Consider the following 144,179-nt stretch of genomic DNA (forward strand, 5'->3'; position numbering starts at 1 on the left):
CTTCAACTCCAATGCAATGTTCCACAGCCAGTCGGGACAAGGGACCCCTTGTTGCTTCGCCTCCGGTGCCAACTCTCGTAACCTGTCCCACTGAAAGCGAGACAAGGCGTCAGCCAAAGTGTTTTCCACCCCAGGGAGATATACAGCCTAAATGAAAGAGTTCAATTGTAGACAACGCAAGACTGGCCATCTCGACGAGGGGTGGGGATCCATCGCACGCACCTCGCCACTCCCAGACGGGACCCATGCCGTCGCCTGCGACGCTTGCTCACACGCACCCATGGCAAACCGGTTAGCCAACAGATCCCGTAAACCCGCCAACAGATCCCGTAAACCCGCATCTGAACCCACGGAAGCGGAAATTGAATCCCATGTCCGCGGAGCGGATGTATCACTGTCACCAATGACTATCCCTCACCGGGGTCTCCCACCTAACCTGGCCTAACAAATTCTGCAGAACAGACTGAAGCCCTTGGGGCCGTCGTCCAGTTCACCTTCTGACTGAACGTCCACCTCTGCAGGCATAACGATCATTGACTGCACCCCAGAGTCTCCTGACCTGGTTGCCGAGGGCCTGTGCCACTGTTCATGCCTGCTGCTCCTGAGATGTGCACCGGACCTGTCCACCAACATCCTGGAGTGGATCCTGGCGCGCCCCTCGGCTCGGGCACCCACCAGGCGTCGGCTGGTGTTTCCCGCTCCTCATAGGCTCGAGACCACCGATAAAGAGGGACTGCCGGTCACCTCAGGAACCTGGCCAGCATCTATTGTTGCTGCTCTCCCCTGCTCACCTACCTGTCTGCCATGGACATTAACAGATGCAGCGGCTGTATGGTCAAGACACAAGCGACAAGCAGGAGGGGGAGACACACGTGAGACTCTCCCGCCCGCACCAGGGAGACAACAGCCGACCGGTCTTCTCTCTCTGCGGGGAGCAATCACGGGTGTCAGGCGGCAATCGGAGCAGCCTGACACCTGCAGTCACTTCCCCGCTTGCGAACGGGGGCGGGAGAGTGCCCCCCTGGTCTGACCCCTTTATTCAGAGTTTACCCCTTTAATTAGGGTTCCCAAAGTTCCCCCCCATTCATCAGTGTTCCCAGAGTCACCCTCTTACATCAGCGTCCCAAGAGTCCCTTCTTCTTATATAAGGGTCCCCAGGGTTCCCCCCTTTCATCAGGTTCCCCAGAGCCCCCCTCCTTTCATCAGTGTTCCCAGAGTCACCCCCCCTTACATCAGGGTCCTAAGAGTCCCTTCTTCCTATATAAGGGTCCCCAGAGTACCCCCCCCCCTTACATCAGGTTCCCCAGAGTCCCCCTCCTTTCATCAGTGTTCCCAGAGTCACCCCCCTTACATCAGGGTCCCAAGAGTCGCCTCTTCTTATATAAGGGCCCCCGAGTTCCCCCCTTACATCAGGCTCCCCAGAATCTTCCTCATTTCATCAGTGTTCCCAGAGTCACCCCCCTTACATAATCGTCCCAAGAGTCCCTTTTTCTTATATAATGGTCCCCAAAGTCCCCCCCCCTTACATCAGGGTCCCCAGAGTCCCTCTCCTTTCATCAGTGTTTCCAGAGTCACCCCCCCTTACATCAGGGTCCCCAGAGTCCCTTCTTCTTATATAAGGGTCCCCAGAGTTCCCCCCTTACATCAGGGTCCCCAGAGTCCCTCTCCTTTCATCAATGTTCCCAGAGTCACCCCCCCCCTTACATCAGGGTCCCAAGAGTCCCTTCTTCTTATATAAGGGTCCCCAGAGTTCCCCTCCTTACATCAGGTTCCCCAGAGTCCCCCTCCTTTCATTACTTTCATCAGTGTTCCCAGAGTCACCCCCCCCTTACATCAGGGTCCCAAGAGTCCCTTCTCCTTATATAATGGTCCCCAGAGTCCCCCCCTTACATCAGGGTCCCCAGAGTCCCTCTCCTTTCATCAGTGTTCCCAGAGTCAACCCCCCCCCCTTTACATCAGGGTACCAAGAGTCCCATCTTCTTATATAAGCGTCCCCAGAGTCCCCCCCCCCTTACATCAGGGTCCGCAGAGTTCCTCCTCCTTAAATTTGGGTCCCCAGAGTTCCTTCTCCTTATATTTGGGTGCCCGGAGTTTGCCCTTACATCAGAGACCCCACTTTCATTAGGCTCCCCAAAGTCCCCCCTTACATCATGGTCCCCAGAGCCCATTCCCTTTCAATAGGGTCCCCCAAAGTTATAAGGGAAGAGCAGAGTAGTTTACGGAGAATGGAGAGGTTTAGGAAAATAATTGGGGTAGTGGAAGGGGAGGAGGGAGCATTGTGAAGACCCCAGCTTACATCAGTATCTATTCTTTCTTATTGCAGCAGTTGGCTACAGGACAGGTAGAAGCTGGAAGGCTGGGCCCTGGGGCCGGATAAGTTTGGAGGAGGAACTTCCTCCTCCTCTGAATGCTGGGACTCGGGGAAGGGACACGTCTGATTGCTGCACAGTCTGCGCTGTTGCTGAGAAGTGCAGCTGTGGCAGCAATACACTGAATGGGTATTTGGCAGGATGCCTTGGGGGGGGGGGGGGGTTGGACCCAGCAACAACAGGTTGGTTGCAGCCTGGGCCACTCGGGATGCCCGGGCTTCCTGCATGTGTATGGGCTGTCCCCGCTTGATGGCAGCCCTGCTCATATGTCACGACTCACGATTCTATGACTCAGCAACTGGTTTACTCTTAACTCTGAACTGTTATAAGTTTGTTTCCAGTTGTTAACTGTCAATGTGCTGGGAGCCGGATGATTTGGTTGCAGGGAGGGGCGGAGCTCTCTCTCACTCTAGGATCATATTAGCAGACCTGTCTCTCCTGTAGAGTCAATAGTGCACTGTGTCATATGACTCATAAGTACGAAGAACAGATTCATCCCGTTCACTGAAAAAAATTAATTCAAAAGAAGGATTCGTTCGAGATCACTGACACCGTGATCCTTTACAGAGGACGGAGGTTCACACCATGATGTCTTGGTCATTACTATTCCTTTTACCTGCTTTATGTAAGTATTTTGTCGAGCATTGAATTATAATTACTAAACATTCCTGCTAACTGTCTGGTAAGATTTGTTGTCTACATTGTTGCCTTAAAATTAATAGCACTTTTTATTTTACTGCGTTCTATCATAAATAGTGCGTAACTTCATTTTTACTGCGTTTTATCATAAACAGTGCGTATGTTTTTACTACATGTTATCATAAATAGTGCGTAACTTAATTTTTACTACATTCTATCATAAATAGTATTTCTTTTTTATTTATTTATTTATTTATTTTTTTTACTGCGTTATCATAAATAGTGCGTAACTTCATTTTTACTGCGTTTTATCATATAAACAGTGCTTATGTTTTTACTGCATTTTATCATAAATAGTATTTATTTTTTATTTTTTTATGTATTATTATTTATTTATGTATTTATGTATTTATTTTTTACTGCATGTTATCATTAATAGTGCTTAACTTTTTTTTTTTTTTTTTACTGTAGTGCTATATAAATCCTATATAATATTAATATTGCGTAACTTTTTTTTTTTTTTTTTACTTCATTTTATCATAAATAGTGTTTTACTTTTTTTTTTTTTACTGTATTTTATCATAAACTCTCTGGCTCCTCCTATATTGAATTGTATTGTAACTGTACTGTCTGCCCCCATTATGTAAAGTGCTGCGCAAACTGTTGGCGCTATATAAATCCTATTTAATAAAAATAATAATATTGCGTAACTTTTTTTTTTTTTTTTTTAACTGCATGATATCATAAATAGTGCTTATTTTTTTATTTTTTTACCGTATTTTATCATAAACTCTCTGACACCTATATCTAATTGTATTGTAACTGTACTGTCTGCCCCCATGTTGTAAAGTGCCGCACAAACTGTTAGCGCTATATAAATCCTATATAATAATAATATTGCGTAACTTTTTTTTTTTTTTACTACATGTTATCATAAATAGTGCTTAAGTTTTTTTTTTTTTACTTTATTTTATCATAAACTCTGTGACTCCTGATATATTGAATTGTATTGTAACTGTACTGTCTGCCCCCATGTTGCGCTGCACAAACTCTCTGACTACTGATATATTGAATTGTATTGTAACTGTACTGTCTGCCCCCATTATGTGAAGTGCTGCACAAACTGTTGCAGCTATATAAATCCTATATAATAAAAATAATAATATTGCGTAACTTATTTATTTATTTTTAATTGCATGCTATCATAAATAGTGCTTATTTTATTTTTATTTTTTTTACTGTATTTTATCATAAACTCACTGACACCTATATTTAATTGTATTGTAACTGTACTGTCTGCCCCCATGTTGTAGAGTGTCGCGCAAACTGTTAGCGCTATATAAATCCTATATAATAATAATAATAATAATAAAAAATATTGCATAACATTTTTTTTTTTTTTTTTACTGCATGATATCATAAATAGTGCTTAACTTTTTTTGTTTTTACTGTATTTTATCATAAACTCTCTGACTCCTCCTATATTGAATTATATTGTAACTGTACTGTCTGCCCCCATGTTGTAAAGTGCTGTGCAAACTGTTGGCGCTATATAAATCCTTTATAATAATAATAATAATAATATTGCATAACTTATTTTTTTTTTATTTATTTATTTTTTTACTGCATGCTATCATAAATAGTGCTTATTTTTTTATTTTTTTTACTGTATTTTATCATAAACTCTCTGACACCTATATTTAATTGTATTCTAACTGTATTGTCTGCCCCCATGTTGTAAAGTGCTGCGCAAACTGTTAGTGCTATATAAATCCTATATAATAATAATATTGCATAACTTTTTTTTTTTTTTACTACGTGTTATCATAAATAGTGCTTAACTTTTTTTTTGTTTTTACTATATTTTATCATAAACTCTGTGACTCCTGATATATTGAATTGTATTGTAACTGTACTGTCTGCCCCCATGTTGTAAAGTGCTGTGCAAACTGTTGGCGCTATATAAATCCTATATAATAATATTATTGCGTAACTTTTTTTGTGTTTTTTTTTTTTTTTTTACTTCATTTTATCATAAATAGTGCTAAACTTTTTTTTTTTTTTTTTTTACTGTATTTTATCATAAACTCTCTGACTCCTATATTTAATTGTATTCTAACTGTAATGTTTGCCCCCATGTTGTAAATTGCTGCGCAAACTGTTGGCGCTATAAAAATCCTATATAATAATAATAATATTGCGTAACTTATTATTATTTTTTTTGTTTTACTGCATGCTATCATAAATAGTGCTTATTGTTTTGTTTTGTTTTTTACTGTATTTTATCATGAACTCTATGGCTCCTGCTATATTTAATTGTATTGTAACTGTACTGTCTGCCCCCATGTTGTAAAGTGCCGTGCAAACTGTTAGCGCTATATTAATCCTATATAATAATAATAATAATATTGCGTAACCTTTTTTTTTTTTTTTTACTGCATGGTATCATAAATAGTGCTTAACTTTTTTTTTTTTTTTTGGTTTTACTGTATTTTATCATAAACTCTCTGACTCCTATATTTAATTGTATTCTAACTGTAATGTTTGCCCCCATGTTGTAAATTGCTGCGCAAACTGTTGGCGCTATAAAAATCCTATATAATAATAATAATATTGCGTAACTTATTATTATTTTTTTTGTTTTACTGCATGCTATCATAAATAGTGCTTATTGTTTTGTTTTGTTTTTTACTGTATTTTATCATGAACTCTATGGCTCCTGCTATATTTAATTGTATTGTAACTGTACTGTCTGCCCCCATGTTGTAAAGTGCCGTGCAAACTGTTAGCGCTATATTAATCCTATATAATAATAATAATAATATTGCGTAACCTTTTTTTTTTTTTTTTACTGCATGGTATCATAAATAGTGCTTAACTTTTTTTTTTTTTTTTGGTTTTACTGTATTTTATCATAAACTCCCTGACACCTATATTTAATTGTATTGTAACTGTATTGTCTGCCCCCATGTTGTAAAGTGGTGCACAAACTGTTGGCCCTATATAAATCCTATATAATAATAATATTGCATAACTTTTTTTTTCTTTTTTACTGCACGTTATCATAAATAGTGCTTAACTTTTTTTTTTTTATTACTGTATTTTATTATAAATAGTGCATCTTTTTTTTTTTTGTTTGTATTTTATCATAAATAGTTTTTTGGGGTATGGGGAGTATTCTACCTTAGAGTATATATTATAAGTATTATATATTATAAGCTAGCTGTTGATTTGTGATTACCAAGTTTAGCCTGCTTTGCCATTTGTTGTGAGAGGCTGCATGGACTTGACCTAGCTGAGACTCTGATATTGAAAGTCCTGTAAATATTTTGTAAAAAGTCTCATAAGCGCCGGTTCACACTACCGCGACGCTACTTCCCGGGGCGACCTCCTAAATCGCGGTGCGAGCAGCGCGCCGCGACCTCGGAGCGGCCGCCACGGACTTCATAACATTGAAGTCTATGGCGGTCGCCCCAAAGAAGCTCCGGACCCTTTTTCTAGGTCGGAGCGACTTGTGTCGATTCCTATTAAAACGGGTCCGCAGCTTCCCTATGGGAGGCGACCTGCGGCGACCTGTGAGGCGACCAGGTCGCCTCACAGGTCGCCCTAGTGTGAACCGAGGCTAAATCATTCTTAAATTGCTTGTGTTGTTTTCATTCCTTTGAAACGCTGCACACATTTCAAAGATTGAAAGATTTTTCTTCCTGCATTCCACATAGACACGCCTGACATTTTCAATTGCGTGTGCAACTTTCTCTACCCCCAGAGTCCTAGTTCACGGGTTGTGCTTGTATGAGAGAAGCATGAACGATACGTTTTGGTGAAGATTTCCTAAGCTTTGTTGAAGCTTTGAAAGCACACTTAAGCCCCGTACACACGTACCGATTGTCGGCCGTAAATATTCGGCTGACGACCGATCGGTCGATTGTAGGCTTGTTAGTATGATGCTTCCGACAACCGACAGCGCATTTTCGGCCGAACAGAATCGGGTGTGCAGGCATTAAAATTTTTGTTGGCCGACACCAGAACGGCCGATTGTTCGCCAGTCAGTACAGATTTCGGCCGACAGACAGCAGATTAGCAAGACTGGGCATGCTCAGAAAAGAAAAAAGACAAGGAAAGTTAACCATCACATGACATCACTTCTGCAGTCGGCTGTTGTTGGCCGACAAAATTCGTGTGCAGTCTTTTGCAGTTTTCAACAGACACGACAGCCCTGGACAAAAGACGGCCGATCATTCGGCCGACGATCAGTACGTGTGTACGGGGCTTAAAGCTCCAGTTTTGGAATCTTAAACACCGATCCTAATGGGAATGCATGATGTCACTCTATACAAGGTTCTAGCCGGCTTCAGCAGGTTTTCAGCACGCGTCAAATAGTGACGAAACATACTGGGACTGACAGCGTTCCTGTTAAGCCTGGAGTATAACATTCTCAAACTGGTGCTTTAAAAGCTTCAACAAAAAGCTATCAGTGTTCTTATGTTGTCTGTGTCCCCTTTGGGGAGATTCCCCTTCCCTTTGTAATTAATTAACCACTTCTGGACCGCCCACTGTAATACGTCGGTACTTTGATGATGAACACCAGGGTTATGGCAGCAGATAGCTGTCATAACCTTGGTATTTTTTTAAACAGTGGGTGGTCCTCTTTAAAATGTGGTCCCAGTGGCGGATTCGCCATGGGATCACCTTTATGGGTAGCGGGAGAGGTGTCCCCCACCTCCCGCCATTTCCCGGTCATTTTCCCCGCTTACCGGAGCCGTCGGTAGCGGGGAAAACGATCCGGTCTTCTCTCCTCTTAAGCCCCGTACACACGTACCAATCGTCGGCCGAACGATCGGCCGTCTTTTGTCCAGGGCTGTCGTGTCTGTTGAAAACTGCAAAAGACTGCACACGAATTTTGTTGGCCAACAACAGCCGACTGCAGAAGTGATGTCATGTGATGGTTAACTTTCCTTGTCTTTTTTTCTTTTCTGAGCATGCCCAGTCTTGCTAATCTGCTGTCTGTTGGCCGAAATCTGTACTGACTGGCGAACAATCGGGCGTTCTGGTGTCGGCATACAAAAATTTTAATGCCTGCACGACAGATTCTGTTCGGCCGAAAATGCGCTGTCGGCTGTCGGAGGCATCATACTAACAAGCCTACAATCGGCCGATCGGTCGTCGGCCGAATATTTACGGCCGACAATCGGTACGTGGGCTTAAGGCAGGAAGTCGATGAAGGGCAAGATGGCCCCCACTCCACTCTATGGCCTTGGAGGACTGGAGCGACGTCATACGTCACTTCCTCCCAACAGCTTTAAAGGGCCCATTTTTTTCATCATGAGAAAAAAAAAGACTTTTTTTTATGCTTTTTAGTGTAGATGTGAGGTGTGAGGTCTTTTTGACCCCAGATCTCACAATAAAGAGGACCTGTCATGCTTATTTCTATTACAAGGGATGTTTACATTCCTTGTCATAGGAATACAAGTGATCAAAAAAACAATTTTTTTAAAGGGACAGTGTAAAATAAAAAATGAAAGATAAAATAAATAGGAAAAAAAAATGAAAGCGCCCCGTCCCTTCAAACTCGCGCGTAGAAGGGAATGCATACGCAAGTCGCGCCCACATATGTAAACGCTGTTAAAACCACACATGTGAGGTATCTCAACGATCTTTGGAGCGAGAGTAATAATTTTAGTCATAGACCTCCTCTGTAACTCTAAGCTTGTAACCTGTAGACATTTTTAAAAGGTTGCCTATGGGGATTTTTAAGTATCAAAGTTTGTCGCCATTCCACAAGCGTGTGCAATTTTGAAGCGTGACATGTTGGGTATCTATTTACTCGGCATAACATCATCCTTCACATTATAGAAAAAAATTGGGCTAACTTTACTGTTTTCTTATTTTTTATTTAAAAAAAGTGTGTTTTTTCCCAAAAAAAATGTGTTCGTAAGACCGCTGCGCAAATACGGTGTGGTAAAAAATATTGTAACAATCTCCATTTTATTCTCTAGGGTCTCTGCTAAAAAAATATATAGTGTTTGGGGGTACTAAGTAATTATTTACCAAATAAACTGATTTTAACTTGCAAACAACAAATGTCAGAAGTAGGCCCGATCCTTAAAGCGGAGTTCCAGCCATTTACTCACCTGTCCAACGGTCCAGCGATGCGGCCGCCGGAAGCCTCGATCCTCTCCCTCGGCGCCGGCATCACTGCTGTGGGCACCCGGCTGTTACAGTTTGCGGCTTCACAGCCGGGTACCCACTGCGCATGCGCGAGTCGCGCTGCGCGCCGTGATTGGCCGGCAATCTTCTGGGACCTCTGACGTGTCCCAGAAGATTGCAGGGAGGGAGGGGGAGAGGAGAACTTCCGCTCAGGGCGCCGCGGCGCTCCGAGCGGAAGTGGGAGCGGGTACCTGTCAAAACTAGGTACCCGCTCCCCCCCCCAAAAAATGACATGCCAAATGTGGCATGTCGGGGGGTCAGGACTCCCTAAAGCGGAAGTTCCACTTTTGGGTGGAACTCCGCTTTAAGAGCCGGTTCACACTGAGGCGATCCGACTTCGAGGGACGATCTGTGAAGTGCACCGCGACTTCGGCGCGACTTGCAGGGACTTCATATAATTGAAGTCAATGCAAGTCGCTCCCAGGTCGCCCTAAAGTAGTACAGGACCCTTTTTCTAAGTCAGAGCGACTTGTGTCGCTCCTATTAGAATGGGTCCTGTGCTAATCAATGGCGAGCGACCGAGCGCGACTTGTCAAGCTGACAAGTCGCCTGACAAGTCGCGCTAGTCTAAATGGGATCTAAGCGGGTAATCTGGCATTAACCATTCGCTGCATCTTCCTGCTGCATGTGTATTACATGACAGCTTTTAATTCACCACCAGTGAAAGTCACTCAGGCTCGGTTCACATCGCCACAACTCGAGATCCTACTTGTAAGACCCCAAGTCGCATAACAATTTGGCCTTGCCATAAATTATACAATTTTCTATTAGATTTACCAAACCCATAAAATAGGAGGTCAAACCTAAATGCTTTCAATTTGTTTGCAATCAGGAAGGCCCTTGCACTACATAGTTAAGGCCGGGTTCACACTTATGCGAATTGGATGTGGGTTTCCCCGCATCTGATTCGCATGACAGGAGATTGTGACCGGCTCTCAATGGATCCGATTCACACATCTCCATGGCGGCTGAGGAGAGGATTGCACAGGGGTCCTGTGCGTCTTTGGCTCCATTTTGGGTCCCAATTCAGGCAAAAATTCAGGCTAGATTCTTCCCTAAAACAGAGAACAGGGACGCACCAGACCCCAGTGCTGTGAGCCTCATGCGAATCAAGTATACACCCGGCCTATAGGTAATTGAACAAGAAAACTGTATAATACACGGCCAGCCGTAGGCAGTGAGAGTCAATGAAAGCGGTCTTAATCACTTGACAACCACCCGCCGCATATATACTGCAGCAGGCTGGCTCAGCTGCGTGAATCGCCGTACCTGTACGGCGGTTTGCTGGAGCGCTCCTGGGGGGTGAGGCAGTGGCACCCGTGATGGCTCCCCACTGAGAGAGAACGGCAGTCTGTTGTTGTAAACACATCTGACTGTTGTTCTCTCTGGAATGATCATAGAGCCCCTGTGATCCTTTTATATAGAATCACAGGTCTCTGTGTTCATTTCAAACGTCCCGCCCCCATACAGTAAGAAAACACCCCCTGGGCTCACACTTAACCCTTTGATCACCCCTGGGTTAACCCCTTCCCTGCCAATGTAATTATTACAGTGACAGTGCATATTTTACTGTAGTAATGTCACTGGTCCCCCCAAAAGTGTCAAAAATGTCAGTTAGGGGTCCGATCCGTCCGCCGCAATATCGCAGTCCTGCTAAAAATCGCAGATCGCCGCCATTACTAGTAAATAAAAAAATAAAAAATGACATAAATCTTTCCCCTAGTTTGTAGATGCGATAACTTTTGCGCAAACCAATCAAAATACGCTTATTGGGATTTCTGTAACCAAAAATATGTAACAGAATACAAATTGGCCTAAAATGATGAAAAAAAAATGTTTTTTTACATTTTTTTTTTGGGGGGGGGGGGGGGCTGTTATATAGCAGAAAGTGAAAAATATTGTTTTTTTTTCAGAATTGTCGCTCTTTTATTGTTTATAGCGCAAAAAAATAGAAATAGAAATAAAAATCAAATATCACCAAAAGAAAGCTCTATTTTTCAGAAAAAGAGGACATCAATCGCAAAATAAACCTTCCGGTCCAGAAGTGGTTAATTAGCACTACTGAAGCTAATTGAGAGCCGATAGAAAAATCAGCTGGGGTGCCGACATCGCAGGCTCTCTGGACAGGTAAGTGTCCTGATATTAAAAGTTACAGCATTTGTAGCTGTTGGTTTTAAACTTTTTATGGGGGCTGGAGCTCCTCTTTAAGGTTGCAGCGACTTTGAAAAGTTTCCTGCACTACTGTGATATGATTCCAGTCCTGCAATGGTTTCTATACTTCACACTTTGCGACTTCCTCCTTTCCTATCACTGGCAGCTCTCTTCTCTTAAAACAGAAAGACAAAAACTTACAGCAGCAGAAAAGGCAAAAGTAACCTTCTTTCTTCTTATAAAAAGATATTCCTTAGTTCCAGTAGAGGAGACAAATTATAAAAAGATATTCCTTAAGCCCCGTACACACGTACCATCGTCGGCCAAACGATCGGCCGTCTTTTGTCCAGGGCTGTCGTGTCTGTTGAAAACTGCAAAAGACTGCACACGAATTTTGTCGCCCAACAACAGCCGACTGCAGAAGTGATGTCATGTGATGGTTCACTTTCCCTGTCTTTTTTCTTTTCTGAGCATGCCCAGTCTCGCAAATCTGCTGATTGTCGGCCGAATTCTGTACTGACTGGCGAACAATCGGCCGTTCTGGTGACGGCCAACAAATATTTTAAAGTCTGCACAACAGATTCTGTTCGGCCGAAAATGCGCTGTCGGCTGTCGGAAGCATCATACTAACAAGCCTACAATCGGTCGGCGGCCGAATATTTGCGGCCGACAATCTGCACGTGTGTACGGGGCTTTAGTTCCAGTAGAGGAGACAAATTATAAAAAGATATTCCGTTAGGGCCAGTTCACACCACATGCAGTCCAGTGCGTTTTTGTTCTGCATTAAAAAGGCATGGAAAGTAGGTTATATGGTTTCCAATGGCATAGTTCACACCAGTGCAGTCAGTTTCAGCCCCGGTTCACACTTATAGGAGTGCGGGGTTCGCATGTAATGTTGGAGTGCACTGCTCCTTCATTACATGCGATCGGCTGTGCGGTGCGAGTTTAGCCATACACTTTGTATGGCTAAATTCGCACTGCACCCGCAGCAAACACGCACAGGACCCTTTTTGGAAGCCGCATCAGCGGTTCACACTTGTGCGATCCGATCCTGTGCGAACTGCACGATCGCACTGCGATATGCGATCAAACTGGGAGTGTCGTTAAGATTACATTGACACCCCCTGCGTATCGCATATGGCAGTGTGAACTGCCGGGGGCGCGTGTGCGATGCGGGAACAGGCTGCGGATTCGATAAGTGTGAACCGGACCTCAAGGTGTTCCAGTTCCAGGATAAAAAAAAAAAAGTAGAACAGGCTGCATTTTTCCTGCACTAGACTGTACTGGAACGCGGTACAACACATCAAAAATGCACCGGAAGGCATCAAAAACACACTAGACCCCAGTAGAGTGGAAAAAAACTGTAAAAAAAAAAAAAAAAAAACTGTAAAAAAAAAAAAGAAGAAAAAAGTATCTGGAATGTATCTGAAAATGCAACAAAAATGCAATAAAAACGCACAGGGAACGCATAAAAAATGTGTTAAAGTGCATGCAAAAACGTATCTGCAAGGGATCTGGAGTGCGTTTTTGTGGTGTGAACCAGCCCTTAGGTACAGTAGAGGAGACAAGTTTTAAAAATATATTCCTTTGGTTCTAGTAGAGTAAAAAAGTGATAAAAAGATATTCCTTTGATTCTAGTAGAGGAGACAAATTATAAATAGATATTCTATTAGGGCCAGTTCACACCACATGCAGTCCAGCGCCTTTAAATCAAAATCGCATGGAAAGTAGGTTATATGGTTTCCAATGGCATAGTTCACACCAGTGCAGTCAGTTTCAGGGCGTTCCATTTCCAGGATAAAAAAAAGGAGAACAGGCTGCATTTTTCCTGCACTAGACTGTACTGGAACGCGGTACAACACATCAAAAATGCACCGGAAGGCATCCAAAACACACCAGACCCCAGTACAGTGGGAAAAAAAAAACAGTAAGAAAGAGAAGAAAAAAGTATCTGGAATGTATCCGGAAATGCATCAAAAACGCAACAAAAATGCACTGGGAATGCATCAAAAATGTGTTAAAAAAGTGCATGCAGAAACGCATCTGGAAGGGATCTGGAGTGCGTTTTTGTGGTGTGAACCAGCCCTTAGGTACAGTAGAGGAGAAAAGTTATAAAAAGATATTCCTTTGGTTCCAGTAGAGTAAACAAGTTATAAATAGATATTCCTTTGGTTCCAGCAGAAGAGAAAGGTATAAAAATATATTCCTTTGGTTCCAGTAGAGGAGAAAGGTATAAAATTATATTCCTTTGGTTCCAGTAGAAAATACAAATTATAAGTAAGTCTATCTTCCTTGGCTTGAAACCAGCATTAGTATAGAACTCAACAGACCAGCAGAGACTAAAGAACTACAAGTCCCACTGCACCAAGGGCTGGCCTTGACACTCCTAGGGTAGTAATATCCGCACCACTGGAAAGTGAAGTAAAGATCCCGGCTAGTATATCCGATGGGGGCTTGTGATCGAATCCTGATCCAGGGATACGGTCTGTTTTGCAGGAAAGTATGAGTTGTTGAGTTGAACTTTGCTAGTCTGATATTTCCACATTCCTTTCCCCACCCACTGGAAGGCCTTTTGGCCTCTTTCAAAGAGAGAGAGAAAAACAGCTTCACTTTCTATCATGAACAACTCAAAATGTATATCACTTAGATCAGCCTTTCTTAACCAGGGTTCCATCGAAACTTAGGGTTCCTGAACAGGTTGCTAAGGGTTCCATGAGCAATATCTGACTCTTAGATAAGTAACCACTGACCCCAATAATCTCTGTAGCTATCTGTACGGGAGCATTTATTCAACAGCCCACCAAAGTATCGGGACCCTTTTCCCCATTGCCACCAAAGAGGTCCTTCTCTACTGACTAACAATCTAAAAAAGCCTGTCTCTATGGACCATCTAAGAGAGGATTTCATTGACCACCAATATAAGGGGCACATGAACCATGAGCTGTAAATACAATAATTAACCAGTTCCCATCCGCGCTACAGCCTATATACGGCTGCAGCGCGGACTTGAATTTTCGGGAGGCCGTTTTTAAACGGCCTCCCAGTGACACGCCCCCCGCGCGCTCCCCCGAGCGCGCATCACTGAGAATCTGTGTCGGCCGTGTCCCTTGGACACAACCAATCACAGATCGTGGTAAATGGCCAATCACAGCGGCCATTCACCACGTGATCAAGCCGTCCAATGAGAGATGATCTCATATGTAAACATATGAGATCATCTCTCATCGCCGGCGCTCCTTCCTCACACGGAGCCTGCAGTGTGAGGAAGGAGGGGGAGCCGTTAGCCGCCGGGGACACACAGGAATGTAATCAGGGCACTGATCACCAGTGCCCTGATTACTAAAGGTAAAACACATACACAAATTGCCACCATCAGTGCCCACAGTGCCCGCAATCAGTGCCCCCCATCAATGCCCACAATCAGTGCCCATAGTGCTGTCAGTCAGTGCCCATCAGTGCCTGCTCATCTAGCCACTGATGAGCACTGACTGGCAGCACTATGGGCACTGAGTGTGGGCACTGATGGTGCTGCCCATCAATGCTCATCAGTGCTCATCAGTGCCACCCATCAGTGTCCATCAGTGCCATCCGCCAGTGCCCATCAGTGCCGCCTATCAGTGCCCATCAGTGCCGCCCGTCAGTGCCGCCTCTCAGTGCCCAGCAGTGCCACCTCTCAGTGCCACCTCTCAGTGCCCAGCAGTGCCGCCTATCAGTGCTCATCAGTGCCGCCTATCAGTGCTCATCAGTGCCGCCTATCAGTGCCACCTATCAGTGCCGCCTATCAGTGCCGCCTATCAGTGCGGCATATTAGTACCTCCTCATCAGTGCCCATAAGTGCCACCTCATCAGTGCCCATCAGTGCAGCCTATCAGTGCCCATCAGTGAAGGAGAAACATTTATTTTCAAAATTTACTCGCAGAAAATAAGAAAAACTTTTTTTTTTTTCAAAATTTTCTGTCTTTTTTCTTTTTTTTTCTAAAAAATAAAAAACCCAGAGGTGATTAAATACCACCAAAAGAAAGCTCTATGTGTGTGAAAAAAATGCTAAAAAATTTCATATGGGTACAGTGTAGCATGACCGCGCAATTGTCAGTCAAAGTGTGTGAGCGCTGAAAGCTAAAAATTGGCCTGGATGGGAAGGGGGTTTAAGTGCACAGTAGGCAAGTAGTTAATAGCAGTGGTTCCTTAAATCCTGAAAATGATTTCAAGGGTTCTTCCGTGTTAAAGCGTGTTAAAGCGGTAGTAAACTCCACTATGTGATTTTTACCTGAGGGCAGAGGCGGCTCTAGGCTTTGTGAGGCCTTAGGCAAATCTTAGACATGAGGCCCGACTCACGCCCAAAATGGGAAAAATAATTCAAGCTATAGAAATTAACTGTATAGATTGCATATATTAAGAGCCTTAAATCCTATGAACTATGAATTTACAATCTCTAGAATTTTCACTAACTGATTACTCTTTAATCAAATATCATTAAGCATAGGGTATACAGTATCTCCCAAAACTAAGTACACCCCTCACATTTTTGTAAATATTTTATTCTATCTTTTCATGTGACAACACTGAAGAAATGACACTTTGCTACAATGTAAAGTAGTGAGTGTACAGCTTGTATAACAGTGTAAATTTGCTGTACCCTCAAAATAACTCCACACACAGCCATTAATGTCTAAATTGCTGACAATGGATGTTGATAACAATGGGGTACGGGGGGGGGGGGGGGGTGAAGAAGACAGGGGGTGGGGTGGAAGGAAGCTGGCAGAGGGGTGCAGGGGGGGGGGTGAAGTTGGCAGTGGGGTGGTAGGAAGCTGGCAGAGGGGTACAGGGGGATGAAGGTGACGGGGGGGTTGGGTAGTAGGAATCTGACAGAGGGCTACAGGGGAGATGAAGATGACAGGGGGTGGGGTGGTAGGAAGCTGGCAGAGGGGTGCAGAGGAAATAAGATGAGAGGAAGGTGGGTGGTAGGAAGTTGGCAGGGGGGATGAAGATGACAGGGGATGGGATGGAAGGAAGCTGGCAGTAGGGTACAGGGGGGATGAAGATGACGGGGTGGGATGGTAGGAAGCTGGCAGAGGGGTACAGGGGGATGAGGATAACAAATGGTAGGATGGTAGGAAGCTGGCAGAGGGGTACAGGGGGATGAAGATGACAGGGGGTGGGGTGGTAGGAAGCTTGCAGAAAGGTGCAGGGGGGATGAAGATGACAGGTGGTGGGATGGAAGGAAGCAGGCAGAGGGGTACAGGGGGGATGAAAATGACAGGGGGTGGGGTGGTAGGAAGCTTGCAGAGGGATACCGGGGGATGAAGATGACAGGGGATGGGGTGCAAGGAAGCTGGCAGAGGGGTGCAGGGGGGGGGGGTGAAGATGACAGAGGGTGGGATGGTAGGAAGCTGGAAGAGCGGTACAGAGGGGGTGAAGATGACAGGGGGTACAGGGTGGAAGGAAGCTGGCAGAGGGGTGCAGGGGGATGAAGATGACAGGGGGTGGGATGGTAGAAAGCTGGCAGATTGGTACAGGGGGGATGAAGATGACAGTGGAGTGGGGTGGTAGGAAGCTGGCACTGTGGTGCATGGGGGATGAAGATGACAGGGGGTACAGGGTGGAAGGAAGCTGGCAGAGGGGTGCAGGGGGATGAAGATGACAGGTGGTGGGATGGTAGGAAGCTGCCAGAGGGGTGCAGGGGGATGAAGATGACAGGTGGTGGGATGGTAGGAAGCTGCCAGAGGGGTACAGGGGGGATGAAGATGACAGGGGGTGGGGTGGTAGGAAGCTGCCAGAGGGGTACAGGGGGGATGAAGATGACAGGGGGTGGGGTGGTAGGAAGCTTGTAGAAGGGTGCAGGGTAGATGAAGATGACAGGGGATGGGGTGCAAGGAAGCGGGCAGAGGGGTGCAGGGGGGTGAAGATGACAGAGGGTGCGATGGTAGGAAGCTGGCAGAGTGGTACAGAGGGGATGAAGATGACAGGGGGTTCAGGGGTGAAAGGAAGCTGGCAGAGGGGTGCAGGGGGATGAAAATGACAGGGGGTACAGGGGTGGAAGGAAGCTGGCAGAGGGGTGCAGGGGGATGAAGATGACAGGGGGTACAGGGGTGGAAGGAAACTGGCAAAGGGGTGCAAGGGGATGAAGATGACAGGGGGTACAGGGGTGGAAGGAAGCCGACAGAGGGGTGCAGGGGGGTGAAGATGACAGGGGATACAGGGGTGGAATGAAGTTGGCAGAGGGGTGCAGGGGGATGAAAATGACAGGGGGTACAGGGGTGGAAGGAAGTTGGCAGAGGGGTGCAGGGGGATGAAGATGACAGGGGATACAGGGGTGGAAGGAAGCTGGCAGAGGGGTGCAGGGGGGTGAAGATGACAGGGGGTACAGGGGTGGAAGGAAGCTGGCAGAGGGGTGCAGGGGGGTGAAGATGACAGGGGGTACAGAGGTGGAAGGAAGCTGGCAAAGGGGTGCAGGGGGATGAAGATGACAGGGGATACAGGGGTGGAATGAAGCTGGCAGAGGGGTGCAGGGGGTACAATGGTGTTAGGAAGCTGGCAAAGGGGTGCAGGGGGGAATGAAGATTACAGGGGACGGAATGGAAGGAAGCTGGCAGAGGGGTACAGGGGGGGATGAAGATGGCAGTGGGGTAGGGTGGGGTGATAGGAAGCTGGCAGAGGGGTAAAGGGGGAATGAAGATGACAGTGGGGTGGGGTGATAGGAAGCTGGCAGAGCGGTACAGGGGGGGATGAAGATGACAGGGGGTACAGGGATGGAAGGAAGCTGGCAGAGGGGTGCAGGGGGATGAAGATGAAAGGGGGTACAGGGTGGAAGGAAGCTGGCAGAGGGGTGCAGGGGGATGAAGATGACAGGGGGTACAGGGGTGGAAGGAAACTGGCAAAGGGGTGCAAGGGGATGAAGATGACAGGGGGTATAGGGGTGGAAGGACGCTGGCAGAGGAGTGCAGGGGGGATGAAGATGACAGGGGGTACAGGGGTGGAAGGAAACTGGCAGAGGGATGCAAGGGGATGAAGATGACAGGGGGTACAGGGGTGGAAAGAAACTGGCAAAGGGGTGCAAGGGGATGAAGATGACTGGGAGTATAGGGGTGGAAGGACGCTGGCAGAGGAGTGCAGGGGGATGAAGATGACAGGGGGTACAGGGGTGGAAGGAAACTGGCAGAGGGGTGCAAGGGGATGAAGATGACAGGGGTTATAGGGGTGGAAGGACGCTGGCAGAGGGGTTCAGGGGGATGAAGATGACAGGGGGTACATGGGTGGAAGGAAGCTGGCAAAGGGGTGCAGGGGGGATGAAGATGACAGGGGATGGGCTTTAAGAAAGCTGGCAGAAGGGTACAGGGGGGATGAAGATGACAGTGGGGTAGGGTGGGGTGATAGGAAGCTGGCAGAGGGGTAAAGGGGGGATGAAGATGACAGTGGGGTGGGGTGATAGGAAGCTGGCAGAGCGGTACAGGGGGGGGATGAAGATGACAGGGGGTACAGGGGTGGAAGGAAGCTGGCAGAGGGGTGCAGGGGAAAGAAGATGACAGGGGGTACAGGGTGGAAGGAAGCTGGCAGAGGGGTGCAGGGGGATGAAGATGACAGGGGGTACAGGGGTGGAAGGAAACTGGCAAAGGGGTGCAAGGGGATGAAGATGACAGGGGGTATAGGGGGTGGAAGGACGCTGGCAGAGGAGTGCAGGGGGATGAAGATGACAGGGGGTACAGGGGTGGAAGGAAACTGGCAGAGGGATGCAAGGGGATGAAGATGACAGGGGGTACAGGGGTGGAAAGAAACTGGCAAAGGGGTGCAAGGGGATGAAGATGACAGGGGGTACAGGGGTGGAAGGAAACTGGCAGAGGGGTGCAAGGGGATGAAGATGACAGGGGTTATAGGGGTGGAAGGACGTTGGCAGAGGGGTTGAGGGGGATGAAGATGACAGGGGGTACATGGGTGGAAGGAAGCTGGCAAAGGGGTGCAGGGGGGATGAAGATGACAGGGGATGGGCTTTAAGAAAGCTGGCAGAAGGGTACAGGGGGGATGAAGATGACAGGGGATGGGATGGAAGGAAGCTGGCAGAGGGGTACAGGGGGGATGAAGATGACAGGGGATGGGATGGAAGGAAGCTGGCAGAGGGGTACAGGGGGGATGAAGATGACAGGGGATGGGATGGAAGGAAGCTGGCAGAGGGGTACAAGGGGGGATGAACATGACAATGGGGTGGGGTGGTAGGATACCAGGCACAGGGGAAATATGATGAGGATGGAGATGATGATGAGGGGGGTATGTTGGTAGCAGGCTGACTGTGGGGTACAGGAGAGGTGATAGGAAATATGATGGTAGGGTGGATGCTAGGAACAGGGAGATGATGATGGGGATATGGCAGGGGGTCAGTAGGTGGCATCATATGTCAAATGGCATAAATATCATCAAGGGCAGGCTGTGTGTGTGAGGTCACAGGCGGCTATCACAGGAAGCTCTCACTGTCAGTGTCGGGCAGGACAGTCATGCAGTACCTTCAGACTCCAGCAGTAGGCTAGTAGGCTCCAGCAGACTGACTTCTCGATGACTACCAGGGGACGGTGCTAGGGGACTCGCTGTCCTTACCTTTTCCTCTCGTCTTCTGCTCTTCTCCTGGTACTGCAGGCGGGAGAATGCAGGGGAGGGGCTACGTCGCGTCGTGACGTCATCGCTATCCATTGGCCGAGACAAAGCCGATGTGAGTGCGGGGCCTGCAGTTATGCTGTATACTAGCGCCGGCGCCGGCGCCGCACCGGCAATGTTGCGGATGCGGCCGCTGGCGGCCTAGCAGCAAGTGTGATAAGGCAAGGCTACTAGTATTCTCATAATAAAAAAATAAAAACATTATATTTTTTATTGGGCAGGAAAGAGACTGCGAGGCCCCTTTAAGTGTGAGGCCTTCGGCGGCCGCCTTAATCGCCTAATTAGAGAGCCGCCTCTGCCTGAGGGTAAGCTTACAGTATTAAAAGGCTTACCTGTAGGTAAAATGAATATCTCGTGAAAGTGCACCAATTAGGAGATATTCGCTTGTTTGGCAGCCAGTGACATCAACAGTGCATGCGCTCTGATGGAACGGCATACTCATCTCATTCCTTAACTGCCCTGTGCTGTGCTGTGCTGTGCCGTAACTCCCATACACATGCGCGGGAGTGACGTAATCACAGCTCAGCCATTCAAGTGTCCGGAGCCCATGAACCCAGAAGGAAGACCATGTAAAGCCAGTGAACCAAGAAGGAAGACCATGTAAAGCCTGTGAACCCAGAAGGAAGACCATGTAAAGCCTGTGAACCAAGAAGGAAGACCATGTAAAGCCCGTGAACCCAGAAGGAAGACCATGTAAAGCCAGTGAACCCAGAAAGAAGACCATGTAAAGCCCGTGAACCCAGAAGGAAGACCATGTAAAGCCCGTAAACCCAGAAGGAAGACCATGTAAAGCCCGTGAACCCAGAAGGAAGACCATGTAAAGCCCTTGAATCCAGAAAGAAGACCATGTAAAGCCCGTGAACCCAGAAAGAAGACCATGTAAAGCCCGTGAACCCAGAAAGAAGACCATGTAAAGCCCGTGAACCCAGAAAGAAGACCATGTAAAGCCCGTGAACCCAGAAAGAAGACCATGTAAAGCCCGTGAACCCAGAAAGAAGACCATGTAAAGCCCGTGAACCCAGAAGGAAGACAATGCAAAGATGGAAACACTGACAGTGGGGACAGCGTGCCGCTGGAGGGCTTTGTCTAAGGTAAGTTTTTCATAATGTGCTAGTATGCAATGCCTACTACCAAAATATGCCATTGCTTTGCAGGAGGAACTTTTTTTTTTTACTTTTGAGAAGTTCACCACTTTAAGAAGGTTGAGAAAAGCTGGTTTAGATAATGAGTTAAAACCTAACCCAGATTAAAACCAGTGTTGTCTGTGAGCCATTTAGAGGGAATACAAGCAACATGTAGTTCAGCCCTCTCCATACAGATTACAGACCAGGAATCCTGAGCAGTGGCGGCTGGTGCTAAACATTTTTTTTTGGGGGGGTGCGAACAAACCCCTCCAGGTCCGCACTCACCCCACAAACGGAGCTCTCCAGGGGTCACGGCTCCCCTGATACCCAGCACTGCAGTTTCCGTGTTAACTCGGTCTTCTTTCTTTAGCCTCCTGTCCTGATTGACCAGGACGAGAAGCCGGAAACCCATGGTGAATATTGATTCACTAAAGTTACAAAATGGGATCTGCACCCTGAGGACAACATAAAACAAGCCAATTAGAGCGAAAAAAAGGGGGGGGGGGAAGAGATCTGCCACAAAATATATGTCTGGTTGCCTCCATCCCTAAATGTGTATTTTGAAAGGAGAAGAAATGTGGGACTTTAAATGAGTTTGCAACCAGGCATATGTGTTTCCAAATGAGTATCATATAAAGCCCCCACACAGGGAGGGGAACCCATAAAAGCTGACATGAATGTGCAAATATTTGAACCATATTTATTGATCACATATATAATTAATGCAAATAAGAATAAATACACTTATTTCATATACAGTAAAATCCATAAAAATAGTAGTTTACATCTGACATCAATTTCTCTATAGATACATGATCTGGAAACATAAAATAATTGAATATAGCTGAGTATATATAGGCTCTACGCGTTTCGTGGACCTCCGTCCACTCATCAGGAGCTTGGAGAAAAACAAAGTATCTAAAAATAAATAAAGAATCTCAATTATACCAAAGTAATGTTAAAACAAAAAGGGGAGAAGGGGAAAAGAAGGGGGAATACATTTATAATGGAATGGGCACTACCCGAGATAGTGTCACGTATCTAGAAATATTCCAATTAGGGAAAAAGGAAACGAAGGCTGATCCGAGAATTGCCTGACCCGGGGCTGAAGCATAGACATCATCCAACACATGGGGGGAACAAGCAGCAAAGAAGTGAAGAACCGGTAGGTGGTTGATGATATGGCAGATGTACTGGAATCATATATATATTGGTTACATTTAATATGTATTCCTTTCAAAGTAAGGAAACTAATTGATTTTGAAACCACCACCAGATCTATTGAGGAATAAATAAGAACCAGAGAATCTAGAGAATTGCCAAAAAATGTGAGCAATCAGATTGAAAAGGATGCAAAGAGAGCGGTAAAACCCAACTGCGTGTCTCCGAATGGGGAGGCAAATGGGAAGGAATAGTGGTAGAGAAATGATATACCCATGAGAAAAAAAGGGAATGGAATGAGAGAGTGAGGAAGCAGTGAAATGTAGGAACCAAGATGGTATACATATCCATCCCATAAGGAAAGGAAATTGCAGAGGAGTGCATGATGTAAATATAGAGTGGATTAAGCAATGACAAGAGGATACATAACACAGTTCCCACCTCCACAGTAGGAGGAGAATAAAAACAATCTAATAGCTAAGTGAACTGAAATTATGACCAGGCTGCATATCCCGATGGGCAAAGATGAGTCCACGCCAACGCCATAATGGCGTCTGATCTATATAGGCGGAAATCAAGCCTCCCACATCCGGTCAGCAGACCGGATGTTGGTCGGAAAGAACCGCCACAGACGCAGAGGGAAAAGAGCGTAACCATGGGAATATGACGCCAAACTGGCGCCATCTCCATGATAAGCAGAATATGGCGCCGATGGTTGTAGCACAGCCCAGCCCCCCACCTGGATGGGGAAGGCAGAGGCAAGTAGAGGGGAGGAGCAGCTAAACAACCATCACAGCCCCGGAACAGGAAACCCGGACCAGCTCCCGTACTCCAAGTCCACTCTGAATTATGGGCAAAAAATGATTTATAAAGCTCAAATAAGTAGAAATGAAAATAAAGCAATAGGGAATGTATATATTGAATAAAAAAGACTGAAAAGGTCAAAGTGGCAGACCTCTAAAGTAACGGGTGTCTTCCACCCAAAATTTGTGCGAAAAAAAGGGGGGGGAAGAGATCTGCCACAAAATATATGTCTGGTTGCCTCCATCCCTAAATGTGTATTATGAATTATAAATGTATTCCCCCTTCTTTTCCCCTTCTCCCCTTTTTGTTTTAACATTACTTTGGTATAATTGAGATTCTTTATTTATTTTTAGATACTTTGTTTTTCTCCAAGCTCCTGATGAGTGGACGGAGGTCCACGAAACGCGTAGAGCCTATATATATTCAGATATATTCAATTATTTTATGTTTCCAGATCATGTATCTATAGAGAAATTGATGTCAGATGTAACCTACTATTTTTATGGATTTTACTGTATATGAAATAAGTGTATTATCCTTATTTGCATTAATTATATATGTGATCAATAAATATGGTTCAAAAATTTGCACATTCATGTCAGCTTTATATGATACTCATTTGGAAACACATATGCCTGGTTGCAAACTCATTTAAAGTCCCACATTTCTTCTCCTTTCAAAAGCCAATTAGAGCCTCAGGCTCTAATCACATGCTTGTAAAAAACGACGGACCTAATAAAAACATATTAGTCTAGAACTCTGCACAGTGCATAGCCGCACACATAGAACGATTGGTTTTTAAACAAATGATAATATCACCATGGGCGTCCGCAGAACTTTTTTCAGGGGGGGGGGGCGTAATTTTAAGGTCACCCATGCCCGGGCAACAATGTAATGAAGGGGAGGGGCTTAGTCATTATACTTATTTTGAGTATATTCCCTTAAAGCATGTTATACAGCACAGTGCTTTGCTGTGTAATTTGGCCCCTTCTATCATCTAAAATACCTGGCTGATCCTGCCTGGCTATGTCCTCCCCTCTGTAAACTGACCACGGAATACCATGGCTGCTGAGCCCTGACACTGTGGTCAGTTTACTTGCCTCCATCATCCGCAGCCCTCCTGTCCTCCTCTGTCCCCCCCCCTCCCTCCCTGCCTGCCTGCTCCTGTGTCAGTGCCCACCCCCCTCCTCTCCTGCTGCTGTAGTTTCATTTAAAGTTTCATATCCTGTCTGCAGTCTGTTTAATAATCCTGGGTGCCCCTGTGTCTGTTTTTTTTTTAAAATAAGCCATTCTTTACAAGTATAGACTGCCACTCGCCGCTCACGTGACCCGCCACCTCTCTCCTCCTCTCCTCTTCCCCTCCTCCTCCCCTCCCAACTGACATCAGTGAGGAATCATTGACCCCGCCCGCTGCAGGCAGCTGTCAGCCAGAGAGAGGAGAGAGCCGACGGGTCACGTGAGCGGCGCTCGGCCCTCTGAAAACTGGTAAAGAACAGCTTATTTTTTTAAACACAGACACACAGGCACACATGATTATTAAACAGAACAGACAGGATGGTATAAAGTGGCTTAACAACCACTTAAAAGGGGAATTTTTTGAAAAAGCCTGTTATAAATAGAACAGTATTGGTATCAACTTCCAGATGTTAGACTATATCAAGAAATGGGGAAAGGGGGTAAGAGAGACCTCAAACTCCCCAGTACGAGGTACTCAATGGGAAGGGGAAGAGGGATAAAGGGATTTTGCTCAGGATTTAGGATACCCGGATATATTGGTTACGAATAAACATCAAATATAAGTAAAATAGTTTTTATTCCATAAAAAATTAATTACATGAACAAAACACCATGCACAAAACAGACAAATACAGTAAACATTACGACAAATTGACTGGGATACATTTAACGTAATTGAAACTGTGGAATGTAGTTGGCGTATTTCCACAGTGGAGTCTCTACATGTTTCGCGGACTATGCCGCTTCTTCAGGAGAAACAATACAAGGTAAAAACCGATTCTATATAAATAGAACAAAAGAACATGAGTCATAATAAAACAACAAAACAAAAATATTGTGATTTTTAAGACAGAAAATATGTTGAACAAAATATATTGGGGAGCATAGAATTTTACCTGCGGTCACCATGGGGCGAGATAAACTAATGGGGGCGGCAGGATCATCAACAATGTCTCACCGGCGGATATGGGAGACTTAAACATGTGTATGAAAAAAAATATTATATATATATATATTTTCAGGAAGAAGGAAAAATATAATCAAATTCTTGGTGCAGAACTGAAGGGAAGAGGGGTAGGGAAAGGGGGAAGGGAAAGGAAAAACTGGGGGGAAAAAAGGGGGAGGGGAGAAAAAGGGGGGGGAGGGGGAAAGAAGAAGGGGGGGGGGGAAAGGGGGGAAGGAGAAGGGGGGAGGGGAGGGAAAAAGGAGGGAAAGGGAAAGGGGAAAGGGGGAGGGAGAAGGACAATAGGTAATCTACGAAGAGAAGACAAAAACTGAGGGGGGAGGGGGGGGGAAAGAAACAAAACAAAAGGGGACATCAAGCACGGGTGAGGAAAGGACACACACAAGGTAAGTAGGGTAAGGAGAAAAATATAAAAACTGATAATGTTGGAGATAAATAGTCACCTTACAAAAATCCTTTATGTAGAAATATCCACGAGGAGAGAGTATGTGAAGCAAGCATCAAAAAATGTCATGAAAAATAGTTATAGGTACATTAATGGTTTAATCAGAAGAGTAACCAAGAAAAAGAGAGATAGGTGAACACCCCTTGGGGATAGCCAAAGCGGTGACGCCCTGTATCTGCTCTGGATCGGGACACTCGTCATATCATTTTGGTTCCATCAATAAAAATGGTAATCAGCCAAAAACGTGTCTTGTAAACACGAAGCCATTCCTAAGGAAGAGAAAAGCAATGACCGCAATATAAGTGTAAATTCCAGCCAAGATAAAAAAGGAAATAGTGTGGACTAGGTCTCCTGGTTGTTACCTGTAATGCTGCCTCAAACAGCCTCCTCTCCTCGTGGTGCACAAGAAGCCAACGCCGCCATCGGGCCACGCAGGCTTCTTATGTGTCTCCGAGCGTAAGTGACGTCACCACGCCGAATGCGGCGTGAGGCGTCACACGCCCAGTCCCTCCGAGGTGTGCGTAAGTTGACACAAACGCACCCTGCCGGACATCCGGCGGAAAGCAGCAGACACCGCTGATCCAGAGGGACACATATCCGCCGGAAAGACCGGACCCCGCCGCTGATCCCAAGAGCCCCGCCTCCAGGTGTCAGCAGAGGATGTGTAGCAATAACCGCTATGTTTACATATAAAAGCCCATATAGACAGAGTCATAGAAATACATATATAGTAGTAGCTACAAACATAGCATGAGTGTATATTGATTTCTTCCCAAAACCGAAGTACCGATGTTGGGTGTTGTACATCAAAACATACATCATACAAATATATAAATAGACCCATTGAGTCGATCCAATAAGGTTTGTCTGGTTTTGCCAATGTAGTAAGTCCTACACTGGCAGACCATCAAGTAAATGACACCCCTCGTTCCACATTAACTGTGGCTACGGGGGGTCCACAGTTCCCCATTGGGGAGTCGGTAAGTTGAACCCTCCAATATCCAGGGGCAACGTGGGCATTCCTGGCAAGCATAAGTGCCCCTATTGCCTGAAGAGTAAGATCTGGCTGTAGTATACTGGCTGTGCACCAATTTGTCCCTAAGGGACGTAGCTCTTCTGAAGACCAGTTCGGGGGTGTCCCTCACATAGTTTTTTAAAATGTGGTGGTCAGCAAGTAGATGCCAATGACGAGTAATTACTGAACGCAATTGTTGGTGATGTGCTGAATATCTAGTAATTAGTTTAACAGTATGAGATGTATCTGGTTTTCTAAGTGGGTATAATAAAGACGATCTGCTCCTGGCTCGGGCCAATTGTGTGGGAATAGCCCCTTCGGAGAAGTCGTTCCCGAAGTGCATTTGCTTGGCTGTAAAAATTCTCATCCCTAGTACAATTCCGCCTCAAGCGTAGATATTGAGCAAATGGGATACTTTGTATTAGAGGTTGGGGATGTGCACTTGACGCATGTAATAAAGTATTACCTGCGGATGGTTTCCGATAGAGATCCGTAAATATAGTGCCATCCTCTGATTTCAAAATAATGAGATCGAGGAAGGTAATCTGGGACTCATGATAAGTATGCGTAAAACGTAGATTCCAGTCATTTCTGTTAAGATCTTCCAGAAACAGATGAAGTATCTCTATGGGGCCTGTCCAGGCCAGGAGCAGATCGTCTATATATCTATACCAAAAAGGCACAAACGATAAATATTCTGCAAATTTCTCATTAGAAAAGATATACCTCTCCCAACCCCCCAGGTAGAGATTCGCGTATGACGGTGCACATGTGGTCCCCATGGCCACGCCCTGCCTCTGTAAAAACATGTCCTCCATAAATGAAAAATAATTACGGGTAAGAATGAACCGAAGTAGAGTAAGGATAAAGGTATTTAGTCTCCATGTAGTTCTATCCTGTTCTCTTAGGAATTCACCAATTACCTTGATACCCCGTTCGTGTGGGATGCTGGAGTACAACGCCTCCACATCGATCGCAACCAAAAGGGCATCTGGTGGTAACTCAACACCCTCAATATGTTTGAGGAGATCAGTAGTATCTTTGATATAAGAAGGCAGGGCGTGGACATGGGGAGCAAGATGTGAATCGACAAATTTGCTGGCACAGTCCGTAAGGGATCCAATGCCAGACACGATAGGTCTACCTGGGGGGGAGGAGAGACATTTTTGTGTCTTAGGAATTGTGTAAAAGATGGATGTGTGAGGAAATTTGGTAAGCAAAAACTGGTAAGTGTCTTTATCGATCAGGCCATCGTGCCAAGCATCTAAAATGATGCAGTTGTATTCCTGGCGGAAGTTCTGTACCTCCATAGGGGAGATTTTTTGATACCATTCTTCGTTAGTCAGTACATCTAGACACATGTTTTGATACTGTGTATGAGACATGATGACAATGTTGCCCCCCTTATCGGAGGGCTTAATCACTATGTCCTGTCTTTTTTGTAGTCTTTTTAAAGCTATATTTTGCTCTGGGGTGAGATTGGAATCAACCTTATCCCAATTGGTTTTCTTTAAGTCTGCAATAGAATGGTGCAAAAAAGACCAGATAGTAGGGCACGTCATAAGGTCAGGAAATTTTGTAGAGGGAGGTTTAAAAGCCCTCTGGGGGGCACAAGTATCTCTTAAAGGACTGGTCATCATGGACGATGGGGGCTCAGGGGTGGAATCATCCGAGTCATTACTTTCATCATAAAGCAACATAAGGTCACGTAGGGCCTTGTATTCGGCCATTGTAAAATGTTTGGTACGTTGAGTGAGCTCATTTTCTAGGTGAAGGTTTTGTCTATCTTTGTCAAAAATAAATTTGTAAGTCAAATTTCTTGAAAATAGATAAAGGTCTTTTATAGTGTCCATCACATTAATGGAATTAAGAGGGCAAAAGCCCAAGCCCAAATGAAGTACTGAGGTTTCATCCTGGGTGAGGGAGTGACTAGTGAGGTTTATAATGTTGAACCCTGTGTGTTCATGGGAGAGGGAGTGTTGGGAGGTAGTGGGAGAGGTGCTTGGATTTTGGGAAAATACACATCCAAGTTGCCTTGTGATTTGCGGTGCTCGGTGAGGGCTGAGTCTAAAAAACCGTCATCAGCCGGTGTAGGAGTGCGGGATGTGCTTGCTATTGTGTTCAGTGCCCTAGGAATTGTGTTATGTAATGTGGTATTGGTTTTGGATTGTTTATTGGCTTTTTTGCCTTTAGATTCATTAGGTGAAATTCCCGGGTGAGACCGCTTTCTAACATTGCCTTGTTTGAATTGACCTAAAGGTCTAGACTGGTTATGTAAAGAGGAAACCGAAGAAACAGAGGAATCGGATTCTGTGTATTCATAGGTCTGGGGAGGATTGTGGGGATGGGGACCACCCCTTCTTCCCACAGGTCTTCCCGACCATTTATATGCATATCCTTCAAAAAAGGCTATTTGATCCTTAATAAATTTATTTTGTTTTTTAGAGATGATGTCTTTATTTAGATTCTCTATTTTGTCCTTTATTTCTTTCCATTTGGCAGGGAAAGAGGGAAGTTCCAAAATATGTTTGTATTTTTCTTTTAAATTTTCAATGTCTTTGTCCAAAACGGTCATGTCTTCTAAATATTGTTTTCTTAATACTTTCATGAGATCCGAACTGCATTGGGTCAGGCATTTTTCCCACTCTTGTTTCAGGGTTACCGTGGGTTCCCTGATAGTGGGAAAAATCTGTACCCGCAGTCCGATCGGACAGATTTCCTGATCGATATAATATTTAAAATATTCTAGATGCCAATAAAGATTCGACTTACGTTTTAGTAGACCGAAGATTTTGTTATAGAAATGTTTGGAGTCTTCCTCAATTTTTCTACCTGTCACACAGGAAGTGTGGATGCCAGTCATGAATCCTGTCCATGCTGTTCCCAGAACGTCCATGATGACCAGTACCAAGTATAGCAACTGAAAAAGTAGTAATCTTAGCACAAGACTGGGGAAAGAAGAGAGAAAGCAGGAGAAGAAGAAAGGGGAAGGGAAAATGAGGTGGAGGAGGGAGAGGTAGAGAAAAAACACATGTAGGGAACGAACAACCGAAACAGAAAAAACGGATGGATGTTACACTCAAGGGGTCTTTACAATAGACAAATATTCATAAATAATATGTACGATAAAAGGGCTAGAGGGCTAGTGGTCCTCAGTAGGTGTGTCAGGGCACCGGACCCCCATCGGAGGGGGGAGTCAAGGTCCAAAGACACCCAGGGAGGGCCCGAAAAATGGTGTGTTATCCACCTAATGCATATAATTTTTTGAAAAAGCCTGTTATAAATAGAACAGTATTGGTATCAACTTCCAGATGTTAGACTATATCAAGAAATGGGGAAAGGGGGTAAGAGAGACCTCAAACTCCCCAGTACGAGGTACTCAATGGGAAGGGGAAGAGGGATAAAGGGATTTTGCTCTGGATTTAGGATACCCGGATATATTGGTTACGAATAAACATCAAATATAAGTAAAATAGTTTTTATTCCATAAAAAATTAATTACATGAACAAAACACCATGCACAAAACAGACAAATACAGTAAACATTACGACAAATTGACTGGGATACATTTAACGTAATTGAAACTGTGGAATGTAGTTGGCGTATTTCCACAGTGGAGTCTCTACATGTTTCGCGGACTATGCCGCTTCTTAATGTGGAACGAGGGGTGTCATTTACTTGATGGTCTGCCAGTGTAGGGCTTACTACATTGGCAAAACCAGACGAGAGCTACGTCAGAGAATTGGAGATCATTTATATTGTTCTTTGGGCGGTAAACTAACAGCTGTTGGACGCCATATTGGCCTCCACCATAGATACCACCCTGAGGTGGTAAAATTCTTTGTGCTTGAGGATATACCCGAGGACCCACGAGGGGGCAATTGGGATCAAAAATTGCTCCAGCGTGAAACTCAATGGATTGAAAGGCTTAATGCCACTATTCCTCCTGGCTTGAATGAGGTCATCTCATATAAGCCTTTTTTATGATAACATATAGAACTTAGATTAATCATTCTTATTCTGTTCATTATCTTTTTTTCTTTCTTCGCTCAGGACCTTTATGGTCCCTCTTTCTCTTTTCCAGTTTGGTCCATTCCCCCCTCCCATGTCCCTTCCTTTTCCCCTTTTCTTTTCCCCGTTTTTCTCTTCCCCTTATCTATTTGATGGATGTTTAGAATAGATCCTTATTGGATCGACTCAATGGGTCTATTTATATATTTGTATGATGTATGTTTTGATGTACAACACCCAACATCGGTACTTCGGTTTTGGGAAGAAATCAATATACACTCATGCTATGTTTGTAGCTACTACTATATATGTATTTCTATGACTCTGTCTATATGGGCTTTTATATGTAAACATAGCGGTTATTGCTACACATCCTCTGCTGACACCTGGAGGCGGGGCTCTTGGGATCAGCGGCGGGGTCCGGTCTTTCCGGTGGATATGTGTCCCTCCGGATCAGCAGTGTCTGCTGCTTTCCGCCGGATGTCCGGCGGGGTGCGTTTGTGTCAACTTACGCACACCTCGGAGGGACTGGGCGTGTGACGCCTCACGCCGCATTCGGCGTGGTGATGTCACTTACGCTCGGAGACACATAAGAAGCCCGCGCGGCCCGATGGCGGCGTTGGCTTCTTGTGCACCACGAGGAGAGGAGGCTGTTTGAGGCAGCATTACAGGTAACAACCAGGAGACCTAGTCCACACTATTTCCTTTGTTATCTTGGCTGGAATTTACACTTATATTGCGGTCATTGCTTTTCTCTTCCTTAGGAATGGCTTTGTGTTTACAAGACACGTTTTTGGCTGATTACCATTTTTATTGATGGAACCAAAATGATATGACTAATGTCCCGATCCAGAGCAGATACAGGGCGTCACCGCTTTGGCTATCCCCAAGGGGTGTTCACCCATCTCTCTTTTTCTTGGTTACTCTTCTGATTAAACCATTAATGTACCTATAACTATTTTTCATGACATTTTTTGATGCTTGCTTCACATACTCTCTCCTTGTGGATATTTCTACATAAAGGATTTTTGTAAGGTGACTATTTATCTCCAACATTATCGGTTTTTATATTTTTCTCCTTACCCTACTTACCTTGTGTGTGTCCTTTCCTCACCTGTGCTTGATGTCCCCTTTTGTTTTGTTTCTTTTTCCCCCCTTCCCTCCCCCCCCTCCCCCCTCAGTTTTTGTCTTCTCTTCGTACATTACCTATTGTCCTTCTCCCTCCCCCTTTCCCCTTTCCCTCCTTTTTCCCTCCCCTCCCCCCCCTTCTCCTTCCCCCCTTTCCCCCCCCCCCCTTCTTCTTTCCCCCTCCCTCCCCCCCCTCCTTTTCACTCCCCCCCTCCCCCTTTTTTCCCCCCAGTTTTTCCTTTCCCTTCCCCCTTTCCCTACCCCTCTTCCCTTCAGTTCTGCACCAAGAATTTGATTATATTTTTCCTTCTTCCTGAAAATATATATATATATGATATTTTTTTTCATACACATGTTTAAGTCTCCCATATCCGCCGGTGAGACATTGTTGATGATCCTGCCGCCCCCATTGGTTTATCTCGCCCCATGGTGACCGCAGGTAAAATTCTATGCTCCCCAATATATTTTGTTCAACATATTTTCTGTCTTAAAAATCACAATATTTTTGTTTTGTTGTTTTATTATGACTCATGTTCTTTTGTTCTATTTATATAGAATCGGTTTTTACCTTGTATTGTTTCTCCTGAAGAAGCGGCATAGTCCGCAAAACATGTAGAGACTCCACTGTGGAAATACGCCAACTACATTCCACAGTTTCAATTACGTTAAATGTATCCCAGTCAATTTGTCGTAATGTTTACTGTATTTGTCTGTTTTGTGCATGGTGTTTTGTTCATGTAATTAATTTTTTATGGAATAAAAACTATTTTACTTATATTTGATGTTTATTCGTAACCAATATATCCGGGTATCCTAAATCCTGAGCAAAATCCCTTTATCCCTCTTCCCCTTCCCATTGAGTACCTCGTACTGGGGAGTTTGAGGTCTCTCTTACCCCCTTTCCCCATTTCTTGATATACACACTTAAAAGGGGAAGTTGAGATTCCAAGGGGGGGTATTTGCCCCCCCCCCCCTTGCCCCTACCTGTGGATGCCCATGAATATCACTAACATTTTTAAACTTTAGGATGTTAAAAATCTTAGTCATATTATCAGTTATTTTAAAATAAATCGTTCAATGATTAGATTTTGCAAACTAGGGGGGTGGGGGCCCCGGCGCCCCTTATGGACCAGCTGTCTCTGTACCTGAGTACTCTAAAGGAAGATCGATGGACCTCAGACTTAAAAGATGAAAGCTCAAGATGACAATTATTCTTGTCACAAAATAAGTAAGCCAATATTTCTCAAAAGAAACCCTTATTTCAAGATAATAGTGGGAAGCATGGTTGTTTCTACAGGTTATAGGGCTCCACTGCAATATTTTGATGGTGCATCCCCAAGGGCCTCCCTACCAACATCGATCTTAACATATGTCAAAATTAGAGACAGGTAGCTGTCAGCATAGTCAGTGCACACAACCAGCTTTGGAATGAAGTTATTAGGAAAGAGGGGGCATCAGTGCTAGGCATTTGTTTCTGAAGATGACTCTGTCTTCAGGAGCTCACTAGTCTTTTTCTTAGCATCTCAGAACTCAGGGTCTCATTGTAAATTGTAAGCTCTCCCACCCCTTCCAATTACTAGATAACTCTACAACCCTAACTTTAGGTAGGCACCTCCAGATTCCAAATCCACAAGCCTGACAACACATCTGATTTAACATTCTTTTTTTTTGTCATAAGCAGGACCTCACTATGACCCAAGTTTTAGCACCCCTAATGTTTCTGCAGTTCTGAACAGTAAAAAAAAAAAACACCCCTTAGGTTTTATGGGAACTCATAATTTCCAGCAAAGAAAGTCTCAGATCAGGCTGAATTCACCCCAAGCTCTTCTGGCCTCACTTTGGTCCTGACCAACTCTGCACTCTTGATCACTCTACAACCCATGTCATTCCCTTCACATTTGAAGCATCTGACTTACCTTTGACAGGTTTTCTTTTATGGCATGGAAAGCATAAATGTAATCCATGCCATTTTTTAACATAATCTTTTTTGTAACTTTTCTCTTTAATAGAACAAATGTCTTGCTTCTTCATCTGGTAGCACCATCCTAGGTAGGTTGCTAGAAAAGTTAGGCAAATGTAGTTCTTTTTGGCTCCCCTGTAAACACTGAAGCAGATTGTGGTTGCTTTGGGCTGTTCTGAGCTTGACTGGCTGCAGGTTTGATTATTTCCCCCTGTCTTCTGGAGGATTCTAGAATGTTGTAGGTTGGAAAGAGGCAAATCGGCAGCCTGAATATTTATGATGCCTCAGCCAATCACTGGAGGGTGCCCAGTAGGTGGCTGAGGGGTTCATAATAGTCTGAGGTATGGGGCAGCCCTGGTCTTGTCTAGGAGGTGAAGTTTTAAGCCTGAGAGGCTCCTGCCCTTCTTGGCAGCTCAGCTGAAGGTCTACATGTGCTCATTGAGGTCCCAGCTATGCTAGAGCTACAGGGGGCCTGTCTTGCTGAAAATCTCTGGAACTAATTAAGGTATTTCACTGAGGATCTGGTCAAGAGAGTTCATGGGAGAAGTGTCTGACTGGTATTGGAAGGAATACAATAAAAGTGGCGGCACACCAAACCATGGCTTCACAATGAAAGGCTTTATTGAAAAACTAGACATTAAGCCCGTTAAATTAACGGGCGCTAGAACATATTCGGGTCAGCGCAGTGTGTGGGCCATGGAGATCGGATGGATGTTTTTTATAAGAGATCCAGCTGCCCGACCCGTTGGTGCGCATGCGCCTGCTCATGCGCAGTAGGATTGGTGCCTCACCTCTTACGATGTTATCAAAATTCCCTACCTATTCTGCGCATGCCCAGTAGGACGTGTGACGCGGCTACAGCTGGTCCATGACGAATCCACAGCTGATCTCAACCGGAGATGACGTAAGTAGGGAAATCTGATGGGGTAGGGAAATCTGATAGAACACCGGCCGCCCGAAGTCTCTGCGCTCTAAGTCCCAACGGCTGTCCGTGGGGCACATGCGCAGTAGCGCAATCCCACGGACACAGGGACTGGACGCAGAGACACTTGTACTTTATTATATGTGATAGGATGCAAGGTACAGCAAATGGATGGTAGACCCATTTCACACGACCCACAACATGCTTGTTCACTACTGACAAAAGGTTTCTCAGTGCTCCAGCGTCCAAAGGTTTACATCCACACTTTTTAGCCTTTGTAATCTGATAAATGTAGCAAAGGGGTGAAATGGGAGCGTTGAAATCCTGGGCTGTGAGTTGCCTGGAGAGGAGACCTTAATATGAGGAGGCATTAATCCCTTACATGCTGGCTTAATGTTATTATCTGATGAGTTGGCATTGCATGCGGGGAACAAGGAGAAGATCACCACAGGCGTGTAGTCTATCCGTCACAGGTGTGACCCTCCCCCATGTCATTGACAACTTATAACAGGATTACTCTATGTTGGATTTTATGTGTGTTTTTTTACATGCTTTCGCCAAGAGTGACTTTGATGATAGAAGTAACTCACCTGTGTAGATTTACTAGACAGTCGTGACATTTGGTTGGAAGAATTTATTGAGTAGGGTGAAAGATTACCAAACTTGAAAGCTAAGTGGAGTTTCCTCTTTTATAATTTGGCGCGCTGCAATCTTTTATATATCTTTTCATGTGAAGGACCAGTGTTTTTCTTATTTTATTTGCAAGCTGCTATTTTTTTACAATTCTTGTTTGCGCAGATTTTCATACTATTACTGTTATGAGCTGAGTTTAAGCTTGCTTTCAGGAAATGACTGTGTAATGCAGGATATGACTCCCAAACTGCTCGTATAGATCTCTGGCTTGAAAATTTGTACTTTTAATTCTTTCTAATTCTTTTGCACATTCAGAGAGCTCTGCCAGATTTTTTGGGGACTGATAAACACACCATACAACTTTTCAAAAAAAGATGTTACATGATGAAGACCAGGAATAGAATCAATTGTATCTGAAATGCACAATTCAATCCTATGACGCAAGCAGTGCCATTTCACAAAGCTGTGGATATTTTTGAGCCGTTCCAGAACACCTGACCTTCTTCCAAGCATTACACTTGCACCATCACTGCAAGCCCCAATCCAGTTTTTGGCAAGAAAGTCATTACTGAACCCAAATTTAGAAAGACAAGCTAGACGAGTGTCTTCAATAGACTGTGCATCTGCTTTAGGTAAATCAAGCAAATCAAGAAAGAAAGTAACTGGGTCTTTTCCGTAAACAGAGCCTCGAATATAAACGATTAACACTGAATGGGTGGACTCTGTTGTATGTTCATCAATATAAACAGAAATTTTTGGAGCCTGCTCAACAATTGCTTTGCAAAGCTTTTTCCTCGGTTCAGTAGCAATGCAATCTATTATTTGTGCTGCTGTGTACTCACTATGGAGAATACATCCTAGGTTAGCTCCATTTGCAACTTGCAAGCTGATAAGATCTCGGAAGTCTGTGAAAGGGTAATTTTTTTTCGCACAAAAGTAGTCAGTTCAAAAGACTTTGGTGGTGGACACAAACTTATGCTTCTGCTGTTCTGCAATATTGGATTGCAAAATCTCCTTTCTGGATACTGCTTGGAAATCTCCTACCTTTACATGTGCTTCTGAAATCTTATGTATGTGGATTTTTTTACGCAGTGAGGTCAACATATATTTTTTTATGTTTTGCCATATGGAGTAATTGTACCAGTGCTCCATTCTTTGGAAATGGATACACCCTGTGAAACAGACACTCCAAGGTGTTTAACCTTACGACACACTTTGAACCCTAAAAGATCATTTTCTACAAACAGCCAAAGGTACTTAAATTCTAGCCACAGATTAGACACTTGTCTAATTAGATAGTATTTTTTACATTTTTTCTTTAATATTCATACGGAACAAATTTAGATTCCTGACACCTATCTGGAGATATTTATTAAAGCCCCAGATAGCGGTACTGAGGTTTTGATCGATGGTTGATTGATTGATGAAAATATATTAGAGTCTCCAGTCCAGTGCATGTAAGGTGACACAGATATCACTTATTTTACATATGGTTTGTGATTCTGTTTGCCACCCTTTAGTGAAGGTGTTTTTACACAAAGGGGGTGGTATTAGGGTTATTTGATTTATTTTTCCACTGGCCCCCCCACCCCCTCCATCCTCCCCTCCCCCCCCCCCTTCTCCAACCACCACCCCTCCCTCCCTCCAACCACCCTGCCCCCTTACCATCATCAAACAAGTAATAGCTGCCCTTATATATTTACTTACAGTTCTGAAGATTGACTCAACTTGAGTTGAAGACTTGGCTTATTCTTGAGTCAAGGATCAGTGCTGTGCTGGGCTCAGGGTGCTGGCTGGCCTCAGGGTGCTGGCTGGCCTGGTTGGCCTCAGGGGGCTGGCTGGCCTCAGGGTGCTGGCCTCAGGATGCTGGCCTCAGGGTGCTGGTCTGGCTGGCCTCAGGGTGCTGGCCTCAGGGTGCTGGTCTGGCTGGCTTCAGGGTGCTGGCCTGGCTGGCCTCAGAATTCAGGCCACAGGGTTTTGGCCTGTCTGGCCTCAGGGTTCAGGCCTCAGGGTGCTGGCATGGCTGGCCTCAGGGTTCAGGCCTCAGGGTGCTGGCCTGGCTGGCCTCAGGGTGCTGGCCTGGCTGGCCTCAGGGTTCAGACCTCAGGGTGCTGGCTTGGCTGGCCTCAGGGTTCAGGCCTCAGGGTGCTGGACTGACAGGCCTCAGGGTGCTGGCTGGCCTGAGGGTGCTGGCCTCAGGGTGCTGGGTGGCCCCAGAGTGCTGGCCTCAGGGTGCTAGCCTCAGGATGCTGGCTGGCCTCAGGGTGCTGGCCTGGCTGGCCTCAGGGTTCAGGCCTCAGGGTGCTGGCCTGGTTGGTCTCAGGGTTCAGGCCTCAGGGTGCTGGCCAGGCTTGCCTCAGGGTTCAGGCCTCAGGGTGCTGGCCTGGCTGACCTCAGGGTTCAGGCCTCAGGGTGCTGGCCTGGCTGGCCTCAGGGTTCAGGCCTCAGGGTGATGGCCTGGCTGGCCTCAGGGTTCAGGCCTCAGGGTGCTGGCCTGGCTGGCCTCAGGGTTCAGGCCTCAGGGTGCTGGCCTGGCTGGCCTCAGGGTTCAGGCCTCAGGGTGCTGGCCTGACTGGCCTCAGGGTTCAGGCTGGCGCTGGCCAGGCAGAAGGAAGGAGTATGTGGTGTGACACTGTGTGTGACTCACTCGGAGAGTCAGAGGAGAGGAGACCCGGGGCTCCGCGTGACGTCACTGACGGAACTCCGTAGGCGTAGCCGCGTACGCAAAGGGCAGCCGGCGAGGTCGGAGGAGGAGCAATCAGACTGAGCAAGGAAGTCCTGACTCAGTGACTCCTTCACTATATTTTTTCAGAAATGTCAGAAAAAATATATGTAAAATATACTGTACATCCAGTAACTCCAGTGTTTAAAATTTCCACTTCTGTGGAAACCAATACCATTCAGGATCCACCTCCACATGTGATGGCTATGGCTATGCGCTTACTCTCATGTATGGACCTCTTAAGCTGTCTACCCTTCTTGCTGAGGGGCTCACCATTCAGACCACTGCCAAAGGTAATAGTTCCACTCTGTCCACTGGTGTAAAAACCCCACCTCCTTTTATACTTCAACGTCTCCAGGTAAAAGGAATGAGGTATTCCTCATAAAGGCCATTCCAATTGTTTGGGACAAAGAAAATATTACTTTCCTTGCATGTGATTGGGTATTTTTTGCAAAGTAATACTTCACCTCATTTACTAAGCACTAGAGCAACTGCACTTGCAAGGTGCACAGTCTATTTGCCTTTAATAAATAAACCCCAGCCATTTGAACTGAGAAGCAGCAGTAGGAAAGAACCTCCTTTCATTGCCTTCCCCTTCAGTCCTTAACCACAAAGTTCAGCATTACTACCATCAACTGCACAATTAAGCCACTTTCTGTATGCCCATACAGTCCCTCGCTGTTTCTTGCAGTGTTTTCCTTTATATATTTATTTTTTTATTTATTTGCAATGTGCATTTGAACTTACTAGAGCCATGTCAAAGCCATTTTGTGAATTTTATTTTCGACACCTAACACCTATACAAACATTTCAGATGATTTTTATTTATTTTTTTTATATGGATTAGGAAGGGAATAATGTGACGAGACCAATCTCGCCACTGGGCGTTGGAGAAGCCTGGTTGCTCGCCTCCTGCAATGGGACTATGGACCCTCTCATCAGCCCAGGCTAAACGTAAACCCCATGGCAATTTGACTGTGTTTGTGGCATCTGAGCGCTGTTTGGATATGTTGAGCGCTCAGATCCAGGCTATCTGGGGATGGGTTGAATGTAGGGGTTCTGTTCAGTAGACTGGGAGTTATGCATTTTTGTGTCTTTTTGTGTTTCTTTAAACATGTGGCTAATGGAGCCTTGCCTCTCCTGGAAGCTAAAACGTATTCCTGTAAACTGTAAGGAACAGGAAGCCAACTCCTAATATGGGCATTACAGGAAGTTCTGAGGAGACGGGTGGTCTATTGACACGCAGAGTAATGTGTATTGAGGGCTCGTTAGGGAACCATTGTTCTGTGTCTGACTGTTGTGTACATTGATTGCCCCCTGGGGCTTCTGTCTCCTTGCATTGGTCAAAGCTATCTGACCAATCCCTGTTGACTCATTTTCAAGCCCTCATTTTGCATATGCTGGAGAGGAACTTAGTGAGAACTGCAAGTACTTTACAATTGACCAATGGGAAAGCGGTTGTTGGGGAAAGGATGTTCCAATTTCTGTATAAAAGTGTGCTCTGTTCTTCCAATAAATGTTGTTCCTGTTTTACCCTCATCTCGGAGCTTTGTCTCGTTATTGGGGGAATCTGCTGCAGGGATTGCTATGGTCTTCCATACTCCCTTAGAGAATCACTAAGCTCTTGTAAGAGCTTGTGTAGAGCTTGTTCGTGCTGCACTCTCTGGGGAAAGAGAGGTTCACCCACAGGAACCTGGAGCCTTGTCATTGGTCCAGGGTGGGTAGGAGATGCCAAGACCCTAACCAAGCTGCGGCGGTTCGTGGAGTCTGAAGTGCTTACGGTGGCTGGTGGAGTGCTTGGAGCCCTCGGGAAGCACTAGGAGCATCTTTCAACGGAGGTACCTGCTCAGGGGTGCCCTGTTCCGTAACAAATAATTTCAAACATTTATTGTGTTTGTTTTTTTATTTGTGAAAATGGTTATAATAAAATAGCTCTTTTTATTCAATTGGTGGACATTTGTAGAACTGGCCTTTACCTCAGTTTTTCTCTTTTTAGCCAACTGGTGAAAATTTTTAAAACTGGCATTTACTTGTGCTTGCCTCTATCCATTCAACTGGTGGAGATCCTAAAAGTGTGTGGTGTGTGTGTTTTACACTAATATCATACAAAAAATAGATTTTTGTTAACTAAAGGGGCCTATTACCTGTTTAACATGGCAATAAGGAAAAGACCCTCAAAACGCTGTGGCTGTTTTTCTAGTGCAAACAAATACATTCATTAAAGCTCATTTATCTTTTAGTCTGGCGCTTCTTCCATTTGTGTGTGTCATTTTTCCATTCCTAACAACACTGAAGTTTATATGGAGGTTAGATGTTTCCAGTTGTGTCTCCATTAGCTGGCGAGAGAGCTTCTCAGTTCCTCGTTTATATGAAATACATGCTGGAATCATAATCATGTTGAGTGAGAAATTGATTGGTTTTAAATGTTTGTTTTATTAAAAAAAAGAATGACAGTAGTGCAAGTATTTTCTTTACTGCTGGCGGGTACTGGTGGTGGGTGCTGCTGGTGGGTACTACTGGTGGGTACTATATAAAAAACAAGCTGCGCTAAAAATTGAAACAGTCCATATGAGTGTCCATAAATGTAAATATAAAGTGATGACACTTGTGCAGGTACCGCTTACCAGATTCCAAACAATAAAGAGCCAAATAGGTGAAGGCAGGTATCTTCAAAAGTGAGACGCGGTAAACTTCAAAGGACTCCAATATGATTCTCCTCAGTGAAACATTAATGAAAAAAAGAAAACAACACCATAGTGTAAACCGATAATGGAATGAGGAGTAGATGCACCAAATAGGTTATGACCTGTGCAGGTACCGTTTACCAGAAGTGACAGATTTTGTAGCCAAAATATAATAAGATGACTCGACCAGGTCTCAAAGGATGAACAGCAAGCCTGCACTCTTGTGATGCAAATCTCCAGAAATGGGTATTATATAAAAAAGAAAAAAAGGGCAAATGCCATAGCGTAAAACCAAAAACAATAGGTAATGACACCCGCAATGTGTGAAACTGGAATTCCAGTGCTGAATGTAGTAATTGAATAGTGAAAGAGTGACAACCACCACCAAACTGAGTAGATACCCCTTACCAGATATAGCAAGAGGAAATTCAGATAGTCTCCCCAGTGTGATTGTCCGCTTACCAGATGGACTAATATATAGGCATGTAGAGATAAGGGGTCCCGATCATGCAACCAAGAGGGCACCAGTAAGGATGGGTACTCTTACCGACTCCAGGTGGTAGATGAGCGGGGGTTCAGAGTAACGTCGGGCTAAATTCCAATTTGACTCCTCTAACCAAGGCTCAGGAAGTAGTGCAGGTTAACCGAGGAATAAGGAGGGGAGAGCCATAGCATAAAATCCAACGATAATTTATTCAAAACATAAAGGTTGCACTTACAAACATCAGATGACAATACGTGGGTAGAAGGGAGGTAACAGCCGCCGGCCGGACGGCTCCGCTCGCCCGTCCTTCGTAGACAAATGCGTAGGTGTGACGTCAGCACGCCGTGACTGCTGGTGGGTACTGATAGTGGGTACTGATAGTGGGTACTATTGGTCGGTACTGTTGGCTGGTACTGCTGGTGGGTACTGATAGTAGGTAATGTTGGTCGGTACTGTTGGCTGGTACTGCTGGTGGGTACTGCTGGAGTGATTAGGTGATGCCAAACTAAGGGCTTACTTGGAATATGGTGAATAGGGCCATATGAAATTGTGAGAAGATTTCATCTCCTAAAGAAGTGGATAGTACCATCCTTATATTTAAAGCAATTCTGTTGCTTCCTAAAAAGGTATAATATAAAGAATGGTCCCTGAAATCTGATGGGCGGCGAGGCCAAACTCCATTGTGTTCAAGAAATACTTCTGGGAGTGTTAAATGCCTGCTTTCCCTGCCTCACGCTGTGGTTCCTCCCACTAGCCCATACAAAACTGTAATGATCTTGGTGGCAGTGGGAAGAACTGTTGTGCACAGCAGGGGTGAACAGGAATCCAACACTCCCAGAAGCGTGTCAGATGTTAAGCATTTATGAAAAAATTGGTCGCACACCACCAGGAAATTCAGTGAAGAAGACCTTGGCAAACGCTTAACATCTGAAGCGTAGAGAGGAGTAACACCAATCAGGTGAGTCTATGTCTAAAATCCAAGGAGCAAGCTGGACCTCGGCTCACCATCGCAAACAGCATATATGAAGAAATTGATTGCACACTACCAGGAAATTCAGTGAAGAAGACCTTTATTGTACATACAAAAATACAAGATACAGCAGGGTTTGATATGGATATGGTATTACCATATCAATCCTGCTGTACCTTGTACCTTTGTATGTACAATAAAGATATTCTTCAATGAATTTCCTGGTAGTGTGCGACCAATTTCTTCATGTATGCTGTTTGCGATGGCGAGCCAAGGTCCAGCTTGCTCCTTGGATTTTAGACACAGACTCACCTGATTGGTGTTACTCCTCTCTATGCTTCAGATGTTAAGCGTTTGCCAGAGGATACATCATAACTACACGTGGGGCGTGGCCGGCAGCGGAACGTGGCGGACGCAGGAGAGAAGAGCTCCGCCGAGTGTAACCTAAATCCCTTGCAATCCTCTCTCATCCTCCAGGTTACACGTCCATCCTTACCAGGACCGGCTTCCCGCAGCGGTAGGGGATCTTTTCCACCGCTTATTTTGTCTTTTTAAACGCCGGGAGCGCATTCTAATCCGAGGCCTAGGTAGGCCCAAAAGCCGCGGTCTCGCCTGAGTGCGGCAACCGACCGCGATCCGTGATCCGGACGCCGCAATTCTCCTCCTTCCGGCCTGGCACCAACTCAGACACACCAGGTGGGGCTCCCAGCAGCTGTGGGGGACCCTCTCAACGGTTTTTCTGACTGTTTTAAAGCGCCGGGAGATCGTTCCGGATCAAGGCTGGGGAAGGCCTAATAGCCACGGACTCGCCTAAAAAGCGGCACCCGGACACTGGTAAGACCACAACTGAAGTTGTTTCTCCCATGCTACCTTACCCTGCTGCACACATGAGGATGTAACATCCCTTCAATGCCAACCGACCCCCTTCTTATGTGATCAATCTGTGCCAAATACTGCCTTTATAATAGATACAAATCAGCACTACACTCAGCAAAAACTATGAGCAAATCTGACCGGTCCAACTCCTCATCCCGCTCTCGATCCCCAAGGGACCCGGGGGCTCATTCTTCACCCCATATACCTGAGATGTTCAAGATGGGGTTGAATGACACAATCACACAAGCTCAAGTGTTACCACAGGCTGCGTCATCTATAAAAGAAACCAGTGATCAAGCAAATCTAGCTGCACCCAGCCTATTAAATTCGAACACCCCTCTCCAGCTTCCTTCTACTCCTTCGGTGTCTTTGAGGGAATTAAAGGAAGTTGCGGATGACATAAAAAAAACCCTGTCAGCGGCAATGTCAGCGGCAATAGAGGATCTTAAAAAAGAAATGCACAACGTGTCATCCAGGTTGGAGGAGGTTGAAGAGCTAACTGATAGGCATGACACTGAAATATTGGACGCTCAGAGAGAACTATCGTCTCACAATACTCAATTGAGAGACTTACAGAGACACGTAGAGGATCTTGAGAACAGAGGCCGCAGGCATAATATACGCATAAGAGGCCTGCCAGAATCCATTGAGCCGCCACAACTTACCCGATCCGCACTAGCAATTTTTAATGATCTCTTGGGGAGACCCCTGGATACCCCAATTGAAATAGAGAGGCTACACAGAGCATTACGGCCGAAAGGCAGAGAGAATGAGCCCCCCAGAGATATAATTGGATGCCTTGTAAACTTTAAACTGAAAGAAGAAATCCTACACAATGCAAGGATCAGGGGAAGAATCTTGTTTCAAGGTGTGGAGGTAAAGCTCTTCCAGGATCTCTCTCAAATAACTTTGCAGAAACGGAAAGAACTCCGCCCATTATTATCAGTGTTAAGGGAGAGAGAGATCCCGTATAAATGGAAGTTTCCATTCTGTCTCTTTGCCGGCTCTAGGGGCCGTTTCGCTTCGCTGAGATACCCGGAAGACACAGCTGCGTTTTGTGATACCCTGGGCTTGCCACCATTGGAGATCCCAGGTTGGTCTCACATTGATAGATCATCTCATCCGCATCAAGTTGAAGAAATGGATGTGCACCAATCAAGCAACTTTACGAGTCCGAAACGACGTAACTTATCTCCTTATCGCCCCTCTACTTCACGTGAGGGATTTCCACCGAGACAAGGTAGTGTACCTACCTCCCCTGCTCACAGGAAACCCCGTATACTTTGAGATATAACGTCTAACATCTCCTAAGACTGCCCTTTTCTAATGTTGTACCCTCCAAATGTCATTGACCTATCAGAAGATCCACACGATACTTCTTACCACTATTCTCCTCCAGTAAAGATAATTTACAGTACTCACTACATTGCATCCTATTACTCTGTATTTTTTCCCATATTTCTCACAATTCCCATCTCAGGCGGATGTGGTTTGATAGCATTCTAAGAGACATCTAGATGATTCATCAAGAGATGATATATTCATCAATGCTCTCTTGAATAGTGGTAAACATGGGATGGAAGCCACTCCACCACATCAAAATGAGGAAGACAGCTGCCTGCATTAAACCACTCTTACTATGGAACTTTGGTTAGATTAATTCTTATGGAAATAGGTTAACTTTCCTATGTTTGACCACTAGATGGCGCTAGATTCCTGTAAGGAAAGGGGATGAAGAAAGGTAACAATTGAGAGAGTAATATGTGATATAAGGTTTTGTTACAGATTTTCTTGTTATATAACAATTCCACATAAGTTTTTGATTGCTTTCTTATTTGACATGTGGTTTCTCTGGTTCTCCGGCTTAGAGTCAAGTTGATATTTTTCTTGAATGGTTTTCTCTCATAAAGTTAGACATAAGACAGGCCTTATTTTTAATATTCACTGACCTGGCTGTTCCGATTTAATATAAATTACAACTTGCAATTTTTCTGAATATCTCCGCACAGAGTTATTACATGAGGTTTCTAATTATCGTTAGTGCATGGTAAGGGAGTGTCGGTTGGCATTTTTCAATGACTATAGTCATACCTTACGGTTTTTGTTCTGCCACTCAGAACTAGTTTTTTCTCTTTTTTGTATTTTTGTCCGCAGATACTTGCCACGAACCCACACAGTACAATTTTTTGTACTGACACTCACCAACGACTTCCCCCTAGAACAGTGTCGGCAGGTCCTTCACTGTAGTTGGTTACACCTACCCTACCTATCCTCCCCCTCTTTTTCTCCCCCTCCCTCCTCCTCCGCTTAGTACCCTAATCGGAAAATAGATACATCTAAGAACACACATACGGTTTTCTTTTCTTTGCTTCAGTATACCTAAAAAATAATATTGATCTCCTCAATATATCTACTGTGTGACGTTCTCTCAACATGCTACAAAACGCACAAACTTATGATTCCAAAAGGTTAAAGATTGTCTCATTGAATGCCAAAGGTTTGAACCTACCCGAAAAGAGATCCAAACTAATATTGTATTTACATTCTCTTAAAGCAGATATTGCCTTTATACAGGAAACTCACTTCAAGACGGACCACGTTCCAACATGGAAAGCTAAAGAATATCCAGTGATGTTCCACTCTTCCAACAGTCTTGCAAAAACAAAAGGTACCTCAATCCTTATCTCAAAACGCATTTCCCTTGACATATCAGATTCTCTAATTGATGAAGATGGAAGGTTTGTGGCCCTCAAAGGGAAACTATGGAACACACCTTTCACATTCATCAACATTTATAGTCCAAACTCTGCCCAAGTCACTTTTTTCAGACACATTGCCTCAACGCTAGCAGCATTTCAAGAGGGTTGCACCATCTGCGGTGGCGACTTCAATGTTGCACTTAATCCCTTAGAGGACACCTCAACTGGTCATTCTTCCATGCCCTTTAAGGCATTAAAACAAATAAAAATCCAACTACAAGATTTATCATTACATGACACTTGGCGTATCCTGCATCCAGACACGAGAGATTACACCTTTTTCTCACCACCACACAACCGCTACTCCAGAATAGATTATCTATTTATATCTCAAAAAGATATCCCACTTCTGGAATATGCCACGATTGAGCCAATGTGCCTATCTGATCATAATGCAATCTCTTTATCTTTAAATATCCCCCACGAGGGTACATGTGAAAAAATCTGGCGGTTAGATTCGTCATTGATTATGAACACCCAGAACGCGAAACAACTAGACCAAGAACTTAAAGATTATTTTTTACTAAATAATACCCCAGACATAGGACCTACCTCTACATGGGAAGCGCATAAATGCGTGATCAGGGGTTCGTTACTCAAGATGGCTGCTACCAGAAAACGTCTAACCCAAAAAACCTTGGCCGACCTCTACTCACGAGCCAAAAAATTGGAGCTCACCCACAAATCATCCCTGGCCCAAACACATCTAGCAGAGTTGGAGGAAATAAGGCGTGAAATTCGGGACATAATTGGTAAAAAAATTAAGAAACGATACTCTCCAAAAAACTATTTTATGAGTTCAGTAATAAGAGCGGGAAGTTTCTGGCCAGAGCTCTTGCTACTCAAAAAAGTCAAAATACTATTCATAACATTACTGACCCGACTGGGAAAAAAAAACATTCATATTCGGACATTGCTCATGAATTCACTACATATTATGAAAAATTATACAATCTTCCCCCTGAACAGAACCCGTTTCCCAAATCTAGCTCTAGATCCAAAATTGTTGAAGATTATATCAGAGATAATGGATTCAAACCCTTATCAAAACAACAATCAGACAAAATAGACGGTCCGCTTACAAAAGAAGAATTCCTAACTGTATTACAACAAATGAAACCCGGGAAAAGTCCAGGACCCGATGGTTTCTCACTAGCATACTACAGAATGTTCTCTACCATTCTGGTGGAACCATTCTTACGAACATTTAACAATTTAAATAATAGCAATTCGAATCATGCAAGTCTTTTGGAGGCTCACATTTCAGTGATCCCGAAACCAGGGAAAGATCCATCACTAGTACAAAACTATCGCCCAATATCCTTACTTAATGTTGACCTGAAAATTTTTGCTAAAATGTTGGCCAATAGAATAATTGACTTTATACCTTCCTTAATCAACAAGGACCAGGTGGGCTTTGTTCCGGGGCGGGAGGCCAGGGACAACACAATCAAGGCCTTGAACATACACCACCTTATCACATCGACAAAACAGAAAGGCTTTATGCTCTCTCTCGATGCTGAAAAGGCATTTGACAGGCTAGCCTGGGATTATTTAGGAGCAATCCTCGAGTCCATAGGCTTGGGACCCAGGCTGGTTGGTCTTGTGTTGTCCCTGTACTCTCGCCCTTCTGCTAGGGTCCGGATTAATGGTTCACTCTCTAAATCTTTTACAATTGGCAATGGGACTCGCCAGGGTTGCCCCCTCTCTCCCCTATTATTTATCCTCACACTAGAACCACTTCTAAATTCAATAAGGAAAAACCCTGACATTACGGGCATCAAAACCCCCTCGCGACACTACAAATTAGCGGCATACGCCGATGATATTCTGGTATTTCTCTCTAATCCGGCTATCTCCCTCCCAAATTTACAAAAAGAACTTCAAATCTTCCAATATATTGCTAACTTCAAGATTAATAAATCGAAATGTGAAGCTTTGAATATTTCTCTTACTGACTCACAAGTTACCCAGTGCAAACAATCATTTCCCTTCACATGGAAACCAAACGCCATCACCTATTTAGGGATTGAAATCCCACACAAACTAAAAGATCTATATAAACTGAATCACTTAACCAAATCACAATCAATTCTTCAAGATCTCAATAAGTGGCATCAAGCACATTTTTCTTGGTTTGGCAGAGCTGCCATAGTTAAAATGAATATTCTACCTCGCATACTTTATCTGTTTCAAACCATTCCCATCCAACTCCCCGCTAGTTTTTTCTTATCCATCAAAAAAGCAACTAGAGCATTTATTTGGCAACATAAATCCCCACGCATAAAATATACCACGCTAACGAGACCCAAATCAAAAGGGGGTATGGGAATCCCTGACTTCCTTCTTTACTATAGAGCGTCGCACCTCCTCCGTGTGGTTGACTGGCACACACAAATACAAAATAAAGATTGGGTAGCGTTAGAGAACTCTTTTTCTGACCTTCCAATACAGTGTCTACCGTGGATCCCATATCCTGATCTGACAAACTCACTAAAACGACACCCTCTTATCGGCCCTACCCTACGCTGCTTCCATTCCTCTAATGCTGATCAATCTCTAACTAGACAACTTGGTCCCTTGACCCCGATTATACATAACCCTCTATTTCCCCCAGGACAGACACGTCATTCGCTTTGCAAGACTCCCTGTACAATGGGTTTAAGGATATTTCACCTATTACAAAATGGGAAATTGTTACCATACCCCGAACTAAAAGAATATCTTCACAATAATTCCTTATCATTCTGGGAATACACACAACTACATCACTTCATCACCCCCCTTCTCAACAAATCTAAATCTCTCCCATCAATCTTCACGAAGTTTGAAAAGTTGTGCTCTACAGCTTCCCCACAACAGCACCTACTTTCCAAAATTCACGCCCTTTTGTGGGACTCATGTCCTGTGCACCTTGACAGGCTGAGTGATGATTGGAGGGAAACATTAAACATAGAAATCCAGGATCACCACTGGGAAAAAATATACAGAAACGTCCTCAGAGGCTCAATTAATGTGTCCATTCAGGAAAATAATTACAAAATTCTCACAAAGTGGTACCGCACCCCCCATCTTTTGAATAAGTTCGATAATAAAGTGCCTGACTCTTGTTGGCGCTGTGGTGCGCATCATGCAGATTTGATCCACATTTGGTGGGAATGTCCGTCTATCAAACCATTCTGGAACGTGGTTCGTCAACACATTGAAAAAATTACGAAGCAAACAATAGATCTGCTACCAGCTCATTTCCTCCTGCATCATTTTGCTACTCCACCACCTAAATATTTTAGATCATTATCCATGATAATGATTAATGCAGCTAAGATGTGTATCCCAAGACTTTGGGGTACCTCTAAAATCCCCTCTTTGCAAAATTGGTTGCTCCAAATCGAACGAATTTCCGAAATGGAGGAATTGATTGCCACCGCTCAGGATAATCCTTCCCGCTATTCGAATATCTGGAAAGATTGGATCTCTTTTCGTAACTCTTCTGATTTTCAAAAATTGACTGATGTATCTCTGCATTGATTGCTCTTCTATTATTTGGTTACTGTAATACCATAAACTGACTGCTTACCCTTTTCAGTGTTACATCATTTGAAATATCCAGCTTTTGTAATGTCAGATTTTGATCCTCTCCTTCCCCCCCTCCCCCCCCCCCCCCCCCCATATGCTGGTCATAAGGGTAATATGTTTTTCCCCTCTACCCCTCCCCCACCTTCACTCTATCTTATTTTGGAAGCTGTAATCTGCAATTTTATTATTCCCTCTTGATATGTCTCAAGTGTTACTACATGTATGTACATGAACATTACCTACTGTACTTATTTCAATGCTCACACTGCAATGTTTTGTTATTGTTGTACCATGTTTCTTCAATAAACTTTTTGGAAAAAAAAAAAAAAAATAACTACACAGCAGAGATTGAACTCGCCACCCACTTGAGAGGTAAGTATTCAGAGTTTTCTATTGCAGGGACCAGTCTTTGGATTCCCTCTTTTTTGAGAAGCTCTAGAGTACACATACTGTAGCTGCTGACTTTCATTATTAGGACACTTACCTGTCCTAGAATGCAACGATGTCAGCACGCCATCCAATGTTTCCATTGGCTTTTGGGTGCTGCCGCCACCAAAGCTATAGGGGAAACTGGCAGTCGATTCCCTACTGCGCATGTGCAAAGGGCACTGCACTTTTTGAATGGCCCAGCGGCGTGGAAGGAGGAGGGGGCTGAACTTCTGATAGACCTCGCCACAGCAAGGTCTGACTAGAGTGGGGACGGGGACCTGTCAAAAACAGGAATCGCGCCCCCACCGAAAGGTGGCAAATGTGGCACCGGAGGGGGGGGGACGACAACGACGACAGATAAGCGGAGCTTCCACTTTTTGGTTTAACTCCGCTTTAACTTGAAAGGGTGAGTTCTTTCATATATAATGGTGGTGGAATGAACTGTGAAATATTGTTAGATTATGGAGATTTAGACTTCACTTTATTCAGATATTTATTCGAATTGCATATTTCACATAGAATTTATCTTTTACTAATTTTTTTAGGCTTTTTTTTTTCAATTTTAAACATTTATTGGAGTTTTTTTGTTTTAGAAATACTATTGATTTTTATACTGTTTTTTTCTTTCGTCCCCAGGTTTCGTGTCTTTGGAAATGCAAAATATAAGCAGTCAGTTTGGTTCCGATCTTCACTTGCCAGTGCCAGAGTTATGTAATTCTAACCAAGATTTGGTTTTTGATGTCTACAGTGAAGGTGAACTCATTGGGTCCCACCACGTGTTTCTCGAGGGAAGAAATGGCTATTATGGTCGTCTTTACTTCAACCAAGAGAACTGCACCATTATGCTGAAGAATCTGTCTGAGACTGATGGGTTAAGCTATAAAATTAGGATATTGCGTGTTGAAGATCATGTTTCAGTTATTCATGACTTGGATTTCAACATTAGTATAATTGGTGAGTCTGTTAAAATATATCAGTAAACATAGTTGATTACATATTTGTCATAAGTTACACATTCTGACAGGTCTGTGGAGGTTTTCATTTCCCAGATGTATTCTCTGCAGTGGTGTACAGAGAACACTGAGCCATTCACATCAGTCTTTGCACAAGAGGAGTTTAGACTAATGAGGGGGCTTTATTGATTGGCTTAAGACCTTGTCTAGAGGGGCTGAAAGCTTCATTCTTGCGAACATTGGACAATCCTTTGAGGTTGGCTTGGGTGTGCATCAGGGGTGTCCTTTGAGTCCTCTGCTATAAACGTTTTCAATCGATCCCCTCATTAAAAGGTTAGAGAGCGCACCGTTGTGTGTGGTGCTTTTGGGCATTCCTGGTGAGCCTCCTCTTAGGGTCTTAGCCTATGCTGATGACATGTCTGTTTTTATCTCTGGGATAGAGGAGGTGGATGAGGTGGTCTTGGTGATAAAACAGTTTACTGAGGCATCAGACTTAAAGCTCAATCAGAAGAGTGAGGTTTTCAGAATGGGAGAGGAAGACGAAGGCTTTGAGCTTCTGGACACCTTCCCAGAGCCCCGACAGGAAATTAAAGTTTTAGGTATCAAATTTTGTCCCGGCAAATATGGCTTTGCAAGTTGGGTAAGTAGGCTACAAGATGTTGATGCCAAAGTTGCCAGTTGGAAGGATTGGAATGGAAACTCTCTTACAGGGAAAGGATTGATCTGATTAAAACTTACCCGATCCTGGTATTTCTGTATGTCAGCTTCGTCTGTGCCTTTTGCCAGTGTCTTTCTATGCGAGAATCTACAGCTGTTTCTTCCAACTGTTATGGGGGAACAGATTGAACATCGTTAAGAGGTCTGTAACTTACCTTTTCAGGCGAATGGGTGGCCTAAGTATGGTCAACCCGGTGGTATTATTTTCTCTGATGTTTTTGAAGCATAATTTTGGTAACATACTGGCAGAGGAACCATCTGGGTGGGTTGGTATTTTTTAGTCCAGGTTTAGGCCTTTTCTGCAGTGGACCAGTAAAAAGCCTGAGGGTCCAACATGGTAAGCTCCCAGCTTACGTTGCCCCATGCCTGAAAATGTTTTGGTAGTGGTGAGTAACGGTGGAGGAAATTAAGTCTCTTCCTAGGAAGGCCCTGGATAGGAGGGTTGTTAAATCTTCTTTTAGCAAGCCACTGGACTTAAGGGATTGCCCAGACCCTGTTATGAGAGAGGCTGCAAATTATTAATCTGGAGAGAATCCATTTAAAAAGTTTTGGGGTTTGGCCTGGCGTTCACTCTATGGTAGCCTCTATGTGTAGGGCAACCTAAAGCTTTGCTCTGTGAAGAACCGCGGTTGTCCAAGAGTGGAATGTGGTGGTGTGGAGCAAACGATGGACCGTTTCTTGCTTTAGCGCCCCTTCAATATAGAAGTCTATAAGCGGGTGAGTGAACCTCTGGGTATCTCTTTCCCGCATGTGTTATGCGGAGTGGTCATATGGGGCTTTCCAGACTCATTGGTATTTTAATTTCTAGACACTTTTAGTCCATGTAGTAGTCCATTCATTCATGTGGAATGCACGGTGTTAGGTTTCCTCTCTGAAAAAAGTCCTTCCTGTTGAGGTGGTGGTGCACAACATTCTAAGCAAGGTTGGGAAAGTTTAGGGTGTTGAGAAGGACAGGCGGCGGCTAGGGGCCTGAACAAAGGCGTTGAGGAATGTCAGGTCTTTGTAGCCTCTGTCTGTCACTATCTGGGTGTGCGGATTTTCTTTCTGTCATTTCACGTCCCCTAGATTTTGTTATGATCAGATTTTGTGAAAAAAGGTGCATGCATGGGAGAAATGTTTAGTCATTTCTTAGTCTGAGGGTGTGTTTAGGTTGAGGAAGGGTTGTGTTTTTTCATCATTTTATGATTAACTGATAAAAAAAAACTACATAAATGCAAGAAGAGCATACAGATGTCTTGCACACAGAAAACAAAACCAATTGTCAAAGACCTGCATAGAAACTTAACTGGAATAACCTGTGGATGAGCTGAATTTTCATTATTTTTTCTTTTGAAGCCCCAGAACAAACTTCTCCAGAAAACGAAACACAAGATGATTCTCCATCCCGGTTTAAACTCTTTGTCTCTGCTGTCTTGCCTCTGGTTCCCTTTGTCCTTGCCTTCGTAGTTGGGATTTTCTGGTTTCTGACAAAGTGTGGTGAGTTAACAATGAATCTTCCCATCTACAGTAACTGAAACAGTTTACTATTTTCAGTTAAGCCGGCTTCACCCCGGTGCATTGTGGTTTGGCTGTACCCACAGTTTTTTGCATGGTTAACTAATGGTTTCTCATAGACCTTCTATTAGGATGCGCTTTTTTGGCGTGTTTTCTAAAAGCGAACCAAAGATGCAGCATGCTAGACTTTTGGCGCACTTTCAGAAAAGCACCCCAAAAATGTGCAACCAAATAGAGTCTATGGGAAACTGCAGATTACCCACACAAAAACCGAGGGTACACCAGCACTGTGGCCAAAGCACAGTGCAGCAGTTTGAAACTGGTAAAAATATTTAATTACCTATTTGCCTCATGGGAACCTTTGGGAGATGGTGAGCCTGAGAATTCAGGTAAGGCAAGGAAAGGGGCTAATAGTGGTGTACAAAGAGGGCTGTTTTGCAATGTAAAGTAACTGTTTTGTAATGCAAGTAAAAGTATAACTGCAGTACTAGGGATCGACCGATTATCAGCAACTTATCGACCGATATGCACTTTTCCCGATATATCGAAATCGGCCCGGAGGTTACCGATATTGCCGATATTTCGGGAAAGTGCTTGTACCGGAGTGATACCTGCAGCTAGAGGCATCACCCCGATACCGGCGTCCATAGCCGATGGTCGGCTGTCTTGTAATGACAACCGATGTCGCTGAGAAGCCGCTCGACTGTCAATAAGGAGCGGGAGGGGATGTCCCCCCCCCCCCACCCGCCGCCTTCCGCGGTTCGCCCGGGACTCCCGTCCCACTGGGAGACCTGGGCAACCAGCCTGCACGGCCGCCGAAGACCCAATTAAAGCCGCATTCGGCTCTGATCGGGTCTCCATGCAAAAACCCGGAAGTGATGTCATGAGTGACATCCCTTTCGACTACTGTCTGGCGCCAGATTTAAAAAAATTACAGCATTCAAAACAGCCAAACTTGGCGTTTTGAATGCTTTTAAGTGCAGAGGAGGGGTTTGGGGTCTTTTAGGTACAAAAGTACCTGTCAAAACTAAAATAAAACATTTTTTTATATATAAATGTACAAAAATATCAGCCAATATCGGCCGATACCGATATGCATTGGCCAAAATACCGGTATCGGCAACGAAAAAATGATATCGGTCGATCACTATGCAGTACACTTTGTGTGCCTCAGATTGAATTTCTGGTCAGATCCAGTGAGTTTCCAGATATGCCTATTGGGCTCAAAGTAAACTGATAATGAAAGATTAAAATACACACATGAGCATAAAAGCAGGGAGTGTAAGGTACATGCTTGAATTTTTTTCAATAGCACTCTAAAGGGCACATACAGACTTCTTAAAACTGGACTTAGAAGTAGGTACCACCCTAGCATCCCCCATGGTCATGAATAGGGCTTTCTTTAGGTTTCTGCTGAGTCCCTAGCATTGCACTGTGGGATGTGGATGTGCTTGTGTTCCTACAATTAGTAAGGCTGTATTTGCATAAAGTTTTTTTTTTTTTTTGGAGGGAAGGTGGCAATGGATAGAAAACTGGAATGTAATCTTATCTTATGGTGCTCACTCAATCACTATCCAGGTGGTTTACAATAAGTGCCACTACCTACCTACCTCCCTTCCAACAGAGCCCCCCTCCCCCACCTCCATCTTAAATTTACTGTATCTAAAAAATGTAGCATAGGTATAATCCTTTTTGCGCATTCCACAATGCAATGCTGACTTTTCAAGAAGCGTGGCCATTTCTCTGGGGTTTGGGGGCTTTCATTTACATAGCTACCAACTGTCCCTGATTTGGAGGGACTGTCCTTGATTTGGAACAAAGTCCCTCTGTCCCTCTTTCCTCCTCATTTGTCCCTCATTTTGGTCTGATCTATATACAGTAGTTGTCTATATGCACTATTTATCTATGAAAAGGTGTTTCCCAGTGCTAAACCTTTCCTCCAATGTCTACATTTTTGCATTGTTAAAATTCAAAAGCCAATATAAAGGAATAGCAGTGGTTAAAAAAAAGCACTTGTGGGTTTAACTAATCTTTTTTTTTATATATATATAATTTTCCTTTAAGAGGGTGTGGCAGGGGGGTGTGTCCTATGCCTACATACTTTTAGTAAAAGGTGTCCCTTGTTCCTATTGCAAAATGTTGGGAGGTATGCATATATATATATATTTTTTTTTTTTTTCTTTCTTTTAGTAAGTCAGCATTTATTAGACATTTGGAAGGGGGCTCTAAGGCACTAGCAAATAGTAGGTACAGTGCCTTGCGAAAATATTCGGCCCCCTTGAACTTTGCGACCTTTTGCCACATTTCAGGCTTCAAACATAAAGATATAAAACTATAATTTTTTGTGAAGAACCAACAACAAGTGGGACACAATCACGAAGTGGAACGAAATTTATTGGATATTTCAAACTTTGTTAACAAATAAAAAACTGAAAAATTGGGCGTGCAAAATTATTCAGCCCCTTTACTTTCAGTGCAGCAAACTCTCTCCAGAAGTTCAGTGAGGATCTCTCAATGATCCAATGTTGACCTAAATGACTAATGACGATAAATAGAATCCACCTGTGTGTAATCAAGTCTCTGTATAAATGCACCTGCACTGTGATAGTCTCAGAGGTCCGTTTAAAGCGCAGAGAGCATCATGAAGAACAAAGAACACACCAGGCAGGTCCGAGATACTGTTGTGGAGAAGTTTAAAGCCGGATTTGCATACAAAAAGATTTCCCAAGCTTTAAACATCCCAAGGAGCACTGTGCAAGCGATAATATTGAAATGGAAGGAGTATTAGAGCACTTCAAATCTACGAAGACCTGGCCGTCCCTCTAAACTTTCAGCTCATACAAGGAGAAGACTGATCAGAGATGCAGCCAAGAGGCCCATGATCACTCTGGATGAACTGCAGAGATCTACAGCTGAGGTGGGGGACTCTGTCCATAGGACAACAATCAGTCGTATACTGCACAAATCTGGCCTTTATGGAAGAGTGGCAAGAAGAAAGCAATTTCTTAAAGATATCCATAAAATGTGTCGTTTAAAGTTTGCCACAAGCCACCTGGGAGACACACCAAACATGTGGAAGAAGGTGCTCTGGTCAGATGAAACCAAAATCAAACTTTTTAGCAACAATGCAAAACTTTATGTTTGGCGTAAAAGCAACACAGCTCATCACCCTGAACACACCATCCCCACTGTCAAACATGGTGGTGGCAGCATCATGGTTTGGGCCTGCTTTTCTTCAGCAGGGACAGGGAAGATGGTTAAAATTGATGGGAAGATGGATGGAGCCAAATACAGGACCATTCTGGAAGAAAACCTGATGGAGTCTGCAAAAGATCTGAGACTGGGACGGAGATTTGTCTTCCAACAAGACAATGATCCAAAACATAAAGCAAAATCTACAATGGAATGGTTCACAAATAAACATATCCAGGTGTTAGAATGGCCAAGTCAAAGTCCAGATTTGAATCCAATTGAGAATCTGTGGAAAGAACTGAAAACTGCTGTTCACAAACGCTCTCCATCCAACCTCACTGAGCTCAAGCTGTTTTGCAAGGAGGAATGGGCAAAAATTTCAGTCTCTCGATGTGCAAAACTGATAGAGACATACCCCAAGCGACTTACAGCTGTAATCGCAGCAAAAGGTGGCGCAACAAAGTATTAACTTAAGGGGGCTGAATAATTTTGCACGCCCAATTTTTCAGTTTTTTATTTGTTAAAAAAGTTTGAAATATCCAATACATTTAGTTCCACTTCATGATTGTGTCCCACTTGTTGTTGATTCTTCACAAAAAAATTACAGTTTTATATCTTTATGTTTGAAGCCTAAAATGTGGCAAAAGGTCGCAAAGTTCAAGGGGGGTGAATAATTTGTTTTTTTACTTTCTTTTAGTAAGTCAGTATTTATTAGACATTTGGAAGGGGGCTCTAAGGCACTAGCAGATAGGAGGTATATACTGACTTCAGAGATAGATAGATACAGCGAGGGAAAAAAAGTATTTGATCCCCTGCTGGTTTTCTGAATTTGACCACTGACAAAAATGATCAGTCTATGATTTTAATGGTAGGTTTATTTTATTTTATTTTTTTTGTTTCAATGTTTTAATTAAAGGTTTTCAAATAATTAAATTTTCCTAACCTTACTAGCAGCCTATATTGGAGGGTGCTACATATAATACCTACATAAATTAGTTCATTTCACAAATAAATACTTTTTAAAGCATGTACACGGGTGTGTCTGATTCGTAAATGGAGCTTTGCTCAGCTGAACACTTTCTACAGACAAGCAGCGGCAAGAGGAATGCAAAGCCTGACATGTCTCCCCTCTCTCTGCATTTCTTTTGCCTTTGCTTGTCTGTGATGCTCACCGCTGTGACAAGCTGCACTTCAGAATCATCTCCTTCAAAGATGTTGTCTGATCGGAGGGGAGGGAGGCATCAGACCTCATAACTATGGTTAGAAATAACTTAGCAACATGGGACAAGGTACTGTGTGTACTTTTTCCTATAAAGGACAGAACTCTAGCTAAAATTATAATGATAGATCTTCTTTAAAGTGAATGAACAAAGCATATTCTTCTACAGTATAATGTGCACTTACCTCAAAATGTGCATGTTTCCCTATAAAACTGTGTAGAGGGGGTTGACCATTCCCTCCACTCAGGTATCATATTACACTCAGCTCACTGCTCTGTGCTGTGTGTGACATCAGATCCCTACCTACTTTAGCCCTATAGAGATCAAAACCAACCCCATATCAGATCCCTACCCTCTGCCTTCTGAAGCTCACACATGTTGTGTAAACTGTGCAATTTGAAGGGCTGTAGAGGAGAGAGGACAGCAGATAAAAAGGTACAGCTTATACTAATGACTATTTTTCATCTCGGTGTATCACCTGAGGCCAGTGACTACACTGGGTATATAGAAGGGTTTATAGCCACTTTAAACTAGGGATCGACCGATATCGGTTTTACGTTGCCGATACCAATATTTTGGCCATTTCATATAGGTATTGGCCAATATGGGCCAATATTTTGAACATTTAAAGTTTTGCAAAATAAACACAATTTTCGACACCCTGGCACCCTGTGGTGGGTGGGTGCCTGGCTGGCACCCTGTGGTGGGTGGCTGGCTGGCACCCTGTGGTTGGTGGCTGGCTGGCACCCTGTGGTGGGTGGGTGGCTGGCACCCTGTGGTTGGTGGCTGGCTGGCACCCTGTGGTGGGTGGGTGGCTGGCACCCTGTGGTGGGTGGGTGGCTGGCACCCTGTGTGGTGGGTAGTTGGCTGGTACAAGCCTGTGTGGTGGGTGGCTGGCTGGTACAGGCCTGTGGGTGTGTGGGTGGCTGGCTGGCTGGCTGGCACCAGGCAGCTGTGGGTAGGTGTATGTATGTGGCGGCTGTGTTAAACACACTGTGTGCACTGTACTCTCTGTCCCGAGACTCCCTGACTCTGGACAAGGCTGAGGGAGGCGGCCTAAGAAGGCAGATGCTGTCCCAGTGCGCGGAGCCGTGTGGCGCAACATATGTAATGACGTCACGACAAAATCGGCAATATCAGTAACCTCCAGGGCTGATTCTGATATATCGGGGAAAGTGTATATCGACCCTCAATATATTGGCCTTGCCGATATTCGGTCGATCCCTACTTTAAACCGCCCACTACTTACCCTACCCCATCCCTGAGCCCTCCTCCCCTCCTGTCTCTGGGTCTTCTTATCAGTCCTTCCTCTTCTCTTCCAGCGGCGATGCTTACGAAAGCATACTCTGCATGATGACAATGCCCCAGGGGTGTGGTCCATGGCAGCCTTGGCTCAGAGGAAGTGGGATGGATGACACTGGTTTCAAGTTGAGCATTGCAGCAAAAGCTGTTTTTTCAATTTTATCTTTTAATGAGCTAGTAATTATTTTTTAACAGGGTTTTGCTTACCAATGTGAAACAAAAAAAAAAAGTTTCCAAAATTACGTTAAATTTATCCGCAATCTATGAATCCGGGTCAGCATGGTCTTAAACCAAAGACCAGGACAGCATTTGTTGCTGAATGTGCAGAATTCAGGCTTATACTAGCTAGCCTCCAGATTTGATAATTAATTCTGCCCTTTGTGTCTGCAATATATTCGGATATAGACAGATATCTGATAAATAACCAACTGTGTTTTCCAGATCATCTATGTGACCAACTACAAGCCATCACCCGTGGCCTTCAAATCTTCTGGATTTTTACGATTCTCTGCCAAGTGGTCAGTCTTTGCTGCTGGAGCTGTCATGGTAAGAAAGGAGTTAAAGCAGAACTAGACTGTATCTGAGCCCCTCAAACCAAAAACACTATTTAATTCACTTTTAATATTCAAAGCAAACTTCCCCATCCATCCATATCTCCATGCTTTATTTTGTTGAGAAATGACTTAGACAAAATAGCCCCTAGTATTTCTGGCCGTGGCCATCTTGGGTAAGGGCAGATGGTTTTTGTAGCATTTACTTCCTGGAATCCATCTACCCTTAGTTCAAGCATGCAGACAAGAGGGTGTGCTTGGCTGAGAAAACCCTCCTCCCTTTCTGAAGACTCCTGGGATGTATGACACCATATGCCTAGGCATTGAAACCAGGAAGTAACTAAAATAAAAAACTGTTTTAACCACTTAAGGGCCGAGGCATCACCCCGGTACCGGTGTCCATAGCCAACGGTCGGCTGTCTTGTAATGACAACCGATGCAGCTGAGAAGCCGCTCGGCTGTCATTACAAGGAGTGGGAGGGGACTTTCCCCTTCCCCTCCCGCCACCTTCTGCGGCTCGCCCGGGTCTCCCATCTCACCGGGAGACCCGGGCAACCAGCCTGCACGGCTGCTGAAGACCCGATCAAAACCGCATTCGGCTCTGATCAGGTCTCCATGTAAAAACCCGGAAGTAATGTCATGACATCACTTCCGGGTACTGGCGCCAGATTAAAAAAAATGACAGCATTCAAAACAGCCAAACTTGGCATTTTGAATGCTTTTAAGTTCAGAGGAGGGGTTTGGGGTCTTTTAGACCCCCAGATCCCTCCACAAAAGTATCTGTCAAGTGATGAATAAAAAAAAAAATGTTTTTAAATGTATGAAAATATCCGCCAATATCGGCCGATACCGGCAATGGCCAAAGTATCGGTATCGGCAACGAAAAACCGATATTGGCCGATCACTATCTACAACCACTAAAAGTAAACCAAAGCGTGGGTTCTCCCAGGTAATACCAGTTTGGATTCTCTTGAAGCAAGGCACCCAATGATTACACTGTTGAAACAACTCGTCAATAAGAACTTTCCAGTGACAACTTCAGGAAAAGAAATCTAAAGATTAGTGGTAATCATTAACAAATAAAGTACTATCAAAAATGTAAGATGTTCATATCTGATCTGATCTTTTTTTACAGGGTGCCTGGGCCAACTTCTCGCTGCCATTCTAATCACAGGAATTCTTATCGGAGATCTGATATTTTGCGTCTGGAGAGGTGAGTTAAAACTTCCAAATATGTTGTGTACTAGTGTGTACCATCATACTGGCAGGATAGGCATCTTCCACTGGCACACCAGAGTATTTTAGGAGAGAAGAGTTATATAGAGGAAGGAGCAGAGTCCTCCAGTAGAGCAGAGTATTTCAGAAGGGGAGAGTTATAGAGGAAGGAGCAGAGTCTTCCAGTAGAGCAGAGCATTTCAGAAGAGGAGAGTTATAGAGGAAAGAGCAGAGTCCTCCAGCAGACCAGAGTATTTCAGAAGAGGAGAGTTATAGAGGAGGGAGCAGAGTCTTCCAGCAGAGCAGAGTGTTTCAAAAGTGGAGAGTTATAGATGAAGGAGCAGAGTCCTCCAGCAGAGCAGAGTATTTCAGAAGTGAAAAGTTATAGAGGAAGGAGCAGAGTCCTCCTGTAGAGCAGAGTATTTCAGAAGAGGAGAGTTATAGAGGAAGTAGCAGAGTCCTCCAGCAGAGCAGAGCATTTCAGAAGAGGATAGTTATAGAGGAAGGAGCAGAGTCCTCCAGCAGAGCAGAGCATTTCAGAAGAGAAGAGTTATAGAGGAAAGAGCAGAGTCCTCCAGCAGACCAGAGTATTTCAGAAGAGGAGAGTTATAGAGGAGGGAGCAGAGTCTTCCAGCAGAGCAGAGTGTTTCAAAAGTGGAGAGTTATAGATGAAGGAGCAGAGTCCTCCAGCAGAGCAGAGTATTTCAGAAGTGGAGAGTTATAGAGGAAGGAGCAGAGTCCTCCAACAGTGCAGAGTATTTCATAAGTGGAGAGTTATAGAGGAAGGAGCAGAGTCTTGCAGCAGAGCAGAGTATTTCAGAAGTGGAGAGTGATAGAGGAAGGAGCAGAGTCCTCCAGCAGAGCAGAGCATTTCAGAAGAGGAGAGTTATAGAGGAAGGAACTGAATTTTCCAGCAGAGCAGAGTATTTCAGAAGTGGAGAGTTATAGAGGAAGGAGCAGAGTCCTCCAGCAGAGCAGAGTATTTCAGAAGAGGAGAGTTATAGAGGAAGGAGCAGAGTCTTGCAGCAGAGCAGAGTATTTCAGAAGTGGAGAGTGATAGAGGAAGGAGCAGAGTCCTTCAGCAGAGCAGAGCATTTCAGAAGAGGAGAGTTATAGAGGAAGGAGCAGAGTCTTCCAGCAGAGCAGAGTATTTCAGAAATGTAGAGTTATAGAGGAAGGAGCAGAGTCTTCCAGCAGTGCAGAGTATTTCAGGAGAGGAGAGTTATAGAGGAGGGAGCAGAATCTTCCAGCAGTGCAGAGTATTTCAGAAGTGGAGAGTTATAGAGGAAGGAGCAGAGTCCTTTAGCAGAGCAGAGTATTTCAGAAATGGAGAGTGATAGAGGAAGGAGCAGAGTCTTCCAGCAGTGCAGAGTATTTCAGAAGTGGAGAGTTATAGAGGAAGGAGCAGAGTCCTCCAGCAGACCAGAGTATTTCAGAAGAGGAGAGTTATAGAGGAAGAAGCAGAGTCTTCCAGCAGAGCAGAGTATTTCAGAAGTGGAGAGTTATAGAGGAAGGAGCAGAGTCCTCCAGCAGAGCAGAGTATTTCAGAAATGGAGAGTTATAGAGGAAGGAGCAGAGTCTTCCAGCAGAGCAGAGTGTTTCAAAAGTGGAGAGTTATAGAGGAAGGAGCAGAGTCTTCCAGCAGAGCAGAGTATTTCAGAAGAGGAGAGTTATAGAGGAAGGAGCAGAGTCTTCCAGCAGAGCAGAGTATTTCACAAGAGGAGAGTTATCGAGAAAGGAGCAGAGTCCTCCAGCAATGCAGAGTATATCAGAAGAGGAGAGTTATAGAGGAAGGAGCAGAGTCATCCAGCAGAGTATTTCAGAAGAGGAGAGTTATAGAGGAAGGAGCAGAGTCCTCCAGCAATGCAGAGTATTTCAGAAGAGGAGAGTTATAGAGGAAGGAGCAGAGTCCTCCAGCAATGCAGAGTATTTCAGGGGAGGAGAGTTATAGAGGAAGGAGCAGAGACTTCCAGCAGAGTAGAGTATCTCAGGAGAGGGGAGAAGCTTTGCAGAGGAGGCTTTACTGCCGCTGTCAATGACTACAGTGAGAGAGAGAGGCCCGGAGTTAAAAAAAAGAAGAGCATGGACGGAGGGCCAGCATTACAGGGGTTAAAGGGTTTAGGGAACTGTGAGTTTTAGGTCACTATAAGATGGGCTGGGGGAATCAAATTACTAGAAATAAGTGATTGGGTACAAGTTTGGGAAGGGGTGGAGCTGCGGGGGGTGGTGAGGCTGAGTGGGGAGTAGGGTCTCCATTCGGAAGAGGGACCAACAGGGAAAAACTTAAGGTATTTTTTTTCTGATTGGCAAATTGTTATTTTTCTGGTTTGGGGTGTAAGGGTCAATTTTGTCAAGCAGCTGGCGGGGTGCAAGGTCTTTGTAGGTTACTTTGGGCACCAAAAAAGGTACTTGGTAGGGACCCGTCTGAGGTATCCCAGTTGTGCTAATGGAGGTATCTGCAGCTGGTTGTCTCCGAGTCTATGGTGTTGCGGCTGGAGGCCTGTTAAGTAGGTTGAAGGTATTTTTCTTCTGAGTAATGCCCACTAGGACCTTGAGGCTCCAGTTACACCCTATTTACCTGCTATTTAACCACTTGCCGACCGCTCACTGTGCTGCTACTGCGGCACAGTGGCTCCCCTGGGTCCAGCGACGTAGACGTACGTCGCTGGACTCCTAGTGGTCTCTGTGGTGCGTGCGCGCCGCCAGAGGCTAGCTCCCACTGTGTTTGGACACAGCGGGAGTCGGGCCGGAGGAGGAGAGGCGGCGATTGCCGCCTCTCTTCCCCAATCGTTGGGAAAAGTGTGAGAAGATCCGCCTGCTTGTGTAAACAAAGCAGGCGGATCTTCTCTGTGACAGACAGGGAGAGATCTCAGGATTCAGCATAGCTGAACCTGCGATCTGTGTCACAGAACCCCACCCCCCCACAGACTCAGTAAGCATGAGGCATACATTTAACCCCTTGATCACCAACAGTGTTAATCCCTTCTCTGCCAGTGTCATTATTACAGTAACAGTGCATATTTTTAGCACTGATTACTGTATAATGTCACTGGTCCCCCCCAAAAGTGTCAAAAATGTCAGTTAGGGGTCCGATCTGTCCGCCGCAATGTCGCAGTCCCGCAAAAAATTGCAGATCGCCGCCATTACTAGTAAAAAAAACAATAAAAATTACAAATCTTTCCCGTAGTTAGTAAATGTGATAACTTTTGCGCAAACCAATCAAAATAAGCTTATTGCGATTTTTTTTTTACCAAAAATATGTAGCAGAAAACAAATTGGCCTAAAATGTTAAAAAAAAGTTGATTTTTTTAATTTTTTTTTTTTGGGAATGTTATATATCAGAAATTGAATGTGAAAAATTGACATTTTCTACTTTGACAGTTAAAAAATACCCTATATATTCAATTTTTGTCATATATTTAGGCCAAGATGTATTTAGCTACATGTCTTTGACAAAAAAATTCTCAATGAGCGTATTTTTATCCACTTTAAGACCAGAAGATTTTACCCCATTCCTGACCAGGCTATATTTTGCGATTCGGCACTGCGTTACTTTAAAGGACAATTGCGCGGTCGTGCGACTCTGTACCCAAATTAAATTTATGTTCAGAATATATAAAGTACCGTCCCACATCCAAGTGGAATTTCTATCCAGTTTTGAAACTTTAGGGATGTTGGCAATACCCACCTTAGCCACCAGACCCAAACACCTTCCACTTATTTTTATTAACCAACGTAATAAATAACACAAACAAAAACATAACTTAGGGCTCTTTCACACGGGCGTTCAGTTTTTTTTTGGCCCGATCAGGTCCTTTTTTTTTTTTTTGAAACGGACACGGATGACACTTGTGTTATCCGGTCCGTCTGTCCATTATTCATCCCATCCGTTTCGTTTGCGGATGAAAAACGGACAGAATGTATCTCTATGTAAATACAGATGTCAGAGGATGACACCACTGACATCCGTTTTTGCATCCGTTCCGTTTTTTTAACGGAAGAAAAAATAGGTTTCTCTTCCGTTCCAAAAAACTGAACTGAACGGAAAGGACGAAAAACGGATGTCAGCGGATGATTATCCGCTGACATCCGTATTTACATAGAGATACATTATGTCCGTTTTTCATCCGCAAACGGATGGGATGAAAAACGGACATACGGAACGCCCGTGTGAAAGAGCCCTAAATCACTTTAGCCCCAGAAGATTTTGCTGCTCAATGACCAGGTCACTTTTTTCAACTTGGCACTGCACAAATTTAACTGGCAATTGCGCGGTCATGCAATGCTGTACCCAAACAAAATTTACGTACTTTTTTTCCCACAAATAGAGCTTTCTTTTGATGGTATTTGATCACCTGTGCGATTTTAAATTTTTTTTAAAAAGAGCGACAATGTTGCAAAAAAAAAACAATATTTTTCGAAAAATTTTTGCTCTTTCTTTATTAATATCGCAAAAAATAAAAAGCGCAGAGGTGATCAAATACCACCAAAAGAAAGCTCCGTTTGTGGGAAAAAAAAGTACGTAAATTTTGTTTGGGTACAGCATTGCATGACCACGCAATCGTCAGTTAAATTTGTGCAGTGCCAAGTTGAAAAAAGTGGCCTGGTCATTGAGCAGCAAAATCTTCTGGGGCTAAAGTGATTAAGTTATGTTTTTGTTTGTGTTATTTATTACGTTGGTTAATAAAAATAAGTGGAAGGTGTTTGGGTCTGGTGGTTAAGATCGGTATTGCCAACATCCCTAAAGTTACAAAACTGGAAAGAAATTCCCCTTGGATGTGGGACGGTACTTTATATATTCTGAATAAAATTATATTTGTTTATTACTGAAGCCTACTCTGTGATGGGTTATTGCCTAAAAAGTCCCACATCCAAGGGGAATTTCTTTCCAGTTTTGTTAATAAAAGGCTGCTTTGGCCATTAACTCTACCTGGGTTGTCAGTGTGATTATTGAAGGGGTCGTAGGGTATGGTACAGGTCAAAGTGGAAGGACAAGACATCTTTAGTACCCTAGTCATGGCAGTTGCAGGTAAAAATATATAAAATCTCCTTTGTAGATACATCTTTTATTGCAGTCAAATTCAATAGACATGATATGGAGGAATGTGTATGTATTGGAGATGTTTTTTTGCCCCGACATATATAATACAGACCACAGAGCTCATTTTAAACACATCTGTACATTTGATATCCACAGCATGTAAACATCGAGGATTGGGTTCCCACAGTGTTGATATCAATGCCCCCGTACCCACTACTCAGTGTGAAGAAGGCAGTCCAGAGGAATCAGGAGGAAGAGGTAAACCTGACTGCTACCTAAACACTTACAAGTGAAGCAGCCAATTATAAAAAAAATGCAATAAAAGGGCAATAATCACTAAGATACTAACAGAAAATGAGTTGACTCCAATTCCACTGAAACGCTTACTCCATGGGTGTCCAACCTTTTGGCTTCTCTGGGCCACATTGAGTGTAGAGAAATTTTCTTGGGCCGCATATAAAATATATACTATAGTTAAGGTATATAATTAATAAAATGCCGCCATGCCCTTCCCGCGCCGCCGCATCCCCCCCCCCCCCTCCGCACTAATTTAACACAACTAGAGGATGATCAAATGAAATGGAATCAGTATACAGAGGTTTACTTCTTCTGAGAGATATTAAAGGAACACTCTAACCCCCATGACCACTTCAGTGATTTGAAGTGGTCATGGTGGTAGGAGTCAGAAACACTGCACATGCTCGCCTCCCCCCCCCCCCCCCCCCCAAACCTGACCTCCAAGGCAGCCTCTGCCTACTGTTAGTTGAAAGCCGCTGTGGCCATGCCCCCGACCTGACTTCCTTCCTCCCCAACAAAAAAAAAATTGTCAGGGGGCAGTGGGCCGCATTGCCTGGGGTTTCGGGCCGCATGTGGCCCCCGGGCCGCAGGTTGGACATGCCTGGCTTACTCCATAAGAGCCACTGGAAATTTGCCCAGGTTCTCCCCCTGTGGATTCCCCCCCCCCCCCCCCCAGTCAGGCACCTGATCTCAGAAAAAACACAAAAATTGATGCAAAAAAAACACCAAACAGTGACTTCTTGGTGAAAAATGTCCAAGATAATAAATATATTAAAGTGCAGGTGCTTCTCTCTTGCCCTGGTGTCCCTTCACCGTGGAAAATAGATAAATTTCACACTCACCAGAAGACGTGGGTCCTATATGCCTTATGGCACTAGGACCAATCGTGCTTAAATGACCCTCTCCAGGTCTTGAATCACCTCCCTAATCAAATCCAGACCCAACCGCTTATCGTTACCGCCGTTCTCCTCCTGGTCTGAGGAGAACGGCGGTACCGATAAGCGGTTGGGCCTGGATTTGATTAGGGAGGTGATTCAACAGGAGGATTATTATTACTAGAAGGAGCAGTTCTGTTTGAAGAAAAGGCACCCGATTTGGAGACTACCAGCAGTAAGAGTGGTACTGCAGAAGGATAGCTCTACACGCCAGGAGGGAACGCACCCTGACCTGGAGAGGGTCATTTAAGCACGATTGGTCCTAGTGCCATAAGGCATATAGGACCCACGTCTTCTGGTGAGTGTGAAATTTATCTATTTTCCACGGTGAAGGGACACCAGGGCAAGAGAGAAGCACCTGCACTTTAATATATTTATTATCTTGGACATTTTTCACCAAGAAGTCACTGTTTGGTGTTTTTTTTGCATCCATTTTTGTTTTTTTTCTGCATCAATTTTTGTATTTTTTATGGACCGTTTATTTATATTTATCATTGTGTGTGCACATGAACTTTTAGATACACATATATTCATTTATTTATCTCTTGAAAGTGATAATATATGGTTTTAGAAAGTGAATATTTATATCATTTTTAATTATTTCAATATTTAATAAGCACTTTTATTTGTCACTATTTATAGCAAGTCAATTATATTGTCACAATTTATATTTTATAGACTGGTTCATCAACTTGTAGCAAGCGCTGTAGGTAATCACTTACACATTGATTACTTCATTCACCATTAGCACTAGCACTTTACTATAGCTGCTGCTACCCACTTTTTTTTTTTGTGTATACATCACTATTTATTTAATTCACTTTAAACTTATATAATTTTAGGCCCTTGAATACCTCATAGTTTCCCTCGCTTGGCGCGTGTAATATACCCAGTATATTTTTACCTACCACCTGATCTCAGCCACACTTTTCCTCAATAACCAGTCTAGGGGGTGTTGTTTTTCTTGTTTCTATTTTTGTTTTTTTTACAATAAACTTTATTGAGTTTTACCAAAGACAAAAACAAGGAACAAAAATTAAAATGTAAAAAAAAAAAAAAAGGGATAAAATAAAATCAACATCAATAAGTTATACAGTATTACATATAAGGTATAGCTGACGTATAAGAACAAATAGTTTACAACAAGAAATAGAAAAATAAACCAAGAGTGAGAATTTCCCAAGAAGAATGTTTTTGTTAGTCAAATGTTAACGGAGTAAGATAGAAGGATCGGAGAAGATCCAAGTAAATTTAGTCATGTGAATCAGAAATGTAAAAGTATTTAAAGAAATGAAGGAAAGAGTAAAGTAGCTAAGAGAAGGGGGGGGGGGTCAGGGGCAGACTAGCAACTTTCAGCCCAGGGGGCAAGCACAAACCAGAGGCCTGTGGTGCAGCAACTCGGCCCTGCTACCACTCTCCCTCTTCCCGTTCTCCTCCTGAACCTCATTCCAGGCTGAAGCTCTGCTCACGGTACTCTCTACTCACCGGCTGAATCCCGGTTCCTGACCTGGCCAGCAGGGGGCAGTTGGGGGGAGCAAGGACAGCTTGGCTGGGGCTGGCCGGAGGAGGAGAGTCTCCAGTGGGGCATTAAACCGGCCTCTGCTCAGACACAGTTTAGACCACCCATGTTGGGGGGGGGGGGGGGGGGGCTGCGCTCTTTCCTTGTCTTTAACCCGCACTCAGTAGGTCAGCAGCAGGGGCTTTTTACTTCTCTTCACCGGGAATACTTTAGGCATGTCTGTAGCAGAAGCCGTGAAGCCTTTTTACGGGGGATCAGAGCGGCCCAGGGGGTAATTGCCCCCCTGCCTCCTGGCCCAGTCCTCCCCTAGAGGGGGGGGGATAGAAAGTTTGGGATGAGGAAGAGGTAACCCCATGTGGTTCCAACATTGGTGATGGAGGTATTTGGTACATTTGATCAGAGAGAAGGAAGGGAATGATCAATATATAAGTGTTTGATATAGTTAAGCCATGGTTCCCATATTTTGAGGTATTTAGTGTGGTTGTCATAGAGAGTAAAGGTAATTTTTTCGTGAGTCATAATGTCCAAGAGGCATTGTTTGACTTCAGGGAAGGGTATCGATGTCTGTTTCCAGGCATTAGCTAATGTTTGTCGGGCCGCCAAGAAGACAAAACCTTATAAGAAAGTACCTGCTAGCTTTGTCATCCCTAATTAAGAAATACGTGTGGAAGGCTGCTGGGCCTAGATGCTCTCACGCATTACTTTTGAAACACAGGAATGCAGGGGGTATGAGCATGATTGACCTGCAAGATTATTTCATAGCAACACAACTGACCCAACATAAATACTGGTTTTCCCCTCAAACCTTGAGCATTTGGGGAGACATAAAACTGGCCTCTGTCCCCACAAAGTCTCTTTACCACCTCCTGCTATTTGACAGCTGGATTCCTTACTCCCTATCGGGTATGCCTCTCACTGTCCAGGCATCATTGATGGCTTGGAGGAAAATTCGTGCTCTGTCATCCTCAACCCCCGACAATACTTTGCTGCACATCCCAATTGATGTTATTGAGTCCATCATACCCAATACTTCCCTCAATCACTGGATAGATAAAGGGATCACTTCCCTCAACCAAGTACTCTCTCAAGGTGCCACTAAGCCCTTTTCCCAGCTTCAACGGGAATTTCAAATTCCTCCCATTGATACTTACCTCCATGTTCAGATTTCATATCCATGCCTATCCCTGACATATTTGTACCTACACAAGGTTGGAAGTTTTGGACAGATCCTTTATCAAAAGTGACGGGCATCTCTCTTTTCTACAATCTACTCCAAAGTAAACTTTTATTTCAAAAATCTACTCCATATTTGAAATGGGAAGCTGATCTGGGTGAACCCTTCAACGCCAAACAGTGGCAATCCACCTTCAAAGCTATTTATCAAGCGTCCAAGTGTGTCAATCACTGGGAATTATCCCAAAAGATTGCCCTTCGGTGGTATCTGATCCCCTACAGAATCTCTAAATTCCTTCCATCCAAATTTTCCCTGTGCTGGCGGGGATGCGGATCAGTGGGCCAACTGATGCATGTTTTTTGGACATGTAGACACCTAACCAGTTTTTGGAATAAAATATTTAGAACCATCTCTGAGATTACAGGTATCCTGACCTCGCCCTCTCCAGCACTGGCGATCTTAAATGTAGGTATTGATCGCTTCCCACCTGATAGTAGGAAGATTGTTACCCATGTGTTACTTGCAGCTAAATCACTCATAACCAGAAGATGGAAATCCAATCTTACGCCCAATGTATCTGAGGTGATCGACATAGTTAAACAAAATTACACTTATGAAAACCTGTTGGCATATAATCAGAACAATAAACGTACATTTGATTACCACTGGAACCAGTGGATTATGTGGATTAATAACCATTTACACTTACTGTTTGACTGTACAAGTCACTATTGTATCTCTCAGCTACGTATGACATATTGCTCTTGAATTTGGTCAGACCTTGCTTTGCTCTGATTTGTTTGCTCTGTTTGGTATTTCATGTTCTCTCTTGTCTCTCGCTCCTCTTCTCTATTACTTTCTAACTTCACAACTCTGTTGCTTTCTCCACCCCCCCCCCCTTTTACTCTCCTTATTCCTTCTTTTCTTCCCTTCTATCCTTTTCATCTCCTTTTTGCATCTGTACGCTTACCTCTCTAAGGTTCCCACGGCACCTCTGGGCTCGTTGTGTGGTCCACATGTTTGTTAAAGGTTGTCACACACTGTTACAATATTCATTGTTAAACTATATATGTTTCCTTTCAACCAATGCTTTTTCAACGTACTATCCTATACCGTATTTTATACTATATTTTTTTATACTGTACTTCTATTATGTTTTCTAAAATAAAAAATAATGAAAAGAAGAAGACAAAACCTACCAGCTTTCGTTTAGAGTTATTTAGATGAGGTATTTAGATGAGGGATAGGTTTGTGCAGAAGAGCTTCCCAGAATGGTATGAAGGATTGAACATAGTAGAGTATACTGTAGATCTTGGTCCAGAAAGAAGAGTCTAGTCCACCAAATGTGTAATAAGGTGCCTTGGTCAGTACAACCACGGAAGCATTGTTGTAAAATAAAATTAGAACAGCGCTAGCATCACATAAAAAATTGGCTAGTAAATATATTAAAGGTTCTAAAAGTGCAAAGTGATCAATATAAATAGTAAATTGATAATATAAAATATAAATATAGATGTGGACCGTCAATAAATCACAATAAAAATATATAAAATATAAACCAGCAATGACCATAGGTTATAAATATTTTTATAAAAAGTCCTTAAATCTTGGTGTGATAAAATATAAGGTGCTCAGGTGCAAAAACCGTCCGATCAAATGGTGCTCAAGTGAGTGGCCTGTCCCTCCAGGTCCCCTACTCCCCACAAATATGTATCATATGCGCTTGATAGGATCATATATGGTTATGGCAACCAGGCTCCAGTATGGATAATCCCAGGGAAAGAGAAATGCCTTGAATAGGATCGCTCCAAAAGGTCTCTGTTTTTTTCCAGATGAAAGAAAAGAAAGGGGGCCAATAGTGTAATATGTTTTTAAAATGTATTCCCCCAATAATTGGAGGCTGTGTGTAGTAATGACATAGTAGAAGTTCCTGTGTTATGTAAGGTCTCCTCAGAGAATTTTGTTGTTAGAAGATCCTGTGAGGGAGGACACACACCTCACAGAGAGGAGGACGTTGTGAGGAGGACACACTGCATTATATAAGCTGTGTCACCTCAGAGGAGCCTCCATCCCTCATATCACCTCAGAGGTCTCCATCCTTTATTTTATCTCAGAGGAGCCTCCAACCCTCATATCACCTCAGAGGTCTCCATCCTTTATTTTATCTCAGAGGGATCCTCCATCTACTTGCACACCTCCTTTTCTCCTCTGACAGAACTTTTCCCCGTAGGAGGGTTGCCACTCTAGACTGCTTCAGCTGCTGCCTGGACCTCACTAATCAGGCCAAGCCACTGACAGAGGACAACAACTTGGCCAGCCTGACCTCCAGTGCCAGCCATTTCTGAACCCTGAGGGATCAGCTGGTGGTGCTGGAGGGCCCGGACCGGCTGAACCAGAGGTTGAGGCAGGACTCCCTGGAGCCAGTCCTCAGGAACGCCAACTACCTCCTCAACCAGGGACGGTGCAACAGGAACATCAACCATGTTCCCTGACAAAACATGAAAAATGTACTGAAAGAGCTATCTTTTTACTGACAACCTGAAAAATGGCAGAACTCCTATTGGAAATAAAGACAATCTGTGTTTAAACAGTATAAATACAATATGTAAGCACTGACAACACCCATAACAATTACTTTGCCTAATTTACAATTAAAAAGTCAATACAGTATGACAAATTATCAGCCCCCCTGGAATCAGCTAAAAAAAAGTTCTGCTATGCGAACCACAGAGAGAAATGGGCATGACCAGATTACGTCTAAGGCCCCTTTCACACATGCGCCTCCGTTTGACGGACTCCGCTTGCTCAGCAGAGGTTCGCTCCGCTGATCCCCACTGAGCAGGGCAGATGACAGGTCTGTCTCCACTCACTAAGCAGAGACAGATCGGTCAGAGTCCCGCTCTCCTCTATGGGGAGGTTGGGTGAAAACAGACAGCCTATGAGTTTTCATGCTATCATATCCGATCTGACCCGCTTGACGGATGGAAAAAAGGACCACCATGCATCTGGACTTGGTGGACAGGATTGGATCGAATAGGGCGGATGTCAACAGACATGTCACAGCGGACATCCGCCGCTCCATAGGGGAGAGTACAATGTCCGATCAGGTCCGCCTGAAAAACTGACAGGCAGACCTGATGGGACAGCCAGTGTGAAAGGGGTCTAAGAGTGGCTCAAAAGAGAACTGCCTCTTGACCCCCTACCTCTAGATGAACAGAGAAGCTGCCTGGGGGTGTACACTTTGCTGTGATGGTCAGTTGATGAGATTTTGGGGCCTCAACTGCAGCCCCTAACACACCAAAAGGATGTGCATATTATTTAGTGCTAGATATACCGCAGGAGATGGTCAGAGACTGCAGACATGATACAGGAGACTGCCAGAGACTGCAGACATACTACAGGAGACTGCCAGAGACTGCAGACATGGTACAGGAGACAGTCAGAGACTTCAGACATGGTACAGGAGATGGTCAGAGACTGCAGACATACTACAGGAGACTGCCAGAGACTGCAGACATGGTACAGGAGACAGTCAGAGACTTCAGACATGGTACAGGAGACTGCCAGAGACTGCAGACATACTACAGGAGACTGCCAGAGACTGCAGCCATACTACAGGAGACAGTCAGAGACTTCAGACATGGTACAGGAGATGGTCAGAGACTTCAGACATGGTACAGGAGATGGTCAGAGACTGCAGACATGGTACAGGAGATGGTCAGAGACTGCAGACATGCTACAGGAGATGGTCAGAGACTGCAGACATACTAGAGGAGATGATCAGAGACTGCGGACCTACTACAGAAGACGGTCAGAGACTGTGGACCTACTACAGAAGACCGTCGGAGACTGCAGACATAGTACAGGAGATGGCCAGAGACTGCAGATAGTACAGGAGATGGTCAGAGACTGCAGACAGTACAGGAGACGGTCAGAGACTGCAGACATACTACAGGAGATGGTCAGAGACTGCAGATAGTACAGGAGATGATCCGAGACTGCAGACAAGGTACAGGAGATGGTCAGAGACTGCAGACATGGTACAGGTGACAGAGACTGCAGACAGTACCGGAGACGGTCAGAGACTGCAGACATACTACAGGAGATGGTCAGAGACTGCAGATAGTACAGGAGATGATCCGAGACTGCAGACATGCTACAGAAGATGGTCATAGACTGCATACATACTACATGGAATGGTCAGAAACTGCAGACATGCTACAGTAGACAGTCAGAGACTGCAGACATATTACATGAGACAGTCAGCAGGTAAGTATATGTTTTTAAATAAAGAAAAAATAAAACCATTTTAGCATCACTTGGCTCATTGCCAAAACACTAAAAAAAATAGGATGCAATCAGAAAGGAGTATATTGATTTCAGAAAAGTGAAAAGTCTCCAGAGGGGAAAGATTCCTACATAAGGGTCCCAGTAAGAAATTAAATAGCACGCACGTGTGCGGCCCCCAGTGTGATAGGCACAGACTGGATAGGAAGGTGCAGCAGAGGTGGGGGATGTGCAGCTCCTTTACACTCACCATATGCATAGGTTTGAGCAGGGAGCGTGCCAGGTGTGCCTGGGCACACCCTAATCACTGTGCAGTGCCGATTCCCCCTACTGCCCAGGCTTCCTTTTGTTTAGTGCTGCTGTCTTCCCTCCTTTTCTTTTCTCTCCTCCCACCCCCCCCCCCCCCCCAGCTGCTGTGGGGGAGGTTTTAGGATGGAGAGTGGTGAAAGGGGCTAATAAATATGAAATTTACCGGTCCCTTTCTTTTCTAAATGACCACATTCACTCACTGTGTTCATTTATTTATTTATTTTATTTTTATTTAAAGGTATGCAATAATACAGAACAGAGTGATAATACAATCAGAAGTAACAACAGTATCCAAGCTACAGGTTCAATACAATAGGTAGTGAGGTACTTTCAACACATTATGAATGTTAACTAAGTAGGTCAGGAGCAATAAGGCAAGGAGATCGTATCTCTGCAGAAGTTTCCTGCACCTAGAACAATACGTAATACAGTATGGAGAACCTAAGTTAAACCTATTAACTTACATCAATCTGGTGGAAAAAGAGTGAACGAGAACGGGCACTATATAATGCTGCAGGGTCAAACAAAATACGGGAGTAGATCAAAAGATAATAAGGCAAAGAACATATAACTGTTTTCTGCATCATACATGCCCACTTGTCATAGCAAACCAAATAACATTTTCAGGTTTTTTTTGTAAGATGAGGAAAAAATAGAAGTTGAAAAAGGTTAAGAAAAGGCCAAAGATGAGAAAAGGAAATGAATAGGAGAAGTGCAGCGGGAAAAGGGAGAAAGAAAAAAAAAAAGGGGGGGGGGGGGAGGAGGAAGGTAAGGGGAGCCCTGATGCCGTCGACAGTCCAGAACTGGTAGTGTCCCCCATAGGACACTACCAATGACATATTCATTGAGAATAGGTCAGATATTCATCCAAGAACAGGAACAGGTCCCACTGCAGCCACTGATGCCTGTGGACCTCCACCCTGTCCCCGAGGGAAGACACTAAACTCTTCATCCGCTGAATATCATTCACCCTGGCAAACCATTGAGAAACTGTAGGCGGAGATTGTTGCTTCCGTGCGCTGGGGATGCATGCCCTAGCAGCATTGAGAAGGTTCTTCAATAATGATTTACTGTATTTCCTGCTAGACATAGGGGTTAAATTAAGGAGCACTGCTGCTGGATCATCTATAAGAGATATGTTAGTTATTTTATGAACGATCCCAAGTACCTGCAGCCAGAAGGAGCTCACCTGAGGGCATTCCCAATAAATGTGTAGAAGTGTTCCCGGTTGTGTGTCGCAGCGTCAACACAATTGCCTGTGGCCAGGAAAAATTGATGCCAGGACAGAAGGGGTTTGATACCAGCGCGTAAAAATTTTATAGGTAATCTCTTGGTATTTGCTACATAAGGAAGACTTGTGGGCAAAGAAAAGAATCCTGTTCTTTTGAGCTTCTGAAAACGTAACGTTAAGATCCCTTTCCCATTTATTCAGGAAAGGGGGATTAGCATGCATTGAGATTGTCGCAAGGTTGCTGTAAGAGCATGAAAGGGATTTCCTTAAGGGGCCATCACCCACACAAAGGTCTTCAAATGAGGTAAGGTGTCGACGGATTGTTTTGGTCCGGCAGGGAATGAAGGAAGTGGGATAATTGCCAGATCTTCCATCGTCCCAGAATCGAAGAGGCAAGCGCACGATATAACGCTGAGGGATGGTGCCACTCCAATGGGCCCAAGAAATCAGAGGCTCTGGCCAAACTCCGCTCAGGATGCAATTTGAATGTCTTATCCATGAGAACCGGGGTAAAGTCCAGATGACCAATGATTGGGGTCATTGGTGAAGGTTAACCGTTCACCCCACCCCATCTGAAATATTTATGGATTTCCACCAGTGTAGGCTCAATCAAAGGGTGTGAAGGGAGAAATCGGAAGTAACGCTGCTTAACCCATGGGAGACCAGCTAGTGGAACTGGCACTGATTCCTGTTCCAACACCACCCACAGTTTATGGGAAGAGTGTCTACACCAGTCCACTAGTCTATTCAAATGGGTTGCCGTGCGGTATAGGGCAAGATCAGGAAGACCCACACCTCCTCTGAGCTTTGAGCGTTGCAGGAGTGTCCGCTTAATCCTGGAATGTTTGTTCAGCCAAATGTAACGAATGAACAGAGTCCTGAGTTTTTGAAAGAAATCTGAAGGTATTTTAATCGGTAGAGCTTGCAAAAGATAAAGGAGACGTGGCATGACATTTATTTTTAGGACGTTGCACCTACCAAACCATGAGATGGCCAGGGGTTTCCATTTGTCCAAATGTGTAAAGTAACGGTAGAAAGTTGAGTTTGTAGGTGAGTTGAAGATTGGCGGGAATTTTTGTCCCTGGGTATTAGATATAATGAGAGGCCCAACGGAACGGGAAGCTACTACTAAGGCAATGTAAGAGTCGTGGAGAAAGAGAAACGTTGAGGGCTTCCAATTTTTGTAGGTTGACTTTGAAGTTGGAAACATCGGGCAGTAGGCTGATCTGAGCTCCGTCAAACTCAATAGGCCCCTTCCACCAGGCTCTCTGAAGGATATCTTCTTTGATGGAGTAGTTATGCAGACAGCACAGGATGTCCCTCTGCCTGTCGCCGTCCGGATTCCTAGGGCCAAGAAATCTATGGACTCTGTCTATACTGATATTGGTGTCATGGGGACGTTCCAGGTACATGTTAAATAGCGCTGTCACAGTGGATTTAAGCTCAGGCTGTGCAGTAGCCTCTGGTAACCCAAGTATTCTAATATTGCGCCGGCGGTTACGGTTTTCTAGGTCGTTCAGGAGCAAAATCAGTTGGGCAATCTGGTCTGTGGTCTTTTGTCTTACTGTCTGCAGATTGGTGACAGATTGAGTGGTAGCGTTTTCCTCTAATACAGTGACCCTGGCTTCCACAGACACTACCTCCTGTCTGACCCCAGATAGTTCTCCCCTGAGAGCAGTCACCACTCTGTGTGCTCAGGCCTCAAAGTCTCCCCTGGTAGGCAGGCTCTGTAGCAGGGCCCAAAGGGCCTGATCATGGCTACAGATAGACCCAGGCTCCTGCAGAGGTGGCATACTGTTGATAATACTCACTGCGGATGTCTGTGCAACTGTCTCTCCCATCTGCAAGGCAGTCCGGTTGAGCAGATTATGACTGGCATGGGAGCTCCTCGTGGCATCCGGTCCCACCAGCACACCTGCTGAAGAGCCGCCATAATCCTCCCCAGGGATGCCAGGGATAGTGATCGCGGCAGGCACGGCGATGGATCAATCAGCGGTGAGAACGGGGGGAGATCATTGCTGTTACCATGCCGTCCATCTGCCACTTGGGGAGTCTGCAAGTCCCTGTGTTCATTTATAACTAAAGCTTAGTAAACTGTGTATACTATGCTTCAGTTTGTGAATGAACAGGAAGCCGTTCAGCAGAGGGCACCTCCCATTCATTCACTGTCCAGTGCAGCTGAGGCTGCAGAGAAAGGCATGTGTGTTTGAGTTTTGGGGTGCACACCCTAATGCAATGTGCTGCGCACACCTATGACCATGTGATATATTTTAAGGATTATAGGCTGGTTGGCTATCTGTCTTCATGTAAGGGACTCCCTCCCCCACGTGAGCAGCTCACCCCACCTGAAAGAAGACGTCTTCCTGTGCCTCATCCCAGGAATGTGGTGACTGTTACAGCTGTCCTCTTATCAGTAAAGGGCAGCAGACTGAAGATGAACGGTCATGACAGGGGACTAGACTCCCGGTCCAGGCAGCAGCCAGTTCCGTTCTGCCAGGGTCAGCTCTGCACGCACCAATGTTCAACAGCAGCAGCAGGAGTCGGGATGCGAGAGACTCCTAAAGCTACAGTGGAAAGCCATCTTTAGTATTTCTAGAGAAAGTCTGACAACACTGCATGGGGCGCCCTACTGGCCCCGGGCCCTCGGGCAGTACCCGAGAGCCTGAATGGTCAGTGCACCCCTGTGAGACCCATTGTGATCCAGTGATGTGCAAGAGAGTCTCAGCTCTCCGGGGACTCTCTCTCCTTATTGACTGAGATAGCAGTGGGAGCTCCCGCTGCTGTCAACCCCAGCCAGTGAGCCAATGAGAAGAGAGAGGGAGTGGGGCCAAGCCACGGCTCCGTGTCTAAACAGAGCAACGACTCAGGTGCGAGCCTACTCGGGTGCACCCACAGGAAGCTGTTTGCTGTGGGAGCACTTGGCACAAAGGTGGAGCCAGGAGCACCCACGGAGGGGACCTGAGAAGGGGAAGATTTGGGCTGCTCTGTGCAAAACCATTACACAGAGCAGGTAAGTATAACCTGTTTTTTATTAAAAAAACAAAAAAAAAAAGTTGACTTTAATATCACTTTAGGTATTATTACTAGTAAACTACTACTACTAGTAATACTAGTATGTTTCCATTTCTTAAACAGATAATTCAAAAAGGTGGTCTTAAATTACTTTGGATGTGTATCTTCAAAGTCTAATAGACCTCACCACAGTTGTTAAAGCGGAAGTAAACTCTGATCCTCCAAAGCTAAATTTCAAAGAAGGAAGTATAGTAAACCATTTTAAACAAGTGCGCAGTAAATAGAATCCCCATCACATGTTTCTTCTTACTTTTTTTCTTCGTTTTCCTTTTCCTTACTTTCGGGTGCAGGCGCCACCATCCTAACTACTGTCTTCCCCATACGATGTGCTCTGGACTTCCATCCTTTCTTCTTCTCCCTTCCTGTAATCTCACGCATGCGCTGCAATTCTTTAGCAAGCTCATTTGTTTTGTGAATGGAAATAAATCTCGCGATATCTCAGAGCGGTGCCGTGGATACAGGAGATAACGGAGCCCCGGCATGTCATCAAAGGACTTATGGCACCATGACCATGTCGTAAAAGAGATAAACATGCGCGTGCGCTGATGACGCAATGAAAAGTAAAAGGACGAATTACAAGCAAGCAAACTAAGTTGTAAGGATTTCACACACTGTGATCAGTGGTTAGTAATGCTTTATATGGCAGAAAATAGACAGGATGAGTTTACAACCACTTTAAGATCAGAAATTGCCACAAATCTCCATTAGATTTACCAGCACACTTGGAAGTGACCTGCATGTGCAGGAGTGCAGATCTCACTGGTGACATGGATACTGGGGAGTGAGGCGTGTGTGCTGGACTGCAGATCCCACTGGTGACATAAATACTGGGGAGCGAAGTATGTGTGCCGGACTGCAGATCGCACTGGTGACATGGATACTGGGGAGTGAGGCGTGTGTGCTGGACTGCAGATCCCACTGGTGACATGGATACTGGGAAGTGATGTATGTGTTGAAAATCAGATCTCACTGGTGACATGGACACTGGTGAGTGAGGTGTGTGTGCTGGACTGCAGATCCCACTGGTATCATTGATACTGGGGAGTGAGGTGTGTGTGCTGGACTGCAGATCCCACTGGTGACATTGATACTGGGGAGTGAGGTGTGTGTGCTGGACTGCAGATCTCACTGGTGACTAGATCTCACTGGTGACATGGATACTGGGGAGTGAGGGATGTGTGCTGGACTGCAGATCTCACTGGTGACTTGGATACTGGGGAGTGAGGTGTGTGTGCTGGACTGCAGATCCCACTGGTGACAAGGATACTGGGGAGTGAGGTATGTGTGATGGACAGCAGATCCCATTGGTGACATGGATACTGGGGAGTGAGGGATGTGTGATGGACAGCTGATCCCACTGGTGACATGGATAATGGGGAGTGAGGTGTGTGTTGTAAAGCAGATCTCACTGGTGACATGGATACTGGGGAGTGAGGTGTGTTTGCTGGACAGCAGATCCTACTGGTCACATGGATATTGGGATGTGAGTTACATGTGCTAGGGCCTAGATGTCATTTGTGATGTACTGTAGATAGTGAGCTGTGTGTCAGAATGCAGATATCTCCTACCTTGTGAGCCGTGTGGAGAGAGCTGTGGGTGCTAGAATGAATGTCTCTCTTCTTCCTGCATATTAATTCTCTGGTCCTTTTTCAGCAGGAATTTGGGGGAATGCAATTCCAGCACCCCCCCCCCCCCCCCAGCACAGAATGTATGTACTAGAAAAGGTGGCTGGGGTGTGCTGGAGGATTTGTTGATGCTGACTGCTGGGGATCTATTGTAGCTGGAGGTTGTAGTGTTGCTGGGGGGTGTATAGTTTCTGGAGGGATTTACCATTGTGGGGGATCTAGTGTTGTTGATGGGGAATCTTTTGCTATGTGATTCTTATGTTGTTGGGGACCGTTGCACTGTTGAGGGTGGAGGGTCCATTGATGCTGTCTGCTGGGGGATCTATTGTTGCCAGCAGGGGTCTTTTGTTGCTGGGGCTGTATTTTGTTCCTGGGGAGGGTCTATTGTTGTGGGGGGGGGATATGGTTGCTGGGAAGGATCTGTTGTTGCTGAGGTCTATTATCATTAACCAATTCCATACACATTACTTAACACCACAAAATGATACGTGGCTCTGCATTCTCTAAAATGAGCAGTACATAGGGGGTGGAGACAAGGGATGGTGCTCAGAGGTAGGTCAGGGTGGAAAAAGTACCTGTACCTATTCTTTGAGAAAAAAAAAGCCCCGGTAATTCCATACTGTTGTTTTGGAAATAATATACGTATGATGTACAAATAACTCTGTTGCACTAATAAGTGCACTTTTGGATATTAATTTACGCCAAGCGCAATCGATTCCATTGTGCTAAAAAGCGCAGTTCTCAACTCTTTTGTATAAAGTAATGGAGGGCGCTCAGCTGTACCCAGTAATACAGACACACAGGCTGTTATCAAATTGGATGCTCGCTAGAATGTCCTGCTCAAGGCAGGGAGCTCCGTTTATTTATACGACAACAAAAGGGACAAAGCAGGAAGTGATGGATATACTACATCAGCCAATCAGTTCTAAATGTACAGTCACATGACACAAGTTACTCACATAGAATCAGCCAATGACACACCTGTATACATTCATTCAATTATACAATAGAAATGGGGAGTACACGATCGTGAATGAGCAGAACAGAGTGCATGGCCACTACCACTACTAGACAATGAAACCAGAGCGTGGAACCGTTAATGCTGCTCTGATCAAACGTGTGCATGTATTCCCGCCACTACTACTGGTGTGAATCCCATTTAGCAAAGCTTCCGAGAACAATGCCTAATAGGATTATACTACTGTTCCCAAAGATGTGAGGCTATCTGCAGGGAAAGAGCCATGCAGTTTCCACTATGTTAATCAGGCACAGTAGAAAGACAGACAATATATGTGGGGCCCTTGGAGTAATGTTACTTTGGATTCAAGTCCATGTCTCCCCAAGACAGTAAGACTAATAGCAGATGCTAATATCATCAGCTCAACCACCTGTCTTCCACACCTCGTTTGAATATGCTGATTTACTCACCTGTTATCTACAATGGGTTCTGTGTTTACACTTATGATAATGTGTATTGCACTTCAATGTCAGAGACGGACAGTCTGTTACTGGGGGTCTCTTCCTATTGTCTGTATATTAAGGTGTGATGTGTATTCTGTTAAGCCTATCTGTCCCATTGTTAATTGTTGATGAACTCAAATATTGTTTCTGTCCAGATGGCTAGATAATTAGTTCAGGTTAATTCTACTTCTGTATACAATTTCATCTGCATATGATAATATAATCAGGCAACCCCTGACCTGATGGGGTAATCTGATCAGGAGGGGGATGTCCATGCTGTATATATTCTGTGTGAGTTGTTCAATAAAGGAGAAGCTTCCAGAACTTGTACAAGCTAAGTCCTTGGCTAGCTTTGTATGGGGGCGGCTAGGATTTGATATCTATGCTCAAGACTGGGAGGAAGCGGTATGCTGACAGAAGTCCACGAGCACAGTGTGGGTCGCGGTTCCTTTACAATGACAATCTATATAAAACAAATTCTGAAAAATGTCCACGCTAGTCCTAATAAAATTTCCACATCATCGTGCAAGAAGTAAACAACTTTTTAAAATGACACTATTTCACTAAAATGACCCACAACCAGAAGTGGTCTCAAGGCTTACAATTGACCTTAACTAAAAAGCAAGTAGATGGGATACATTATTTCACTTACAAAACCACAGTCAATACCAATACTCAAGAAATGGGATATAAAATCCTCACAAGTTGAGTCCCTAGTATCCTTCATACTTTCTCTCCATCCCTACGTACAACCTGCTTGCAATGTATTGAAGGAGAAGGCCCATTCCTCCACCAACACCAACACTCCAAACATGCTACCTCTTACCAGAGAGATTTGGCTACCATATCAAGCAGCCACATAGCGCAGTTTAACAGCTCCAGGCAAGATTAGGCAAACGCTCTTCAAAGGCACCACTTCAGGATCCACTTTTGCAGTGACATTAACACTATTCACTAGATAAGCAAATATGTTGAGAGAAAGAACAGCCTCCTCATGGTGTAATAATTTGAAAAGCCAAAATATTTGAATAAAAAGTTGCACTTACAAAAAAAGCAATATTCTAAAGCCATCCATTAAGATGGCCGCGGTCCGTGCGTGATGACGTCACACACTGTGACTCCAACCTACGCATTTTGTCACCACGAGCGGCGTTAATTAATAAATTACATTAAAACTTTAGAAGATCTTTCATCAACTATTAAAGGGAAGGACAAAGAGGTTCTGCTGGAATGTTTTCACATTTTCAACAGAATATCTGAACGTTCTGGTCTCCTGTAAGGTAGATCGATCCAACCAGCTCTAATATCCTAAACCTCTCCTTTCCTATCCAATCCAATCCAATCATTATGTAAAGCAGTGGTCCTCAACTCCCGTCCTCGGGGCCCACTAACAGGCCAGGTTTTAAGTATTAGCTTGGGGAGATGCAGACTAGAATACTGCAATCACTGAGCAGCAAATGAGATCACCTGTGATGTAATTTAGTTATCTTGCAAACCTGGCCTGTTAGTGGGCCCCGGGGACCAGGGTTGAGGACCACTGATGTAAAGGACACCAACCCTTCCTCTCACCACCTGGGCTAATAGCAGAGAGAGCAGGGGGTCTTGCTACTCTCAGCCACCCTAGAGCAACCAAGAGTCACATGTGTTCAGCCCAGGCATGCACAGTTGAAAAGTTCTGTAGCAATACAATGGAGAGTACCTGAGCTGCAAATGTCCATAGGAAGTGTGCAGCAGAATGATCCACCGACAATTCCTATACATTGTAGGAAATTAAAGGCACCAAGTACCATGCTCTGCCCACTGTCCACCCACAGCCCACTTTTCCGGATGCATCTCTCATTAGTTCCTCCACCAGATAGAGACTGTCAGGTGATGTAATAGGTTGCTACTCCCCTTGGCCTAAGAAGCTCTCGCAATGCAATTGCTCAATGCAGCAAAGCTAAATGTTTACGTGCATACAGCCATTTGGCATAATTCACCCTTTTGTCAAGACACTCATGACCACCCCATTGTTGTGCAAGACCCCACTTACCACCATCATTAACAAGCAGGACCCCTCTCGCTGAAACTGCCCAGTTTCGCACTTCTGCACTCATCTACACCACACTGTGCACAATTTTGCACTTCATAACCCCACACCCAGGCAGTTTTGCACCCCCAGCACCGAGGCTTAATTTTTACAACAATTAACACTGCACAATCACCCACGTTCATGGTGTTTGACCCCTGCATCTTAATGCACTTCTGTATTTGCTAAAATCACATTGGTTAAATAATCCTTTTACTTGCTATTGTGCAAATCTATTCCTTATAGGCCTATAACTTCTTTCTTCTAACAGCTCAGGTACCGGTCTGTGAATGTTGGCCTCGATGTGGGGAAAGCAGTACATTTCACCATGCAGCTCTCAACCCAGCAGTAAACTCAGAGGACTCAGACACAAAAGGTAAATCTTTACATATGGGTTAGTAGGATTTTTTTTTTTTTTTTTAAGAAGTAGAGGTGGGGGCACCAATATAGATTCATTTTATGTCCAAACCAGTAAGATAATTACATAGTTAAAGTAGGTGAGATAAACACGCCTGTTCCAAATATTGTGCACATTTATGCCTTAAGCAGACACTCTTGGCATTGACCATACTGTGGGGAAACAATGGCAACTGGGGCCTTCAGCTAGTGACAAGTGATAAAGACTGTCAACACAAGGCAGGACAGCGTTTGTATAAAACAGATGAGGCATTGGGTTCACAGGGAGCACAAAAAATAATGTTTTGTACTACAGAAAGTTAAAAAAAAAGAGTCCAATGGGTGCACATGATTACACCCATTATTCGTACCCGCATGACTCATATGCCAGATTGGATCACATATTTTGTACCCCTATCTTTTAAGCAAACTCCCTGGATGCTTCGATCCATGTTTGTTTTCTGGTCTGACCATCTCATAGCGGCCTTTACTACCTCTATGGTTGGCCTTGCTAATACCCCCTATTCATGACAGCTCAATGAATCCCTATTATCAGACCCTGCCACAAAAAAAAAAAAACTAATAGTGCACATATTGAGGAATACTTTAGACTAAATTCCACTCCAGATTTTGCTGTCACAACAGTGTGGACAGCTCACAAAGCAGTAGTACGGGGACACCTTATTAAAATTGGCCTCTGATCTGTCATGGGCTTGCAATAGTGTTTGGCAGCTTACCTGCTCCTTCATGTCTGCATTAGAGGCCAGATTCCCCTTCTGGCTCCTTTTTATCATCTCTCCTTCCTGTTTGGCCCCACCCCAGGCCATCACAGGAAGTCTATATTAACCAGTGCACTGCAGGTCTGCTTTGCTGTTCAACAGTGTTTGTTAGTTGATTCCTGTCTGCCGTGTGCTTGATCTATCTTTCTGTGTACCAACTTTGGCTTGTCTCTGACTACTCCTGTTTGCCTGTGACCCTGATCTTTGGCCTGTCCCTTGGTTACCCTCGTCTGCCTGTTTCCGGCTTACCCATCTCTATCCCTTGTGTCCTGAGTGGCTGCTTCCCCTCTCTCCCTTTGGAGCGTGACCTGGGGGACCCCAGGGGCCGCAACCTGGGCCCAGCTGCAGCCAAGTCCATCCTCACCACTAGAGGCTCTGGTGAACACCTGCTGGGTCTTAGACTCCGCGCCCTGGGGAATCTTGGGCTCACATTCCGGTCCATCCGCAGCAGTCAGCTATCGGGTTCACTGCCTTGCGCTGCACCCCTGCCTCCAACAGGATGCAGTTGTCACCTGGCCACAGGTGACCTGACATGATCTCAACAAAGCAAGATGGTTAAACAACCTATCTCTTGCTCAAGAGTCAAAAAACTTATACAAAACCCATAACCATACTCAAGATTCCACACTTCTTACACAAATTTGTACAAAAAACAAATTAGACTCCTTTTTTTCACATACAAAACAGAAAAAGCCCTACGCTGGTCTAAAGCTACATTTCTCTTCAATAGCAACTCTTATACAGCTATGTTTGCTAGAAAAGTCAACCAAACACCTAAACAGGACAACGGACAACACCCAAATGCTCCCACAGCAAGTGCATTAATCTGGCTACAACCACCCCAAGCCCCTGGTAGAACACAGGGAAAGTGAGGATAGAAGCCTAGGTGGTAGCCTTGCTGATCTGAGAAACTGTAGTCTGCAGTCAAAAGCTCAGGATGCACTCAAAGATTTAGTAGAGTGCATCTTGTCAAGAGAGGATAGAACCTGAACCCTAGACCATAAAGTTGGTTGATGGTCTGCTGAGTCAACTTGACATGATGGAGCTAGAAAACGGACCATCAGTACAGGATCCATCTTGAAATACAAGAGGAAAGTAAAGGCTGAAAGATAAACTTTCCAACATGACCACATCCAACCAAGAGACTGAAACTTTCTTAGGGAGAACTGGATGCAGATCAAAGAACTGAATAAGGATGACCTGTTTTGAGGAGACAGAAACTAATCAGAGCAAGATGGAGAACTGGGTTCTAACAACCTTGTCTTATGTTAAACCTGTGAAAGGTTCCATGCCAGACAAGGTCACCAGTCTTGAACAGTCACCTCTCCAAGTGAAGGCTATGAGTGAACTACTTAAGATCTCACAAAGTCACATGGGCAGCAATATTAGAAGCCAAATGCTGACCTAGGCCCAGCTGAGAGGACTTGTCCAGCGAATAAACTTTTGGGGAGGAAGTTCTGAGGCTTACACCAAGATAAGCATTCACTTCATGTCCCGCAATAGATTTAACATGAAGAAGTTGACCTCCCTGCTTAGCGTTAAGGGATTCCTAGACTCAATGATGCCTGGTCTGAAATTGAGCTTCATACTGCGGCGGTCAGCCCCGGCCAGGTAAAGTGACGTATGGGTACGTCACTAGCCTGTAAGCCAATAGGGGGCGAGCGCGCGCCCCCGGAGGTGCGCTCCGGCCCCGGCTCGTTCACGGACACCCGATGTCCGCCGGTCACTAGCGACTGTCCGCTGTGAAGGGAGAAAGGCAGGCGGCTAATGTAAACAAAGCCGCCTGTCATTCTTCCCTGTGTAAAAGCACAGATCATACGGTCCTGCTATGTAGGACCGTTGATCTGTGCTGTTACATGTAAAGCCCCATCCCTGCACAGTTAGAAACACGCCCCTAGGGACACACTTAACCCCTCCTTCCCCAATAAAGTTAACCCCTTCCCTGCCAGTGTCATTTTTACAGTAACAGTGCATATTTATAGCACTGATTACTGTAGTAATGTCACTGGTAACCCCAAAAGTGTCAAAAATGTCAGTCGGTGAGTAGAGAGTACCAGGAGCAAGGCTTCAGCCTGGAATGGGGGTCAGCAGGAAGATGGGAAGAGAGAGAGTGGGATGGGGGCCGAGTCGCTGCACCATGGGCCTCTGGTTTGTGCTTGCCCCCTTGCCAGTCTGCCCCTGCTCCCACTCCTGGCAAACTTCTCACCTTTCCCACCTCCAAGATGGCTTCCAGGTAGTCTTCCCAACTCCAAGATAGCCACTGGAGGAGCACTTGCTTAAACCAAAGATGACCCCCCATGTAAGCTCTATTCACTTCACCTGTTCAGCATAATGCATCATTCCCTTGAATGTAGACACTTAGCTTTCTCTTCCACAATTGCCACTAGAATGCATACTGGAACATGGTGCAGCTACAGCCCACCTGAGAGGAGATGTAACACACAACTTATGAGGCCATTCACAGATAAATTCCAAAAAATTAGAAAACATACTTATCTTGGAAACGTGGTTTACAGTTCAATGGATCCACTCACTTCTTGGAGGCAGGCTCCAGACATGGACAGCTCTTCTGGGCAACTTAGCCCTGGCTGCACTGCTACATGTGGGGATAGTTAGCACCCGGTTTTTCACCCCAAAAGATCCACAAAAGGTGTTCCCTGCCTTATCAGAGCATTTAGCGTCCCAAGGTCAGGGACTGTGCTACAGGAGAGGCTTAACCTGTGCAGGAAAACCACCAAAGGTGGCAGTTAAGGGTTTCTTCTTGTCACATACCTGGCCAGTGAGCCTGACATGTAGAGTAGGGCCTCTCGTACAGCACCGGCTCAGGGGTTACTGATATGGAGACAGCAGCCACAAGAGCAAAGAGATGTAGGAGTGCCTGCAATCAGTCCAGTAATCCACATGGCAGCAATCAGCAGGCGGATGTGCAGCAGACGGGCTGGTGGAAGGTATGCTGGCACGGAGCTTGGCAGACTGAAGAATCTGCTGAAGCAGACTGGAAGTGCAGGTGCAGAGTCAGACGAGCCAGGTCGGTAATGTTTAGGTAGATTAAGCAGAACAGCAGGCAGAAGAAGAATCCAAAAACATGCCGAGGGTGGGGTATAAAGCAGACAAACGTAAGTCAGAAGTAAGCCGGATCAGAATCAGAGGTCAGCACAGGGAACAGGAATAACACAAGAAGCTGCAGACCAAACAGCAACAAGTCCATACTGCAGCTAGTTTAAATAGCCCGCCTGGCGCCAGCATTAGCGACAGGCGTGAGCGTACGCGTTAGCGAGTGCGCGCATATGTGTGACTGCGCATGCGCGTTCCCCTTTGCACATTCCCTGGTCCACAACCATGTAATTTTGCCTGAACAGTTGCTGGCTTGCGCATGCGCGTATATATGCGCCGCAAACCTCCACCTGTACAGGCATGTCCTCCCTGACACTTCTCTTCACACTGGCTGTGAGTTCCATGAGGACAAAAAAGGGAATGGGCTGTTGTGCGAGTGTTAACTTTTTATAGTTATGCACTGGTCTTGTGGGCGGAAGTAGGCGGGGCTACTATCACACGTATGTTGCCATGGAGGCACCAGGAAAATGTTTTGCCCATAGTTCTACTTTAAGGTTTGCTGCTACTGTGGGCTCACAGCAAATTTTAGGGGCTTGCTGGGTTTAAGCATCACAAGCTTTTACATGAAAACTTTGCAAGTTCGCAAAAAAAAAAAAGCAGCAACCCATAATGTGGTCCAAGTGCCTGGCTTTGATAATAGCTTACCCCTTACCCTATAAAATGTCAGAACTGAATAGCAAAGTTCTCTTACCAATGGAGCTCGCCATAATTTCACAAACTTTGAACATTTATGAAACTTTTTTCGTACTGAACCTAATTCCTAACTATTGTGTTGTTATTGTTTGACAGATGGTATCAGGATTGAGGGGCAAGTTTTGTGCTCCCTTAGGCCTCTTTCACACCAGCAGACCGGTCGGGTCCACCTGTCCGTTTCTCAAATGGACCGGATCGGATTACCCATAGCTCTCTAAGCAGCATGCAATCCGATCCAGCCCGCTAAAAACAGATGGATGGGGACAGGGCTGTTGATAGGGGGGGAAGCACCAGTCCTCCTGTAGGGGGCCCAGGCACACAGGGGGGCCCCAACAGCACGGGGAATTGGTGCGGTTGGGCAGAGGGGCGATTACTGAAGGAAGCTCTGTGTGGCTCTCCATAGCAGCTGAAAGACAGTTTCTCCCACTCCTGACAGCTTTCAGCTGCTGCAGGGAGAGACCCAGACACAGGGCATCGTTCCTATAATTGCTTCTCTGAAATCGATCCCCCTTCCTGTTCTGCCTGCTTCTGATCCCCCCCCCCCTCTCCCCGTGTGTTCCCTTTTCACTGTGCTGCTGCCCCCCTCCACGAGCGGCGCAGGCTTCCCTGTCCTGTAAAAAAATAACAAATTGGAAAAAAAAATAACAACAATAATTAAACATTGTGATAAAATAATTATAAAAAATTTTAAAAATTAAATAATTGTAAACATTTTTAAAATAAATTATACATTTTTAATGTTTTTAGTGTATTTTTAGAGAAAATATTGTCTTGATATATTCAGGGGGGGGGGGCTGCCAGGTAGGATGTAGGGGGCCCCGTGATTTCTAACAGAAGCCCTGGGGATATGTTTGTCATCCGTCTGGCGGATCGGACATGCGGTCCGTCTCAATCGTACTGCTCCATAGAGAAGAGTGGGCTGTGTCTGTTTTGCACACTGGAGCGGACATGGACTTGTCACCTACCCCTTATCTATCCATTAGAATGCATGTGCTCCCGCTGTGGAGACTTTCATAACTGTAGAAGGGTTAGGACTGCAAGTAATACAGGGTGCCAAAAGGGACCTTGCAGCTTACGCATGCGTTTCCAAATTTGTACTAACTAATCCCCTGTTTTTACCGTATATGGTTGGACAAGGTAATTCAGTTGGTAAGCAGACTGGTTGGTGAGTTGAGCTGGGAATTTTCTCTGGTTTTGTCTTTCATGCGTTTGCCCCTCCATGTGCTCCTTGCTGTAAATGTCAGTTATAGATGGGGGCAGGGGCCATCTCTTTGGGACCTGTTATACGCTTGCTCAGCGGGCATAGGTGTGCGAAGCCTATTGCGTTAGGGTGTGCACCCCAAAGCTCAAACACACATGCCTTTTTCTGCAGCCTCAGCTGCACTGGACAGTGAATGAAAGAGAAGAGCTCTGTGCTGAGGGGCTTCCTGTTCATTCACAAACAGAAGCATAGTAAACACTGTTTACTATGCTTCAGTTATAAATGGGCGAATTTATATTAATGGGCGAAGTTATAAAAGTGAGCGAGTGCGTTCACTGTGTTCATTAGAAAAGGAAGGGGCTGGTAAATTACATGTTTACTAAACCCTTTCACCGCTTTCCATCCTGAAATATACCCCGCAGCAGCCAGAGGGAGAGGAAGGAAGCCAGGATCACTATGGGGTGGGGGGGCCAATAAGAGGGGGGGGATGGGCAGGAGGGGGAATCAGCACCACACGTGATTAAGGTGTGCCCAGGCACACCTGGAACACCCCCTGCACACGCCTATGTCAGCGGGGATCAGTGGAAAGATCCCCCGCTGAGCAGGCGGATCTGCTCTGTGTGATTTAGTAAAGCTGGAGAGTCCAAAATTCTGGTGCAGCTGTGCATAGAAACCAATCAGCTTCCAGTTTTTTTTTTTTTTTGTCAAAGATTAATTGAACAAGCCAAAGTTAGAAGCTGATTGGCTACCATGCATAGCTGCACTAGATTCTAAGTGCACCCGTTTTAGTAAATCTCCCCCCAATGTGTTATATGCCACTTTAATTGAATTTGTTTTTGGTTTTCCAGCTCCAGAATTTTGGCCGAAGTGTAAGAAGAAAGCTAAAAAGTTTTGGCTCTGGATACTGCTGTGCATGCAGCTGGTATTCACCCTGCTTGTATGGATCACATACTCCACTATGGGTAAGTATCTATAACTCTGAACAGAGATGTATCTGAGTAGAGAAATGATGTTCAAATTATTGTAGCACTGCCCCCTTGAGGACTGCTGGATATTACACTTTCGGGTCCCCCTGGGTTACCATTAGCAACTGCACAATTTAACTCTTTTCTTCTTGGCTCAGTCGATAAACAGTCGAGGGGTTTTAGTTGGTTTTGTGTTTTCATTTTAAAAGGGATAGGAGAAGGGAAGAGTGGGATACTCCAGAATTTAACTATTCACAAAAGATGAGGACTCCTGTCTGTAGATGCAGCTAGGCTGCTGGTTCGCCTTGCCACTAGATGAACTTTAGAAATAAGTCTCTGAGTAGATGACTTTATTGAGTAGCTATCTTCAGGGTACTCACCTAGCACCCCCTTTCACTCCACCTGCTGACACCTGTCCTCTGACTATACTACTCACGGGTGGCTCCCCTCAGGTCAGGCCCCTAGACACGATCCCCTGTACTCACAATACTGTTTTCCAGGGTCTCCAGTGTCTTAGACCCTCCAGTCAGTTATCCTGGACCTCTGGAATCGGCTCCTTCTTTCTGGTCCATCAGGCCGACCGCCTGCGGCCACGCACCAACAGCCACAGAGGAGGCGGCAGCCGCCACCCTCCCTTTGGGACTCTGCTCACCAGCCCAAGACCCTCCTGGCTTTTATCTGCGATTTTTAGCGGGACTGCGACATTGTTGACGACAGATCGGACCCCTAACTGACATTTTTGACACTTTTGGGGGGACCAGGGAGATCACTACAGTAATCAGTGCTAAAAATATGCACTGTTACTGTAATAATGACACTGGCAGGGAAGGGGTTAACCCAGGGGTGAGCAAAGGGTTAAGAGTGAGCCTAGGGGGTGTTTTCTAACTGTGAGGGGGATGGGCTTATGGAATGAACACAGAGACCTGTGATCCCATATAGAAGGAAAACAGGAGCTCTGTGTTTATAGCTGAGAGTACAACGGTCTGCTGTGTTTACAACAGCAGACCGCCGTTCTCTCTTCATGGGGAGCGATCATGGGTGGATCGGCTTCCCCGCTGGTGAGTGGGCGCGCGCCCCCTTGATCGCAGCTGCAGACCGCCCTATAGGTACGGCGATTCGCGGGAACCAGCTGCCGTATAACTGGCAAGTGATTAATAGAAAAAAAAAAAATGTGGGCAAGAAATTCCTCTTTTTTTTATTTGGCCTTTATACGGCAACCAAACTACTATGTTTGTTATATAAAAATATACATTTTATTATTGTTGACAACAAAAAAGAAAGAGAACTTCTATGAGGCTCCGAAATATTAAAAACATCCATTGATCATACAACATTGTAGCACAACATTCATTTTCAATGGTGGTGATCCTTGATACCAGTGATGGAGAACCTTGTCACCCCAAATGTATTAGAACTACATTCCCCATGATGGTATACTACACTGCAGAGTGCATGAGCATGATGGGAAATGTAGTTCCATAACACCTGGGGTGCCAAGGTTCGCCATCACAGTCCTAGGGGATTCCAGGATGGAGAAAGATTTGGGGGTCCCAGTAGAAGACAGACTGAGCAATAGTATGCAATGCCAAGCTGCAGCAAGCAAAGCCAACAGACTGTTAGCATGCAATAACCACTTAACCCCCGGAGGATTTGGCTGCTCAAAGACCAGGGCCTATTTTGCGATTCGGCACTGCGTGATTTTAACGGACAATTGCGCGGTAGTGCGACGCTGTACCCAAATGAAATTGACGCCCTTTTTTTCCCACAAACAGAGCTTTCTTTTGGTGGTATTTGATCACCTGTGCGATTTTTATTTTTTGCGCGATAAACAAAAGAAGAGGGACAATTTTGAAAAAATAATATTTTTCCCATTTTTTTATATGAAATTCCCCCCCCAAAAAAATGTAAAAATCTAAATTTTTTAACATTTTATGTCAATTTGTTTTCTTCTACATACTTTTGGTAAAAAAAATCTCAATAAGCGTATTTTGATTAGTTTGCGCAAAAGTTGTGGCGTTTAATAACTACGGGAAAGATTTAGGTCATTTTTGTTGTTTTTTTTTTTAACTAGTAATGGTGGCGATCTGCGATTTTTTTTTTTTGCGGGACTGCGACATTGCGGAGGACAGATCGGACCCCTGACTGACATTTTTGACACTTTTGGGGGGGACTAGTGACATTACTACAGTAATCAGTGCTATACATATGCACTGTTACTGTAAAAATGACACTGGCAGGGAAGGGGTTAACTTTATTGGTGATCATTGGGTTAAATGTATCCCTAGGGGTGTGATTCTAACTGTGGGGGGGGGCGTGGCTTATTATGTAACCACAGAGACATACGATCCTACATAGCAGGATCGCATAGTCTCTGCACTTACATCAGGGAGAATGACAGACAGCTGTGTTTACATTAGCCATCTGCCTTTCTCCCTCTCCTGAGCGAGATCGCGAGTGACCGGTGGACATCGGAGCCGCCGGTTACACGCGCGGGGATGGCCATGAACGAGCGGGGGCGGGAGCGCGCCTCCGGCGGTGCTCGCTGGCCCCCTACAGGCTCCTGGGCGAGTGACGTAGTACTACGTCGGTTTGCCCAGGAGAGGCTGACTGCCGCAGTAAATATACTGTGGGCAGTCGGCAAGTGATTAAGCTTGTGTGGGGGATTTTTCACTGTCAGGGCAGTAAGGATGTGGAACTCTCTTCCACAATTGGTGGTGTCTGCAGAAAGTATGGATAGTTTTAAAAGACACTTGGACGTGCACAGGGCTTTTTTTCTCAGAGAAAAGGTGCAGGAACTTCCCCCTTCCAAGTCACTCTGTGCTTCCACCCCTTATCCATCTCCCTGCGGCCAGCGCTGTTCCTTGTTTCCAGCCCCTATCCTTCTCCCAGTACAGCCCTTTTTAGAGAATACAAAATCAAGTATCATTTTTGTGCTAAGTATTTTTTATTGAATTTTTTATTGATAACAAGAAATGCAAGGAAATAGATCTTCTGTAGCCAGCAATATTGGACACCCCCAGCAACAATAGATCCACTACAGCAACAATAGACTCCTAACAGCCTGTATCAACTACATCAATAGATCCTCAAGCAGCCAGCAACAATAGACCCTGCCATCAACAGTAGATCCCTCTCAGCAACAAATACCCCCCAGCAACAAAAGATCCCCTACCAGCAACAATAGATCCCCTGGCAAAAATAGATCCCCTCAAATATCAATAGACCATCCAGCACCCCTTGCCATTACATAAATTTAGTGCTGAATGTGCTGGAGGTGCCGGAACTGCATTCCCACACGTTCCTGCTGAAAAAAAGCCCTGGGCATGCATCTTAGTGAAAACAATATACAGGGATATGGGAAACGAGTTTCTACACACACACCAACGCAGGTTAAACTGGATGGACTGTTGTCTTTATCCAACCTTTATTCGACCTGCATACAGTCAGGTACATAAATATTAGGACATTGACACAATTCTAATCTTTTTGGCTCTATACACCACCACAATGGATTTGAAATGAAACAAACAAGATGTGCTTTAACTGCAGACTTTCAGCTTTAATTTGAGGGTATTTACATCCAAATCAGGTGAATGGTGTAGTAATTACAACAGTTTGTATATGTGCCTCCCACTTTTTAAGGGACCAAAAGTAATGGGACAGATTAACCTTCATAAATCAAACTTACACTTTTTAATACTTGGTTGCAAATCCTTTGCAGTCAATTACAGCCTGAAGTCTGGAACGCATAGACATCACCAGATGCTGGGTTTCATCCCTGGTGATGCTCTGCCAGGCCTCTACTGCAACTGTCTTCAGTTCCTGCTTGTTCTTGGGGCATTTTCCCTTCAGTTTTGTCTTTGCATAACATTCCACTTCTTTCCTTAAAAAAACTCTTTGGTTGCTTTCGCAGTATGCTTCGAGTCATTGTCCATCTGCGCTGTGAAGCGCCGTCCAATGAGTTCTCAAGCATTTGGCTGAATATGAGCAGATAATATTGCCCGCAACACTTCAGAATTCATCCTGCTGCTTTTGTCAGCAGTCACATCATCAATAAATACAAGAGAACCAGTTCCATTGGCAGCCATACATGCCCACGCCATGACACTACCACCACCATGCTTCACTGATGAGGTGGTATGCTTTGGATCACGAGCAGTTCATTTCCTTCTCCATACTCTTCTCTTCCCATCACTCTGGTACAAGTTGATCTTGGTCTCATCTGTCCATAGGATGTTGTTCCAGAACTGTGAAGGCTTTTTTAGATGTTGTTTGGCAAACTCTAATCTGGCCTTCCTGTTTTTGAGGCTCACCAATGGTTTACATCTTGTGGTGAACCCTCTGTATTCATTCTGGTGAAGTCTTCTCTTGATCGTTGACTTTGACACACATACACCTACCTCCTGGAGAGTGTTCTTGATCTGGCCAACTGTTGTGAAGGGTGTTTTCTTCACCAGGGAAAGAATTCTTCGGTCATCCACCACAGTTATTTTCCGTGGTCTTCCGGGTCTTTTGGTGTTGCTGAGCTCACCGGCGCGTTCTTTCTTTTTAAGGATGTTCCAAACAGTTGATTTGGCCACACCTAATGTTTTTTGCTATCTCTCTGATGGGTTTGTTTGGTTTTTTTCAGCCTAATGATGGCTTGCTTCACTGATAGTGACAGCTCTTTGGATCTCATATTGAGAGTTGACAGCAACAGATTCCAAATGCAAATAGCACACTTGAAATGAACTCTGGACCTTTTATCTGCTCCTTGTAAATGGGATAATGAGGGAATAACACACACCTGGCCATGGAACAGCTGAGCAGCCAATTGTCCCATTGCTTTTGGTCCCCTAAAAGGTGGGAGGCACATATACAAACTGTTGTAATTCCTACACCTTTCACCTGATTTGGATGTAAATACCCTCAAATTAAAGCTGAAAGTCTGCAGTTAAAGCACATTTTGTTTGTTTTATTTCAAATCCATTGTGGTGGTGTATAGAGCCTAAAAGATTAGAATTGTGTTGATGTCCCAATATTTATAGACCTGATTGTACATAGTGCACTGCATCCCGGGCATCTGCATCTCCATTGTCCCAATCATGCACTCAGTGGGAGCCACTCAGGAGATCAGATCTGTGGGAGCCGTTGGGAGACAAACTGCCACTTGTAAACACAGAAGCCGGACTTCTGTGTTTACAAGTAATAGTGGTGAGCAGGGAGCAGAGGTCCTGAGCCAGAGGTAGTGGAACTGAGTTCTACCATGTTCCAGCTGAAAAAAAGCCCTGATAGTAGTTGCAGGATCCTCCCATTTGAAATGTACAACTGACCATAGGAAAAGAACTTCTTATATTATTTTTGCAGCAGATGTAAATTAAAATTTTGATTGTTTTGCAGATTCTGGCACTTCGACAGAAATCTTCCACAGCTTGAATCATGTTATTCTTCCGGTTTTTGGTGGCAGTTTCTTGACTATCAGCCTCCTAGCTGTATTATTTTACTGTTGCGGTAAGTATATTAAAGATTTTGGATTTTCTGTAAAGTAAAGTATATAGAATTGAGTAACATTAAGCAATGTGACGTTGATTATTGCAACTCCCTCCTCATTGGCCTACATCTATGCAGGCTATCCCCCTTCAGTCTTTCATGAATGCTGCTGCCAGACTCATCCACCTTACCAACTGCCCTCTCTGCCAATCCCTCCATTGGCTTCCACTTGCGCAACAAATAAAATTCCAAAGGGAAAGTTCCTGGAAAAGTCATGGAGGCAGCCGGAAGAAATGGACTGGATGGCAGCACTCCAGAAAATTTGTCCTTTATTGAAGAAAACAAAAATGCAGAAATACATGACGGATGATCATACCACAGCGGAGATGACACTGGCAGCTAACGCGTTTCGCACCCAAGTCATAGCTGACTTAGTCATTAGCTATGATTAAGTAGCAGCTTGGGTGCAAAACGCGTTAGCTGCCAGTGTCATCTCCGCTGTAGTATGATCATCCATCATGTATTTCTGCATTTTTGTTTTCTTCAATAAAGGACTCATTTTTGGAGTGCTGCCATCCAGTCCATTTCTTCCGGCTGCCTCCATGACTTTTCCAAAGCCTTTCCCATCCTCTGGAATTCCCTACCTCAAGCTACAGTATATGGATTTCTTCTGCTCTGTCTAGCTTCTAAATGATCCTTGAAAACTCCTCTCTTCTGGGTGGTCTATCCTACCTCTACCAGACAACTGACCTTTTACTTTCTCTATCAATAACATAGATATTACCTTTTGTTTCCCCACCCCCAAAATTGTTAAAGTGTTACTAAACCCACAACAGTAAAATCAGTCTGTATATGCAGTAAAGCATGCTTGTTATACTCACTGTGAAACCTAAGAAGTTAATCATCCGCATTGTGTAAAAAGGCTGTTTCATCCTGCCTTCTCTGATCCTCCCCTTCTACTGCTGTCCCTAATCCATCTCCTGATAGAACAGAGCCTTGGGGGCACTCTGCACATGCTCAATTTTGTGTATATCGCTAGAGAGTTTTTTTTTTTTTTTCTTGGGAGGGTGTATGTGATCGGCGCAGGGCCAATCAGCTCTGTCCAGACAGAGGGTCAAGGGTCATGCAGCCTCATAGGACAGTCAGAGGAGAATGAAAACTCCCCCTTCGAGCTTTAACTAGATACTAATTGAAGTCATAAGACTGCTATATACTGCTAATGAGAAAAGGTATTTAGCAGTTTATATTTACTAAAATAATTCCATTTCCATGTTCTGTGTACTGTGGGAGAGTGCTGGGTGATGGGTTTAGTAACACTTTAACTCCCATGAGCAGGGCCTACTTCCTTCTTGTCTTACTTTTTATAATTATATTGTCTTCCTTTATATTGTAAAGCACTGAACCAACTGTTGGCACTATATACATCTTACATTATAATAATAATAATAATATTAATCCCAAGCCCTTTGATCTCCCCCCTCCCCCACCCTAAACTATCCCTACCAATCAATGAGTAATGAACCTCTTTATTATGCCCTTTTAGAAATGAGTGATTTTATTTTATTTTTTTCTACATTTGTCAAAAAATGCCTGCAGAGTTTTTAAAGCTGAATATCTTTTGGGTAGAGTATGGAGTATGCTGTCTGTGTCCCCAGAGGGGAAATTTACTCTGTTTTTAACCTCTTCCTGCCCAAGCTGTAGCCGAAAGACGGCTACAGCGTGGGGCTTAAATTACCGGAAGGGCGTCCCATGCATGAGCCGCCTTAGGGGCGCGGGCGGCACGCTCTGTGATCAGCAAATCCATGAGATTCTGACCCCTTACCACGTGATCAGCTTTCAGCCAATGACAGCTGATCATGTGATGTAAACAGAGCCAATCACCGGCTTCCGTCAGAGGGACATCGGTCCCGAACAGAGAAAGCCACTTCTGCCTCATCTGTGCCCACCAGTGCCACCTACCAGTGCCCACCAGTGCCACCTATCAATGCCCACCATTGCCACCTATTAGTGCCCACCAGAGCTGCCAATCAGTGTCTCATCATCAGTGCTGCCTATCAGTGTCACCTACCAGTGCCCATCATTGCCAGCTATCAGTGCCCTTCAGTGCTGCCCATCAGTGCCACCCATCATCACCACCTATCAGTGCCACCTATTAATGCCCATCAGTGCCGCCTTATGGGTGCCCATCAGTGCAGCCTATTAGTGCACATCAGTGCAGCCTATCAGGGCCCATTAGTGCACATCAATGAAGGAGAAAAATTACCTGTTTGCAAAATTTTATAACAAACTATAAAAACAGTTTAATTTTTTGTTTTGTTTAAAATTATAAAAATTGAATATGAGTACAGTGTTGCATGGCCGTGCATTTGTCATTCAAAGTGTGACAGCGCTGAAAACTGGAAATTGGCCGGGGCAGGAAAGGGGTGAAAGTGCCCAGTAAGCAAGTGGCTAATGACTATGTTTGCCGGGACTGTAGGAGAAAATCCAAAAATGTATGTTGCCATCAGACCTGGAATAGAGGGAAAGTCTTCCAGGGGGAGAATTTGCTTTAGGTTAACACATGCATGAGTATGTACTCCATGTGCGTAATTGCATGGGTACAGCAGTCTATTCATTTGAATGGGCTGCTGTACTCTTGAGAAACGTGGAGGAAAAAGTCCCCGACCCTTTAATAAAAACACGACTTTGCACGTTTGTTTTGATGCACCTAAAATGTATTTAGCCGATTTAAAATGAAGGTTGAATAGGGCTATAAAATATTCATGTGGAAGATTTTTAGCTCTGGGCAGTAAATTAATTCTCCTGTAAATTGACAAATATACACTCACCGGCCACTTGCTAGTAGGAAGTTGGACCCCCTTTTGCCTTCAGAACTGCCCTATGTCTTCTTGGCATAGATTCAACGAGGTGTTTGAAACATTCCTCAGAGATCTAAAGCCCCGTACACACGTACCGATGGTCGGCTTACAAATGTTCCTCTTTTCTCCCCGGGATGTCGGTGTCTGCTGAAAAGTGCAAAGACAGCACAAGGACAGCACAAGAATTTTGTCCGCCGACTGCAGAAGTGATGTCATGTAATGGTTAACTTTCCCTGTGTTTTCTATTTTCTGAGCATGCCCAGTCTTGCAAATCTGCGGTCTGTCAGCCGAATTGTGTACTGACAGGCGAACAATCGTCCGTTCTGGTGTCGGCATACAAATATTTTCATGTTTGCACGAAAGACTTTTGTCCGCGGATTGTGCGCAGACATCTGTCGGAGGCACCATACTAACACGCGTACAATCGGCAGATCCTTCGTCCACCGACGTTTGTATGCCGACGATCGGTACGTGTGTACGGGCCTTAATGTAGATGCCTACGTCTAGATGCCTACATGCATTGAGTTGCTGCCATGTGATTGGCTGATTAAAATGGCCGGTTAGTGTAAGGGCCCTTTCACATGGGCTTTCGGATCGGATGCTCCATGCACCCCTATGGAGCAGCGGATGTTAGCGGTGACATGTCCGCTGACACCCGCTGCTATCCGATCCGACCCCATTAGTTAAATCCAGACGGATGGAAACCCTATTTTCCATCCGTCTGGAGGATCGGATCGGAGAGAATTGGATGAAAACGGACAGGCGGTCCATTCTTATCCAATCTCCCATAGAGGAGAGCAGGGCTCTGACAGGTCTGTCTCTGCAAAGTAAGCAGAGATGGATCTGTCATCCGCTTGCTCAGCGGGGTTCAGCAGATCGAGCCCCGCTGAGCAAAACGGAGTCCGCCGGGCAGAACGCCCATATGAAAGGACCCTAAAGCCTCGTACACATGCAACAATTATCGGCCGACCGATCGTCTGACTTTTGTCCAAGTTGTGTTTTGTTGGTTGGAATGTGCCTAGACTGCACACAAATTTTCTCGGCCAACAAAATTCTACTTCAGAAGTGATGTCATGTGTTGGTTTGCTTTCTTTGTGTTTTTTCTTCTCTGAGCATGCCCAGTCTTGCTCATAAGATTTTTCTCTGTCGAAATCTGTACTGACTGCACGAAAATCGGCCGTTGTGTTGACGGCCAACAAAAATGTTATAGTCTGCACACCAGATTTTTTTCAGCCGTATAGTCAGAGTTGGTTGTCGGAAGCATCATACTAACAAGCCGAAAATCGGCAGATCGGACGTTGGCTGAAAATTCCCTGCCAATTTTCGACGCGTGTGTACGAGGCTTAAGTCTTGGATGATGGATAAGGGAATCTGATACCTCTTCATGCAAAAATAGTTTCAGCTCTCGCAGAGATGCCAGAGGCAATAAACGAGCCCCGCACCTTGATCACCAAAACTGACCATAGTGGCTCTATGACTTTGAGGTCAGGCAACTGCGGCACCCAGGGAAGACTTTGTCTGCAAGCTCATCAAGCCAAGGTTTGATAACACCAGCTGTGTGAATTGGAGCATTTTCTTCTTGGCAAATCATGTAGTGTTTCCATATTTTTTTCAACCCTTTAATATAAGCACTTTAAAAGGTCAGAAAACGATATTCTCCATGAAAAAAATGGGAAAATGCAGCTTGTTTGCTTAGCAAGATTTTCATGTTTGTGTCTGTGGGGTTGATTTACCAAAGGCAGATGGGCCTTATAATTTTCAAGGGGGTTTGCACTTTGCAAAAGGAATTTTCTCCCAGAGGTTAGTAAATGAGGTGAAATTCTGCTGACTTTCATTATCCAATCATGTGCAAGCAAAAATGCAGTTTTTTTTGTTTTGTTTCTCTTGCACCTGATTGGGTATTCTTTGCAAAGTGAAATCTTGGCGCATTCACTGAGCTCTGAGGAAAATTCCTTTGCAAACTGGAACAGCCTATTAGCCTTTGGTAAATCAACCCCATCATGTTGATTCTTCACAGACTCCTTTCATGTATACTAATTCATTTTCACAGGTTATAGAAGCAACACCACTGGAAGAAATAACGGCTCTCCCATTGACAACAGTCTACCTCCACCGGTTACAAAACCCTTTCTTGATACCCATGAAAACGATCAACTGTAAAGAAGTAAGAATTGAAGATTAAAAGACATTGATTTGCACTGAGCAGACTAAAGCCTGGCACACACTACAGGCATACCCCACTTTACGAACACTCATAAGTACGGACACAGCTTGGTCAACTTGGCATGGCACTACTCCTGGTTTTTAACTTGGCATCTATGGGAAATCTTGGTCAGCTTGACATGGCACTGCTCCCTGTCTAACGTAGGTGTCTATGGGACATCTTGGTCAGCTTGACATGGCACTGCTCCCTGTCTTAACATTGGTGTCTAAAGGCCCTTTTCCACTGCATGGAACCAAGCGGTTTGGCTCGCTTTTGCGCTTTTCCACTGCATGGTACCGCATGGTACGGTGTTGGAATGGTTCGGTGCGGTACAGTACGGCGGCGCTTTTCCACTACATGGAACCGAACGGTACAGCTTGCTTAAAAAGTACCACCTCGGTTGTGGTTCCAAGAGGTCCGTACCGATACCATATCCCACAATCCTTTGCATGCAGCCTTGACTGTTTGTCACTACTAGCCACTGATTGGTCAGAGAATCGTTGTTATCCCACCCACTTTACTTTAGTGGAAAAGCAAACCGTACCAAACTGTATCGGCACTGTTGAGTTATTTTGAGGAGACAGCAAATTTACACTTTTATACAAGCTTTACACTCACTACTTTACATTGTAGCAAAGTGTCATTTCTTCAGTGTTGTCACAAGAAAAAATAAAATATTTACAAAAATGGGAGAGGTATACTCACTTTTGTGAGATAACGGATATATACAGTCAGGTCCATAAATATTGGGACATCGACACAATTCTAATATTTTGGGCTCTATACACCACCACAATGGATTTGAAATGAAACAAACAAGATGTGCTTTAACTGCAGACTTTCAGCTTTAATTTGAGGGTATTTACATCCAAATCAGGTGAAAGGTGTAGGAATTACAACAGTTTGTATATGTGCCTCCCACTTTTTAAGGGACCAAAAGTAATGGGACAGATTAATAATCATAAATCAAACTTTCACTTTTTAAAATACTTGGTTGCAAATCCTTTGGTTGCTTTCACAGTATGCTTCGGGTCATTGTCCATCTGCACTGTGAAGCGCCGTCCAATGAGTTCTGAAGTATTTGGCTGAATATGAGCAGAAAATTGCCAGTCATGGATTGGAGCAGGTGGGGGAGGATTGGGCGGTCTCCATTCCCATCTATTAGCAGCATGTCCTTCCTTTGTGAAGACACTTAGACACTCGGGTTGTGTAGTGTTATTTAGTGTTAGGTTCTGCAAGAAACGCAGGATGCCTTGTCGTTGGCCTTGCAGCTTCCTCATGCATTTGCAAATGTGTGTTAACTAAACTCCTGTTTTTAACTTATATTGTTAGACAGGTTTATTTTGGTTTGTTAGCAGACTGGTGGGTAAGTATTTCAAACTAGGGACCGGCTGTTTTTCACACACCTTCATTTATCCCCTCTTGCTTTTCAATTGACTATTCACAGGGATGGAGACACTGAGCAGTGCTTGTCAGTTCTCACATAAAGTCCCAAAATTGCCCATTTCTTGTGTTTTGTTTTTTCAGCCTAATGATGGCTTGCTTCACTGATAGTGATAGCTCTTTGAATCTCATATTGAGAGTTGACAGCAACAGATTCCAAATGCAAATAGCACACTTGAAATTAACTCTGGACCTTTTATCTGCTCCTTGTAAATGGGATAATGAGGGAATAACACACACCTGGCCATGGAACAGCTAAGCAGCCAATTGTCCCATTACTTTTGGTCCCTTAAAAAAGTGAGAGGCACATATACAAACTGTTGTAATTCCTACACCGTTCACCTGATTTGGATGTAAATACCCTCAAATTAAAGCTGAAAGTCTGCAATTAACCGCCTTAGCGGTATCCCCGAGCGTGACTCGGGGTAGGAATTTTCTGCTATTAGCGGTATCCCCGAGTCACGCTCGGGGTCAATGGGCAGAGCGTGCAGACAGCGCAGCGGAGCTTCTCTTACCTTATCCTAGCGATCCAGCGATGAGCTCTCATTGCTGTGACCGCCAGTGAGATCTCCGCCGCTCGTCTGTCGGTAGGAGGACTTCCTAGTTCCGCTCCCTGCAGCAGCAATGCTGCATGGGAGCGGAACTAGGGAGGGAAATTCAAAAAAAAAAAAAAAAAAAAACGTTGCACAAAACACATAACACATTTTATATTATATATATGCATATATATATATGTATATATATATATATATATATATATTATTGATTCGATTATAATTCATGCGTTATATATATATATATATATACTCACACACATATATCTATATATATATATATATATATATATATATATCTATATACACACACACATATATATATATATATATATATATATATATATATATATATATATATATATATATATATACACACACATATATATATAATATATAATGCACGAATTATAATCTAATCAATAATATAATTTTATTATATATATTATATATTAAATAATAAAATAATATTATTGATTCGATTATAATTCACTTGTTTGTGTTTCAAATTTATCACATCTGGGATGTCTACTAGAGTCTTGTTTTGGTCAGGTTTAAGTCAGTAATTACTAAGAATTGTAGGCCTATAATACATAACGCCAAATTTCCATGAAAAGAATTGTACCGCTTTTGGAACAGAATTCCTGACAGAATCATACCGCCAGGGAGGTTAAAGAACATCTTGTTTGTTTCATTTCAAATCCATTGTGGTGGTGTATAGAGCCAAAAAGATTAGAATTGTGTAGATGTCCCAATATTTATGGACCTGAGTGTATATATATATAAAATTTCCTTTCACATTTTTGCTTTTTTTTTGTTGTATTCAGCTTATTGGGTGGGGGTGTTGAATATTTTTTTAACATGTACAGTTGTAAAGCCATGTATAGTCCTCAGAAATGTATAGTTGTATAGACCCCCAAAACTTACAGTTGTATAGTTTCCTGTAATTTATAATAAAGTTATTATTTTCTTCAAACTCTTTTCCTGGTGCAGACATTTGTTTATTGGGGGGGTACTTTTTCTTGTTTTAATGGGATATAGGACACTTACCTTCCCTCTCTGATATTCACAGGCACTCACTGGGGGCTGATTTAGTTAAGGAGTGCAGGATTTTATGATTAAATTAGAACTATAGGCAAAACTTTTTCCTGATGCCTCCATGGCAGCATACATGTGATAGTAGCCTTGCCTACTTCTGCCTACAAGACCAGTGCATAGCTATAAAATGTTAACACCCACACAACAGCCCATTTCCCTTTTTGTCTTCACAGAACTCACAGCCAGTGTGAACCCATCTGGTGGTGGGCTCGGACGTGTTTGGGTTCCTGGCCTGCACAGTCCAGCTGGGGGGCCGGCGCCGCTGGTCGCGGTCGGTGGGGCATTTCCAGGTCTGCAGCTGCGCGGAGGGTGTGTCTCGCTGCCTGTGGTTGGCGGTGTCGGCTTCCTTGTGGGGTCGGGTGGGTGGGTTGAGGCTGAGGTTCCGGGCGCACCTGGGCCAATCTCTATTCCCATACACTTAAGCAATTTTTATGCCTTGCTTTTGGACCCATGCACTACCATTCTGGGATCCTGCCCATTGTCTATTGGTCAGCACCTCATTTATTAGGATGCTGGACCCAGTACTACAAAAAAATATATTGGGGGATTTCTGCGCTAAAAAATGAATAAATAAATAAAGTGATCCGAAGTGAAAAGCTGCACACACTAGATCCACAGACAGTGATCCAAAAACATACAATACAAAAAATAATGTAGCGCTAATCAATAAGTAAATAAGACATCATTATGAATGACCCTCAAACATTAAAAGTTCAAAATGTGAAAATAGAAAAAAAGTGCATAGATAAGTCCCAAAGGTAGGTGAATCCAAAGGTTCCAAAGCACAAAAAATAGTCCAAATGATAAATAATATAATATAAACTCTTCTTTAACCTTCCTAGCGGTATTCCCGAGTGTGACTCGGGGTAAGATTTTAGTGCCAAAAGCGGTAACCCCGAGTCACACTCGGGGTAGCGCTAAGAAGATCGCTGGATGCTGGAGGAGGTTTTACTTACCTTTTCTCCGGGATCCAGCGAAGACTGCGAGCGGTGTGCGGCGGCGGAGCTTCCTCCCGATCGTCTGCGAGCCCCGGCTTCCGTCTCCGGCGACGTGACGTCCGCCGGGGGGTGAAACCGGCGGCAAATTCAAATGTAAAATGCACCAAACACACTGATACCGTTCAAAATAAAATAAAATCACATTACATTGCCCCCCAGTGCCCTTTCCTGCAGTTTTACTGTACTTTTTATGTAAATATATGTATATATATACAGTATATATATATATATATATATACGTATATATATATATATACACATATACATATATATATATATACATATATATATACGTATATATATATATACACATATACATATATATATATATATACATATATATATATATATATATATATATATATATATATATATATATATATATATATACATACACATATATACATATATATGTATATATATATATATATATATATACACACGTATATATACATATATATATATACGTAATTCTTGTGAATGAGCAGCCCAAACCAACTGTATACATTATATATATATATATATATATATATATATATATATATATACACGTATATATATATATATAATATATGTATACATAATATATGTATACATACATATATATATATATATATATAATATATATAATAAATGTATACAGTTGGTTTGGGCTGCTCATTCACAAGAATTACATGCAAAATAATGGTACCGCTTTCAGCACCTAAAATCCAAAAGAATCATACCGCCAGGGAGGTTAAACCACCACGGGAAGGTGCAGGTAGAGGAACACCACAAAGTGCAGGTAATGGGAGGCAGCTTACCAAAACACGGTGGTCATTCAAATTAATGAAATTACCTCACCAAGCATTTGGATAGGTATAATGGACTCCAGCCAAACAGAAAAGGCAGGCAGTGGATGGGAAGGTCCAGTCTCCACATCAGGTATGTTCAGTAGAAATCAAATATATGTGGAAATATATGATAGAAGAACATAGCGTAATACCGGTTCCTGTTTTCTTAAATGGCACTGGGTATCCATTCTTTCATAGTATCCACTCTATGACTTAACTGACCAGGAGAAAGGCAATGCACTGCATTATTTGTTGTTCCTTATTTCTGGTGGAAAATCAACTCCTGAGCAAGGCTGTCTCAGTTTGCTGCACTGAAAGTAAAGGGGCTGAATAATTTTGCACGCCCAATTTTTCAGTTTTTTATTTGTTAACAAAGTTTGAAATATCCAATAAATTTCGTTCCACTTCATGATTGTGTCCCACTTGTTGTTGATTCTTCACAAAAAATTACAGTTTTATATCTTTATGTTTGAAGCCTGAAATGTGGCAAAAGGTCGCAAAGTTCAAGGGGCTGAATACTTTCGCAAGGCACTGTATATACAACAGACGCTGCTCCAATTACGCCAATCAAAAAACAGCTTTAATGATGATGATGACATCTAGTGGCCGGAAAGTATATTGCATCCATTACAGAGACAATACACATAAGAAATTCATCTTAGATGAATTCACACAGGCCTCCAACCTATTGTGTGATAAATTAATAAAATATATAAAAACAAATTGACATCCACCGCTTCTGTTTAACAAAGTAAGAATTAAAAAAATAAAAATATGAAGTATATGATATATATACTAAGGACACATTATTAAACATAGTAAAAATTGCCCAAAGAAAATAAATAAATTATAAATGCACATAACAAAAGAATATCAATAACAAAACATTTGACCTATCTGAAGTAAAGCAATTTAAATCAAATTCCACATTTAAACTTGATGGATGAGAAACCTTGGTCTCATAAATCCAGTAGGATTCTCTTTGGCTTAAAAACCGAACAAAATGTCCCCCTCGCCAATGTCTATTTACCTTCTCAATACCCCAAATACCCCAAAAGCGCAAGCCTCTGGGGAAACAATCTGAAGTGTTTTTACACATTATGTGACTTAAGGCCTTTTTTGATATTACTTACGTGCTCTCCAATACGGACTTGTAGAGCCCTTGAGGTTCTGCAAACATACTGGAGGCCACAATCGCACTCCAGCATGTAGACAACCCCCTGGGTCTGACATGTAATGAGTTCCCTGATTGGATAGGATTTACCTGTGGTAGATGCCACGAAATCCTTCCGTTTTTTAAGGTTACACCTGGAGTGTTTACAGGCTTGACACCGTCCACATGCGTAAAAGCCTGACATAAACGGAAACAGTTTATTTTTCCTTACTACAGGGGGATCTACCACTTCTGGGGGCCAACCTGTCTCTCAGAGTTCTGGCCTTCCTATAGATAAATCGGGCACAGGGAGGTAACAAAAGACCCAAATCTTTATCCCTTAGTAGGATATCCCAGTGCCTAGAAAATATATTCTTTCATATTTCTTGTATTGCACATTGTAATCAAGGATCATCCTAAACTCCTGGGTATTCTCTTTGTTCTGTTTAGGTCCTGACACCAAGGCAGTCCTATTGAGATCCAGAGTTTTGCAGTAGCAAAAGGCTAGATTGGTATCCTTGGCAAAACGTCAGGCTCCAGCCTTGTCCAGCATGAGCATTCCAGGTAAACATATTAACAGGCAGACTGTGTCCCAGGTAGCCAACTTCAGAGGTTGACTACCGGGCCTCTGAGGTCAAACTAAAGGCTAGGCAGTTTTGGCTCAGGTGCAGTGGTCCTCTGGTAGGTCGCTCCTATGACTTTCAGTACTTTCTTTCCTCGTTTGTCTCGCATGTTCAGATTGTAACGCATTCTGGTGTTCCAGGCTGATCCAGGCAGATGTGGTACGCCAACCTAAAGGGGGTGCCGGATTGTTGCTCCAAGGGATCTACTGGATCAAAATCCTCTGTTTCTAAGGAATGTATTTTGCCATCCAGCTTCAAGCTGCCTTTGACAGCTTAATAATAAAAGCTCACATTTTTAGACGGGCATCATGGAGTCTAGGAATCCCTTGATGCTAAGCAGGGAGGTCTACTTCTTCATGTTAAATCTATTGCTGGACATGTGGTGATTGCTTACCTTGGTGTAAGCCTAATAACTTTCTCCCCAAATGTTTCTTTGCTGAACAAGTCCTCTCCTGCAGCTGGGCCTAAGTCAGCATTTAGCTCTTAATATTGATGCCCATGTGACTTTGTGGGATCCTAAGTCGTTTACTCGTAGCCTTCACTTGGAGAGGTGACTAATCAAGACTGGTGACCTTGTCTGGCGTGGAATCAATGATGGCACACTTGCAAATAGTTATTGGCTAGCCAAAGTAGCTATACCTAGCTCCTTAGAAACAAACAATGGAGAAGACTCCAATGCACAATCACCTTGTGGTTGCTAAAGTTAATTCTAAGGTCCCACTATATTAGGGTGACCAGACATCCACGGTTTCCAGGGACAGTCCCCGGACTGAGGACACTGTCCCCAAACAAAGTCTGTCCCCAGTTTTTTCCCCGTATTCGGGGCCAAAATAACGTAGACAGGGCATCCGATGCTGGCTGAGAAACAGCCTGGTGGCTTGAATACCGATGTTTCTGTATATTATGTAGTCCTGCGCCCAGTGCTGTGTGTATTATGTAGTCCTGTGCCCAGTGCTCTGTGTATTATGCAGTCCTGTGCCCAGCGCTCTGTGTGTTATGCAGTCCTGTACCTAGCGATCTGTGTGTTATGCAGTCCTGTGCCCAGCGTTCTGTGTATTATGCAGTCCTGTGCCCAGTGCTCTGTGTATTATGCAGTCCTGTGCCCAGTGCTCTGTGTATTGTGCAGTCCTGTACCCAGCGCCCTGTGCATTATGCATTCATGTACCCACCGCCCTGTGTATTATGCAGTACTGTACCCAGTGCCCTGTGTATTATGCAGTCCTATACCCAGCGCCCTGTGTTTTATGTAATTTTGTGCCCAGCGCTCTGCGTATTGTGCAGTTCTGTGCCCAGAGCTCTGTGTATTATGCAGTCCTGTGACATTTGCCAACAAAAAAAATGTCCCCCGATTTCATTTAAAAAATCTGGTCACCTTACGCTATATGGCCGACTGCAACCACAGAAAGTAATTGCTGTACGTTCCTCCAGCAGCATCTGAACATCGTGGGCACCTTATGCAGTAATGTCTGACAACATGACAGGCAGAGGAGCCAATCAAGTTCCATTTTGGCACATTTATTCAGCAGTATTGATGGACTAAGTAGTCCTCACTACACCTATCTTTGGCAGGAAGCCAGTAGCTTATTCACTTTCGTATGATGGAATTTTCTGAAGCTTCCCACCCTGATAGCTAGTTATTGATCTATCACATGTATGCTGCCATGGAGGCACCAGGAAAATAGAAAATTGTATCATGCTTACCGTAATTTTTTTTTCCTGGTGCCTATCTATGGCAGCATACCATACCCACCCATTTTGTTCCTAGTGATGTATAGGGAATGGGCTGTTGTGTGGGTGTTAACATTTTATAGGTATGCACTGGTCCTGTGGGCGGAAGTAGGCGGGGCTACTATCACGCGTATGCTGCCATGGACAGGCACCAGGAAAATAAAATTATAGTAAGTATTATACAATTTTCATTTTTTCTTTCATTTTGGATAGAATAAGGGGGGGTTATAGCCCCTGGCATATTTTTTTTCGCCATCTGTGTTCCATTGCAAAGATTTCCCTTCACTTCCTGTCCCATAGCCAAACAGGAAGTAAGAGGAAATCCATGCAAATTAAGGGAGTTCCTTGGGACCCCCAGGTTACCAGAACTAGTGTCCCCATTGGAATATTTCCTCTCTACTACCTTCCTGGGGAAAACCCAAAATTTGGGATTTTCTTTTACTTTCACTTTCAAAGTTAATGATAGACAGGACAAATAGAGAGGGTGAATGTCCCTTATGGGAGCGCAGACAGCAAAAAAACTGACAGGGGTTCTAATTTATCTTCGCTCTATCCAAAACGATAAAAAAAAGTTTTGCCTTTAGTTATATTTTAATTACTTTGCAAAGCGTGTGTTCACATTACAAAGTAAATGTTCACCTAGCTCAGTAAATACGTTGAAACTGTGTTCAGTTAATATCCAATCATGTGGTAAAGAAATAAGAAAAATTGTATTTTTGCTTGCACATGATGGGGTGATTTAAGTGAACTGAACATGGCCTGAAGATAAAGGCGCGGTCTGACTCTGACTTTTTGTAACATTTGTGTAGTAGAGACTGTGAAAAGCAGCCCTGATGTCGATGGAGTTGACCCTGCAAACCAGGTTCCGAAACCTAAAATAGCACTCATGTGGGTCTGGAGTCATTCTTCCGCATCACACGTATTTCTAGAGCATTTGAGCAACCAGTAGGTGGCCTTCCAAGCTAGCAGATGGGATAACTTGCTCTGCAGATGAAATGAGGGATGTCTGCCAATGGGTGTCTCTATTCTCTGTGTATCTGCATCAGAAAAATACTAGCACTGGGGCCTAAAGTGGAACTATGCTCATCATATGACTTCTTCAGCTAGTCTGCTTCCAGGTACTGGTCTTCGGCCATTTTCTTTTATAATTGACAATTTTTATTGAAACTTTTTTATATTTTACAATACAAAAATAGAAAAAAGTAACGGTCATTGGAAAGAGAGGAGAAAAGCACCAGAAATGTAAGCATTAATCAAAAAAATAAAACATTGGTGAACAGCATGAAATTGAACATTCCATTTTACCTCCATCATCTGCTTTAGGGTGTAATTATGTAGGAAGTGTAATTAAAAGTGTAATTATGAAGGAACTTAGAATCACAATCTACGCTGAGGTGGGTAGTGTCAGACATTAAGCGTCTACCTCTTAGATTTATCTAGGACCTGCATAAGTATTAAATTAAGCTGGGGGGGGCGCATGCGCGAAGCCAATCGAGGCGGACATGCCTGATTAGAGCTCCGCACCTCATGGACATTCTACCTGGAACTCAGCAGCCCTTCTCACTCCCGCCACCTCCCCTAGCCGGCACAAGGGTGTACGGCGGTGCCAAATATAAAACCAAGCCAAAATCCAATGTACTAGCCTCATCCAAGATGGCGGCGGCTCCATCATCCCAGCACAGCACATCCTGTCCACGCAAGCGGACACAGCAGTCAGCAGGGGAGGGTGAGTCTGACACAGATTTTAGAATTACTCCCTGGCCTTCCACACTGATACCTCCCCGCCAGACTTGTTCCACCAATTTGAGCAGATGCTCACAAAAGCCCTCAAACAAACTTCTGACCACATTACGGACAGACTATCGTGGGAAATTTGTGAACTTGGCCACCGCAGTGCAGCTCTAGAACAGAGGGTGGAATAATTTGAGTTAGTGACAGCTAATCACACTGAAGAGCTTGAAGCCCTTCGTGAGCAAAACATCACACTACAAACACACCTCGAGGATTTTGAGAACAGAGCCCGCCGTTTAAACCTTCACATTCGTGGCCTCCCTGGGTCAATCATAGACCTTCAATCAACCATAATTGCATCATTTCAGGAGCTGGTCCCCTCCATCCCCTTTGAACACCTGGAAATGGACAGCGTTCAGAAGGCCTTGTGTCAAGGTCTTACCTTGTCTTTCTGTTGGCAGCCAACTTGGACATGTGCAGACTGCTGCCTCTTATAAACTCTGATTGCATCATCACTTGCCTGCTGCCTGGGTGTCGCACAGTGATGATGCTGCACACCTGACTAGATCTATCACCTGATGGGTTGCGATCCTTGCCCTTGCGTTTGTGCTCCAAGGTGCATCAATGCTAATAGTCTTCTGTTCTCCGTGTTGCTCCATATATGACCTGGCTTGGCTGACGACTCTCCTGGCTCTCGACCCCGCATCGGTAGACTACCCGATTCTGGACTTGACCCCCAGCTTGGATGACTACACGCTTCTGGACTTGACCCCGGTTTGTTCCTGCTCTCACTTCCTCACTCTTGCTGTGCGTTTATTGTTGCTTGCTCCAATAAACTGCTTTATTTTACCTGCATCCTCGTGAGGTCTGGTTTCCTGGCACACTGACACCTTGGCCCCAAAACGACCAGAGGGACTCCCTCTTTGGTTCAAAAGAACAGCTAATGACAGCTGCTCAGAATATGTATGTTCTTGTCGTTCAAGGCCACACCTGTCAGATGTTCCAGGATCTCTCTCCGCTAAATATATCCATGAGAGGCACTATAAAACCCCAGCTGCAAGCTCTTCAGCAACATCACATAACTTACAGATGGGGCTTCCCCTTTACAGTTGGCTTTACATTGTAAGGAACCCACTACACTTGAAAATCTGTGGAAGACCTCCAGTCTACCCTACAAGACCTTCCTCTTATCCCCACCGACTCCGTACTAGAAGGCTCCCGGCAACGCTCAGCGTCCTGCTCTCCACAAAAGCTTCACTCCTCTTCAGGATCCAAGAACAACTCTGGCACCCATAAGCGTGGCCGCTACAACCCACCAGCACCTGCTCAAGAGGACTCTATGGACTGACCGTCTCCACTACACACAGTGAGCTTACTCCCTCCTCTTTGCACCCGCTCACGCGGTTACTTTGAGTGATCAGAGGAAACATCTCCCCTCTTTCCAATTTCTTTGACTTTCAAGCTCCTCTTGATACTGGCCAGCCAGTCAACCATTTGTTTCCCCCCATACCTTTGCACTTTGGCTCTCCAAAGCGCTACACCCTATTAGGGTTTTGATCCTGTTAATTAAAAACAGTCCTCTCTCTTATCATCCCGATACCGTCCCTTTTCCCGTCCCCTCCCTACCCTACCCCCATTTTATCCATCCCCATTTCCTACGTCCTATCCTTATTTTAAGATTCTTCTCTCGCTTTGTTGGCCCCTTTGGACACCAGGTGCACCTCCCCTGACCGCTTACCTGCCCCCCCCCCCCCCATCTAGTGACCCTCATCTATAGTCTATTGTTTGTATAGATGGTTGGTCTTCTCCCCCCTAACCCCTATCCCCAATTCTTTATCACAAGTTAACATCTGCTCCTAGTACCCGTAGAGGCCGCACACCTCCACATTACATAGTCTTTGTACTAAACAATCTTTTAATAACTCTTAAACCTTTATCATACTGAGAGACATTTTTTGTACAAAACATTGTTGCTGTTAAAAGCTTTTCTTCGTGTTTTTTAATCAGCCTTATCACCCATCTAAGCTACTCTTCATCTGTTAAACTGTAAGGTTCTGGGACTCTCAGTGCCTCCTATCACATTATTTCCGGGTGCTTTCCATCTATCTAGATAGATGAAGCACATATAGGTGTGTTTCCCTTTAAGACTGATGCTGTCATCACTCAGCGCCGGACTGGATGGCTATTTAGATCGCCGGCTCTCACTCACATGTGTTCGTTCAAACACCTTTGCACCTTGATGCTAACTTGGCTTGAAGCTCTCATGCTTGCAAGCCTACCTCGCTGACGGAACCACGCTGCGCTGATCCCTGTATCCCGCTACTGGATCATCCGCTCTTCCTGAACCTCCCCTCGGCTACATTGCTATTAGTGATAAGTACCCCACAGGGGAGACCTCTATAAACTTTATACTAAAGCTTACACTATCTAGCTCTGCATAGTAAGGACTGTTATCACATCTGCATATCTAGATTGCTAGCTCTTGAGCCTACTGCCACCTATTCCTGCACTGGGTTGATCTCTCTTGTATGTCCACCTGCTTCTCTGTCATCTGCTACCATACATGATTGCTAAACCTATCTGCATCCATCTGCTACTGTCTTACCTTCAAGTGTCTGTCATCTACCATCTCCACCCAACCTGTCTCTTCAGTCTATCATCACTGTGTTACTATATACATAAGTCACTCTAGGAAACATCTTATTGAGTGTGTGTATTTATTTGCTGAATTGAGATCATCCACACATGATGAGTCATTGAGGGTTGGGAATGGTATCTCAGCGTTTCTCTTACATGACTACTGAAGTGGAATATTTCTGCAGCTGAAAATCCACACCATACATAAAACGCAGGAGCGTTACAGATTGAACGAACCTACAAATGGATTCAGCAGAAATAACCACTCAGATGATACAATTAAAACAGCAAGTAACTGCGTTAATACACGCACTTGCTGAATTAAAAGAAGACAATCAGGCTCTGTCGTAGCAGGTAATTAGACTGACACAACTTACCTCTGCTCAGTCTCCTGAACCCAAAATAAATCCTCCTATGGTATTTACAGGCGATCGCAAAAAATTTCGCGAATTTAAAAACGCATGTGAGTTACTTTTCTTGTTAAAACCCTGTACCTACCTTACTGATCATATTAAGGTTTGTACTATTATTTCTTACCTAACAGGCGATCCTCGGGCCTGGGCAGACTCTCTTTTTGAGAAAAACGACCAGCTTTTCAGCTCCTATGCCTTGTTTCTAGCAGAACTTACTAGCCTATATGATGATCCCATTTGAACCCTGATCCTACAGAGATGGATGAGGGGCCTATGGAGATTGGTGCCGTACATACTAAGTTGTCCTTACAAGAAAAAAGAGATCACAGGAGAATCTGTGGCCTTTGTTTTTATTGTGGTGAAGGGGGACATTTCATTACATTCTGCCCAACCAGACCCCATAGGCCTAAAGCTCTCCCAATGGAGGCCAGGCGAATCCGAACAGTCTTCCCTGAAAAACAGCCTGGAAATTACCAAGGCTGTTGCCAGCCCTGTCCCCGTTCTATATCAGAAAAGGACACCCAGAAATTGGCAGATGTTGGTATAGATACTCCTATTTTTGCAAGCACATTTTTAGCTTCCAATGAAAACATTGAGATTCTTGCACCTGACTGCGTACGCGCTTCGAATGGCACGGTGGTATGTAGGAAGGATCTGAGGATGTTTGAAGAAGCATTGGTTGCTAGGACTAGTAGGATTACTTCGGATGGTTATGCGTCCGATTCTAGTGAGGGGTTCATGTAGCAGACACCCTAACAACAAGTGATCCGATTCTCATATCGGCAACAAGTGATCCGATTCTCACATCGGTTACCAACCTGATCCGATTCTCATATCGGCAACAAGTGATCCGATTCTCACATCGGTTACCAACCTGATCCGATTTTCATATCGGCAACAAGTGATCCGATTCTCAGATCGGTTACCAACCTGATCCGATTCTCATATCGGCAACAAGTGATCCGATTCTCACATCGGTTACCAACCTGATCCGATTCTCATATCGGCAACAAGTGATCCGATTCTCAGATCGGTTACCAACCTGATCCGATTCTCATATCGGCAACAAGTGATCCGATTCTCACATTGGTTACCAACCTGATCCGATTCTCATATCGGCAACAAGTGATCCGATTCTCACATCGGTTACCAACCTGATCCGATTTTCATATCGGCAACAAGTGATCCGATTCTCAGATCGGTTACCAACCTGATCCGATTCTCGTATCGGCAACCAGTGTTATCCGATTCTCGTATCGGCAACCAGTCTTATCCGATTCTCGTATCGGCAACCAGTCTTATCCGATTCTCGTATCGGCAACCAGTGTTATCCGATTCTCGTATCGGCAACCAGTCTTTTCCGATTCTTATATCGACAACCAGCCTTAGAGGCCTTCCGGAGCCGGCCTTACGGGGGGGGGGGGGGGGGTACTGTAAGGTTCTGGCACTCTCAGTGCCTCCTATCACATTATTTCCGGGTGCTTTCCATCTATCTAGATAGATGAAGCACATATAGGTGTGTTTCCCTTTAAGACTGATGCTGTCATCACTCAGCGCCGGACTGGATGGCTATTTAGATCGCTGATAAAATCAAGGGGGGAATCCTGCGCTAAATAACAAATAGAGATGACAAACTGATCGTATATAATGACATGAACAGGCTAGCAGCTAGAACACTGGACTTATAGAAATCCCACTCAAATATATATCAAAATAGTGCAGCGCTAGGAACATTGAAATAAATCATACATAAAAAGGCTAAAAACTGTAGTATGGTTAATCACTCAACCAAACCCAAGTGTGCATAGAAACATGAGTCCATTATATTAAAAAAGACAATCAACTTGCAAGGATGGTAGAGAGTCCAATGCAGAGTAGAAATCCCAAGGTGCGGAGAGCAGAGTTGGAAAGACACCCAAATGTGTGAATAAGGTGGCTGCTTACCGCAACTAGTGGGCCTCCAAATTAATGGATAAGCCACTTAGGCGTGAAGTGTTAGCCCTAATGGGATGGACTTTCTCCTCCACTTCAGTGGACCAGGATCAATTCCGTGTGTTCCTATACCCCGCTCAGTCACAAGGCAGATATGACTCCAATATGTATGGCAGTATGCAAGGAATGAAGGAAATCATAGCGTAATCCCGTAATACAATTAAATTGGTTTTATTAAAGTTCTACTTACATTATGGCAGACATGTATGTGCAGACAGTATACAATAGCGGCGTCCCGCTAGGATAAAACACGAGCCGGCGTCTTGGGGGCGTGACAGGCGCGATGTCCGGAACCTCCCGACCGGTTTCGTCAGAGTGACGTCGTCAGGGGCGTGGTTACCGGACATCGCGGTCACGCCTGGTAAATACCCCATATGCTCATCACTTCCGGATAATCCTCCAATTAAAGAAGAAGAAGGGCGGAAGTGACGCATCCGCTGTTTGGCCGTTGAGGGCGGAAATGATTAATATGTGAAAACGATCTAGATGTTCACAAGGGACAGGGTTGGAACACTCTGTCCTCTTTCGTTCTAACATTAATATAATAGAATATTAAATGAGCCACTATGTTAATTATACAAACAGCGGCCCAAAAACAAAAACAAGCAGTAAAGAAAAAACGGCAATATAGAGAGAATAGCCACCAATTGTGCATAGCGCCATCTTGTGGCCAAAAATTATATTGCGGCCAAAAAAAAGATCCCTAATTGAAATAAAAAAGAGGAACGAGGGCCAAAAAGTGGATTGCAACACCTTTCCCTTTAACAGATGACCTCTTACTCATAGCCTTACATGTATCAAAATACTCATAACAATAAAAAGTTATTAAAAAACAGTGAAAAAGGCCATTAATTAAAAATACATTTAGCAGATAGTGATATATGGCTAAAAATACATATAAAACCAGAAAATATCAAAATAAAGCTTGAAAAATAGTGCAATTCCTAGAACTGCAAAAATTAAGATAAATGGGACTTGATGACATATCTATCCATTTCCCGCATCAACCTCATTAGCTGTTATTGATGAAACAGTTAATGTCCCATTCGACGTTAAGGCCGAAGGGGACATAGGATTTTAAAATGTAAATCCATCGTGTTTCAGCACGGGATAATTCCCTTTTGGCATTAGCTCCTCGCCAATTTGGAGCAAATTGATCAAATGCCACAAACAGCGTGTTGCGGGGGTCTTTATGTCGACAGGAGTCGAAATGTTTCGACACACTGTGGCCAGGAAAACCTTTGCGGATATTGGCCACATGTTCTCCCATGCGTATTTGCATGGTCCGCAGAGTTCGTCCAATGTACTGCTTCCCACATTTACATTGGAGTAGATAAACTACATTTTGTGTTGAACAAGTGATGAAGGAATTAATCGGGTATTCTCTCCCAGTGACCTGAGACCTAATTTTCTCTATCCTCCTACCCTTGAACGCATTTAGAGCACAGATATTGCATCTCTTGCAGGGATAGAACCCTTTAAGTTCTGGGAAAAACCTGGGTTTCTGTGGTTTCTCGATAACATTATGGGCCACCTGGTGTCGTAGCGATGGGGCACCTCTAAAAATAACATTAGGCCGGTCTGGGAGGACTGGACCCAGCACTCTGTCATTTTTAATGACGGACCAATGTTTTTGCATAATTTTTTTGACCTCATAATGTTGGGTACTGAACGAGGTGACAAAACAGTTTTTAAACGGTTGATTATCATTGGTTCTTGTGCGAGGGGCTAATAGATTCGACCTATCCATATCAGCCACCTCCCTGATGGTCTTATCTAAGGAGTCGGCATGATATCCCCTATCCAAAAACTTGCTTTTGAGCTGTGAGGCTTGTGAAAGGAAGCTGTCAAGGTGGGTACAATTACGCCGTAGCCTCATAAATTGTCCTTTGGGGACGGCTTGTAACCACGATTTATGGTGACAGCTATCCACTGGGATAAAGCTGTTTCGGTCGGTCTGTTTAAAAAAGGTGGAAGTAACCAACCTGTCCTCTTCCACAGACAAACTCAAGTCCAAGAAACTGATATTGGTAGTGCTACTGGTACAATCCAGTTTTATACCTCTGTCGTTCTCATTTAGTGTAGACATGAATAGATCAAGGGAACACTGATCACCATCCCATAGGAGGAGGATGTCGTCTATGTACCTCCTCCACAGCACCAGCTGGGGTGGTCGGTCCTTATAGACGACATCCTCCTCCCACCTGGCCATAAATAAATTGGCCAGGCTGGGGGCAAATTTTGCCCCCATAGCCACACCGCGGCACTGTAAAAAATAGGTGTCATTAAACCAAAAAAAATTGTGCGTCATTGCAAAACTCAAAATCTCCAAGATGAACTCAATCTGCTCTTTATCTAACCCACTGAGGGTATTCAGATAATATTGTACCGCCTCATATCCCAATTGATGTGGGATGATCGTGTACAGGGACATGACGTCAGCCGTGGCCACGATCATACCTTCCTTCCATGTGACGTCCTTAATGATGTTGAGGACATGTGTCGTGTCCTTGAGATAGGAAGGCATTTGTGATACCAGTGGTTGGAGAAAGGCATCAACATATCTCCCAATGCGAGAGCATAAGGAGTCTATCCCACTAATGATGGGACGACCGGGGGGTTTAATGGGATTTTTGTGTACTTTAGGGAGAAAGTACATAACTGGCAAACGGGGAGCCAGAGGGACAAGAAACAATTTTTCCTTTTCTTTAAGAATGCCTTTATCAAAGGCTTGATTTACTAGAATCTGAAGCTCTTTTTTGTATTTTACTGTAGGATTCCTATTAAGAATCTGGTAAGTGTCCCTATCGCTCAAAATGTTGTTCATCTCAAGGACATAGTCATCCTTGTCCAGAACGACAATACCGCCGCCTTTGTCGGCCGGACGAATGACTATGTCCTTGTGTTCACACAGTGTCTGTAGCCCAATTTGCAGGGAATTGTTAGTCGGTGGCTTCCTTATCTTAATCTTTTCCAAGTCACCTAGTACCAGTTCTTTGAAGACCCGAACAGAAGAGGAGACTTTTCCAGATGGATTAAATAGAGAGGCGTTGGCGAGGGAAGTATGTGTATACTTGTTGGTATTATTAGAAATGGTTCTACTGGGATTGGATAATATATATCTTTGTATATTCAACTTTCTAATATATTTTTGGACATCAATGAAGGTGTCAAACTTATTGATTGTCTTTGGAGGTGCAAACTTCAATCCCCGGTTTAGCACGGATTGTTCCTCTTTAGTGAAAGAGGCTTTAGAAAGGTTGAATATACCCCCATCATTTATAGTCGCCTTCTTTTTTGCCCTCGCCTTCCGCCCCCCTCTGGTCCCTCTCTTTGTTCGGTATCCCTTTGGATGTTTTGATAGTCTCTGGGAAAATCCCCTTGGTATTGGTTCATATTAGATGGTGGGGGTGGACGAAAATTACGTGGTGAATCGAATTGTTCGTATTCTGACCCAAAACGATCCCTGTTATCATTCCACCCTCTCGGTTCATTCCTAGGATGACGGGTGATGACCCTGTTATCATTAGGGGAATCCCATCCACCATTATCCAGAGGAGTGAACCTATTAAAGGTAGGTACACTACCTCCAGGTCTTGGTGTATAGGGGGCATCATAATAATCATATTGTGATGGCCCCCGTCTGTTATTAGGCAAAAGTTTTTGCTGATTGGAAAAATAAGGCCTATTATTATTCCTATTATTGTTGTTATAATTATTAGACCCTCTGTTGGATGGAACACCTGGGGGGAATTTTTTGATATTATGTCCCTTCCCGCCATTAATGGGCTTATTATTAAACCCTCTAGAAGAAACTTGGCCATTGGGTAATGAGGTGGTGGCTGTCACAGTGTCCATGGGTTCACCCTGAATGTTATCACCCATATTGGCATTAGTGGCTGCCCTAGCGACTTGCCATTTAAACACTGTGTCGTTTTTATAGTCACCCACATCGCGATTATACTTTCGTTTTTTCTTATTTTTTTGATCAATGGTCTCTTTTTCTAAATGTTTTACAAGGAGCTCGGACTGTTTTTTATATTCATCTTTCTCCTTGAATTCGATCAGAGATTTTTTCAAATCACTGATTTCACCGTCGATTTTAGATAACTTGCTCCTTTTCCTACTAATGAGGAATTGTAAAAACTGAATTCCAGCCCCATTAAAATATTTGAACCAACCATCTAGGTCAGACTCATCACTCTGGGGATTGACCTCCCACCTGAGGCTCCTAGGTACCATCTTATCTGCGACATATCGTTCTAAGAACGCTATGTCCCAGTTAGTGTGCACTTCGGTAGTCATCAGGTTCTTTAATCTCGTAAAACGGCTCCCGACATCATCTGTTGGAACCGGGGTGCCAGTGAAGACATCCTCCATATCAAGGACCTGTTGAGTCCTAAACTCAAAAATGTCCATGGTGTGATAAACAGTAATCATAAAATACTAGCAGCAGAATAAGAACTATAAAAAGCAAATAAAATCAAGGGGGGAATCCTGCGCTAAATAACAAATAGAGATGACAAACTGATCGTATATAATGACATGAACAGGCTAGCAGCTAGAACACTGGACTTATAGAAATCCCACTCAAATATATATCAAAATAGTGCAGCGCTAGGAACATTGAAATAAATCATACATAAAAAGGCTAAAAACTGTAGTATGGTTAATCACTCAACCAAACCCAAGTGTGCATAGAAACATGAGTCCATTATATTAAAAAAGACAATCAACTTGCAAGGATGGTAGAGAGTCCAATGCAGAGTAGAAATCCCAAGGTGCGGAGAGCAGAGTTGGAAAGACACCCAAATGTGTGAATAAGGTGGCTGCTTACCGCAACTAGTGGGCCTCCAAATTAATGGATAAGCCACTTAGGCGTGAAGATTAAATTGGTTTTATTAAAGTTCTACTTACATTATGGCAGACATGTATGTGCAGACAGTATACAATAGCGGCGTCCCGCTAGGATAAAACACGAGCCGGCGTCTTGGGGGCGTGACAGGCGCGATGTCCGGAACCTCCCGACCGGTTTCGTCAGAGTGACGTCGTCAGGGGCGTGGTTACCGGACATCGCGGTCACGCCTGGTAAATACCCCATATGCTCATCACTTCCGGATAATCCTCCAATTAAAGAAGAAGATCACTGGGATCACAGGTCACTGGGAGAGAATACCCGATTAATTCCTTCATCACTTGTTCAACACAAAATGTAGTTTATCTACTCCAATGTAAATGTGGGAAGCAGTACATTGGACGAACTCTGCGGACCATGCAAATACGCATGGGAGAACATGTGGCCAATATCCGCAAAGGTTTTCCTGGCCACAGTGTGTCGAAACATTTCGACTCCTGTCGACATAAAGACCCCCGCAACACGCTGTTTGTGGCATTTGATCAATTTGCTCCAAATTGGCGAGGAGCTAATGCCAAAAGGGAATTATCCCGTGCTGAAACACGATGGATTTACATTTTAAAATCCTATGTCCCCTTCGGCCTTAACGTCGAATGGGACATTAACTGTTTCATCAATAACAGCTAATGAGGTTGATGCGGGAAATGGATAGATATGTCATCAAGTCCCATTTATCTTAATTTTTGCAGTTCTAGGAATTGCACTATTTTTCAAGCTTTATTTTGATATTTTCTGGTTTTATATGTATTTTTAGCCATATATCACTATCTGCTAAATGTATTTTTAATTAATGGCCTTTTTCACTGTTTTTTAATAACTTTTTATTGTTATGAGTATTTTGATACATGTAAGGCTATGAGTAAGAGGTCATCTGTTAAAGGGAAAGGTGTTGCAATCCACTTTTTGGCCCTCGTTCCTCTTTTTTATTTCAATTAGGGATCTTTTTTTTGGCCGCAATATAATTTTTGGCCACAAGATGGCGCTATGCACAATTGGTGGCTATTCTCTCTATATTGCCGTTTTTTCTATACTGCTTGTTTTTGTTTTTGGGCCGCTGTTTGTATAATTAACATAGTGGCTCATTTAATATTCTATTATATTAATGTTAGAACGAAAGAGGACAGAGTGTTCCAACCCTGTCCCTTGTGAACATCTAGATCGTTTTCACATATTAATCATTTCCGCCCTCAACGGCCAAACAGCGGATGCGTCACTTCCGCCCTTCTTCTTCTTTAATTGGAGGATTATCCGGAAGTGATGAGCATATGGGGTATTTACCAGGCGTGACCGCGATGTCCGGTAACCACGCCCCTGACGACGTCACTCTGACGAAACCGGTCGGGAGGTTCCGGACATCGCGCCTGTCACGCCCCCAAGACGCCGGCTCGTGTTTTATCCTAGCGGGACGCCGCTATTGTATACTGTCTGCACATACATGTCTGCCATAATGTAAGTAGAACTTTAATAAAACCAATTTAATTGTATTACGGGATTACGCTATGATTTCCTTCATTCCTTGCATACTGCCATACATATTGGAGTCATATCTGCCTTGTGACTGAGCGGGGTATAGGAACACACGGAATTGATCCTGGTCCACTGAAGTGGAGGAGAAAGTCCATCCCATTAGGGCTAACACTTCACGCCTAAGTGGCTTATCCATTAATTTGGAGGCCCACTAGTTGCGGTAAGCAGCCACCTTATTCACACATTTGGGTGTCTTTCCAACTCTGCTCTCCGCACCTTGGGATTTCTACTCTGCATTGGACTCTCTACCATCCTTGCAAGTTGATTGTCTTTTTTAATATAATGGACTCATGTTTCTATGCACACTTGGGTTTGGTTGAGTGATTAACCATACTACAGTTTTTAGCCTTTTTATGTATGATTTATTTCAATGTTCCTAGCGCTGCACTATTTTGATATATATTTGAGTGGGATTTCTATAAGTCCAGTGTTCTAGCTGCTAGCCTGTTCATGTCATTATATACGATCAGTTTGTCATCTCTATTTGTTATTTAGCGCAGGATTCCCCCCTTGATTTTATTTGCTTTTTATAGTTCTTATTCTGCTGCTAGTATTTTATGATTACTGTTTATCACACCATGGACATTTTTGAGTTTAGGACTCAACAGGTCCTTGATATGGAGGATGTCTTCACTGGCACCCCGGTTCCAACAGATGATGTCGGGAGCCGTTTTACGAGATTAAAGAACCTGATGACTACCGAAGTGCACACTAACTGGGACATAGCGTTCTTAGAACGATATGTCGCAGATAAGATGGTACCTAGGAGCCTCAGGTGGGAGGTCAATCCCCAGAGTGATGAGTCTGACCTAGATGGTTGGTTCAAATATTTTAATGGGGCTGGAATTCAGTTTTTACAATTCCTCATTAGTAGGAAAAGGAGCAAGTTATCTAAAATCGACGGTGAAATCAGTGATTTGAAAAAATCTCTGATCGAATTCAAGGAGAAAGATGAATATAAAAAACAGTCCGAGCTCCTTGTAAAACATTTAGAAAAAGAGACCATTGATCAAAAAAATAAGAAAAAACGAAAGTATAATCGCGATGTGGGTGACTATAAAAACGACACAGTGTTTAAATGGCAAGTCGCTAGGGCAGCCACTAATGCCAATATGGGTGATAACATTCAGGGTGAACCCATGGACACTGTGACAGCCACCACCTCATTACCCAATGGCCAAGTTTCTTCTAGAGGGTTTAATAATAAGCCCATTAATGGCGGGAAGGGACATAATATCAAAAAATTCCCCCCAGGTGTTCCATCCAACAGAGGGTCTAATAATTATAACAACAATAATAGGAATAATAATAGGCCTTATTTTTCCAATCAGCAAAAACTTTTGCCTAATAACAGACGGGGGCCATCACAATATGATTATTATGATGCCCCCTATACACCAAGACCTGGAGGTAGTGTACCTACCTTTAATAGGTTCACTCCTCTGGATAATGGTGGATGGGATTCCCCTAATGATAACAGGGTCATCACCCGTCATCCTAGGAATGAACCGAGAGGGTGGAATGATAACAGGGATCGTTTTGGGTCAGAATACGAACAATTCGATTCACCACGTAATTTTCGTCCACCCCCACCATCTAATATGAACCAATACCAAGGGGATTTTCCCAGAGACTATCAAAACATCCAAAGGGATACCGAACAAAGAGAGGGACCAGAGGGGGGCGGAAGGCGAGGGCAAAAAAGAAGGCGACTATAAATGATGGGGGTATATTCAACCTTTCTAAAGCCTCTTTCACTAAAGAGGAACAATCCGTGCTAAACCGGGGATTGAAGTTTGCACCTCCAAAGACAATCAATAAGTTTGACACCTTCATTGATGTCCAAAAATATATTAGAAAGTTGAATATACAAAGATATATATTATCCAATCCCAGTAGAACCATTTCTAATAATACCAACAAGTATACACATACTTCCCTCGCCAACGCCTCTCTATTTAATCCATCTGGAAAAGTCTCCTCTTCTGTTCGGGTCTTCAAAGAACTGGTACTAGGTGACTTGGAAAAGATTAAGATAAGGAAGCCACCGACTAACAATTCCCTGCAAATTGGGCTACAGACACTGTGTGAACACAAGGACATAGTCATTCGTCCGGCCGACAAAGGCGGCGGTATTGTCGTTCTGGACAAGGATGACTATGTCCTTGAGATGAACAACATTTTGAGCGATAGGGACACTTACCAGATTCTTAATAGGAATCCTACAGTAAAATACAAAAAAGAGCTTCAGATTCTAGTAAATCAAGCCTTTGATAAAGGCATTCTTAAAGAAAAGGAAAAATTGTTTCTTGTCCCTCTGGCTCCCCGTTTGCCAGTTATGTACTTTCTCCCTAAAGTACACAAAAATCCCATTAAACCCCCCGGTCGTCCCATCACTAGTGGGATAGACTCCTTATGCTCTCGCATTGGGAGATATGTTGATGCCTTTCTCCAACCACTGGTATCACAAATGCCTTCCTATCTCAAGGACACGACACATGTCCTCAACATCATTAAGGACGTCACATGGAAGGAAGGTATGATCGTGGCCACGGCTGACGTCATGTCCCTGTACACGATCATCCCACATCAATTGGGATATGAGGCGGTACAATATTATCTGAATACCCTCAGTGGGTTAGATAAAGAGCAGATTGAGTTCATCTTGGAGATTTTGAGTTTTGCAATGACGCACAATTTTTTTTGGTTTAATGACACCTATTTTTTACAGTGCCGCGGTGTGGCTATGGGGGCAAAATTTGCCCCCAGCCTGGCCAATTTATTTATGGCCAGGTGGGAGGAGGATGTCGTCTATAAGGACCGACCACCCCAGCTGGTGCTGTGGAGGAGGTACATAGACGACATCCTCCTCCTATGGGATGGTGATCAGTGTTCCCTTGATCTATTCATGTCTACACTAAATGAGAACGACAGAGGTATAAAACTGGATTGTACCAGTAGCACTACCAATATCAGTTTCTTGGACTTGAGTTTGTCTGTGGAAGAGGACAGGTTGGTTACTTCCACCTTTTTTAAACAGACCGACCGAAACAGCTTTATCCCAGTGGATAGCTGTCACCATAAATCGTGGTTACAAGCCGTCCCCAAAGGACAATTTATGAGGCTACGGCGTAATTGTACCCACCTTGACAGCTTCCTTTCACAAGCCTCACAGCTCAAAAGCAAGTTTTTGGATAGGGGATATCATGCCGACTCCTTAGATAAGACCATCAGGGAGGTGGCTGATATGGATAGGTCGAATCTATTAGCCCCTCGCACAAGAACCAATGATAATCAACCGTTTAAAAACTGTTTTGTCACCTCGTTCAGTACCCAACATTATGAGGTCAAAAAAATTATGCAAAAACATTGGTCCGTCATTAAAAATGACAGAGTGCTGGGTCCAGTCCTCCCAGACCGGCCTAATGTTATTTTTAGAGGTGCCCCATCGCTACGACACCAGGTGGCCCATAATGTTATCGAGAAACCACAGAAACCCAGGTTTTTCCCAGAACTTAAAGGGTTCTATCCCTGCAAGAGATGCAATATCTGTGCTCTAAATGCGTTCAAGGGTAGGAGGATAGAGAAAATTAGGTCTCAGGTCACTGGGAGAGAATACCCGATTAATTCCTTCATCACTTGTTCAACACAAAATGTAGTTTATCTACTCCAATGTAAATGTGGGAAGCAGTACATTGGACGAACTCTGCGGACCATGCAAATACGCATGGGAGAACATGTGGCCAATATCCGCAAAGGTTTTCCTGGCCACAGTGTGTCGAAACATTTCGACTCCTGTCGACATAAAGACCCCCGCAACACGCTGTTTGTGGCATTTGATCAATTTGCTCCAAATTGGCGAGGAGCTAATGCCAAAAGGGAATTATCCCGTGCTGAAACACGATGGATTTACATTTTAAAATCCTATGTCCCCTTCGGCCTTAACGTCGAATGGGACATTAACTGTTTCATCAATAACAGCTAATGAGGTTGATGCGGGAAATGGATAGATATGTCATCAAGTCCCATTTATCTTAATTTTTGCAGTTCTAGGAATTGCACTATTTTTCAAGCTTTATTTTGATATTTTCTGGTTTTATATGTATTTTTAGCCATATATCACTATCTGCTAAATGTATTTTTAATTAATGGCCTTTTTCACTGTTTTTTAATAACTTTTTATTGTTATGAGTATTTTGATACATGTAAGGCTATGAGTAAGAGGTCATCTGTTAAAGGGAAAGGTGTTGCAATCCACTTTTTGGCCCTCGTTCCTCTTTTTTATTTCAATTAGGGATCTTTTTTTTGGCCGCAATATAATTTTTGGCCACAAGATGGCGCTATGCACAATTGGTGGCTATTCTCTCTATATTGCCGTTTTTTCTATACTGCTTGTTTTTGTTTTTGGGCCGCTGTTTGTATAATTAACATAGTGGCTCATTTAATATTCTATTATATTAATGTTAGAACGAAAGAGGACAGAGTGTTCCAACCCTGTCCCTTGTGAACATCTAGATCGTTTTCACATATTAATCATTTCCGCCCTCAACGGCCAAACAGCGGATGCGTCACTTCCGCCCTTCTTCTTCTTTAATTGGAGGATTATCCGGAAGTGATGAGCATATGGGGTATTTACCAGGCGTGACCGCGATGTCCGGTAACCACGCCCCTGACGACGTCACTCTGACGAAACCGGTCGGGAGGTTCCGGACATCGCGCCTGTCACGCCCCCAAGACGCCGGCTCGTGTTTTATCCTAGCGGGACGCCGCTATTGTATACTGTCTGCACATACATGTCTGCCATAATGTAAGTAGAACTTTAATAAAACCAATTTAATTGTATTACGGGATTACGCTATGATTTCCTTCATTCCTTGCATACTGCCATACATATTGGAGTCATATCTGCCTTGTGACTGAGCGGGGTATAGGAACACACGGAATTGATCCTGGTCCACTGAAGTGGAGGAGAAAGTCCATCCCATTAGGGCTAACACTTCACGCCTAAGTGGCTTATCCATTAATTTGGAGGCCCACTAGTTGCGGTAAGCAGCCACCTTATTCACACATTTGGGTGTCTTTCCAACTCTGCTCTCCGCACCTTGGGATTTCTACTCTGCATTGGACTCTCTACCATCCTTGCAAGTTGATTGTCTTTTTTAATATAATGGACTCATGTTTCTATGCACACTTGGGTTTGGTTGAGTGATTAACCATACTACAGTTTTTAGCCTTTTTATGTATGATTTATTTCAATGTTCCTAGCGCTGCACTATTTTGATATATATTTAGATCGCTGGCTCTCACTCACATGTGTTCGTTCAAACACCTTTGCACCTTGATGCTAACTTGGCTTGAAGCTCTCATGCTTGCAAGCCTACCTCGCTGACGGAACCACGCTGCGCTGATCCCTGTATCCCGGTACTGGATCATCCGCTCTTCCTGAACCTCCCCTCGGCTACATTGCTATTAGTGATAAGTACCCCACAGGGGAGACCTCTATAAACTTTATACTAAAGCTTACACTATCTAGCTCTGCATAGTAAGGACTGTTATCACATCTGCATATCTAGATTGCTAGCTCTTGAGCCTACTGCCACCTATTCCTGCACTGGGTTGATCTCTCTTGTATGTCCACCTGCTTCTCTGTCATCTGCTACCATACATGATTGCTAAACCTATCTGCATCCATCTGCTACTATCTTACCTTCAAGTGTCTGTCATCTACCATCTCCACCCAACCTGTCTCTTCAGTCTATCATCACTGTGTTACTATATACATAAGTCACTCTAGGAAACATCTTATTGAGTGTGTGTATTTATTTGCTGAATTGAGATCATCCACACATGATGAGTCATTGAGGGTTGGGAATGGTATCTCAGCGTTTCTCTTACATGACTACTGAAGTGGAATATTTCTGCAGCTGAAAATCCACACCATACATAAAACGCAGGAGCGTTACATAAACTCATTGTTGTAATTCCAAGAAGTGAGTATCTACCCCCTTATTTACCTAAGAGAGGTTGGTTCTAGATACACTGCTACTACCATTATTATATCTCCAAGCCTGTTACTGTTCAACAACCAGCTAAACCTAACCTCACCCTTTCAGAATACTGTACCAGGTTTTCTCCCCTGCCTCTCTTAACCCCAATAGTTTCTCTGCTAGAATTTAAGTCCTTTTATTTCAAATATATAAAAAGTACCTTCGATGAGTTGTAAAAAGACAAAAATGAGAAAAAACAGCAGACTGTCAGCTCTTGCGAAAGGTATGCCATGAGTGTCGGCTAAGCAAACGTGAGGTCTTCAGTAACAGCCAATCCCAACATTCATGTTTGTAGAAGAGGCAACTGTGCAAATAGCAGTGGGTGGATAATGCTTGTATGAAACATTTACAGACAGGCCGACAAACATTTAGAAGTGTTGGATAAACACTGCAAAGGGAATACCAATAATGCAAGTCTTGTTTCCACCGCTTCTGGCTAAGTATATGATGTAGTGAATGTCAAATGTCAATGTAGTAAATGGTTTATGAGGATTGCAGTGATATGTCTACTGATTTGTATTTCATTCTTTGAATGTTTACTGTCAGTCCTTTCTGACTTCACATAGTGGAAGCTAAAGCCACTTAGCTCAGTCACTTCAGCTATGTACAGCAGTCATTGTAGGTATGCCTCTTAAAGCGGAGTTCCGGCCTCGGAAACTTTGTTTCAATAAAAATACCCCAGGGACAGTCAGGGCTAGTACATTTCATAATGGATAGCCTCTGAACTGTCCCAGGTCGCACTTACCTGTAAGAAGAAATACTTACCTTGAAAATTTATTCTCCAGCGCTGCCATCTCAGGTGTGGGCAGCTGAAGCCAGGGTGTCCTCTTCTGTGTCCTCTTCCGTGTCTTCTTTGTCCCAGAATGCGCCTGCGCCGGCCCCGCTCGTCAGTTCCGCTGCAGGCGCGTTATCTCTGCACAGCTTCTTGGGGGCCGGTGCAGGCACATTGACTCCTGGGAGCGATGACGTTCAGCTCCCAGGAGTCAACGCAAGCAGAAAGTGACGGCGCGGGCCACGGCCGCAGAGGGAGGAAGTAGAAGAAAGGTAAGTATACTTTCTTCAAAAACAAGGTAAGTAAAGAACACCAATATAAGGAAAATGTTTCCCACTGAGCACCAATGTAAGAGGCATTCTTCCCAATTTTTGTTTATTAAAAGTCTTGCAATCAATAATCATAAAATCAATATACATAAATAAATATATACATATTTACATGAAAAGGGAAAAAAAATACATAGCAAGTTCTGCTCTCAAATAAAGAATGGCTTTACAGCAAAAACAAAACTCACATTATGAAACACATCATTACCGGGAAAAATAATCTTAATAAGACTCACACCACCACACCAGACATCAAACCTGCGAGGTCAAGAAACAAAAACCACTCCCATTATGCATGCAGCCCTTCTTCAAAAATGAAGATATTAACTAACAAAAGCTAAGGGCGTGAAAGAAATAGCATAGGAAAAAAGCTTTTCACCCAGAGATGGACAGTTCACCAAAAGCAGGTCTGATATTCCTCCACGCCCTTATCCAGACCGCTCGAGGCTCCCTGCCCTTCTCAAGATCCCGAATCTTCCCAACCTCACCCAGAATATCGTACACCACCACCTCGACAGGGAGGACTTTCTTCCGCAGGGTAATCTGGCACCGTGCATTCCACGTGAAGTAACGGACAACTATACTAACTAGAAAAAGTGTATCCAAATCAAAATCCCAGAGAGTCGGGAATGCCCCGTACACCCACTCCGCATAACTCATGCGATAGAGAAAGGGGATGCCTAGAGCCCTCCCCACCCTTTTATACACCTCTATGTTAAAGGGACACTGGAGCAAAAAGTGGTCCATAGACTCCACTTTACCAACACACTCCGCTCTAGGACAATCCCGATCATCCACAGGGCAATGCTTCAGGTTCCCTCTCACATAGAGCCTTCCATGGAAAGCGAGCCAGGCTTGATCCCTAAACTTCAAAGGGATTCTTCCTAAGTTAATTAAACGCAACCCCTCCCTCATTACGGGGCCTGGGCAATCCCTTAAGGTCAGCGACACACTGAAAGCAGAGCCCAAAATCCTCTTCTCCAGAAGCTTTCTGGGGAGGGACTTGATATCCCCCACTGTCACCTGCCACTGCCTAAGTATTTTCAGACACGGGGCAACATAAGCCGGAAGCTTGCCATGTCGGACTCTCAGACTTTTCACTGGCCCGCCATCTTCCCAGCATCGCAGAAAAGGCCTAAACCAAGATTGAAAAATACCCACCCATCCCGGCGGGGTCTCTGCTAACATATTACCAAGATTATACTTTAAAAAGAGCAGAGAAAAGAAAACTATAGGGTTGACCATTCCTAGACCACCCTCCCGCCTGGACAGGTAAGTTACATTGCGTTTGATCAGGTTCAGCCTATTTCCCCATAACAGTTGGAAAAAGCAGCTGTACACCCTTGCATAGAGAGATTCCGGCAAGATACAGACAAAGCTGACATATAAAAAGATTGGGATCAGGTAAGTTTTAATCAAGTCAACCCTTTCCCTCAAGGAAAGTTTCCATTTCTTCCAGCTTGCCACCTTGGCATTGGCATTCAACAACCTGCTTTCCCAATTTCGATGACCATAGTCACCAGGACCAAATTTGATGCCCAACACTTTAATTTCCTGCTGGGGCTCTGGGAAGGCATCCGGAAGTTCGAAGCTTTCACCCTCCTCACCCATCCAGAAAACTTCACTCTTTTCATGATTGATTTTAGAGCCAGAAGCCTCAGTGTACTGCTCTATCACAGAGACCACCTCCTGCGCCTCCTCCATCCCAGAGATAATAACAGACACATCATCGGCATAGGCCACGACCTTCAAAGGCGGCACACCAGCAATGCCCAAAGGCACCCCACACAACGATCCACTCTCTAACCTTCTTATGAAGGGATCGATTGCGAATACATATAGCAGGGGGCTCAAAGGACACCCCTGGCGCACCCCAGAGCCAACCTCAAAAGGCCGTCCAACCCAACCATTAACAAGTGGGAAGCTCTCAGCCCCTTTATATAATGTTTTCAGCCAATCAATAAACCTCCCCTGCAGGCCGTATCTACCAAGTAGCAAATACAGGTACTCATGATTGACTCGATCAAAAGCCTTCGCCTGATCCAATGCCAGCAAGTACTTTCTCCATCCAGCAGCCCTGCATCGCTCCAAAGCCTCCCGGACAGCTAAAATTGCTGAAAAGGTACTTCTGCCCTGGACCGAGCAGTGCTGATGATTGGACAACAAATGGCCTGCTACTGACGACAAGCGCCAAAAAAGAATCTTCGCCAAGATCTTTCTATCAACATTGAGAAGACTGATGGGGCGCCAGTTCTCAATTATTGAGGGGTCTTTACCTTTTGACAGAAGAATCACAGCGGATTGCCTCATGGAGGGAGGGAGAGAACCCTCATCTAAACAGCTGTTATAAACCTCCGTTAAAAAGGGAGCCAGAATGGACTTAAAACACTTGTAAAATTCAGCTGTCAACCCATCTGGCCCAGGCGACTTTTTGGTAGCCAGCTTCTCTATAGCACGAACTACCTCATCCGCTGAAATTGGTTCTGTCAAATCCATCAAAGGCAATGTATCATTTCCCAATCCTGGAGTAGAATCCAGAAAGCTTTCCATCCTGTCCCGACTAAGGTCCTTTCTTCCCAGAAGGTCTGCGTAATATGACCTGAAGATCTCCAGGATCCCTGATCTGGACTTCACCAGGGAACCCGTACTATCCCTCAGACCTATGACCGTCTTAACTGCTATGCCTTGCTTACAGTTCTGGTAAGGATCAGGCGAGTGATATTTCCCATAATCTCTCTCCAGAACCAAGGAGGCATGCCGGTCGTATTGACACTTCCTAAGAAGAAGCTTTACCTCCGAGATCTCCCCTGGATCTCCTCCATACGAGACAAGACGATCAAGCTTCCTCCGCAAATGCTGGTAGGCAATATACATACCAAGCTGCTTCTTCTTACTTATGGCCTTGAAAAGTCCAATCGCCCTTTGTTTCACAAGCTCCCACCACTCTGACTTACTGCTGCAAAAGTCCAGAATAGAAACCTGTGCCTGAAAAAAATCCTCAAAGGATTGTCTTACCTCTTCATCTTCCAGGAGAGCCGAATTCAGTTTCCAGGTACCCCTTCCCCTGGGTGGAGTGTCCGAGGCATTCAGAGTCACAGACAGCATACAGTGGTCAGAGAACTCCACCGCCCTCAACTCAGGAGCCGAGAAAGCAGAGTTCTCCTTTAAAAAAAACCTATCTATCCTACTCTGACTATTCCCTCTCTGAAACGTGAATCCCGTGCTGCCAGGGCAGTGCTTAATGTGCACATCTACCAGGCCTGCTTGTCTAACCATATCTCTAAGAAAAACGCTATCATAACCCAGCCTGTCTATGGAGACCCTCCTGTCTTCAGGCCTAATTATGGTGTTAAAGTCACCTCCAAAGACAACCTGCTGGGATGTAAAAAGGAAGGGCTTGATCTTTGTGAAGAGGCATTTCCTGTCCCATTTTGACTGCGGTCCATAGATATTGATCAGGCGCAGGTCCTGCCCCCTAACAGAGACGTCTAAGACCATGCATCTCCCCATTTCTACCTCAATTATCCGCCGGCACGTTACCATATCGGTTTTAAAAAGAACCGCAACTCCGCTGCAAGGCTCAGCCGCAAGAGACCAAAAGGAGGGACCGCATCTCCACTCCCTTTTTGCTAGATGGACATCGGCCAAAGTATTGAGCCAGGTCTCTTGCAAAAATAAAATCTCAGCATCAAACCCACTGAGCAAAAATAAGGCAATATCACGAGCTCTTGCAGATTTCACGCTGGCGACATTAATGGTCGCCACCTTTATCAGAGCGGGCACTGCCATCAGGATGATTGGGGTAGTCGTTTCTTAACCTCCACCACACTCTCATCACCCGAAACAGCTCTCTTTACACTATGTGACTCCCCCTCATCCATAGATGATAAAGTAGATAAATCGGATACTAACTCCTCCCCTGATAAAACCGAAAATGTGTTGCCAAGAGGAACCCCTCCTGGCTCTAACTGTAAGGAAGAAGTGACCGCTTTACTGGTCTTCCTCTTCTTCTTTTTCTTCCTCTTTGTCCTCTCCCACCCCTCATCATCCGAATCCTCCACAACAGAGGGTGAGACATGGGACATGGACACCCCTCCCTCAACCCCATCGACCCCACCACCATCCAGCACCCCTGCACCCTCTTGGCCGCGTTTGCGGTGTCGAGAGACAGGGACTGGAGGTGGAGTAGGCCGAGGGGGAAGATCCACTATACCCGCCCCCCCAGCAGCTTCCGCTAGTCTGGAGGATCTACGCACAGTAGATGTAGGAACAACAGGAGGGACAGACTCAGGGACCACATCACTAGGGGAAACAGAATCTGACACAACAGACACAGACTCAGGGACCACATCACTAGGGGAAACAGAATCTGACACAACAGACACAGGAGGGGCAACAACAATTTCCTCTCTAACTTCAGCTGCTTCATCTTCTTTATCAAGCCTCTGCAGCTCAGTCTCCAATCCTGGCAAGTTATGCAGTGCCTCTGGGCACTGGCTATATGGATGACCCAGCTGCTGGCACAAATTGCACCGAATCTGGGTGCATTCTCTGGCCAAATGGCCTAAATCCTGGCACAGTGAGCACTTCTTGTGGGTGCAGGACGATGCAAAGTGGCCTTTATCACCACATTTATTGCACACCTTAGGCTGACCTTGGTAGAAAATGGTCAGCCTATCCCTACCCAGAAAGGCTGAGCAGGGAAGGTGCTGAACTACATCGCCCAGCACCCCCAATTTTAGTGACACTGTCCAGGCCCCTGTCCATATCCCATGCTCATCAAGGACCTTCCGCAGTGGAGTGAGGACCTCGCCATATCGGCGTAGCCATACTAATAAATCAGCCTCTGGTATGGATTCGTTACGCACCAAAATGGTCACTGATTTTATCAGAGGCTGCCTTGAAATCACTTTTGGCACCAAACCACTCCACTGCTGAAGGCCCTTGCACCTCCTAAATCTCTCCCAGAAGAGATCCAAACTTTCAGGTTTTACAAACGACAAATCAAATTCATAACTCCCCACCGGGCAAATTAAAGCAAAAATATCACAAGCTTTAAACCCCATTTCCAAAATCAACTCAGCCACCCTCCCCCTTACTGGCGGAGTTCCATCCCCCACCCACCTCAACTGTACCACATTCCTCCTCCTATACCCACCAAACCTCCCTGAATTTTGACTAATAACAGAATTCCCACCACCCACCCTGGTGTGACTCCCCAAAGCTGAAGCATAGCTTCCAACATTCCTCCCAGCAGAAAATCCATCAGTTTTTTTTAAATTATCTGACACACACTTAGCAGATAACGATTGCACAGATTCGGGATTGATCTGTGCAATCAAATCTTTCCTCTGCTGAGCAGGAGGAGAAATGTCATTTTTATTTTTCCCAGCATTACTAACCCCTTCACCACCACCCACCACATTCATTGCTTTAACATTAATGTCATTTTTTATACTTGCTGGGATATTTATTATTGCTGTTGTCTTCACAGCAGAATCCATAGTTGGTGCTGCACTGGTAAGAACTCCAGCTGTCATCTTCTCTTCCACTAGGACAGGGTTTTCAGCTGTGGAAATAGCATTCTGTTTTAACACAGCAGCAGGTAAAGCATTGCAGGATATTTCCATTGCTACTTCCATTCCACTTCCAGAACTATGTTGATCCCCTCCCCCATCAGCAATCAGCACTGGAAGACTGGGAGGCTCAGGTGAACATGAAGCAGGCTCTTTGGAGCTGGCAGCCATTTTGCTTGCCGTGGGACTACTGGTCTCAGCCAGACCAGCAAAATCCATGCCTGGGGTGTTTAATGCAGGTCCATCCACATTCGTCTGATGGTCCGGGGCTTGCATGTCTGCACTCGGTTTCTCCACAGCGGTAACTCCAATAGGTAGCTGTATGCAGAGCTCTTTCTCACCTGGGACACCATCCACTACAGCAGATGGGGCAGACATGTTGGATGGCAGCATGGTGTACTGGGATTTCTCCACCATTACTGGCTTTGCTGGCCTGTATCTCCTCTGCCCATCCTCAGGGATTTCTGATGGATCATCAGAAAATACAAACCTGTCTGCTTTCAGGGGTGACTCCATCTGCTGGATGAATGTCAGGGATCCATGTCCACTCTCAACCCCCTGGCTGGTTGCCGCTGGTGATTCCCAGTTCTGGCATGGGGGGAGAGGTGCAGAGGCAGATGGAGCCTGGTCATCCATTAACTGAGGCTGCTGATCCACAGAACTTGCTGATGCTTGGCTGGTTAATCGCCTCTCATTGTCAAATTTTTCTTTAAATGCTCCACTTCTGTCTTTCAGCCTTTCCAATAATAAAGTTTGTTCCTTTACCCTTTCTTCCAATTCCTGTAACTCAGGCTTCATGGCTGTGCGATTTTTACTCCAGGCCTGGAAATACTTGGTTTTGAAGGATTTGTGTTCAGCCTTCAAAACTTTAAGTTTTTCTTCCGCTCTCCCAATCGCCCTAAAACGATTGATAATCTTCTGGCTGAAGACATCCGCATTCTCACCAGGGCCTGGACCCACAGACAGGTCCTCCACCTCCTCCTCACTAGGCCCAGTGTCATCAGGGGGATCCCTCCCAGGGCCTCCCCCAGGATCAGGCATTGTTCCTGGGCCAAGCTAGCAAGCAAGGCCCAGGCTTGAAAAGGGCTGGTTCTCACAGAGAGCTCTTTGGGTGTGTCCTCCTCCTTCTTCCCACTGACCACCAATGTAAGGGGCATTCTTCTTCCCACTGACCACCAATGTAAGAAGCATGCTTTATCCCACTGACATCCAATGTAAGGAGCATTTTTCCTACTGACCACCAATATAAGGGACTATCTTCCCACTGAACACCAATGTAAGGAGCATTCTTCCCACTGACCACCAATGTAAGGAGCATTTTTCCTACTAAACACCAATGTAAGGGGCATTCTTCCCACTGGACACCAATATAAGAAGCATGCTTCATCCCACTGACCACCAATGTAAGGGGCATTCTTCCCATTGACCACCAATATAAGGGACATTCTTCCTGCTGAAAACCACTGTAGGAAGCATTCTTCCCACTGATCACCAATGTAAGGGACATTCTTCCCACTGACCGTCAATGTAAGGGACATCCTTTCCACTGACCACCAATGCAAAGGATATGCTTCATCCCATTGACCACCAAAGTAAGAGGGAAATCTTCCCACTGACCACCAATGTAAGGAGCATTCTTCCCACTGAACCCCAATGTAAGGAGCATGCTTCATCTCACTGACATCCAATATAAAGAGCATTCTTCCCACTGACCACCAATGTAAGGGGCATTCTTCCCACTGGACACCAATGTAATTAGCATTCTTCTGAGTAATCCCGCTCCCTGTAGGGGGCGTGTCTGTGGAAATGGCGCCGTGAGACTGAGTGCAGCGAGGCTTCCAGAGCGCCGGTGATTGACCGCCCTGTGCAGCTGGCGTTCCCTGCTTGACGCTGTGGTGACTGACCGAGCGGTCCGTTTTGGGACCGGCCACAACAAACAGTACAGCGGGAACGAGGTGGTGTCCGCAGCGGTGATATACACTGAACATATGAAGGGGTAAACCTCGCCATAGAAGCGGAAGGAGTAGTGGCTGAAGGACTAGCTGGACGCTGGAGCAGTGAAGGACCGCTGACGATCAGGCAGGTCGGATTACTGGAGTCCAGGGGAGTAAATACTTCATGACGGTTCATTGAGAGCATACAGGCAGACCCTGAGGTAACATCTTTATATCCTGATGCATATGTGAATATTGCGGGGTGCTTAAGGAGACAACACAAGGAAGTTCAATCTCTGTTGAAATAGGATAGAAGCTTTTCCTGGTCTATGAGTGGTGGAGGGGCACGTTCGGCTACTATAACGCCGGTAAGACATTCAGATATCTCAGAATATTTTATACGTAGCCCCCCCACACAGGAAAAAAGTGTCCTGCACCCCAAAATGGCCCAGACACATGCAGGGTCGGCTAATGCAAACGCCGCTAAAAAAACGGGCAGTAATCAGCGAGACTTTACTGAAGTTCCACCAGTAAGCCAGCATCAGCAAGGTTTGGGCAGATCGGTAATGGCCCATGGAATGGATTCCCTAACCCCCCAGGGACCCCAAATTCAGGACTGGCAGGAGTTGTTGGCAATAATCCCCACAAAACAAGACATGTCAAATATGGCCTCTTCCATTGTAAATTCTCTCAAAGGACAAATGGACATAATGTCAAAAAAAATAGAAGCAGTCGAAAAGGGATCAACTGCTTTGAGCTCTAGAGTTACCGATATAGAAGAAACTCATAAAATATTTATCAGGCACTTGGTAACCCTAAAGCTTCAACAAGATGATGGGAGTAGAAGGAACAATATACGCCTGAGGGGATTGCCGGATAAAATTCAAGGTCCTGATTTAAAAAATAAAGTGACATCTATATTGAACATACTCATGGAAACCCCCCAACCTGAAGCTATAGAAATAGATCGGGTACATCGGGTACGGGCACCCAGAAGTATGGGATCAGATTTTCCTCAAGATGTCCTGATAAGGATTAATTTTTATTCGGTCAAGGAGAAAATAATGAGAAATGCATGGGATAAGGGCCCATTTGACTTTGAGGGTTCAACCATAAGGCTGTTGCCAGATCTCTCAAGACAGACACTTCGGATGAGAGCCGCATTAAAGCCATTACTGGAAATTATTCAAAACTCAGGGGCAAAGTATCACTGGGGTCACCCTTTTCATTTAATTGTTATTAAAAAAGAAGGGCTATATACTTTAAGGTGGCCTGATCAGTTGCCAGGCTTGTTTGAATTTCTGGAGGCCCCCTCGGTGGTAATCCCAGACTGGCTCGGACTACAAGGATATAAAAACTCTCTGGGGTCCTTGGCAGTAGGGAGATAATTAGAGAGGGTTGCCCCTCAGGTTAGGTGGGCCCCCCAGGGGGGAGGAAGAGTGGTACACTCCCCTGGGATATAGCCCTATAGTTAATGTTCCGAGGGGTCCTTATAAGGAATACATAAAGTAGGGGAATATATCAGTGGATGTGAGTAGGTGGGGGGGATGCGCGGATGGGCCACTAGTAATTGCTTAGTATAAAACAGATAAGGGAAATTGAAATATGATTTATTTTGTAGTAATTTAGTTGGTCATATAGTTAGAATGCTTCGCTAGAGGCTTGAACAAAATACAGGGATTTAAATAATTCCCTTAAACTTAAGTGGCCCTTCACGCGTCCCCGCCCCTCAAGGTATGATCAGAGCGGTCTCACCGGGCTCATGGGAGCCGCGCTCGCAGATTAAGCGAGGAAGATATTGATTGTATTGGTTTTCTTTGTTGTGTCTTTATGGAATAGGTTTTCCTTTCTTTTTTTCTTTTTTCTATTTTCCGATGGTTATAACATTTGTCTCATGGGCGACCCTCCCACACGCCCCTAGATTAGATAAGCGCGTAGCTGCGTTTTAGGTCAAGGCTTGACAAATAGGGAACAAGGGGTAGCAGGTACAGAGGATCGGCGTTTTGATATATCCCCCCCAAGGGCGAGACACCGAATGGGGAACTTTTATTCCCCTCTCGGGGTTTTTTTTTTTTTTTCTCTCTCTCTCTTCTTCTCCCCAACTCCCCTACACCCCCTCTCTGGTGGTGTGTCGGGGGCTGCCTCTATAGCAATATGAGTAAAGAAGGAGTGGGCAGGATGCTCAGGGCTGCTAGAGCGGGCCTGAAATTTTCCTCTCTGAACGTAAGGGGGTTATCCACCCCAGAAAAACGCATGCAGGTACTTAATGATATGAGAAAGGAACATACCCAGGTTGCTTTTTTTCAGGAAACATATTTTAAATGCGAAAATGTACCTAAACTGTGTAATAGAAATTTTCCATGGGTGTACCACGCCCCCTCCCCAATACCGAAGTCGAAAGGGGTTAGTGTTATGATAGCAAAGGAAGTAGATTGGACATACCAGGAATCGAAGGTAGACCCGCAAGGTAGATATATTATGATAAAAGGAACAGTTGGAAAAAGGATAGTGACATTGATTAATGTTTACTTTCCAAACGTTAATCATTTAACATTTTTACAGCAACTATTACCTTTGATTTTGGACTTCCAGGAAGGGCATTTAATAATGGGTGGCGATTGGAATTATGTGGCAGAACCCTTGCTAGATACGTCACGGGGCTCCTCCCACTTATCATATGCAAAACTTAATGGGCTCAGGAGGGAACTTTCCCTCCTAGATCTAACTGACCCATGGAGGATTATGCATGCGGGGGAGAAGGACTATTCATACTTCTCCGCATCGAATAATACATACTCAAGGCTGGATAGATTCCTGATCCCTCAGGGGGACCTGGGTAGGGTCAAGGCTACCACTATAGGTATACCCATTATCTCAGACCATGCACCTGTACATATGGTGATTGATTTGGACTCTGTATCATCGAAACCTCCCACTTGGAGATTAAACGAATCTCTATTGCAATCCCCGGAGATGAGACTAGAAGTAGAAACAACTTTGGTAAATTATTTTAAGGAAAATATAGACCGGTTAACATCCCCATCTATAGTATGGGAAGCACACAAGTGCGTGATTAGGGGGAAATTAATGCAGCTGGGCTCTCGTCATAAAAAGGAACATGAAAAAAGTGTGATGGAATTAATGACGCGTTTGGGTGAGCTGAGTGCAGTTCACAAAAAATCACTGGCGCAGGAACATTTACAACCTCTTATCAGGACAAGAGAGGAGCTAAATAAGCTTCTATATCAAAGAACAGTTAAGAGCCTGGCTTTGATGAGTAGACAGTTTTACGAATTCTCTAATAAACCGGGAGCTATGTTGGCCAGGGCTCTTAGGGGACCCCAAAAAAAGACAGTGATCGCACAGATACAATCAAACCAGGACGGGAAAATCACAGAAACAGGGAAGATTGTAGAGGAGTTTGGGAGGTTCTATCAATCCCTGTATAATATAGATATAGGGGGTGACAAAGACGAAAGGTCCAGATGTTTGCGTTCAAAGATGCGGGAGTATATTGAAACTTCAGGGATGCCCACGTTAAAAAAAGAGCAGGTGGAGGCAATGGAAGGAGATATATCAGAGGAGGAACTAGAGTATGCTCTAAATCAAAATAAACCACATAAGGCCCCGGGCCCAGACGGTCTAACCTTGCCATACTATAAACAATTTTGGACACAGCTGAAAATTCCTTTATTAGATCATCTTAATAGTACTGGAAAGGGGGGCCCTATGCCATTAGATTGCTTGCGGGCATATATCTCACTTTTACACAAAGAAGGCAAAGACCCGTTATTATGTGGTAACTACCGCCCTATAGCTCTATTGAATCTAGACTTGAAACTATTCTCTAAGATTATTGCAAACAGAATTATAACATTTATACCTCAATTAATCCACTATGATCAGGTGGGTTTTGTACCCTCAAGGGAAGCAAGGGACAATACGACTAGGGTAATAGACCTTATGCTCTTGTCTGTTGATGCAGAGAAGGCATTTGACAGGGTGGCATGGGATTTTATCCAGGCCACCCTGTCACATGTTGGACTAGGGGAGTGGATGAAAAATTGCATCATGGCCCTGTATTCAGGTCCTACAGCAGCGGTAAAAATCAATGGTTGGAGGTCTAATTTTTTTTAAATTAAAAATGGTACACGCCAAGGATGCCCTCTGTCTCCATTAATCTTTATATTGACATTGGAACCATTGTTATGTAAAATTCGTAGTGATTTAGAGATCGAGGGCTTTCAGGTGAAAGGGACGTACCATAAATTAGCAGCTTACGCAGACGATTTAATTTTTTTCATAACAAAGCCGGCGCAAATGTTACCATTAATACTGGGGGCAATGCAAGAATATGGGATCCTTTCTCACTTCAGAGTAAATCTAACAAAATCAGTGGCATTAAATATCTCAATCCCTTGGGATATATGGAGGGAGTTACAACCTCTCTATACTTTTAAGTGGGCAAAGGACTCATTAGTATATCTTGGGGTACATATTACATCTAAAGTAGAAGACATGTTCGAGGCTAATTTCCCTCCTCTAATGAAAACCCTGAGGGGAGATATTCTGAAGTGGCAGTCTCTGGCATTAACGTGGTTTGGAAGGAGTAGTGCGTGGAAGATGAATGTACTTCCACGACTATTGTACCTATTACAGGCACTACCAATAGAAATACCAGAAAATTTTTTTACGCAAGTGAGAACTCTGTTGAGATCATTCATATGGGCTAAAAAATCCCAGAGGATAGGTATAAATACACTCTCTAGACCTAAGAGTGAAGCGGGGATAGGGTTGCCGGAATTAAAGCGTTACCATAGGGCGGTACATCTCATGTGGGTGCTGGATTGGCATAGTAATTCACTAATGAAACAATGGGTGAACCTGGAAAATGAGATAACAGATAGACCAGTCCCTTTGGCCACATGGGTCCCAGTGTCAAGGGATGATCCAATATTATCTCACCCACTGATAGGGACCACAATTAAGGTATGTAGATATATACAAAGAAATGCAGGGATCGCACCCACAATCTCCCCAATGCTGCCGTTAGTGGGAAATGTGGACTTTCCTCCAGGATGCTCAAAGGGGAAGATAAGAAATCTTGCCCGAAGTGACAAAATTCGGCTAATAGACATTTGGAGCCGGGAGAACCCTCCCACTTTGAGGGAGATAATCACCTGGTCGGAAGAGACCTTGGATGTGTTCGCTGCATTTCAAATTAAACATTATCTTAGTAATTTACAAAAACAGGGATACTCTCCTCGACCGTTGACCCCCTTTGAATCCTTATGCAGAGGTGGTAGTCCAATTCCACATGCCTTATCATTTTTTTATGCCCTTTTATCTAAAGGGCAGAATGAAGAAATATTGACTTTCCTGAGTAAATGGGAGCGAGATCTTGGGGTTAACTTTAGCTCTCAACAAAAAAAAAAAATGCTAGCACTTTCTCACAAGGCATCCATAGCTAATAAATACCAGGAGATCAGTTACAAAATAATGGTAAGATGGTACAGAGTCCCAGCAATTTTGCATAAAATGAACAGGAAAAACCCAGATAATTGTTGGAGATGTGGAGAGGGAGGAGGATCGTTGCTCCACATCTTCTGGTCATGTCCGCGGATCAGGGGTTTTTGGTCAGAGGTAGCGAAAGTGGTTAAAAAACGTACTGCAGTTGAGGTGGAAGGGGATCCGGCTTTATGTCTTTTACAGGCGACTAAGTTATCAATTGGGAAATATAGAAATTCACTCTTGAGTTCTTTGCTTAATGCAGCTAAAGCATGTATTCCGGGGGCTTGGAGACAAACCAATCCGCCTGCCATGCATACGTGGTACTCAAGGGTGAATGAAATATACCGAATGGAAACATTGATCGCGGCACGTAATGGGAGAGAGGAGAAATTGAGTAAGACCTGGCAGCCTTGGAATGCATACACTTCTTCGGAAGAATATTTAAGGGTTCGAGGAGATGGTGAGGAAGAGGGAGGAGATGGATAGAAGGCCCGAGGGTAGGAGATCAAACATCTGTAGCAGATGGAGTGTGGCCTGTCCCGATTGGGGGAGGGTTTTTTTTTTTTTTTGTCTCGCTATGGGTTGGAGGGGATATATTAACGTGGGGTTGTAGATAGGGAGGGGGTTCGGAGCCCAGGGGGACACTGGGTCCCAAAATTTTTTTTTTTTTCTTCCCCTCTTTCAGGGGGCTAGGGTGGAGGTTGGGGGAAGAGGTGTAACACAAGGAGGAGGGTTAGAGGACATTGCCTGGGGGAGCAACATACTTAAGGGTGTCTCACTTTTATGTTTATAAAAATATATATATTTTTTTTTTTCTTCTCTTCCCCACTTCCCTTCTTTCTTGTAACTCCTGTTTCGGGGACAGAGGGGGGGGGGGGGGGGGGGGGTAAGTGGGGAGGTATACACATGTTGGATTGTTGGAGATGTTATTGAGTTTGGTATATGTTAGTAAGTTTTGCACTATATTTATATAATCTACAGTTTGTAGTCTTCTATTTTATACAATTTAGGTATAAGAATTGTGGGTGGTGGGTCTGGATGATGACTGATGTTTTTTTTTTTTTTTTTTTTTTTATTAGTTTTGGTCTGGGGTTCAGTGGAAGCCTGGGTGAAT

General features: G+C 44.3%; 1 protein-coding gene across 1 annotated transcript; it reads left to right on the forward strand.

Annotated features, from left to right (window-relative positions):
- Positions 1–2,926: 2,926 nt before the first annotated feature.
- On the forward strand, positions 2,927–101,208 carry LOC309543726 (uncharacterized protein; the record flags this gene model as incomplete). Its single annotated transcript, XM_082242983.1, has 10 exons — positions 2,927–2,994; positions 50,547–50,864; positions 52,916–53,056; positions 59,230–59,334; positions 60,475–60,552; positions 65,752–65,853; positions 83,845–83,949; positions 90,605–90,718; positions 96,101–96,211; positions 101,099–101,208. The coding sequence occupies exons 1-10, from the start codon at positions 2,955–2,957 to the stop codon at positions 101,206–101,208; spliced, it is 1,224 nt and encodes a 407-aa protein (XP_082099109.1). The 5' UTR covers positions 2,927–2,954.
- Between the last annotated feature and the right edge of the window lie 42,971 nt (positions 101,209–144,179).

The sequence above is a fragment of the Pelophylax lessonae genome (assembly GCF_965119305.1).
Source record: "Pelophylax lessonae genome assembly, chromosome: 1".
NCBI lineage: Eukaryota > Metazoa > Chordata > Amphibia > Anura > Ranidae > Pelophylax > Pelophylax lessonae.